We start from the raw sequence: 115776 nt of genomic DNA, 5'->3' as shown, positions 1-115776 counted from the left end.
CAACGAATAAAAAATACATTTGAAAATTTTGTCCTGTATAAGAGTACTTATTTGAAGCTTATGAGATGAATTTTATTACACGGAGAAAAATAATCTGAGCTATATTACTTGACTAATCAAGTAAATTTATTCTAGAAAACGTCACTCGAATTCTAATTAATTTTTACGTCAAATAGACAAGAAAAAAAGACAAGTTAATAGGTTTATTTATCCTCTATTATTGATGGAGCTCAAGTACATGACAAACTACCCTAGTTTGCTCTCCTTATTCGATAATTAAGCGTCAACCTATTACTTCCAATCGAAGAATCAGTTGAAAGAACCCATACTTCTACAGATAGTGATTCATGTAATGTTCAGTAACAAAGATGTTGAAGTTGATTTACTTGTGTAGTACATTCATCTTAGTATTTGCATCCAAACAAAATATTAGACAAGTGATTGGTTTTCATGAAGACTCATCGAGTATTGAGTATATTTACAGTAATCTGGTGAGAATCCAAAAGCTTCGATAAGATAAAAAATATGGAAATTATTGAACATTAATTTTAAAATATTTCCAACATTTTGAAAAGTTTTTAAGTATTTAATAAATAATTGAAATGACAACAAAAATAATAGGTTTTTACGTTTGTCTTTTTTTTACTTCTTTGAATTTTTAAAATGAATCTTGTTAATGACTAATTATCTTTCCAATTCATTGAGTCGAATGAAGTTTCATTAAAATTTTATTCATTTTTTCAATAAATAATTGTACTAACATAAACTGATGAAATTCACGATCGTTCTAAAAGCTAATGTTTAACAGAATATATTGTATCAAATTAGTTGTATTATTAATAATTTTATTTTATCTGTTTTAGACGCGAATATTACTTTCATGCAAGAACAATTATACAGGTATAACAATGATCATAGATACTCCATTTAACACTCATTCAAAATGGTTCTCAGATCTTTACGCACACTTTCCTGGAAAAATACAACTACTTGATACATTGCACTACAATGAAACGTACCAAAACCTAATTAAAACTGAAGCAATCGTGCTTATTTTACGATCGAAAGATTTTTTTGATAGATATTTTGACGATTATTATCATTCACAATTATATGACCCTCGTGTGACACATTACATCGTGTACGCATCTATGAGTAGTTGTCATGAGTTTGAACTGGTAATATCCTGGGCATTATCTTATTACAATTCAGTAGTCTATTTCATATGTTTAAATAACTACAACAATGTGAAGATATATACACATAGTAGTTTTAATTCTCGAATACCTGAAAAATGGAAGATAGCAAAAAGCGGACATCAATATATGAAAAATCTGCTAATGTATAAGAAAAACGGCGAAGAAGGTAATGTACATTATCAATGTCAATTCAATTTAGATAAGTGAGTTTTAAGAATTGATAAACTAATAGTATATCATACGCCTATTATTTTGTTCACTTACGATTAGCAGAAAAATTCTCTCCATTTATTAGGATGGACGATCGCCTTAATATTTTTGTGTTTCAACCTAAAATAGTATCTAATCAATTTTTGTTTGCCCAGAACACTACAAATTTTGAATTTAAAGGTGTTTTGTCTTAATTTACTGAAAGTATTAATATGACATTAGAAAAACATGCCAAAGGTTTTTCACTAGTGTTGAATAAAATGGGTATCGTCATATAAAAACATTTTTAGTGCATTGAAATAAAACACTACGATTTACAGTGACAAAACTTATTAAGGACTGAAAATAGGTGTTTCATATATGAAGGAGTAAGTTAAAAAAGGATTTAACTTGCAAATTTGAAAGTTCAAGTAATTTTCTATTTCAAAAATTTCATATTTTGCCTGTAATTGGTATCACATCTTGTGCATTTTTAGCTTTCTAATAGAAAATTGTAATGGGTCTTTTTCTTTTTTGCGTTCATAATTTATATAGGGAAAAATGGGATAAAGCGGAATACCAAGAAAAGACGTAAATCAACAAATTATCTATTGTATGTATTAACAAATGTTAATAATTTTTAATACATAAATAAATTGAAAAATGGATTTAAAAAAATGCAATAGGCGTTTTTATAACTTATTTTAATAAATTAGTACATTTTCTCGACTGTTCCACTTTACTCTCATTTCCCCTATATTAATTACGAAAGTTTAAATAATTTTAGATAGAGAATAATGTTATATTGAAGATATTTTCTTTTTTTTTTTCAGTGGACATCTGTGACAATTTTTATTTTGATCGAACAAGGTTCCTCGACAGATATGAATTTGTCATAAATTTATTTGTGTCACCTGAACAGCTTCGTGGAAATATCGAGTTTGATTACACTGAAATAAATGAAAAACCTTTCGAATTTATGCACACACTCGATCATCAAATTATCGACCCACTCGCAACTGCATTGAATACAACAGTTAACGTCCGATTTTTAATAGAGCATAAAAAAAATACGTGTAATTCCTTTAATCAGACTTGCTATGATAACTATGACAACCATTTTGATAAAACATACGCTGATCTAATACTATTCCATAATGATATTGCTAGTGGTGATATTCCTTGGTACGAATCAACGTATCCCATTCCGATATCGGAATACAGATTGGCTACATATAATCGGGGTTTCCAAACACCTGTTGAAAAAATGTGTGAATTCTACGGTATTTGGACCCTACTGTTCACCATATTCATTCTCACACTAGTATTTATGGTAATTTGGCATGGTGAGAAAAAGAAAATTGCATTTGTATTTTTCGAAATGATTCGACTGCTGATAAATCACAGCCTTCACACCCAAATGCGCCGTTTACCTGTAAGAATATTTTTCGGAGTGATTTTTATTTATTTCTTAGTGATACAAGCAACTTTCCAGGGAAATCTTGCCAAGTTTTTAACCAAACCTGAAATGAGAAAACAAATTGAAACTTTAGAAGATTTACAAAATGTTGATACAAACTCCATTTTCTATTTTGAAGATGTAAAAAAGCGTATAGTAAAAGCCCCTGTGGAACTTTTTTCGGAAATTGCGGACATTTGTGTAAATTATATTCTATCGAACGATACTTCTGCTGTTTGTATTAACGACCATACACACTTCTATAAATGGCTTCGGAAGAATCCAAATATATACATGAATAGGAAATCTGTCGGTACAGTTTATACAAAACAGATAATGCTGCGGGGAAGTTTTTTAAATGAACGCATTGATAAGTATTTTATTTGGCATACGGACTTAGGTTTTGCACAATATTTATTAAAAAAAGGAGAAAACGTCTTGCATTTTTATAGCAAAATAGTCCAATCAAACTCATACCATAGATTCAAGCCAATAAACATAGATAATTTAAAATTTAATTTCATTTTTCTTGCGATTGGTTTGATAATTGCGACTTTAACTTTTTTTATTGAAATTTTTCATGTGCGTAAAATAGCTCAGAAGAAACAATACAACTGTTGTTACAGAATTAGTGGTATTTTTACTCATATAAAGCAACGTATATCTTTCAAAAGATGATTATATTCTGCTTCATCGACCAGAAAACATTAATCCTACGATAGTTGATGACCCTTCAGGTCCTTGATGATGGTCAGTGAAGTTTCTTTTGAATGTCTGTAATTCTTTTATTTCCTTCTTAAATATTTATCGGGTACTGACACTGTTTTTCAAATTTTAAAAAACTAATTATAGCTTAAAAAAAAGTTTCTAGTCTATTAATAACAATCTTTATTTCTTACTAGATAATTTGCAGCCTCTAACACTAATCACAGTTTAAAACAATTCAATTTCTTCTCTTTTTTAATGTAAATTTCAAAAATAAGTAATTAGGTAAATGAATCATCAAATAAATAATGTTAAATTATGGTTAAAGTTGATAAACATACTTGTCAAAAAACGTTACTGCACTTTAGTCAACAATTGATCTTTAAAAAATATAAATAAATGCACATACAGATAGCACTTGAAATAAATATTGCATTTATTTACTCACAAATTATATAAAAATGATTTAAGAAGTAGAATAAGATAAAATGATGGAATAATGTTTCACAATATCAACTATGTAATACGACAAAGTCATACAAAAATGTTTGAATGAGATTTTTTTGTGATTTGAATGTTTAAATAAATGATTGTTGATGTTTAAACAGAATATTTTTTTTTCTATTGCTAATAATATAATCGTATATACGTTTATTTCATTACGTATATTGTTTAAGTTAATTAGTTAGTATGTTCAAATTCTATTTTTTGGTCACTGATTCGACTTTGGAGAATATATCCTCATTGAAACTTTTTCTCTCTCTTTCAACCTTTTCCTATTTTTAAAATGTCAAAAATGTTTCCCACAAACTCACACTTTATTATCCTTCTTATGTACACGTGTCATTTTTACCAGTCAGTCAACAAACAAATCTGAATCCATACACGTATGTAATTTTATTGAGGGAGGTTTACTAGTTTGTTACGACTCATTCTATTCCTGTTCAATCTATCGACTTAATTCATATTTTTTTCATAACCATAGTTTGTCATAAGTTTTTTACTGAAAGGAAATATGATTATTTTCCGTGTGTTTCTATTTTTTTGCTCTGCATCGGAGTTTCTACTTCTAAATTAGATCTGATAAAGAATTATAATCGTTTCCATACTATTGAAGCACTGGTAAGTTTTTGAATATCCAATGCACATAAAGTCGGTGCTTTTTTAATTACGACATCATCTTCAGAAAAGCTGGAACAAGTTCGTAATAACTTACACAAAACATATGGTGTTGGGATCACATGATACTAATTTACACATTGACTTTCCAAAACAATGATTGTAACATGGCGTTGAAGATTTTGCAGAAAATGTGGGACCATAAAATGATAATTTATTTCTTGATTACTGGATTAATTACTAATAGTTGCAGAACCTATCATTCAAGTACATTGATATCTTCCACAACATGTTAATAATCAGTATGATTTGTAGATGTACTATGATGAAATGTAAATTACAATAATAACAAATATTTTCATATGAAAATAAACTAAATGTTTAACTATTGATCCAATAATACCAACTAAATGTATGTAATATTCATATAATAATAATTTTCAACAACAAACTTGTTAGTTTATTTATTTATTTATTATTAATAATGTTCAAGCATATGGTCAACTAACCTACGGTTTACTTGATATAATCTTTACATAAGTGAAAATATATAACATCAATAATTTCTCATTAAAGAATAGTCATTAAGAATAGTGATTATTAATACTTTTTTAATTAAAGCTATTTGATTATCAGTCATACTAACAAAATATATAATATACATTAATTGTAAGTTTATACAAATGTCTTATGATCATTTTGTCATTCATCTAATAATCTGTCATTAATGATGACTTATTATTGAATGTCAGCAGATACAATTATTGTTTAAGTAATAAACTTATAAAATAGAACACTCACAAGGGATGTTTAAAAACTCAATCTCCATTCACCATGCTTGGTGTGCTGATGATGAATAGAGCCAGTTTTACAATATGAAAAACCTTTAGTAATAAATAATTATATGGTTAACAGAATAAAAAATACATTTGAAAAATGGATTTTTAGAAATACGTTGATACTATGTCCTGTATAAGAGTACTTATTTGAAGTTTATGAAATTAATTTTACTAAAAATTTTTTTCAAATAGATAGAGAAAAGAAATTGAGCTTAATTCACCTGAGACAAGCTTTAGACATGGAACGGAAACGTATATTATTATTCTAGTAAAAAGTAAATATAATAGTTCGCGTTTAACATCAGTTCGAACAAATGGTCCGTGTCTGTTTTAGAGCAAATATAGTATTAATGTTGAATTCAATTAGAGCTCACATTTTCTATATGATTGTAGCAGAATTGACTTAAATTGAATTCAATAATACATATACGAGGTTGATCAAATATTTAACAGGAACCAGTAGCTTAGATGATTAATGCGATTTCATGAATAACGTCAATGGCTGTATTTTGATAGCTGTATAGATCACTTCCTCATAGATAAAGTAATTATCAATAGTGAAGTGAAATTAATGTTATCTGTTAATTTTCATTATGATAAAGCCCTAATTTAAATAAAAGTCGATCATACTCAATATAAATACATGCTTTTTCTCAAGACGATCCATCATTGTTTCTTGATCTGTTGAAGAGAAATTTGTATCTGTGATAAAATGCTGGGTAAGTTAAGAAACCACTTGTTTTTCCTTATTAGAATAAGAAATAAAACGAGCTCATTCTTAGCATGTATATGATGAAAATACAACTCCAGCCACTGGATGATATATTTTCGATGATAATTTATTATTAGAATTTGTTTCAGGAATTCTTCAAGCTAAACTAGCGGTAGTCCTAGTATTGCTGAAACTGGTCTTTGCTGTAGATAATATAGACAAAGTCCAAGTAAGTACAATAATTCATTTACAGCAATTTAACATGTCAGAATATCATAATACATTTTAAGAAATTTTCTTTTGATTATCTCATTTTTGAAATATCATTCATCGTTCAACTCTGACTGATACAATAATTAATTCAAAATTTTATTCAGTATTTCAAATCCTTGACGCCCCAAGAACGCCAAGAGATATTCAATACAGATGATGTAGACCATGGTGGGTATATTAAACGAACAATCAATCGAAACCTTCTTATGATAAATATTAATCATTTTGAATCCATTTACAGTTCCGGAATTCGAAATCATAGACGTCGAATGGCCAAAAGTACATAAAAGATCATTCGATGAATCCATTCCTATCATTGTACCACTTGCACAAGGAAATGTCAACTTGAATTTAAAAGTAGCTGCTCCGATTGTTGGACCGAATACACCTGTCTATACCTTTCGTACAAGAAACGGCCAAGTTTATACTGGAAGAAGCACTGTACGTATTGAAAAACACATTTAGAAAAAGAAATATTCAGGGAACTTTAATTGTTTTTTTATTTTTGATTTATCTACCGAACTTTGACTGAATGTCTTCTCGAAGAATCGAGCTGCTCTTTAAAGGTTTCGTCAGTAAATTGCATTTATTCTTACTCATAAAATTTGTGATTTCCTTAAAAAGTACTCTTTAATCTCACGGCAAGAACATGAGATATTTACTTCATAGGGAACTTTTGAGGAACGAAATATTTTATGCGAGTTACAATAAATTTCATGATTTGCTTTAAACGTATAGAATGAAGATGATAAGATTAATGTGACTTTTCATTTCATTATTCATCTTATTCTTCTTCCTATATAATGAATCTTCTAGAATGTTAATCCAAAAATATTCTTTATTTTAGCCATTCAGAGATATTTCATTCAATATTTATGAAGATGAGGATCAACGAGCATCCATGGTGGTTAACGTTGATGCTGATGGCAACAAATACATCCATGTAATACACTAGATTTTTATTTTTATAAATAATAGATATAATTTAAAGAATTATCGATAAAATATTCAATCCCATTTCTCTTTTCGTATAGTCTGGTATCATTGAATCACGAAATATCTCTATTCATCGAGCACCAAATCATCAAAATGCTAATCAGCGAACTCCTTACATTGTCAGACTTGTAAATTTCTTCCTTCATGGTGGTCAACCACGTATGTATTAATTACTTATTGTATTCTTTATAACTGGTAATTCACTGTCATGGATCTAAGTTACAGCGAAAGTAATATTTGTTCTTTTTTTTTTACAGCTATCAGAAGTTCAGTGACTGCACCAATTGTTTCATCAGTAACAATACCTGATGTCATTTATCCAGAAATCTTAGTGATGGTTGACGCATCATTATATGAAAAATATGATTATAATTTTAATATATTTAAAAATTACATTCTGAATTTTTGGACTTCTGTTAATCAAAAATATAAATACTTGTCTGGGCCGCAATACAAACTCAGCATCGCTGGTATTGCTGTTGCTGAAGTGAGTATAGAAAATCATAAACATAAACAATTGGAAATTATTGACTAGATCCATCTATAAAGTATGTCTAATGTGCTCATCAGAAGTATGTTTCTTGATCAATTGACATGATCAGATGATTTCTTGAAAATGACATATTCAGCACATTCCTGTACAAGAATGAATAATAGGGCCATGATCAAATGGTGTTATTATTCAGCCATAACCCAGTCATGTCTTGCTTAGTTTGTTTGGGTTGGATTTATTGACAGAATTAGACTTATTGCAATTAAATGTCAATAATTAATACTAATTTATTTATGCTTTCCAGGACCGCAATGCATTTCAATTTATTAGTTTACATTCGTCTCGTACCAATCTAAACTTCCAAAATGCATTAAATGCCATGGGAGTATGGTTGTACAACAACAACAACATCATTCCTATAGAAAGTTATGATGTTGCTATGGTTCATACATTGTAAGTATTTTTTATAATTAATTGATTTTTTGAAGATAAAATAATTCTTGAGTCAATTTATGAAACGTTTAAGATCCAAACATACCAATTTTAATTATTTGTCTTCTCAGCTTAAGTTCATCCAGTTATGGACCAAGTATAGCTCATCAAGTTGGCTTAGCAAATTTGGCGAGTGCATGTAAAGCATATCCGGGACAAGGCGTAGTGAAAACGTCAGTTGTATATGATGATAATAATTATGGATTTATTTATACTGCAGCTCATGAATTAGGACATATGTGAGTAAATTATTGTAAAAATATTGCAACTTTTATAATCTATGATTTATTCCGTATGTTCAAATTCCAATCGACCAACTAAACTATTTCAAATTCAAACCAGATGTAGCGAAATCAGAATATAATTCAGAATGATTGAACTTGTGAGACTATGGGGAACCTTCGGGGAACGAAATTTTTTTATACGGATACTTAGTGATAATATTTGGATATATTGATTTACTATTATCTTTTAATTTAAAGGCTAGGTGTTGACCATGATGACAACCTGGGATGCACCTCACAAGAATTCATAATGTCAGCTGTTAGCTCTGTTGATAGGAATTCAAAAAGGATAACATGGTCTCAATGTTCAATAAATGGCTTTCGTCAATTTTTGAGGTAATTTATTGTTTAAAATATCAATATTCTTGATACGAATCATTAGATTTTTTTATATGAAAAAACAATGAAATATTAATCTTTTTCATTATTAATCCAGAACCAATCCTTCATGTTTATTCAATGTTCCTGACTCATATCAGACGACGATGCGAACACCTGGACCTGGAGTTGATATTGATGATACTTATAATCTAGGTGATACTGGTTCTTTCAATCCGAATGGATATAATTTTGATGACACCACGAATATAAATACAAATAGAGGAAGGAACAAAAGACCTATTATTCCAGGGAAGAACATCAATCGATTCATTCCTAAGACAAATACCAAATACTCGGATCTAGCACACCTCCAATTCCAACATGTCTCAGTGAGGTCTAATTTCGAGGAATTTACTATTGATTTACAAAACATGGGATCCAATCAAATCCTATACGGACAGATTGTGGACAAGTCAGATTTATTTATGTTCACTCTAGACAAAGCAACACAAAATACTCCTACTACAACGTGGTATGGTCAACCAAATAACAACGGTTACTTAGTGGGGAATAATAATGGAGAAACAGGAGTTGCGTTTCCATTAGATTTTAATTATGGATCGGGTCCAGGTAATACTAGAATCACAGTAAGAAGACGACCGATAACAGGAACTGGATTCACTTGGACATATTGAATTGTTTTAGAAAAAATGTTCTATTAGTGAATAAAATTGAAATATTAAAAAATATGAAAGATGTTTGAATAAATTATAAATAAAGATTTATAACAGAAAACTTATTAATTAAATGTATGTAATATTCATATAATAATAATTTTCAACAACAAACTTGTTAGTTTATTTATTTATTTATTATTAATAATGTTCAAGCATATGGTCAACTAACCTACGGTTTACTCGATATAATCTTTACATAAGTAAAAATATATAACATCAATAATTTCTCATTAAAAATAGTCCAAAAAAGGTTTTTTTTTTTATCAAGAATGATTTATATGACGTTTGTTAGAAGAAAGATCATGTTCTAATTCTTATTGAGTTGATGTAAATACTCAAGATAATATAACATGATCATAAAGTATTTATATAGATAGATTAGAATAGAACTCATTATTGGAGAAGTAATTAATTATTAATACTTTTTTAATCAGAGCTATTTGATTATCAGTCATACTAACATAATATATAATATACATTGATTGTAAGTTTATACAAATGTCTTACGATCATTTTGTCATTCATCTAATAATCTGTCATTAATGATGACTTACTAAAAAAAGTAAGTGGAGGTATAGTCATTAATGTGGAACTATGTGACTTTGACATTTATAATAGAAAATAATTGTAGGAAAATTTGTAAATCTATTATAACAATAATTGAGTAACAATGGAGTATCTCATTATTACAATCGAATCTCGGAATAAAAAAAATGTCAAATTATGAAATAAAGAACGATTTTGTTAATATAACAGGAGATGTCAACGTATTGTCATTTAACTTGATTCAATAAGGAATGTGTATTGCTAGAAACTTTAAAGTTTCAACGTTTTGAATAAATTGTTTGGCCCTGAAAAGGGCCGGTTTATTGTTGATTAAACAGATGTGTTGAATAGATTTATTTCTTAGCAGCAACTTTTTTAGCTGGTTTAGCTGCTTTGGGAGTAGTGACTTTCTTGGGTTTGGGAGCCTTGGGTTTTGCAGTTGGTGGTGCTTTGGTAGCTTTTTTAGCCTTTGGAGATGATGTGGTTTTGGCTTTAGCTTCCTTAGTAACAGCTTTAACTGATTTCTTTTCTGCTGCTGCCTTGGTTGCCTTCTTAGGAGCTGCTTTCTTGGGTGCTGGTTTTCCATCTTCAGTTTTCTTGGCGGCAGGTTTCTTTGCTGCAACAGGTTTCTTAGCAGCTGGAGTCTTCTTCACAGTAGCAGCTTTAGGTTTGGGTTTTGCGGCAGTAGCTTTGACTGATGGAAGCTTGAATGATCCATTGGCGCCTTTACCTTTCACTTGAATCAATGAACCGTCGGTAACAGCGGATTTCAGGAACTTCTTGATGAATGGAGAATGTTTCTCGGCATCCAACTTGTATGTAGCAGCGATGTACTTCTTGATGGCCTGGAGGGATGATCCATTACGTTCAGCCAAAGTTTTGATAGCTGCTTTCACCATTGATGAAGTACTTGGATGAGTCTTCGCTTTAGGATTAGGATTCTTCGCCTTCGGTGCTGCAACTTTCTTCGGTGAAGCTGCTTTAGCAGGAGACTTCTCTTCAGTTGCTGGAGTAGCAACAACGGTGGTTGTCTTTTCAGTCATCTTCGTCGATAAATATCAAACAATGTCGCTCGGAGTATTCTACTGAGTATCACTCTGGTAAAAAAGTTGGTAGGGTTATAGACGGCGTTGAGGTGATGATTGCGCACGGACCATGAAGAGCGTCTATGCTCACTTTCGACACCAGCGCTCCGACACTTTCCAACATCTAGTATTAGTTTTTAATGAATTATTTGTCGATTGCAAATAAACATTTGCCATAATTTTATAAATAATTATAGAAATAACTACATAAAAGTATGTTAATTGAATAAATGCTCGCATGTCCGACGCTACTCACATAATTATAAGGTTTTTTTCCAATTAATTGTGAGAGCAATTTATGACTGATTGATGTTTCTCAACAAACTATTATTATTAACTATTATTCTATGGAAAAATTTGCATAAAAAAATGAATGTAAAATGATGGAAAAGTCATATCTTTAATATAATCAATTACAATTTGTATAATATCCATAATTAGGGACATAAATTAATATTTTAATTGACACCGACACACAGTACTTTGGTATCAGACATTTTTCTGCGTAAAAAATAATCATCATTGATAATATTGCCTTATAATTTATTTCCCTAAATTTTCTCAATTCAATGCAACAAAAACACCACAACAATCTTATTTTTCATTCATATCGAGATAATTACCTTTACTGATCATACATGTATCGATGTTTCCGTTGACATTAATGCCATGATTTGTTAATAATCCTACATCTCATAGCTCCCAATAATAAATGGAAAACGAAGTATATTATTAATCATAAAAATGTTGCATATCAATTTTCAACGCTTTTAAGTCATGATATTGAACAAGAAAAATTTAACAATATATAGAAAAAAAAAATTAGCATAATGTATAATTCATTCATGACTAAATGAATCTTTAATTTGATTACAGTAAGACAATCAGATGAATACTATACATATTGCACCGAGAATAAAATAGGAAACATTTAATAATCATTTAAAATTTGTTTATATACAATTAGAATAAATATTATTTAATATATATTCACATATTTACTTATGTATTTAAAGAAGAGTCATAAATCATATCAATTATACAGTGTTTTAAGCATCATTTTACGATATGAAATTATAATTAGTACATACAGCAAATATTTTTCATTTAAATTTATTGAAAATGTGGCCCATCGTAAAATTTGAGGAATATTTCATTATTAGTTCTATTTGCATGTACCTGATTGGATGCAAACTTGGCAACATCAGGTAGTAGGAGTAGAGAGGAGGGTCGTAGGGTTTATAACCGAGGTGACCGACTCCTAAGAAGTCATTTAGAATGACAATTCTTCTTCAATTCTGACAAGTTAAGACGAACCATCATGTCAGAAGAAAAGAATCGTCAGGTAATCACTAAAACTATATTAACACGAAAATCTACTAAATCAGTCATAAAACGTATCGGAACAACCAAGGAGTTAATAAAAACTAAAGTAAAGGAAAAGAGAGTTACTGAAATCCACCTTCATAGTGAACAGATTGTCACTAATTCTCAGGACAATAAAACTGATTGCATGGAAACAGATTTGAAGTATCAAGATGTTAAGAGAGAATTGCCTTTAATAAGTACAGCGATACATCAACAATCTGAAGCACGACGAGTCAAAAAACTACGCACTCAATTAAAGGACCTCCTTCACAGTGTTGTGCGAGAGCTTACAATTACAGGGGGACGTGAACAACGACGTATTACTGCCAAAGACGTGGCAGAAGCTATAGAACGACATACAGATGCTGTTAACAATTAGGAAGAAATTATTGATCATCGGCCCTTTTCAGGGCCAATAAATTCTCTTGCGTGGTGACTGGAAAGTAATACATTCAATTGTTGGCTACTTGGTGCATCTAAATTAGAAATTACCATGTTTTAAAGTCTAATTAATATTATATTTGAAATAAGTCCTTTATTATATTATTATAGGTGTCCAAAGTACTAACATATTTATTTTCGAAAAATATTAAGATTAAGTTTTAAACATTTTGAAAGATATTTATATTGAATGGAAATACTTGCATACTTATTCTATGTGTAATCGATTTTTCTTAAGTAATGCAAGACATGCTGAATCAGTATATTGTCTTTTATTGAGCAACTATTATTTAAATCGACGCAATTTAAAGTTATTTAACGAAAATTCATTTACTCTAAGTTTAATCAGTTATAAAAACTATTGTATAAAAAGTAAATAATTATTAAACATGTTAATGACTAGGTACATCCATTAACAGACATGGGAATGTCAATTATATTAAGAAATAATTGTGGCATGTATTGAAAACTGATTGTTTCTTGTTTGAAAATTTGATGGCCCTGAAAAGGGCCGTTGGTCTATGAAGCAGTTTAAGCTCGCTCTCCTCGAATACGACGAGCAAGTTGAATGTCCTTGGGCATGATGGTTACTCGTTTAGCGTGGATGGCGCACAAGTTGGTATCTTCGAAAAGACCAACGAGATATGCTTCGCTGGCTTCTTGAAGAGCCATCACAGCTGAGCTCTGGAATCTCAAGTCAGTCTTGAAGTCCTGAGCGATTTCACGAACAAGCCGTTGGAATGGCAATTTACGGATGAGTAACTCAGTACTTTTCTGGTAGCGACGAATTTCTCGTAGAGCAACAGTTCCAGGTCGGTAACGATGAGGCTTCTTAACACCTCCAGTTGCAGGCGCACTCTTACGAGCTGCCTTGGTAGCGAGTTGTTTTCGAGGAGCTTTACCTCCAGTCGATTTGCGAGCAGTCTGCTTGGTACGAGCCATGCTTGTAGGATTCTTTTAACGTGGTTAGGTTAGCGACGTCAACAGATATATAACTGACGAGGGTCTGGCCGGTCGTTTATATACTTTCTCAAACACACTACCACGTGATTGGCTAGTGTAGTAGAGAGGGGCGATCGACTTTGTTGGAAAGCGATTGGTGGTTCGAATGTAGTAGGGATAATGTCGTGAATGCTATATAAACCCTCCGAAATTGAGTTTCGTCATCTATCTCGATTTGAAGTTTCTGTTGCTATCATATTCAACTGAATCATCATGACTGGTCGTGGTAAGGGAGGAAAAGGACTTGGAAAAGGAGGCGCCAAGCGGCATCGTAAAGTGCTTCGTGATAACATCCAAGGAATCACGAAACCCGCCATCCGTCGTCTTGCTCGTCGAGGTGGTGTGAAACGTATTTCTGGATTGATCTACGAAGAAACTCGTGGAGTCTTGAAAGTCTTTCTTGAAAACGTGATCCGCGATGCAGTTACTTATACTGAGCACGCTAAACGTAAGACTGTCACGGCTATGGATGTAGTCTACGCACTCAAGCGTCAAGGACGTACACTCTACGGATTTGGTGGTTAAACATCAGCTCTTAAAAACAAACGGCCCTTTTCAGGGCCATCAAATTTTTTCACGTGAAACCAATAGTTGTTAATACCTTGAAAAACCTAACCTAGAATCTCATCTATTTATTCTTACTTATTTGTAATATTTTATAATACTATGCAAGCTAAAGTTATCTTAATGTTATAAAACATGAAGATAACTTAATCGAACCTGGATTAATAATTATCTTATGTATAAATCTGGATTATCTGGGTTAATGAATAAATTTTCCATATAGTTTGCTGCATTTCTAGACAAGTACATGAAAATAATTTAAAGTAATTAATTTAGTATTATTGATTTTATTATAGAAATAAATACCCATCAGCAAATAATCAAGTAAATACAATGTCAACAAACATGTTATTTTACTTTCATACGCTCATTAAATTGTTTTCTACACATTAACATGAACCCATTAATAGCCAAAGTATTGTTACAGCAATGAACTCATCATCATTAATAAAATACTTCTATTTAAACAAATACGATTAATGTATTAAAATGTCCATTTTTCTAGTACATACTAGAATGATCTCATTGAAATTACATCTAATAAGTACTACAATCACATCATAGTTAAGAAATTGCATTTTTTTTGTTCATCTACAGAAGTCACAATAGATGGCATTAGAGTCCCCTTCCTTATTCATGAAAACATTATTCGGACATATCACTGCCACCTATTCTCCATAATACACAATGCAAACACGTAATCAACGTATTTACCAACAACACATACTAATTATTTAATAACAAAGTTAGTTAAGTCGTTTATTAAATTACTTTATAAAAGAATATTGGCTCTATGACGGTTGAATAGGTAGAGAAGCTTCTTAAAACCGTAAGCATCATGAAAATAATTTTGAAATCAATTCACTGCAGATGATAATAATTTTAATAACAGAAATTAAAGTATGACATTTTATTGTAATTTACATTGTGGTTGTTACATAAATATTTTAACTTGCTACTAAAGCCTGAACACAGCAAGTTTATTGATAAGATACATATGCGGTTTTATACGAGTAGAATTTAATATTCTTATTTATAAAATATTGTAAAAGTCGTAGCTCAATGTCAATCAATGTAGCTTAATTCTTAATTAAATTCACAAAGAATAAAATTATTTAAATACTCTAGACAAATAATTAATAAGAACAAAATAATAAATGACCTCAATGGACAAAAAAAATTATCTACATAATTTTATACCAAAAAGAACATTACGATAATATTCAGGTAAATGAGTAAGTCATCATATTATCAATAACGAATTCAGAAGTTTTCATTTTCGCAGCAGAGTAATGTGCACACTTTTAAGTATAACAGTTCAAGGTTATGGAACTACTTGATGTTTTTGAAATGTAGTTTACATCTATAATCTAAATGTTCCTTCACCTGAAGAATTGATAAATAAAAATAATGTTAGAGCTTGGAAATTACATGCTGGTTTTGATATTAATACATCACGAAATTCAGTACATTTTCTTAAATAGCTTTAGCAACCATCAAGGTTCTGAGAAGTCATTCAAACATGACAGATAGGATTCCAAGCTTTGTTTCATTTTAATCTCTTACCATGTGAAAAAGTCACAACTCCATGGGACCTTCAATCATACCTTTGTTCATAAGTTTATTGATCATGCGGGTAGGGTCTTAAACGTGATCCATCTACTCCATAAATCTGAGCGTTAAATGTAGTAAAATTAATATTGAAGGTAATATACCTAGAATTTTAACCCAAGAGGTCAATAGTTGTATAATTATGCTAGTACTTGAAATTTTCTTCGTAAGAAATATTTGTTGGCCCTGAAAAGGGCCGTTTTGTGTATGTAGAAGTGTTTTAGGCACTGCTTTTCTCTGTCTTCTTAGGTAAAAGTACGGCTTGGATGTTCGGCAGCACTCCACCTTGAGCAATGGTAACTCCAGAAAGGAGTTTATTTAATTCCTCATCGTTACGGATGGCCAATTGAAGATGACGAGGAATAATCCTAGTTTTCTTGTTGTCACGAGCAGCATTACCAGCTAACTCAAGGACTTCAGCGGCTAGGTACTCCATAACGGCAGCAAGATAGACCGGAGCTCCAGCTCCAACACGTTCAGCGTAGTTGCCTTTCCTCAGCATACGATGGATACGTCCAACTGGGAATTGAAGTCCAGCTCGAGATGAACGAGTTTTGGACTTTCCCTTTGCTTTTCCTCCTTTACCACGACCAGACATTTTGTGATATGTAGCAGAAGATTATTCGTTGTCGAGAGAGAATAATTTGTGCCGATGGAAGACCAACGGTGCATACTTATGAAATCCGTGGTGTACCTCCGAGCCAATCAGAACTCGATTCTCCCTTCCCCAGTGCCACAACCGTTACAAAAAGAAACTACTGCGCAATTAAACTTGATGTACCTCCGAACCAATCACAAGCGTTTATTTTTTATTAGCTTTGCTTAGACGTTTAATACGCACTAATTCTAATTTTTAAATGTAAATAAATCAATAATATTTACATAGAGCGTAGAATTTCGTGACGCCTCTAAATCTTTTACAAATCAAAATTAAACTGGAAAAATTAATACTTTAACATGCTCGTATTTACTGGCACTATCTTTTTTCTTGAAAAGTCGAATAAAAAATATGAGTTCGTTTAAGTCATTCTAAGAAAGTGAAAATGTATTGCATATTATATTTCAAGGAACTTATGTCGATGCTAAACGAGAGAGAAACAATAATTTAGAAAGTAACAGCTACATTTATTTTTACTTATAAATATTAGCAGCGATTGCGTTTGTTGAAATTCTAAAATATTAAGGGATAGCATTTTTTGTTTACTTCTATTTGTCGTTACTTGAAAAAATTTCCAGTCGTAACAAATTATTAATATTTTACTTGAAGCAAAAATGTTTATCTGTACGACTTGAACAGTATGTTTTCTATTTTTCCCAATAGTGATATTATTTATGGGTACCTCAGAACGGGCCTAAGTTACCCCGCCTGGTTACCCGGAAGACCTGCATAAAACTTTCATTGAAAAAGTATTTCGAGTGGACTAATTATCTGTAGTAAAATAACCTGCAGGGCCTACACTATTTACATTTCAACTAAATGCTGGTAGTATGAAACTAAGGAAATTTTGCCTAGAATTTTCATGATTTTGCAGGATGATATTCTATTTTGCAATAAATAAAATGCGTTAATTTTTTGTTATTCATTCTATCAGTGTAACATATCGTAGATTATAATGACATTAATTACAAATAATGAATTTTTAAAAAGTGAAATACATTTTCATCTGAGAAAAAAGAATAAAGTTAGTCCTTTTATAATGAATCCCGAGTCAAAATATTACACCTAAATTTATTCTCCTCATACGATTCCCATCCTTTCTATCTTAGACTCATCCATTTTCTCTTAATATTATTCTGTTTCATTTTTTGAGTAAATAAAAATTTACTTTGTCATCCTTCTAGAGTAGGTAAAAATTAGGATATAGACAGAATAATCTGATTTTAACCCCACAAATTGATTCGCTAGTATCTAGAAGTATTTATGGAAATAGTTGGGAAAAGGTTACGATTCGTATGATGGATTCTTTTTCCAAAAATTATATTGATTAAAAATTAAATTGTTTTAAATTCTTTTTTGCAAACTGATGATGAGTTAAATGAAACTGCTCTCTTAAATATGAACATGGTCAATATTGTAATAACTCCCATTACAGTCATACTTTTTTTAATAACACTTGTGATTTTAATGGTAATGGACAGCCCAATTAGAATTGAAATAAAATAAATAATTATAAATAATAATTTTTTTGTTAAAATTCGATTAAAACCAGGAAAAGTATAAAATAAAAGAAGGATGAGTTTAGAATAAAATCAAGAAATTTTTGCCCTATGAAAACACTAATTTGTTGTGTATTCCGACTGTAATTGAGATTTGTTTATCTTAAACCTTGAGAAAGGATTGTCTTAGGATAAAAATAAGTGCTACGATTAGACTCGAGACATCTTATAGCTCCCAATAATGAATGTAAAACAAAGTATGGTATTAATTATAAAAATGTAGTATACCAATTTTCAACGCTTTTAAGTCAAGATATTAAATGAGAAAAATTTGACAATATATAGAAAAAATAATATTAGCATAATGTATAATACATCCATGACCAAATCAACTTTTAATTTAGTTCCAGTAAGACAATTAGGTAAATACGATATATATTACACCGAAAATAAAATAGGGATGTATGTATGTATCTATTGGTATTCGTTCAGAACTGTATTAATAAATTTAACCCCATAATTATTTGTTATCTAATTGTAACAAAAGGTGTCATTGAAATAAACATTTTATCTAATAAAACTCTGATACATGTAAAAAAAGAAGGCTAGAGGAGCAATAATTTTCAATAATATAAAAGAATAATTCTTATACCATTGTATTATATTAACTATTGGAGCATTACTGTCTTGTTAATTATTTCCGAAGCTCGAAAATGTTAATTAAAAAAATTAATTACCTATCTTATTAACAAGTGAATAAGCTTATTATTTCAATAACTACTAAAAATACTCTATCATCGACCAAGTCTTTAACATTCCACAAATGAAATACAATAATTAGGTGATTTACTATTAACATCGTTGATAAAATTAACAATTTAGTGTAAATATGCTCAATTTATGAAGTAAAATTATTCTCAAATCACAATGAAATCTTTTTTTGATGCTTTTTAATGTGCATTTGATAAGAAATAACTACTATTTGCAGTGCATCCATATTAATTTTTCTCTTCGTGTGTAATGTTAAAAATAAAAAGGGGATTTTTAAAAATTTCTGGAACCGAGGAAAAATCTACATTTTCTTTTCTACGACACTCGTTCAGAAAATATATTGAAAAATTTACCTACAAAGATTTTCTCATTGGGTGCTAATTTCTCCGGAACAGGTAGTGGGAGTAGAACGAGGGATGCGGGAGGTATAAATAGGACTAAGGATTTTGCAAGGGTCATACCAAATGGGCTTTTCTAAACTTTTTACCCAAATTGTACAACACAAAAACATGAATAAAAACAATAAACCCCTAAATATCCATAAAAAAAACACATGAACACGTAGGTAAATTTTCAACTAGAAAAAGGAACTCGTTATGTAATAAATAAATGTAAAACCTTATGTAATACTAATGATCAATAAAGCAAGGGTCATACGTCCTTTGACACTTGCCAGTGATATACTTGTCTCGATCCTGAATTTTTTGAACGAGATGGCGAACTACAGAAACATTGGAGATCTCTCAACGAGCATACTTGAAATGGAGATCGAAGAGTTCTATTGGAGGCATAAACCGTTGATGACATCAACACCAGAGCGAGAGTGTTTATCAACTTCCAACACTGACGTGACAAAAAGCAGAACGTTATTCCCGAAGGATGAAAGGAAAAGAAACCTGAGATTGTCGTCGAGAATCAACCTTAAATGGTCATTAAAGTGGTTCCTGCGGCAATTTGTAAAGTCGTTATTGAATATGTTCCTGCAATTCAGCAGATAGTAATCACTAAAAAGATTCTGGAGGCTTTGTATTAAGTTGCGCCTGAACAACAACTTACCAAGATTCAAATACTAGCCATCGTAACTAGTTACGAATTGGAAAAAGTTTTAGCTCATGAAGAATAATTCATGAGCATCATTTAAACCAATGGCCCTTTTCAGGACCGACAAATTATTCTAACGTGAGTTCTCCAAGAACAATACATTATCATCTAACCTAAAAACTAGTTTCAATTTTTTTATCTATGGTGAAAATTCAATTCATTATTTTAAATTCTTTTTCTTGTTATTTATTTAATTATATTCTGACGAGATTCATGACGCACGGAATAAATTTTTTCGAGTATTTTTTCCGTACTCTGAATCTCGTCAGAATATAATTAAAAAAATAACAAAAAAAAGAATTTCAAATAATGAATTGAATTTTCACCATAGATAAAAAAATAAAAACTAGTTTTTTTTAAAGATTTGATAGAAATGTCTGTTGGAAATCGTTAAAAACCCCCTTTTTTACTTTTAACATTATACACGAAGAGAAAAATTAATATGGATGCACAGCAAATCGTAGTTATTTCTTATCAAATGCACATTAAAAAGCATCAAAAAAAGATTTCATTGTGATTTGAGAATAATTTTACTTCATAAATTGAGCATATTAACACTAAATTGTTAATTTTATCAACGATGTTAATAGTAAATCACCTAATTATTGTATTTCATTTGTGGAATGTTAAAGACTTGGTCGATGATAGAGTATTTTTAGTAGTTATTGAGATAATAAGCTTATTCACTTAAATTTATCAATACAGTTCTGAACGAATACCAATAGAGCCATAGATGCATACATACATTCCTATTTTATTTTCGGTGTTATATATATTGTATTTACCTAATTGTCTTACTGTAATAAAATTAAAGGTTGATTTGGTCATGGATGTATGATACATTATACTAATATTATTTTTCTACATATAGTTAAATTTTTAACTTCCCAGTGGGAAGTTATAGTAGTGGGTCCGATTTTGCAAGTCGCTAATTTTGATATATCTCCACGTTTTAAGGTCCCCAGAGTTGAATACGATAGTTTTTACGTGGACGTCTGTGTGTGTGTATGTACGTATGTGCGTTCGGAATTATTTTTCGCCTCGATTATCTCGAGAACAAAAAATGATATCGATGTGGGACCAATTGCATTCGACGCGTAATTACGTAACTTAGAACTGAAAAAGTTTTCAGGAAAATCGGTAAAGCCATTTTTTTGGCAGAATCAAGAAACTGGAGAAAAAGGAAATTACTTGAATTTTGCAATTTATAAATTATACCATTTTTTAGACAAAATTTCAAGATCATTGCAGAAATATGAATATTAAATGATTGGAATACTTGTATGGATATATGATGACAATATTTCATCTAAAAAAAAAAAATTTAAAAAACAATATCAGCAATGAAAGAATTTTAAACTCGTGTTAGGATTAAGAAAACAGCATTAAAGACGCTATAATAGTCAATAATAATTGTCAATAATATGGAATTGTGTTCATAACAATTGAACATTGTTACTAACAAGTGATTATTGATCATAGTAATATTTCAATAATAGGTTTTGAATTGTTATAAACAATAAAAATAGGGACCCTTTCTATATATATGAGTACTTTTAACGCATAATTTTTTCGTTTACTAAAAAAATGTTACCAACCGTATGCCATAAATGAAAACATACTTTTTTCGTGTATAACAATGAAATTCGTTGTAAATAATGAAAAAAAGGATCTATGAGGTACATTCGAATTCTCCTAACGCACAATTTTTTCTTTTACTGAAATAAAGTAACTAACCATATCAAATGAATAAAAACAGACTCATTTCGTTTATAACAATTCCATTTGTTATAAGGAATGCAATCAGTTAATTTACCCCAGTAATTTTTGAACATCAACTATCATAAATAAAAAAAAAAATAAAAGCAATTATTTAAAAAAATTTTTTCAATTCATTAAAAAATAGACATTATTAAATTTTGCAAGCATGGAAGATCAAGGATGTTTATTGGAAAATTACTAAGTTCATCATTTAAATAGAAAATAATTGCTTTTTTCAAAAATAAATAACAAAAAAAAAATATTAAATAATGAACTGAATTTTCACCATAGATAAAAAAATTGAAACTAGGTTTTAGGTTAGATGATAATGTATTGTTCTTGGAGAACTTACGTTAGAATAATTTGTCGGCCCTGAAAAGGGCCATTGGTTTGAATCTCATAAATCTTTTTAATAATTACTATCTGCTGAATTGCAGAACCATATTCAATAACGACTTTACAAATTGCCGCAGGAACCACTTTAATGACCATTTAAGGTTGATTCTCGACGACAATCTCAGGTTTCTTTTCCTTTCATCCTTCGGGAATAACGTCCTGCTTATGGTCACGTCAGTGTTGGAAGTTGATAAACACTCTCGCTCTGGTGTTGATGTCATCAACGGTTTATGTTTCCAATAGAACTCTTCGATCTCCATTTCAAGTATGCTCGTGGAGAGATCTCTAATGTTTCTGTAGTTCGCCATCTCGTTCGAAAAATTCAGGATCGAGACAAGTATATCACCGGCAAGTGTCAAAGGACGTATGACCCTTGCAAAATCCTTGGTCCTATTTATACCTCCCGCATCCCTCGTTCTACTCCCACTACCTGTTCCGGAAAAATTAGCACCCAATGAGAAAATCTTTGTAGGTAAATTTTTCAACATATTTTCTGAACGAGTGTCGTAGAAAAGAAAATATGGATTTTTCCTCGGTTCCTGAAATTTTTAAAAATCCCCTTTTTATTTTTAACATTACACACGAAGAGAAAAATTAATATGGATGCATCGCGAATAGTAGTAATTTATCATTAAATGCACATTAAAAAACATCAAAACAAGTTTCATTTTAATTTGTGAATAACTCTTGTTAATTTATTCATGATTTCTCATTAAATAATAATTACTGTTTTTTAAATAATACAAAACGTAAACTTTATTAAACATAAAATGATTTTACATATCTACTCGGCAACAGCTATGCTCCAACTGCCTCACTCCACTATCTCATCCTCTTACATAGGTGTCGCGCGATACAAATTTAGTACCAACTTAACACGCCTCCTTAAATTTGCATCGCGATTTAATTACAAATCATAAATAGTTTATAGAATACATAGTGCTTCCCTGAATTCACTCACTCCACTATCTCATCCTCTTACATAGGTGTCGCGCGATACAAATTTAGTACCAACTTAACAACTCTGTTTAATATTTATTTTCATTACTTAAAAGCGTTGAAAATTGATGTACAACATTTTTATAATTAATATTATTCTTTGTTTTCCATTTATTATTGGGAGCTATGAGATGTGAGATTATTAACAAATCATGGCATTAATGTCAACGGAAACATCGATACATGTATGATCAGTAAAGGTAATTATCTCGATATGAATGAAAAATAAGATTGTTGTGGTGTTTTTGTTGCATTGAATTGAGAAAATTTAGGGAAATAAATTATAAGGCAATATTATCAATGATGATTATTTTTTACGCAGAAAAATGTCTGATACCAAAGTACTGTGTGTCGGTGTCAATTAAAATATTAATTTATGTCCCTAATTATGGATATTATACAAATTGTAATTGATTATATTAAAGATATGACTTTTCCATCATTTTACATTCATTTTTTTATGCAAATTTTTCCATAGAATAATAGTTAATAATAATAGTTTGTTGAGAAACATCAATCAGTCATAAATTGCTCTCACAATTAATTGGAAAAAAACCTTATAATTATGTGAGTAGCGTCGGACATGCGAGTATTTATTCAATTAACATACTTTTATGTAGTTATTTCTATAATTATTTATAAAATTACGGTAAATGTTTATTTGCAATCGACAAATAATTCATTAAAAACTAATACTAGATGTTGGAAAGTGTCGGAGCGCTGGTGTCGAAAGTGAGCATAGACGCTCTTCATGGTCCGTGCGCAATCATCACCTCAACGCCGTCTATAACCCTACCAACTTTTTTACCAGAGTGATACTCAGTAGAATACTCCGAGCGACATTGTTTGATATTTATCGACGAAGATGACTGAAAAGACAACCACCGTTGTTGCTACTCCAGCAACTGAAGAGAAGTCTCCTGCTAAAGCAGCTTCACCGAAGAAAGTTGCAGCACCGAAGGCGAAGAATCCTAATCCTAAAGCGAAGACTCATCCAAGTACTTCATCAATGGTGAAAGCAGCTATCAAAACTTTGGCTGAACGTAATGGATCATCCCTCCAGGCCATCAAGAAGTACATCGCTGCTACATACAAGTTGGATGCCGAGAAACATTCTCCATTCATCAAGAAGTTCCTGAAATCCGCTGTTACCGACGGTTCATTGATTCAAGTGAAAGGTAAAGGCGCCAATGGATCATTCAAGCTTCCATCAGTCAAAGCTACTGCCGCAAAACCCAAACCTAAAGCTGCTACTGTGAAGAAGACTCCAGCTGCTAAGAAACCTGTTGCAGCAAAGAAACCTGCCGCCAAGAAAACTGAAGATGGAAAACCAGCACCCAAGAAAGCAGCTCCTAAGAAGGCAACCAAGGCAGCAGCAGAAAAGAAATCAGTTAAAGCTGTTACTAAGGAAGCTAAAGCCAAAACCACATCATCTCCAAAGGCTAAAAAAGCTACCAAAGCACCACCAACTGCAAAACCCAAGGCTCCCAAACCCAAGAAAGTCACTACTCCCAAAGCAGCTAAACCAGCTAAAAAAGTTGCTGCTAAGAAATAAATCTATTCAACACATCTGTTTAATCAACAATAAACCGGCCCTTTTCAGGGCCAAACAATTTATTCAAAACGTTGAAACTTTAAAGTTTCTAGCAATACACATCCTTTAATTTATCCTTCATGTAACAATGATATACTTAAATAGTTAATATGTTTTCTTACTCCATATATTTAGAGCTCGTTCAATTGTAATAGTTTAATACTCTGTTGTTACTTAATTCTATAAAAGAAGATTTAATTTCATTTTAAAAGTACATCATCTAAATCAACTTTTTGGAGTGAATGCATCATCTGTTTATAATTTAAAAGAACTTCTCATAGACCACTTTTTACTTGAAAGTATTAGATTCATAATTTTTTATTTTCATATTAAAAAGATATATTTAATAGAACAAGTACCCAAAAATAGATAACTGATTTCTCTTATGTTTTAAGTAAATTTATCTACAGTTGTTGATTCAATTAAAATCATATTAATATCACTTCTATTTTAAGTGTGATATTCAAAGTAAATTCTTATTCTTAACCGACGGTTATTTTTATATTTCATGAATACTAAAAAGATCGATTATTTAGATATATTAAAAAAACAATTAAGGCATTATTTCGACATAAAACTTTTCATATCAAATTTTCATTTGATAAGAAAACGATAAATTTTTGACTTTAGTTAGTTTTGATGGTTTATTTTATTCGTTTTATAAAAGTGAAAATGAAAAATATTTTTAGAAATCCATATTCGAATGATAAATAAATAATAATAAATCAAACATTAATATCATAAAGATGGAATTATGAATAAATTTGATCAAATCTAATCAATAATTCTAATTTAAACCAGACAGGCGTTAAATAACTGTATCAGAATTTCAAAAGTCATTTGCATAATTTATTAACATTATGTAAAAGAACATATAAACATCCCTTCGATATGATGATGATGAAATGGAAGATGTAATGTCAAATTCATCTTTTACGTCAAGTTTTACATTATTTCATTTTATCTTCATGGTCTATAAAAAATGTTGTCGAGGTCAAAACATACATTCAAGCCTACAATGACGTGTATGTTAATATCATTGATTTTTCCATATTATAACAATTTTTCTGTTAGGGCATAATTGAATGATTTTTTATCGTCCATGATATATCAACAAGTTTTATCACTATTTTTCCTCTTGTGTCGAAACATAGCTATATAAATACCGTCTTCCGTTGTTATAGATTCAGTGTTACTATTTCCTTATTTGAATACGAATACCTTGTACAGTTCGTGAATAACAATTCTCATAAAACTATGGCTGGTAATTAAATATATTATTTACTAAAATATTTTAAAAAATTTTTTTTTATAATTATTTAAATTTGAATTAAAAATTCTTTCCCAATTATAAAATTCGAGGTACAACGAACTGAAAAGCTTGAAATCACGTTTTTTCTCTATATTATTGTATTTAAAATTAATTGAATATCAGTAATCATCTATCTACGATCTTTCTAATGTAAACCGTAGCTATTATTTATATATTTGGTGTTGTTCTCAGGTAATCTATTCGTCAAACTGTGTGTGCTTCTGGTTTGTTTACAAATGGTCTCATCGTTTGGCCTTGAACCCTTAGGGGACGAATGGATAGACATGTTAGAGAAGGAAGAAATTGGAAATCAACTGGTTCGAGATAAAAGGAATCATATAGAAGCTGATTTCGACTATGTCGATATGCCGGAAGAGACATCTTTTCAAGATCAATTTGGTGACTACGAATTTGAAATTCCGAATCATGGACGTCGCCGTCATCATGCTTGAAGAAACATAAAATCAAATGGCGATCATGTATAAAACGAGATTGATTGTGTCAAATTGTGGGAGAATCTCAAATATACATACATACTAACATATAGATGCTATGTAAATATTTTTTGTGGTATTGTGTGCTTTTGTTGTTACATAAATCTATTTATATAATTTTTATTGTACGTGTCTTTCATGAGATCAGGAAAAAAATGTTCGATTCAGTTGTCAAATTAATTGAATTTTACGATAAAGTATTCGATATGTTAATGACATGGTAATATTTACTCAATAAATTTCTCAGAAATTTCGATCTTTGAAAAGTGTGCAATCAAAATTTGTATTATTTTCATTCATTTTTTAAAAGATTGAAAAATTTTAAGGGATCAGAACTGTATTGGATAAAGTGATTTTTAACGTCTCAATGGGAAGTTAATTAGAAATGTATTTGTATTAGCTGACTCGGTCTTTTTTACTTGCTCTATAGTTATGAGATTTGAGTTTGTATGACTTGTATTGAAGGTTTGAATTTTTTGTATAAGATATTAGAAAAATTTTAAGTGAATCTTAATAAAGACAAGTACTTGTTGAAATGTACGTGATTTTTGTAGTTACTTTATACTTCAATGACATTATCTAAATTTAAATAGAAGTTAAAAGAAAATTTTTCATATTAAAATATATCAAGAGTTGATAGATATCAAAAGGACATCTAATTATTTATTGATTAATTTGTTAGTAAAGTCGAATATTTTGATAATTATTTCAACTTCTAATAGCTAAAAGTTTTGGAATTTGAGAGATACTAGTAAGATAATTTGATGGCCCTGAAAAGGGCCGTTGGTCTATGAAGCAGTTTAAGCTCGCTCTCCTCGAATACGACGAGCAAGTTGAATGTCCTTGGGCATGATGGTTACTCGTTTAGCGTGGATGGCGCACAAGTTGGTATCTTCAAAAAGACCAACGAGATATGCTTCGCTGGCTTCTTGAAGAGCCATCACAGCTGAGCTCTGGAATCTCAAGTCAGTCTTGAAGTCCTGAGCGATTTCACGAACAAGCCGTTGGAATGGCAATTTACGGATGAGTAACTCAGTACTTTTCTGGTAGCGACGAATTTCTCGTAGAGCAACAGTTCCAGGTCGGTAACGATGAGGCTTCTTAACACCTCCAGTTGCAGGCGCACTCTTACGAGCTGCCTTGGTAGCGAGTTGTTTTCGAGGAGCTTTACCTCCAGTCGATTTGCGAGCAGTCTGCTTGGTACGAGCCATGCTTGTAGGATTCTTTTAACGTGGTTAGGTTAGCGACGTCAACAGAAATATAACTGACGAGGGTCTGGCCGGTCGTTTATATACTTTCTCAAACACACTACCACGTGATTGGCTGGTGTAGTAGAGAGGGGCGATCGACTTTGTTGGAAAGCGATTGGTGGTTCGAATGTAGTAGGGATAATGTCGTGAATGCTATATAAACCCTCCGAAATTGAGTTTCGTCATCTATCTCGATTTGAAGTTTCTGTTGCTATCATATTCAACTGAATCATCATGACTGGTCGTGGTAAGGGAGGAAAAGGACTTGGAAAAGGAGGCGCCAAGCGGCATCGTAAAGTGCTTCGTGATAACATCCAAGGAATCACGAAACCCGCCATCCGTCGTCTTGCTCGTCGAGGTGGTGTGAAACGTATTTCTGGATTGATCTACGAAGAAACTCGTGGAGTCTTGAAAGTCTTTCTTGAAAACGTGATCCGCGATGCAGTTACTTATACTGAGCACGCTAAACGTAAGACTGTCACGGCTATGGATGTAGTCTACGCACTCAAGCGTCAAGGACGTACACTCTACGGATTTGGTGGTTAAACACCATTTCGTTTAAACCAACGGCCCTTTTTAGGGCCATCAAATTTTCTTACGTTGAATTTTCTGTGTTCTGACATTTCATCAATTTACCATTTTTGATTGATAAAATTTATCTGAAGGTCAATGACTGTACTATATAAAATATTCATTTAATATCCTATTGTTTTAAGCCCAAATTTGAACTTGAATGCCATTGTATCTTCTGCTGTAGTGTTTCTATACAGTAAAACATGTATTGCTTATCTTTATTATTTGATTACATTACTCCTTCGATTATATTTATACTAAGTTTTGACTAACTCCTGTAATTTTTGTTCAACATCAATCTAAAGTCCAAGCTTAAAACTTACATGCAGTTTAAAAAAAAAAAATTTTTTTATTACAAGCTAAATAAATTTTTTAGTTATTTCGAAAAGAAAGATTATTTTTACTTCATGTCAATTCATTCAACAAACATTTTCAACTAATTAATAAGTGTTGACTCATGTATTTTGGAGGTCATTGTTATTGTTATTTGTTAGCTAATGAATCTTGTAGTAAGTATAAATAAACAAATGACGATTGTATTTCATGTCAGCAATGTAGAATCATTCAATCGATCCATCTCATACTTATTTTTTCTGTTATTATCAAATCTGATATATATATATATATATATAGATCGCTTTTAATTATTGCTAATATGCCATTAAATATACTCTTCTCTCTAAGAATCTTGGAAAAAAATTATTCAAACAAATGACCCTTCAGAATAACCAATTTCTATTTACTTGATTCACTAGACTATCCAACTTCACATAATATTACTCCAAAAAGTTATTTATCAACTATGAATAGATTATGTCTAAATCAACTAATTTTTGTCATCAATGTATACAAAAGTTTTTTTTAGTGATGGTTCTTGTGTATACACACAATGTCATTGTTTAAATAAAAGTTACATTTTATATTTGGAAAAATAGGGCAGTTTATCATTACATACTTTATGTTGAGACTGTCTGTGTTCTACCTCTGCATTGGAAGATAGACCTCACCAAGAAGATTGTCTCTTTCTTCAAAACAAGATGAAATTTTTTCATCAATCGTCAAGTGTTTATTTTTTATTTGGAGTTGTTGCTTCTGAAGTGCTTTTACAAAATCAGTATAAAAACCAATGTGTCTTGAAAACAATGGTGAATATTTAATTATCATACTTAGTTTATAACTAAGTGTTCTTTAGATAGATGGCTATTCTTATTGTTAAATTTTTTCAAGTTCCAGATATTTAAACATTGTAAAAACGATTACAGTATGATTGTTATTAGTGATGATTCAAATAAAATTAATCCATCTGCGATTCAACAAATAAATGAACAGTTATATTCAGTAATTCTTTTCAAAAAACTTTTGAAGCAGTTCAAAGCATTCCAATATGTGAAGAAAATTGATGCAATTCTGATTAATACTCAATCATCAGAAGAATTAGTTGATAGTCTTGAAAATTTGAGCCGAACAATGTGGTGGAACGTCATGATTCCTGTTTTTATATTGAATCTGCCTTATGATAATTGTAAAATTGCATCGTTAATTTTAGAACGTGTATGGGAGTACAAGATATTAACATCATATTTTTTATGTATTGAAAATAATGAAGTTAGAATTTATACTTACAATCCTTTCACCAATCGAGCACCTAGTAATTGGATAAAAATGACCGATTCGATGGAGGAATCACGATGGACACTCTATCAAAGGACGTATAACAAAGGTAATGCAATCTATTTATTCAATTATATACTAATTGAGAATTTAATTTTACACATTTTTTAGATATTCAATGCCAAGAGCTAGATTTCGATCGAACAAAGTATCTTGATGGATATCAGATTACTGTAGCACATCCAGTAGATACTGATGAAGCCAAACCATTCCTAGGACAATTGGTTAACTATGATGATATACCAGTTGCTAATAATGTAATAGAAGATCACCGAAAGATAATAATTGACTCTCTAGCAATGGAGTTAAATGTAACTCTGCGTCTATATTTTTATGAAAATTTACGCTCTTATAAAAAGCATAAATCAGCGGAATATCAAAAAATCAAAGTTTACCAGAATTCATCAGCAAATTTAATAATGATTCGTCAACCACTTCAATTTTCTTCTAAATTTCTATCAAGAACTAATTTATTTAAGCGAACATATCCTGTTGCTTTTTCAGAGTACATAATTGTTACATACAATCGTGGTTATCAAACACTTGGAGAAAAGCTCTGGGATTTTTATGGCTTTTGGACAATTTTATTTACTACTTTTGTGCTGTTGATAACATTTAGTGTCATTTGGTTGACTGAAAGTAGAAAAACAGCGTTTGCAGTATTTGAAATAATTCGTTTATTAATCAATCATAGTCTTTATACTCGTATGAATACTTTGCCACTTAGGATCTTTTTTATCACAATTTTAATTTATTTTCTGATAGTCCAAGCAACCTTTAATGGTCATTTGGCTAAGTTCCTGACTAAACCAGAATTAAGAAGGCACCCAGTAACTAGAGAAGATTTGAAAGATCTTGGATACACAAAAGTTTATGATTCAAGTTATGTTAAAAAACATTTAGCAGTTACAGACAAACAGAAAACGTTTGGTAGTTATCATACTAGACTATGTTTGAAGCATATTTTGCATAAAGACTCTTCTGTTGCTTGCATTGTTGATCATGAAATGTTACTTATGTTTACAAAGAGAAAAAAACAATTGTACCTCTCTAGAAAACCTTTAGAGACACGTTATAAAGTATTTTCAATCCATAAATATTGGCCTCTAAAAAATCGAGTAAACTTCATTTTCTTGTTCGTTGAAGAATTTGGTTTTCGATCATATAAATTTAATAATTTTGTAAAAAGTATTGAAAATCGCCATGTTGCTGCAACTCATAAGAATTCTGATGACGATTTTCATCCAATAAAATTAGAGAATCTCGTTTTTAGTTTTTCTATTTTAGCTATTGGATTAATTAGTGCTACATTAAGTTTTTTTGTTGAACTCTATCAAGGTCGCCAAATCCAATTCAAAATGTACTCCAGAGTTCAGTTGATCCAACGTGCATTCATTATCAATCAACGATTATTTCATTGAGACATGTGATTTTATAATTTTGCAACTTAAATCATTTTGATTCATAAATAATAGTTCGACATTTTGAGTAAAATAATTAGAAATACGTCGATGATGTCATGAACTGAGAGCAGAATAATTACTATATCAGACAATTAATGAGTAAAATTAATTTTGTAAATACGATATATCTTTATTTTGTTCAAGATTATTAATTTAGATTTTCCATCTTTAGAGATACAGTAGCAATAGAGAATCAAGAATTCATGAAATAAAGATGTAAATGTTTTAATACATAAGAGATATCATTGGTATTAAATATAGAGGTCAAATATACAATAATAAGCACTCCTGTCACATATTTTTGTTTAGAAAGGAATCTACTCCAAATAAATAAACTTTACTATGTATTTTTTTTTTATCAAATACCCAAAATAAATGTTCTGTATATTCATAATCTCTTATTATCTTGGTATATTTAATCATTTTCCCATAGTTTTGGAATACATTATTTTATTAACAATGTTTTTTATACTTATTTTTAGATTCATCAATTGTGATGTTTATCTAAAATTATAAAAGGATTTCCAATAACTTTCCAATTATTGTTTTCAGGCAATACAGAACGAATATCAAATATTTGATAATCAACAGATTGAGCATCATCTGGTACTTTTTCGTCATCTGAAGAAGAATTTGGTTCCAAGTCTTTGTACTGCTCTGGTACGTTGTACAAGCATTGAGGACTTGTCCTGATAAAAAAACAAACACAATTTAAATAATTAAAATCTTAGATAAATCATCAATAACTTAATATGTGAATATCTTACATTAGAAATAATGCAAAATCTTTTACAGAACATTGAGACCATTTGTACTGGTTTGATGTGGGTGATCGTGTCACTCCTGACATTAGAAAACCTGCATCATCACCTCCACATTCTGGTCTATCATGATCAGCTCCAAGTCTTAAATTTCGAAAGAAAAACGATTGTTTACATTTAATAATGACTTTTCTTAACTAACTTAATGATTATGCACTCACGTATGTCCCAATTCATGAGCTGCAACAAGAACACCTCTATATTTTCCATCATCATTTATGATTCCTGCTTTTTTTACTACATGATCTACATGATTGATATAACATGCACCTCTAAACTCTGCTAAACCAACTTCAGATGTTATAATGTTGGACTTATTGGTAATTTTAACCGAGGTTTTAGTAGATTTTTTTCTAGTTTGAAATAAATAGTTCATTAAACTTCTCTAAATTCAGTAATAAAAGATCTTTCTATTTTTTTAAATAGAAACGTATAAATACGTACAATGTTTGAATCATTGCAACATCATAACTATCCATTGGAATAATGTCTTGATAATCATACAACCACTCTTCTACTTCACTTAAAGCACCTTCGAAATGTAATTTTTCATTGTCTGCATCAATATTGATAGAATTGTCATTTATAAAGTCAAATGCTGTCATATCCTACGACATGTAATAATGTAAATTGTGAATTTGTTTTAATCAATCTTTATTTTTAACTGACCTCAGCCACAACAACTCCAGCAATACTGAGCTTGTATTCAGGATCCCTTAGATTTTGAAACAACATGTCTACTTGACTCCAAAAATTTAGAACATAAGTTAACAAATGATCATTGGTCATGAAATTACGTTTCAGTGAATAATCAACGAGTGGTAAAATTTCTGGATAAACAACATTAGGTCTGGGCACGAATGGATTAAATGAGTCTGGTATCAAATTGTTGAACATTGCTAGAACAGATATATCAAATAAATAGCAAAGTACAATAAAATAAAAAAAAGTTTTTTAGTAAAAACAAAGTTTATAAGAAAAAACAAGTAATTAATTATTCAACAAAATACGATGATGACTTACGATCTGAAAAAGTTCCTTCAAGATCATTCATATGTTGAGCAATGTAATAACCATTACCAGTTGTAGTAAAATAACTTCTTCTTTCAGTTAAAAAACGACTTGGAATTCGATGGATAGTTAGATTTAGAGCTCTAATTACACCAGTCTATCAACCAAATGCAAGAATTTTTTAATTAATTTATGCATAATAGTAAATAAAAAGATGATTAAACAATTATTTTTTTCAAAATATTACTTCAATGTGTTTTTCACCGTTAGGTTCTTCATTTACACTTAAAGAAGCTAAGTGATTTTCATCTCTATATATTTCAGTAGAATAATCAGCAAAGGGCTGCAAATGAATAAATCATCAATATTTTTAATCACTAAGAGTGATGATAATATCAAATAAAAAAACTCTTTATAATGAGATATCTTGTTAGCTTACATAATCAATTGTATAATTAATTCCTTCTGATGATGTTCTGAAATAATAAACAGGAGTGTTTGGTCCAACAAGTGGGCTTAACAATTCCAAGCTCAAATCAATATCCTTGTTGAATACTGAAAATGAAAGGGGAATAATTCCATTGATTGATCTCTTTTGATGCTTGGACCAGTTGATATGGATGACATCATACTTAGGAACTAAAAATAATAATAAAGTTATTGTAATCAGATTCAATATTAATCAAATTAATTAAAAAAAAAAAAACAATTACAGTGTTCTTTACTTTAAAAGTAAATCCTTACTTTTGTTTTTATCATGAGTTCCAAAAATTCGTATACGTTCTTCAGGTGGTAATAATTTATGTACCTAATTAAATAATAATTTATTAATGATCTATTTATTGAATTAAGTTAATATTTTGAATAGTTATTAGCACTAAACTTTCATTAATTAAAAATAATTCTTGGTATTTTTTGACTTAATAATCTTTTTAGATTTAAAAGCAACATTGATATATATTGTTGTAATACATTTTTTAAATTCTGTCATACATACCTGTTTCCACTGTAGCTCCATTGATGACACCATCATCAGAAGCATCAAAAATGCCACCAGTCTCATTAGATAATTTTCTAAATTGAGATACAAAAAAAAATGAATTTAAACATTTACAAAACTATTGTCTATAATAACTTTCAGTCATGATAAACTGTTTGTTTCTGAATGAAATCATTAGTAGTAAACTCTTATACTCACTTGCCATTATGTTACAATAAAAACAATTGTCATAAAATCTCAACAAGTTCCTTAAACTCAATTCTATCTTCAATTACAAATAACTGATTACTAGCTTCAGAAGTGATATAATTATATAGTAGCCATCCAGGTTTTTATCTAACTTTATCTATTAGTATAAAATTTATAATAATCCCTTACAATAACGAAAGATAAGAATTCCGTCAGTGATCCAACTGGTAAGTCCACATATAAAAAAGCTTTCAAACTATTATGAGTTTGTCTAATAATGAGTCAAAAATATATCAATGCCATACAAACAATGTTATAAAAATCTATGATGACATTGATGATCAATTTAAGAAATGAAAATCTTCAATGAGACTGATGATTCCCAAAATGGAGTTTAATTATAGGTGGCAATTGGAACATCGAGATATATTATACATATGAATTATGTTTGAACAATTCTATAATAAAAACATGGTTGTAAGGATTATCTGTTTGAATTAGCAGGTCATGCATTTGGAATTTTTTGCTTACGTGATATTATGCTATCTAACATTTACTTAGAAAGATGTATAATTGTGGTATATGAAGCTTTATTCAGCTGTTAGAACAAAACAAATAAATTTTGTCACAGGTATTTAATAGATAGTAAGTAAGTAGTAATAATAAAAAGATATAATAAAACGAATGTTCTAATAGTGTAATGTAAAAGTCTAAAGTATATCATTTCCAGGGAAAGTTTCATCAGACAGTTGTTACCTGATATTTTGCAGATAAGTTGATGAAATGCTCAGCTGATGTGACTATGACTTTTGGCACAATTATTTATTATTGATCCATTTAATATATGAACATAAATGAAATAGAATACTCACTATTTTCACCATTGTAAATAAATAATTGTGAGGTATAGCAGAGTATGACACACAACTTATAATTATCTCAGATTAAATATACTTCAAATTTAATTCGATGAAATAGACATCATCATATCATTTCATCAGGATTGAATTATAATCCGAAAAAACCCTGTCGTAAAGTCAGTAATAAAGAAATTATAAGGTGATTTTAATTATCAATAGCTAAGTTTATAAATTAGACGTAGATCTGCTAATTATTATTAATTGATATTTTATGTAAAAATAGTTGATATAAAAATTCAAGTGTTTATAAAGAAAAAATTTTTAATTATTAAATACTTAAATGTTTACAATGTTACAATGTTAAATGTTAATACGTTTTGACAAATTTTCAAGTAAATGTTTAAAAGCGTAAACATATTTACATGTTTATAAACATGTTGTATACAATGTATATTGTAAGAACGAATGCCCTTTTCTTACTTGAGAAATTTATTGTTTTCCATCCTTACATTTTTCTCTTGGAGAAATTCTCATTCAACCTATAAAAGGCGGACGATAAGTGCAAATATTGAGAGACTTTTGAGACGTGCATTTTACAAACACCGGATGAAAAATCTGTATAATTCCGCTCTGCTTAATTTGAGGAACGTTTTGGAGCAGAACTAGTTTGGAGTTCCGCAGGTTCGTTTTTTTTCACACGGGCATGCATACATCTATCCATTTTAAAACCTTATAATAGGCTTTTAAATATCTCAAAACGTGAAAATGTGATAAAATTACATTCTTTAAAAATCAACCCTATCACTATAACTTCCTAATGGGAAGTTGATAATAATAATCTTCATGAACTACTTATAAGTGAAGTAAAGTATGGAGTAAAAAGTTTAAATATAGAAAATAAGTTGATGTTGACATAAAAATAAATAAAAACTCAAATAAAATGAAAAGTATTTATGTATTTTAGAATCAATGACAATTGCAAATATTTAAAAATTGTATGATTCACAACGAAAATAAATTTTACATAAAAAATATTCTGTAATAATACATAAATTAGTCTCAATTGACCCTGAAAAGCAAATATATGGCCTAGGAAACGATATTGTAATGTACTTCCTAATATTTATTGATGATTTATCCATAACACAGAAAACATATTTTCTATACTATCTATAGTAAAAAACTTCACTTTATATACCTGTCATTCGTTCAGGTGCAATATGTTATGACAAAAATAAAATATTAGATCTATGAATTTCTGATTGATGTACCAAGTGGATTCCATTTGGTATATAAAAAGTTGAAGATGTTGCTAGTATGATAGTTTCTTTTGGTAGGTTGAAAAGAAAACTGGATTTAATAATAAACCTTCTCATCATGTCAGGTAATTATAAACCTTTTGACTCGATAATGAATTATTCAGAAGAGAAGTAAATATATAATAAATGATTCATTTCTAGGATACAAGCCAGCGAAATTGATTTTAATATTAATCATATTCAACTCTCTTGAAGCATCGATATCAAAAACGGTACGAAAACAGATTTTAATTAATAAGATATTGAATTCATCTAAACAAAATACAAATAAAAATTTTAGATTGACGAGAAAATACCTGATGAACAGTGGGCTAAACTTTTTCCAGGGTCTAACAATGAAGGTAAGTTTTCGATGATACTCAAATTTGCAGTATGGAATAGTTAGACTTTTAATTTATAATTTGTAAAGTATATTTTTTTAAAAATTTTTATTAATTCAGTTCCAGAGTATGACATTGTTCCAATTCATCCATCACGAATACAGAAAAGAGATGCTGATCAAAAGACACATATTCATATGAAGGCCTTTGGAGAACATATCAAATTATGGTTGAACCCTGTAGATGGAGTATTAGCAAGTATAGAAACTCCTGTTCAAACAATTTTACCTGGATTTAATATTGCAGAACATCCACATGTAAGTAACTTGTGATTGAAAAATAATCAGAAAGCTAAAAAATGAAACTCAACATCATCGAATTTATTGAAGGTTGTTGCTGATACTCTAATTTCATTGTATGAAGACTTCTCTCAAGCTACTACTTTAGCTATCAATGATACTCCAGATGGAAAATCTGTATTGGTAAGCCCTTAATAAAACTTCTAAATTAATATTTTCCTATAAAAGAAAATTCATATCAAGATCAATTTTTTACTAGAATTAAATAAAAAGAATTTATCATACTTACTTGCTAAAGTTCTAACTTTATGAAGGAATGATTTTTAATGAGTTACTTTTCTAAATTTCTTTTTTATTTAGCATGGAGTAATTGGTGCTCATGACATCTATATTCGTCCTATTCCTGAAAATTATATCAACTATGCAAGAAGATATAGAAGATCAGTTGATGATGCTTCAGAATTGGACTTTGATAATCGTACTATGTATCATATTGCCTTCAAAAGACCTCAAGATAAAAAGTATCCCATTGATGTTGATACTCGTAAGTTTTTTCTTTCATGTACCTTGATGCCATTGACAAATTGATTTTTTTTAATATAACAAATAATTATAAAAATCCACATCAATGACAAAAATAAACATAAAGTAGAAAAATAAATTTAAATAAATCCTTTTGAATGATCTAAATATCATTGATGATTATTGAAGGCTCATAGAGGAAAAAAATGATTTATACCATAAGCGATTTTATCAATGGTTTAAAATTTGAATTATAGAATTGCAGTGTAATTATTTAAATGTTATTAAACAATTTTAATTGTTACTTTCTCATTTTCAGTGATACAAAATTCATCTAGATCTAAACGATCGATACATCCAGAAACCTTATATGTAGAAGTAATGGTTATTATGGACTATTCATTGTTCAAATTGTTTGATTTTGATCTTCCTAAGGCAATAGAATACGTATTACTCTATTGGAATGGCGTAGATATGAAATACAGAGGTATTGAAAACCCAAAATTTAGACTGAATGTCGCTAGTATAATGGTTGCTACGGTAAGGCTCAATTAAATTACAATTTTTTATTTTTTTACTAATCATGATAATTATTATCTAAAATATCCCACAGAGTCCTTTTTCTCTTTCATACATGCAACATAAATATCCAGACGAATCACATGATCTGTTAATTGATGAGGCACTAACGCATTTTATGGAATGGTTGTGCACTTTAAGTCAACGACATGAACATCTCCATTTCGATGCAGCTATTACTATGACTTCGTGAGTATAAATTTGAGAAAAAATCAAATCAACTTAGAAGTATCTGAAACATAGTGTAAATGGAGTAAACTTGTAACATTAATTATTATCCTTGTAGAGAAATCTCTTGTGTAATAGAAGGAAATAAATGTCAAAGAGGTCTTGATGGTATAGCATCAAGAGGTAGTATTTGTGAAGGCAGAAAATTGCTGCATATGAATGGAGAATATTATCCTGTTCTTAGAAGAACTGCTATTGTCCACGATACAGCTGGATTTCAAAGTATAGGTCCTGCTGCCCATGAGCTTGGACATTTGTAAGTGAATTATTGAATCCATTGGAAATGAAAGTATTTAAATATTTTGATTGTTAATATTAAAGGTAACTATTAAACTTTTCAAGGCTTGGGGCTATACATGATGAGCAGGGTCTCAATAATTGCAATCTAACTACTGGTATTATGTCAAGTATGACACAGTTGGGAACTAATATGTCAGACTGGTCTACTTGTTCATTAAAGGCATTTGAAGATTTATTACTGTGAGTAATTGATAGTAATAATAATGAAATAAATACCAATTAATTAAGTCTACTAATTTATGAATTTTTGTATAGCACTGATCGAATGACATGTCTCTACAATAAACCAAGAGTTAAAACAGTGTTTCCTGCATTTTTGCCAGGAAGGGCATTAACTGCTGATGAACAATGTTATGAACTTGAATCTACAAAGGCAGTTGTTATTGATGATAGAATTTGTCGAGAATTAGTATGTGTGTCCAAAATTGATCGCTTTGCGAATGAAACCTATTACAATGGTGCAGCTGAGGGTACAACTTGTGGTATAGGAAAGTTATGTATTCATGGCGAATGCATTTTTGAAGCTGATGTGAAATGGTAAAAAATGACAGGAAATGTTCAGAATTTATTGTAATGTGCTTATACTTATTTTGATTAATTTGGAAAATAAACTTTAAATTTAAACTGATTTATAATACTTGTGTTAATATGAGCCATTCCAAAATATTAGAGTATATTATCTACCTACACTATTCATATTTCATTAGAATACATATCAATAGGGTATGAAAGTTTTAAAAGTTGATTATATTGATGACTGGTCATGTTAAATTGTTAAAACTGGTAAGTAATTATCTAATTTGAAAATTAACTGTTTTGATCATTCAAGAATGAAATAGATGTTATAATGTTGTATTGACAATGTGAGAATTTAGTATAGATAACTTTTAAATAACTGAAATGAAATAATTAAAATTAGGTATTTAACAACTTGATAGATTTACGTAAAGAAAATTTGATGGTCCTGAAAAGGACCGTTTTGGAATACCCGAAGGTATTGATTTATTTAGAGCTGGTGTACTTGGTGACGGCTTTAGTGCCTTCACTAACTGCATGCTTGGCGAGTTCTCCAGGAAGTAGTAGGCGAACAGCAGTTTGGATCTCCCGGGATGTAATGGTTGACTTCTTGTTGTAATGAGCCAAACGGGATGATTCAGCAGCAATGCGCTCGAAGATGTCGTTTACAAAGCTGTTCATGATGCTCATAGCTTTGCTGGAGACTCCAGTATCAGGATGTACTTGTTTCAAGACTTTGTAGATGTAAATAGCGTAACTCTCCTTCCTCTTACGCTTCTTCTTGTTCTTGTCGCTCTTCGAAATGTTTTTCTGGGCTTTGCCAGATTTTTTGACGGCTTTTCCACTGACTTTAGGAGGCATGGTGATGCGTTAATAATAAGACTTGAGATTCAAGGCTCGGTGTAGTGCACTGGGACGATTTTTTTATTATACTGTTCATGATAGTATCTCCGAACCAATCATAATCGATTTAGAAAAAAGAACGACGCTCATTGGCTCGGAGATAACTCGTCAGAAACATACAACACGAGTGAGAACACGGAGTGGGGGAAGAGATTCGAGCGATCTGATTGGTTCGGAGATACTTTTACTCAGAATGTGCAGCTGTTACCGTATACTGGAAGTGAGTAATTTTCCAAACAATTTATTTATTACATTGATAAAACATATGGATGTGTTATAAGAAGTAAAGTAAACAGCAAATGATTGAATTTTATTTGGTTTTGATGATAATGAATTTACTCCATTCAGGTACAGTTAATATATCACACATTTGAAAAATAGTTTTATAAACAAATACTTGTAAGAAATAATTAACATTCTTCATTTGTATTTTTAGTAAGTTAAATTTTTAATTTATAATAGAACTTAATGAAAGGATGAATCAACGTATTAAATACTGTTTAAGTTGAAATCCCTAAAATGAATTGAGTTAAATGTTTTCATAATGAATTGCCGGCTTAAGTTGAAGCATGGCAAACTCGTATTTTGTTGAAGCATAGATAGAGACACTTATAGAATGGTTTACTACAAACTCAATGTGTCTTTCATTTCTTTTGATAGTATAGAAAGCATGTACAGTGAATGTAGAAAGTATTTTGATAAATTTTTTATTTATATACTTGTCTGAAAAACATTTAGAAAAGCAAGCTTTACCCTGCGCTTTAATATCGAATAGGTTATAAATGAGTTGAGGACTACTTGATAAATATTAAAGAATCCTTTTACTGAATCTGGCCAGAAGTCAGTGTTTGTCTGCCTTTGTCATTGATACATGTTGAGTACACTCTGAATAGAACGAGTGAACCTTCCTTAATGTTGGTTTACAGTTATTAGTTGACCATGAAGCATGTCAAATCTCTTGCTGAGAACAATGCTAATAGTAGCTAAGCTACCATTGTTAAATTAAAGTCAAAGCAAGTTTTGACAATTGTTTGAGCTGTGAGCCTTGAATTGCAAACATCGTTGCCATTTAAGGTCACGTGACTATTTCAGGTATAAGGGTCTTGCGGACTACACCTGACCCTGCATGCAAATTTGATTTTTAGACCAGGATGTCATGAGGACCTTAAAATTAAACATAATTACAAGTAAAAGTAGGTAAACTGGACTCTTGGGAGTTAGGATAGCTCCTATAATTTTTGTAATAGTAAGTAAGAGCATTTCTGAGCTCCTGATGATAATTCCAACAATTTTCCCCTTTTCTTTCTAAGTTGGAATTGGTTCAGTTCGAATTCCAAAATTGTCCATTGACATAAATGTTAGAACTATTATTAATATATATTTGATTCAATTACATTTCATAAAATAGAACACAAGCTGTTGATCTGGATATAGCTTTGATAACATTTTGCATACTCTAAATTGATTGCTTGGACATATTGCATTTTTTATATGAGATAATTCAGTTCAATCAAATATATATTAATAATAGTTCTAACATTTATGTCAATGGACAATTTTGGAATTCGAACTGAACCAATTCCAACTTAGAAAGAAAAGGGGAAAATTGTTGGAATTATGATCAGGAGCTCAGAAATGCTCTTACTTACTATTACAAAAATTATAGGAGCTATCCTAACTCCCAAGAGTCCAGTTTACCTACTTTTACTTGTAATTATGTTTAATTTTAAGGTCCTCATGACATCCTGGTCTAAAAATCAAATTTGCATGCAGGGTCAGGTGTAGTCCGCAAGACCCTTATACCTGAAATAGTCACGTGACCTTAAATGGCAACGATGTTTGCAATTTCTTTTTTTTTTATATATATATGGTCTCCTGTGATGTTATTGCAAATTTTTTCGCTCCCAATGATTTACGAAGCCATGTTTCATAAGTTTCATAAGTAACATGTAACTAGAAATAAAATTTCACTTATTGCAATTATAGAAAATATTTCTGGAGATCAGAAACAAAAGATTCAGAAAAAATCATCGTGTTAATCTGTGTACATGTTTGTTAATTTTATTATTGGAAATTCTAAGTCTTCTTTCCTCTTTTAAACATTTTTAATATGGAAGGTTGACAACAAAAAGAAATTGTTTCATATGCACATCTTGTTTTATTTAATAAATTTTTTCAGTTCATGATCAACATGTTCGAAATGGCAATAAATAATTTTTTTCAAATCATGCAATGATATTTAACACTATTATTGTATACCATTTGCATTATTACTATAAAATATGATTCAAAGTTATTCATTATTGAATGCTTGCCAAAGGCACACACTTGCTATGTAGGCATATACTCTTCGGTCCACATCGAGTGCCTTCAGCAGCTTCGAATGATTGGATGTAATACCCAGGTCTATTAGGATCTACACATGCAAGCGACCGGCATATACTTTCATTGATTACATGTGCTCTTGTTCCAACATAGTGAAAACATTGTTGGTTAGCATCCATCATTTGTCCTGGTAAAAATCGTGATATTTTGTCTCCAGTTCCTTTCGGTTGATTAAATAGACAAGTTGGTTCTTTATTGCTAAAAAAATTGTATAGAACAAAGATTATAATTTTGAATACTCTTAAAAAAAAATTATAGAATAATAAAGCCAAAGATATTTACTTGAGGTACTCTTGGAACTCTGTTAAGGAACAGTAAGACCATTCTGAACCATTATCTGTAAATTTAACACTTGGAGTCATAATATGACCTTTATTAGCATCACAGTTTTGATTCTTCCAATTATCACCGTCATGATTAACTCCAAATCTAGAAAATGTTCATTAACTGAATTAATTTTTCAATCGTAATTAAGTATTTTAATTTTAATATAATCAACAATAGACCAAGATCATCAACAAAGAAAAATCATAGATCAATTTTTTTCAAACTCATTCCAATCATATAACAAAAAATATAAAATTCAACATACAAATGACCCAGCTCATGAGCAGTTGTCCGAATGCCTTCGAAATCTGCAAAATCATAAACTACACCATGGCCCCGTCTCCATAGTCGGTTTGGATCATTTGGTGCTCTAAATGGTTTACAATACAGTCCTACATTAGCATATCCAATACTGCCTGGGAAACATCCGCCTGGTTTATTAACGCAAAGAGTTCGCCTAAAAAATCATGAATTAATAACATCAATACCAAAAGCATGTGTAAATTTATGAGTATTTTTTATTATACATACGAAGTTAGAGTAATAGCAGTATCAAAAGAGTCATGTCCAATCATCTGTCCCAACCATCCCATCCATGGTTCAGATTGTTGTAGTAGAACATCAGCATTCAACAAGGCAGGTTTGGTATTATAGTAAACCTCTTGAGCATAAGGAAGAGCCTCTGGGTCCTACAAATTGATATAATATAATAATAAACAGTTTTATAGCTTATACATTTAAAATGAAACGAAAAAGTTCTTACAGCAGCAACAATTATTCCAGCAACGTTCAGTCTATATTTAGGAGTATCAAAAGAACGGTATTTAAGATCAACTGCGTTGAAAAATGCCAATGTATATCGTACAGCAAAGTCTAAACTATAATTCATCTTTTGAAATAATGGGTAATCAATGACCACCATTATTTCAGGGTAAACCGTATTAATTTGGGAATATTTATTAGGCTGATTATTCCAAAGATTTTGCAGAGCTAGAAAAATAAAATACCAATCATTCATAAAATTAAATAATAAAATTTTTTTTGCAATTATTATCTAAAAAATTTTCAGCACTTACGATTTAGTAATTTGTTCAGATATTGTCGCCCATCTGGTACCTTATAAACAATATGATACTGATGATCTGGGAAAGCTTCAGTATTATTATCAGCTGATCTAGGATATCTTCGATAATTACCATTTGGAAATGGTTGGACATAATATTGATTGTTACCAATTGCTCCGTACTAATTGTAAAATTAAATCATTTAGTAATGATGTTTGATAATTTATTTGAAAAAAGTTTATTCTATTTACCAATTGTATAGCTCCTTGTTTAAGATTATCAATGTAAAGAGTAGCAGCGCTAGCATGATCTTGATACATTCGTGGGATGATTTGCCTCATGTACTTTAGAGAAGAAAAAATTATTAAGTAAATGAATGAATTCAAGATATATTATTAATAATTATATACGTACATTTGGTTGTTCAATTAATTGGTCACGGTTACGTAGAAGCCAAACTCGAGTTTGATAAGATGCTAGGGTTCCTTCTTGAGGATTGAGCCATAACTTGATATTTTCACCAAAAGCTGTGAGTGTGAGATGGAATCCTCCATTAAGAGCTCTTTTTTGTAATCTTGATTTATGAATAGGTACAATTTCATATTCTGTAAAAAAAAGTTTATATCATAGTTTACATGGTTCGTTTTTGAATTTTATTAATTAAATGTTAGAATTACCGTGTTCTGCAGCTAAAGGAAACATTCCTACAATCTCTTCTCGCGACAATTGTTCTGGAGTCTGAAATTTTAAATAGTTTTAATAGGAGGTATGTATATTTCAAAAAAAAATGTTAATGTAATTAAATAATCCAATCTTCCTACCTCTTGAGATAATACAGATCCAACAACTCCCAGGAAAACCAGACCCAAAATAATTTTTGCAACTTTGAAAGCTGGAATGAATGTTTCCAAAATTTTAATGAGTTAATGGTCAGTTTATTTTTAAGGATGAATTAATTTTAATAATTACCTGCCATGGTGCTTAGGTATCTGGTTTTATCAATTTTTCAGAGAAAAAAAGAAAACTTAAATGTGATACCATCATAAAAAATTTTGCCTTTATAAAGCTAAAATATCTTCGATAGTTCATTGATGAATTGCTATATTATTCAAGTAAATCAATCAAAAACTTCATAAATAAAAATATTTTTTGTATTTATTTGCTTAAACTTGATATTTGACCGTCAATATTGACAGCAACATACTGTATTAGACAACCATGGAAAATTTCTTTTTAAGTTTATAAAATATTACATGCCCTATGATAAGTCTTCTGGTATTGTCGTAAGTATTTTGAAATTTATTAGGGCATTTTTTTTTTATGAAGACAAACAACATTTTATTTATTATTATTTTTCTAGTCAGGTCAATATCTGTTGGTGCAATACGATGATGCTTCATGTTAGAGGAAGTGTAGTTGTGTTCAAGACGTTGCTGAAGTCGTTTAGAATTCTTCAAGCATTGCAGATGGTAAGGACTTGAAGTCATGGTTGTTCATTTCTACTATTGCTATTAGAAAACATAAAATAAGAAGATATATTTCCAAATGAGTTTATTTCTATTTTAAACTAGCTAAATGGTTATTAGAATCATATATCTTCTTTTTGCATTAATATTGTCTTTTCAATAAAGGTTTCAGATTTTCTATTTCTAGTGGTGTTAAGATAACAAACTTTGTTGATGAACTTTCATTAAAGTTGACTGAGTGGAGCTTCTTTGACGATAATTATGAAGATCAAGTTAACTTCTATTTCGATAATTCACTATTTTTTACGTTAATATTATATTGCAATAAAAACATATTTTTACAAAATTTTATTATGGTTTCTTGAAGTTGAAAAATTGTAGTTATTGATGAGACATGACCAGAATTAACGAATTAGTATTAAATAAGTTTAATTTTTGCAAATGAAAACATTCTAAAAACAATTGACAAAAAAATCATTACTAGTATTCTGTTGAATAAAAAGTAAAACATAATTCATGTGGTTATTTGTAAATTTAATAATATTTACAATTATCACTTATAAATACAGTTATCTGGATGATTAATAACCATGTGTGACCCAACTTTTTTGTTAGTGTTAGTTTTTGCTTTATATGAGACATAAATAGATCTTTTTATAAATTATTGATCAAATAAACCTCCACGATAACACCTTTGTACAGTATAATATATATTTTTTTCTTCTTTAAAATTGATATTATTTGTGTAAAATTCGTTGCAGGTAATAATTTTGAATGTCATATAACTGGAACACTACTAACTTTTTCTACTGAAGGAAACATAATTTAAAATGATTAAATCATTTTTACCAGTTGTCTATGAAGTAGAATTTGAAAATATTGTGATAAATTGATAAAGACGATGCTAATTATGATGACTGATTCATTTTTTAAATTAATAAATACTTATTAATAGTATTTCAAATAAATCCCCATATATTTTTAAGGTAACAAATAAATAATCAAATAGTTTATTAATAAAATATATATTTTTTATTGAAAATCAATAAACTTTCTGGTAGGATTTAAAGTTTGATACAATACTGTACGATATGGCAAACAAAAATATATTATATCTTCTTTGTTAAATCTATGACTAAATAATACTATTTTCATCGACACATTTTGAATGCAAACAGATTTTCCCTTCACCACATTTGGTTCCATCAGCAGCTTCAGATGTTGCTACGAACTCTGAAGGATTTGTAGGGCTTTGACAAAAGAGTATCTGGCACACATTTTCATCGACTTTATGACCAGCATGAGTACCTTTCAGTCTTTTACACTGCTCATCTGCATCCATCAATTTACCGGGTAGGAATCGGTGCACTGGATTTCCAGCATTCGGTAAGTTATCAAGGCAGCTACTAGCCTGAGTCCTGAGCACACAAATTAAAATTGATTTCTATTACTTCGAGGAGTTCAAAAAAAGTTGTAAGAAATTGTTTTATTAAAGTATAAAATGAGAGAGAAAATAAAAAAGTAAATACTTACGAAAGGTATTCTTCAAAGTCTTGCAAAGTACATTGAGACCAATCTGATGCTTTGCCAGCAAAAACAAGATTTCCAGCCATCATATAACCATCTTGATGAGAACAGTCAGCATGATGAACACCATCATGTTTAGCACCAAATCTTAAAAAAAAAAAGAAATAGTTGAATTTATTTGAGCACATGAATAAAATTCAAATAAAATGGAATAGTCTCGTTTACATACAAGTGTCCTAATTCATGTGCAGTGGTATGAATTCCTTCATAACCAGCATTATCATGGATAATAGCATTTTTGGAAGCCCTAGTATAAAGTCTGTCAATTTGACAAGCTCCACCTACATATGCAAGACCAAGGGTTCCACGCTGACAAGTTTGACCATTCATCATGCAAAGATGATCCCTACAGAAGAAAATATGTTATCCTGATACTTTCTAAATAATACTATCTTTTAAAATTCATCCAAATGTATTTCACTTACGATGTCATAGTAATAGCAACATCATATTTTTCTACTGGTATAGTTGGCTCCAATTTGAATACCCATGAAATACTTCCATTTAAAGCTTTATCAACAATTAATTCATCTCGGCTGAATTTGTTAGCTGCCATGTATTTCAAAGCATAGGGGTCCTATTAAAATATACCATAGATTACATCATACTTATTAGACTGATAAAAAAGTTGAAAGACATTTTTATCTTAAATTATTAAAATTACCTTTGCAAGAATAATTCCAGCGATATTCAATCTAAATCTTGGATGTTCTAGGCCTCGGAATTTCATATCAACGGCATTCCAGAATGGCAAAAGATAAGATACAGCCTCCCAAATATCCCTATTGAGCAATTTGTAAAGAGGATAATCCACGATTACTAAAACCTCAGGATACACTGTGCTGTGAATCGATCGTTTTGATCTGGATGATGAATCTCTTAATGCTGGCGATGAGATTTAAAATGATAAGTACCTTATATCGCTATAGATCTGAAGTATTTGAATGTTACCAACTATTTTTTACTTACGAGCTTCAAGGTATTTTACACTGTCTGGTAGTTCAGACATTTTATAAGCAACATGATAGGTATAATTTTCTAGTTCTGACTCTGGAATGTTATCAACCGACCTCCTATATCTTCTAACCATGTTCATCAGGCGTTGAGGGAATGGGCGAAGATATATATCATTACTTCCAATGTATCCAGTCTGTTGAAGTCAAACGTTAACCCATATTAATGAAACTATGTATAATAATCTACTAAATCATTTCAGATGAAGTATATTTACCATAGTGTAACCATGATTGTCAACCTTGTTGACAGCTACTGTAGCAGCATGAGATGAATCTTCATAAAGATGAGTAGCAATCCTTTTCATGGCCTTCAAGAAACAAATTCAATTAATTTGTCATGTTGATTTATCTTATTTATTATTCAATTTTAATTATTTATTTTATTTTGTTTAGATCATAGCGCAATTAACTTAGATGGTGTTGAATCTACTTACATCACCATAATAAAGAAGTTTAGGTCCATTTACGATCTCATACACTGGAGTTTTATCTCCTGCTAAAATTCCATCAGTAGGATTCAACCATAATTTAATATTATTACCAAAAGCTCTGAGTTGGATATGAGTTCCACCACTGAGATCTCTCTTTTGAAGTCTAGATGTATGAATAGGCACAATTTCATATTCAGGATCTGTAATATTAGTATTTTAGTTTTCTGTAGTACTCATTTTTGAATTGCATCAATGCAGCTTTTATTTTTTTTCACAGATTAATCTGATGAAAAAGATTCTCATGTGATAGTGATATATGTTTATGGTGCAATATGGTAGAATAATAATAAGAGTAATACTGTTATTTAATTACTTCAGGAAGAAATATTGAAGCATATTTTATTCGAAACCAGCTTATTATAATAATGTTACTAATTTAGTTGTTGTTTTTTGGTCGAGAAATTTAATCAACAAATACATTAAACAAGTTGTAGTTCTGGATAGATTATTTAACTAACGAAAACAAATTTCTGTTTAACATTCAACAAGCTGATGCAGTTTGGGAAAATATATTTGGTAGATTTCCAAATATGCTCTGAATTAAATAACAGTCACACTCTTTTGATGTTTGTCAGTTAATGCAGTTTTTGTCATGCATGTATTTGTTTTGAATATATGAAGTAATGATAACGTAATATTTACCTTGAGTACCAGCTATTGGGAATGCTTTAGCCCACTCCTCCAGTGTCATTTTTTCGTCCACCTATACATTTGAATAAAGTTCAAAACACAATTCACAAAAGTCGTTTTTAATTTAATTAAATTGTTTTTACCTTTTGACTCACTACTGAGCAAGCTAAACCAAGCAAAATAAACTTCAACATTTTTGTTATAAATTTTTGAAAAAATATTTTCTTTTAATTTTTTGATAAATTTTAATATTTCAAAGTTTTCTTGGGATTTTAGTTTTATTTTAGAGAAACTTTTTTTAATTAAAAATATTTCAATTAATTTTTGAATCGACTTAAGACTTAAATATGTGATCAAGTCTACTGAAGAAGCAAGTAGATTCGAATGTGATAAAAAATTTTTCGGTGGCCCATTAAATACAATGGCAATCATGATAATCTGTCACAATCACACTTGTTGATATCACTAAATCAATCATCAATCTATGTATACATTTTTCTTAATGTCATACTTTATGAGCTTATGTTCTTTACCAACGTAAAATTTGCGTCATAATGAAATATTAAACAAATATACAATGTAATTCAAATACGTAATACATTACTCAATATGATCAATACATTATCTTATAGATGTTGTTAGTATTTACCATTCATATTTAAATAAATTCAATTTAAGTAATAATTCAATTCTTCCAAGCTTATCTTCTAAAATTGCTTTGAATACTAACCGATTCTACATTTATCACTGCTGTTGATTCACTGCTAGGTCACTGAGCTACATACCCTACAGCATCTTTACACAGACTTGAGAGACCAAGTTGACCGTTGAGTTCAAATAGGAGTTTATTTATTTTTCAAACTACGTGAGATGGAACTTGCCGAATGCAGATGTACACAAAAACTCGCAGATTGCAACAAATTCACCAACTGAGTTCGTAAAGTTTACATTGAGAATTCTTGAAAACAAAAATATAAAAAGTTTCTACTCTTGATGATATTTTTCACATGAATTACTTTTAGGTATTCGTATGTGGAAAAAAATTACCAAATCAAAACAGCCCTATTTTTTTGTTGTCAACGAATACGATGCAATGTTATTAAATTGGGTGAAAAACAATTTTCATTAGTAAAAATAGAAAAAATTAAATAGGACATTAAGTTGACAAAGTCGAGATGATGAGAAAAGTTAGAAATTCATTCTTGAATCATTTTTCATATTATTTTTTATTTATTTATATTTTTAAGATAATTTTCATGATTACGATCCCCATAATTATTTATAATAAAATTACGACATGGAATGTGTAATTGATCATGAATATTTTATCCAGTAAAAATCTAATGCATTTAATGTTGAGCGTAAAAAAAATTTTTTTTGTAAAATTCCCAATAGAAATTTCCAGAAAATTTCCCCAACGAAGAATTGTAGTCGGTGCCTAACTGAAGTACTCCCATTTTCCCCACCATCTTTCCCACTTGAAGGACCAATTACAAAATTTTCCAAAATTATGTTTGCTTGTGTTCACCTGATTCGTTAGGGACAGGTATGCCTATCCCTACTACTATAGTAGGGGCAGGACAAGGGTTGGAGGAGGTATAAATAGGACCAAGGATTCTGCAAGGATCATACAACGCTTGACACTTGTCACCGATTCACTTACAACGATCCTGATTTCATTTGAACGAGATGACAGACTTCGCGAACATTAGCGAGCTTTCCAAAGGTGCATTCGAGGTGGTGATCGAAGAAGAGTACAAGAGGACACACGAATCTCAGGCGATGAAATCACCGAAGCCAGAGTATTTAACAAGTCGAAAGATGTACTTGATCATCCGTCAAAAGCTATTTCCGGGAGATGAAGAGGCAACTATGGACGCAGAAAATGCAGTTGTGTTTCGCCCTGACGAAGTCCGTGAAATGGTTCCCGAAGCTCGGAAGAAAGCAGTTCCTAAAATTGAACAGAAAACAGTTCCTGATGTTCTACAGAAACCAATTTCTGCAGAGGCTCTTGAAGTTTTGTATCAAGTTTCTCCCGAACAACAGCTTACCAGGATGCAAATACTTGCCACCGTAGCTAGTTATGAATTTACAACATTAAAAAGTCATGAATAATTTATAAAAATCATTTAAACCAATTGGCCCTTTTCAGGGCCGACAAATTACTTGAACGTAGATTCTCCAAGAATAATACACATACACTGATAAAAAACATTTGTAATAGTCAAGGGGGCTTCTTAACATACTTGTAAAGTATTTGAGTAAAAGTATTCAAAATACTCTACTCAAATACTTTTAAAGTATTTGTATTTGAAATACTTTTGAGTGAAAGTATTTATTATCTGCATGAGTGGTAGAAAACATATAATCCTTTTCTAATTTTTCATATTACTTTTTATTTATTAAAATTTTTTAAGACAGTTTCCATGATTATGATGTTATTCGGAATAAATATTACTGAATATCGCATTTACTCATAAAGACAAAATTCAAAAAAGTATTTTACTTTTCAATTAAATATATGATAACATCTTTTAAAACATTTTGCGGATATAACATACAAACAAACACAGCCATTATGTACTCACACGAAATAATTCTTTCGGTTAATCATAATATTTACGTATATCCTTACATTAAGCTTCGAATTATCAATAATTTTCATTAATTATTTAACGTTGAGTTGAATCCAACAGTTTTAATATTGATGTTAGTAATGAAAGTATTTTATCCGTATACATAATGATAAATTTTCCCTATTTTTATTCTACAATCTAAAATTCATAATTTGAAAAAATGAAAAAATTCCCTAATTCAGAGATCAATTTGTCTGAATAAAAAAATTAGCTTGATATAGTAGCTTAGTATAAGAGTAAAATATCTAAGAAATATAGATCCTATAAAAGGCGATTTTGTCATAAAATTAACTTTTGTATAATGATAATGAAAAATAATGACACTTATCACCTAACAATAAAAGAATCCACAAAATTATTATGATTATGTAACAATGATGATATTGTTAAGATCACTTAGAGAATAAACATTATGAAACTATCTAAGGAAGACCAGAATGTGGCAGAATATTGATAATTGTCATTGTTTTTTACAAATTGTAACAATTATTTCAATTTTAGTCTTGAGAAGGACTCCAATAAATACTGATGTAATTAAAATGATACAAAAGTTTCAATTTCTCTTATTATCATTAAAGTAGATGTACTGCTTGTAGCTTTTGGAGACTTTGTAGCTTTAGCTGATATTTCAAAAAATAGTTTACAACTTAATTTTTTTTCTTAAAATTTGATATTTCTATCTAATTAAATTCATAATTATAAAATAATAATTTACTAAGAATGCAATCTTTGGAAGAATAGAGTAATATTCTGTTGAATTTGAAGTAATATTGATTAATATAATGTTTCATGAAGTTCTATGATTAACTTTCTTCCTTATATAGACGAAGAGTTTTTATTATTTACAGATTAGTTGATTTTAGCATCATCCCCTTCCAATAATTTTCCAACTTCAGAAATTACTTACTTTTATCATCATCAAATATTGCGACTATTTATTGGACTATAATAACTCCTGACTGAGCCAAGTGTGGTTTTGGAATGAAACTAAGTTAATAAACTAAACTATTCAACTCGTAGACTGTTTTATTATGAATTAATTATTAATCTGAATATTCATAATTGTAGCCAATGTTTTATCACCATAATTTATAATCTTTTGCTGGCAAGTTATTCATTGTCCAATAATTTTAAAACTTTCTAAATAGATCTATCACAAGTAGTACATCTATCTTTTATCACAAAACCCTAGAACTTGAAATAAATTTTTCTTCATTAAATTTTTCTGAAAAAAATAAAATAATCTATTCTAGTCTTCCCTGTAGCCTGACCTTAAACCCACTTCTAGTTGATATCCGTTTCTTTTTTCGCATTTGATGAAGTATCTTTAATGCTTTGAATTGATGCAGTTGCTTTTGTAGGGCCATTGATAGACAAATGCTTCCAGAGTCCTGTGATTAGTGGGACATCTCTGAAGCTGTCGGCCTTTGGCTAGGGTTGCTACGAGCATATTAAATCAACGGGTCGTGATTCTCCCCAAGCATTTTGTACTTTGAATCCGGGTGATGGCCTAGGTACTACGTGGTGATTCGTATTGCCAGCATGTCTGATCGTTGTCATTGGGATGTTATTTCCAATGTTCTTCCTTTGTGTTTTTTTCGCTTCTGTAGCACCATCCTCTTCAAAGCAAACCTAAATGTAAATAGTACAGAATTATTGGAAGACGTCAATGAAAAAGTTTTCTTTATTATTAATAATAATAATAACATTTACCCAGGATTTCTCTGATGGTTTGGTATCATTAGATAAATCAATAAGCAAGTTCTTTTCACTTTTCTGTTGATTTTTTTTCTCTTGAATTTCACTCCCATTAGACTTGGCTGTACCATTAGCATCGTTATCTTTAAAAATAAATCAAAATTAAAATTTCATTCCATTTAATTAATGAAGATTAATGCCATTAAAATAGACAGTTGACAAGTTTGCGGCCCTGACTTCTCAATTAAATATCATTAAGTCTGCTTTCATAAAAAATTTACTTTCTATCTCAATAAAAAAGATTGAATCGAGTCAATTCCTGATATGAAACATCTCTAGTTTACTAAAACAGAAATCATATTTCCTAGAGTGCAAGTAATTGAGACTGTTCATGAATATACAAGCAAATTTCAATAAATTGATGAGAAACAAGAAAAACCACATAGTTGGATATATATATATATATATACTTTTATCGAATTGGAAAATCACAAATATTATAAATTGTGGTACCTTCAACCAAAGAAAAATTTATTTGTAAATGTTATAGATAAGATAACGTATTTTTGTTCTAGAAAAATATATTTTTTATCGATACCCCCCTTTCTTCAGACTCCTTTAAAAATGCCGCATCTCTCATAGTTTCCGAGGTACGGGCATTTAAAGGTTTTCTATACTTTGCTACGGCATAACTTAGTTTTTTCATAATAAATCAGGATCTATAAGGCCTATATAAAAAATAAGCGTATCAATCAATTTGTAAAAACGAAATCGTTTTATTGCAGTACTTGAAATCATAATTGGAGCATAATTTATGCTGAAAATTGGAGTAAGTTCCCGTTTTACCCCATTTAAGGAGTGAAATAATTAATTTTTCACATGTTTGACCTAATAACGTATATCTACACATCAAGACGAAGAGAATGAGTGGTCGATCATCAAAATCGAACAACTTTTATTTTTCGACCCTAAAAATGGCAAGTGGTGCTCCTTTCCATTTTATTAGGTCAAAAAATAAAACTACTCCGATTTTCAAGTTTGACCACTCATTCTCTTCGTCTTGAAGCGTAGAAATACGCAATCCGGGCGCCGCTCGAAAAAACACACATTAACACCCTCAAAAAGGGGTAAAACTGGAAACACATTAAAACTCATCATTCTTTTGACTTCAAACCCCTATGGCTCATGAACAGACGGCCTAATGACCATTTTCAGGGACGTTTAAAGCAGGTTAAAATCTAAGCTACTCAACGATATCCATGGATTCATGAGGAAAATTTTCTTCACCCTTAAAATCGCTAAAATATATGAAAAAATCATAGACTGACAGTTTTTCCGTGCGTTATAGAGAATCAAAGTCGAAAGTAGATGATTTTTTGATCGTTACTTTGACTTTGGATCTCTATAACTTCTGTACAAATTGCTTAATGATGATTTTTAAGAAATGTTCGGAAACTTCAGAACCTTAGCTAAAGATACAAATACATAAAAAACGTTTAAAAAATTTATTTATATATCTACTTTCGACTTTGATTCTCTATAACGCACGGAAAAACTGTCAGACTATGATTTTTTCATATATTTTAGCTATTTTAAGGGTGAAGAAAGTTTTTCTCAATGAATCTATGGATATCTTTGAGTAGCTTAGATTTTAACCTGCTTTAAACGTCCCTGAAAATGGTCATTAGGCCGTCTGTTCATGAGCCATAGGGGTTTGAAGTCAAAAGAATGATGAGTTTTAATGTGTTTCCAGTTTTACCCCTTTTTGAGGGTGTTAATATGATTTTTTTCGAGCGGCGACCGGATTGCGTATTTCTACGCATCAAGACGAATAAAATGAGTGGTTAATCATCAAAATCGGAGTACTTTTTTTTTTGACCTAATAAAATGGAAAGGGGCACCACTTGCCATTTTTAGGGTGGAAAAATAAAAGTTGTCCGATTTTGATGATCGACCACTCATTCTCTTCGTCTTGATGTGTAGATATACGTAATTAGGCCAAACATGTGAAAAATTAATTATTTCACTCCTTAAATGGGGTAAAACGGGAATTTTCTTCAATTTTAGCATAAATCATGCCCCATTTATGGTTTGAACTACGTGACGTTTTTCCTTTCGTCGAGATCTTTCGAATGAACCCTCAATAAACCTCGTACCATCGTTAGTATGAAAGTTGTGCTCATTTTTATGTCTTCTAGTTTTAGAGTAATTTGGTTATAAGGGCTTTTACCCAATAAGTTATGTCTATGTTTATGTCTTCTAATTTTGGAAAAATTTCGTTATGCGGGTACTATCCAATAAATCAAAAATAATCTCATATATTAAACTCGGAAGATTATTCTCAATTTCCGATGTTATTTTCCGCTGAAGCAAATGACACAATTCGCTATAATTTATTTCTATCAAAATTTCTAACAAATACCTATTACATATAATCTCCCATGTGTATCAACGTATAAAAGTCGAGTACATAATTATATGGCTTCATAATTCGTTAGTTTCAGAGAATTTATCAACAACTATTGAAAAGCTATTGAAATGGTTAAAAATATTAATTTAAAAGGGATAATAATTCAATATTGAAGATAATTACATATAATGTAAATAATTTAATTATTTGGGTATAAAATTAAAACAAATCTGTTCTACTAATTAATAAACTCTCTAGTTAATATTGTGTTTGATCTCCACTAATGAAATTCATTGACTCATGAGAGCTAGTGATCAAATAGACTCAGATAAAGAGCTTGTAGAGGGTGGGTCTATTTTCAAACATTTTTTAATTAATCAGAACTTTGAATTAAAAAGTCTAGAGGGTAGCTCTCAAAGTGCTACTCTATTCATAATATCGGGTATATAATAATATGCATATGCATGAAGTACATAGATGCATTATGTGAGTAAGCTGCTCTTCCGGTTAATGTAACGCAAGCGTCTGTTCTCAATCAAATTTCACGAGCGAGATTAAAGCCTTGATTCTGGTTAATGTCCGTTAATGCTATTATAGAACCTAAAGTGTCAAAATTAGAATTTACATCAGACACTTCTGTACATACAATCGAGCTTTAATGAAAATCTAGTTTTGATAGAAACTATGTAAACTTACTTGAAATCTCATTGGGACTCTTGTCTGAGGTTTGATGAATACTTGAGTCAGTTTGGGATAATTGCCAAGCTTCATAAGCAGTATTAAATGCTTGGGCAACTGTCAGAGTTACTGTTTGAGCCATTTTCCTCTTTGGACATAGAAAAGCATGACACTCCATCGTTTCGTTCAAGTTCGTTGCAATAAATGCAAATACATGATCATGAGTTGCATCTGCTGAGCAGTAGGAAATTCTACAAAAGAAAAGCAAGAATAATTGTAAGATTTTTCACATGACTTTTTTTTAGACAGTGATATATATATTACATATGTTTATGTAATGGTTTGTACAATGAGAGAAATGGAGTTGATAAACATAAAAAAAAATATCTTTGGAAAGTTCTTTGATCAATGAAAATTTTACTTTTAGGTTTTATTTTCTTTTTCATGTGATTGTGATGAATATTTAAAAAAGGACTTCTTTGTAAAGTAAAATATGTTAGAATACTATTTCATATAAATTTTTCGTAATTACTTTACTTTAAAAAAAACTTCATGTTGAATAAATAAAAAAGGGCAATGATGAAAGCAGTTTACAAACATTATTTTTGTAGTTGAAATGATTATAAAATAGATATTTTTTTAAATCCAATTACCATTTTTAATTTAATAAAATACTGTAAAAATAAATTTATCTTGAACTCTTATTATTCCATGATGTTTTATATACTTTCACATATCCATACTTTTCGATACAAAATTTTTTGTTGCTTGTGAAATCATGGTTTTTATTTTATTACTTTATTATCTTTTATAAACCAAATGATAACTTTAATTTCATTCTAACCTGAGGGAAATCAGAATAAAATGACTCCTTGGAGGCTTTAAAAATTCACAAAAAAAAATAAATAAAAATAAATTGTAATTCTTCAACGAGGATTATCTTACTTACATTTCAGCAATGTTTGTTTTAATGATGCAAAGATTCACGGAACATCAAAGTAAAGTAAAAATATTCAAGTACACTTTTATTTGAATCCCTAGTATTATATCTCTACGCTCATTAACTTGGGTCCTTTGAAATATTTATTATTTTTTTTTAGTAACATTTTAATAAAAATTACATGAGAATAAAATATATTCCTGTGAATAGATGAATATCTACACAAGAAATCAAGTTATAAAATATTGAATTTGAAAGAAATGAATTTTTTTAAATATAAAAAGTACTCTAATATCATCTCAGGTAATTGATTTGTCGAGGGTAAACCTTTCTAGAGTCCCCGTAATCGAATCCTAGCTAATAGCCATGATAAAATTCAACAGGGAGTCAATATCGATTCTGTTTCGGTGGATAAATTGGTTACGTAGAAAATTTTGCTTCTATCTATATAGATATATAATATGAGAGAGAGAGAATGAAATAGCATTAAAGAATTGCCGAATCCAAGTGCTTGAATATGGATTGCTGTTAAATGTTATTATAAAAACTATTGTGTTTGCTAATGACTAAATTACTGGTGCATGTAATTGAATTAAACGATTAATTTTGTTTTTATTCACCTATATATCGAAACTTGCAGTTGATCCTCTTCTGTTGCCAAATCTGTCATACGAATACCTCTGAGACTAACTGATAGTGCCACTCTTTGCAGTTTTTTCCCACTTGCTTTAGCCTGTAATCAAATTGAATCTCTCAGTTGTTGTGATACTAATAGGATTTATGTCCAGATAACTGCATGAATTCTTTATGGATCTTTGGATAAAATATTTAGGTATTCATGACAATAATCCCTCCAACTGAATCAGTAGAATTTTTGATTTATTTCTTCAATAAATTAACAAAGCATTGAAAAATCAGTCATTTGTATTAATTTTCGTCAAATATTTAAATCATTTGCAAATATATTTAATGAATAGAAAAGACTATAATAATTTATTATTAATATTTCAGTTTGTTTTAAATAATTTGAGTTTTCAATTATTCACTACTATAAATTGTAATGTCATTTAAAATTATTCCAACAAAAGTTCCATTATTTTATAATATATTATGTTGATTTAATATTCAGTAACTTTTTTAATCAAAATTATTACAATTTTACTGACTTAAAAATTTGATAAAATTATAGTTGTGCTAATTTGCAGAATGTATGAAAGTTGTATAATATTAGTACACTGCAATTCTTCTAATGAATCGGTGAATAAAAGAAATACTGGAATTTTTAGTAATTATCGACAGATTGACAGGCATGCATTTAACACAGTTAAATTAATTAATAATTTATTGTGACTATCCGCCGATTAAGTTTAAAAGACTAATTTATAGATAAAAGAATTACTCGAATGAATAAAATATTATTGTAAAGAGTTTCAATAAATGATTACATGAGTTTTGAAAATTTCAATGGAATAATGGATTTTAAATTGCACTATTTTGAATTTAATTGGAAAAAAGATTATCATTAAATAATTGAATGACTGATTAAATAAATGAATTAGTTTATAAGTCAATTCAGTAATTAAATGCAATCATTTGATAAAATATAACTATATTGAATAGTGTTTCACACATCAAATGTGAAATAGATCATATTAAGTTTTAAATATTTCACATCCAACTGGCAACATGTACCTGAATATCATCAAAGTCAGGTTTAATGTGTTGATGAATATGCATTGAAAAACTAATCAGAAATATTAAGTGTACGATTAATAATGTTCTTCTAACTAAAGTTACCTAATCAAGAGCTAATTAAGTTCATCAAATCAAGTATAATTGATGTAGAGCTAATGATTATCTGTATATCAGGGTTGTTGGATTTGAAACTAATCAGGTCCACTTGACTGGACACCTTTAATGTGAAACTAATAAGATTCCCTTGATGCATATCTCATGTTTTTGAAAACAGTTCATACTTGATATCATCTAAAACAATATCATTCTTATTTTTATATATTATGATTATAAAGAATTCACTTATTTTATGCATTTATTTGTTTAGTGTATAATGGTTTTTCAAAGGATTATTAAAAATAATAGAATTAGTTTGTGTGGTTTTATTGGATAATAAAGCTTAGCGAATATATAATTAGTAGTGTAGGATTATAAATATTAATATTAATGCATTTTTTAAATTATGCAAGTTCTGTGAGCTTAAGTTTTAGTTTTATTTTTCATACATTTCTCATAATATTTTTTATTTATCAATATTTTTAAGATAATTTTCATGATTATGATCCCCATAATTATTTAAATAAAATTACAACATCGAATGTGTAATTGATAATGAACATTTTATCTAATGCATGTAATGTTGATGGTAAAAAACGTATTTTTTTTTAAATTTTCAACAGAAATTTCCAGAGGACTTTCAAACGAAGAACTGCCCTCCCCCCATCACTCTCACTTGATGGACCAATTACAAAATTTTCCAAAATTATGTTTGCTTGTGTTCACCTGATTTGTTAGGGACAGGTATGCCTATCCCTACTACTATAGTAGGGCAGGACAAGGGTTGGAGGAGGTATAAATAGGACCGAGGATTCTGCAAGGATCACACAACGCTTGACACTTGTCACCGATTCACTGAAAACGATCCTGATTTCATTTGAACGCAATGACGAACTTTAGAAACGTTGAAGAGCTTGCCAGAAGTGCATACGACGAAGAGGAACAGACGACACCCGAACCTCCGATAACAACAACACCGAAGCGGAAATTTTTATCATACCCGCAAGTGCTCCTCATCAGACCAAGGAGGTTATTCCCGAAAGAAGAGTCGGAGGAAATATTCATAAGTATACCTGAAGAGCAACCTAGACCGATCTACGAACCGATCTACGAACCGATTTCTGACGTGGAGGATGATGTTTTTGAAGAAACTTTTGAAGTAGTTATTGAAAAGATTCCTGAAGCCATTCGTGAAGAAATTATCGAAGAGGTTCCTGAAGTTCAGCAGACAGCAGCTCCTGAAGTTGAACAGACAACAGCTCCTGAAGTTGAACAGACAACAGCTCCTGAAGTTCAACAGACAGCAGCTCCTGAAGGTGAACAGGTGACAATTCCTCAAGAAATTCTGGATGTTTTGCGGCAACTTCCGCCTGGACAAGAACTCACTAAAATTGAAATACTAGCCATCGTAGCCAGTTACGAATTAAAAAAATTTATAAGTCACGAAGAATAATTCATAAGCATCATTAAAACAATTGGCCCTTTTCAGGGCCGACAAATTGCTCAGACGTTGATTCTCCAAGTACATTATACATACATTGATCGAAAGATTACTTTGAATATAATATAATTAATTGACTACTATCAATTAACTGATTTCTAAGTCGTTAACTAATATTTAACTATTGATTATTTAAAACTTAATATGAGAATATAGTAGATATTATGATCAATTGAAGTAAGAATATATTCAAAAATAATTTTGCTAGCACTTACTAAAGTTAATTAGGTGTTAAAAATTTAGAAATATTTTTACTCTATTTTCTAATATATTTTTGAGCTTGTTTGCTTTTGATTTTTCAAATTAAAATGATTTTTGCTGAAGACATAAGAATCATATAGATAGAAAATGCAGTTGTTAGAGAACCGAGAATTTAGAATTAATTTTTTTTATCGATTACCATTAAATGATTCAAACTTCTGATAAATATTTTAGAATAATAAAAAGCCTCAGTTATGAACACATTAGTGGTTCTATAATGAACAAATTTCATTTCATTGTAAAAAATATTTTTTATCAATTAATAAACCAATTTTTCTAACGTAAGCTCTTCAAGTACATTATACATAACACTGATAGAAAGATTACTTTGAATATAATATAATGAATTAACTACTATCAATTAAATGATTTCTAAGTCGTTAACTAATATTTAACTATTGACAATTCAAAACTTAACATGAGAATATAGTAGATATTATGATCAATTGAAGTAAGAATATATTCAAAAATAATTTTGCTAGCACTTACTAAATTTAATTAAGTGTTAAAAATTTAGAAATATTTTTACTCTATTTTCTAATAGATTTTTTAGCTTGTTTGCTTTTAATTTTTTACGTTGAGGTGATTTTTGTTGAAGACATAAGAATCATATAGATAGAAAATGCATTTTTCAGGGAATCGAGAATTTAGAATTGATGTTTGTTATCGATTACCATTAAATGATTCAAACTTCTAATAAATATTTTAGAATAATGAAAAGCCTCAGTTATGAACACATTAGTGGTTCTATAATGAATAAATTTCATTTCATTGTAAAAAATATTTTTTACCATTAAAAAAATATTTTTTATCAATTAATAAACCAATTTTTCTAACGTAAGCTCTTCAAGTACATTATACATAACACTGATAGAAAGATTACTTTGAATATAATATAATGAATTAACTACTATCAATAAAATGATTTCTAAGTCGTTGACTAATATTTAACTATTGATAATTCAAAACTTAATATGAGAATATAGTAGATATTATGATTAATTGAAGTAATTATTTCGTATGATATAAATGAGTAAAATATAAATCTTATATTATGATGATAAACTTAGCGAATATATAATTAGCAAAGAAGGATTGTCAATTTTAATATTAATGCATTTTTCCAAATTATGTAGATTCTTCTGTGAGTTAAAGTTTTAGTAGAGAACAAAAATTGCATTAAAAGAACTTTGTTAAGAGTTTTAATTCAAGTTAGCTTAAGATAAAAAATATTAAGATTTAAATTGTTGATAAAGTTTTCTTTTATCTTATAAAAGAGACGAAGGTAATTTATATTGCAAATATACAGCTGTTTTTAATGTTAAATTGTATATTTCTGATAAGAAATTTTCTACTGATAAATTAAGAGAATAATTTCGATAGAAAAATCGTTGAGTAATAAATGTAATTATAAATCTTCTTTAATTGAATTGGAAAAATAAAAGTAATCGAGAAACTGAACTAAGTCTTGAGAAAATTTCAGATTGGATGAGCACTTTTTTTTTCTCTTTTTGTCTTTGCTCTTATTTCTTCTTGTCTTTGCGGATAGAGAGAAAATTTAGAATTGTACATTGTGAGTTCTTGATCTTACACAATTGTTCGAGTAAGCAGCTTTATCCCCACAACAATCTTGTCTTAAATGCTTTTTTGAAATTTTACATTTTCTAGCTTCAAAATGAATGAATGTCTTCTATTATTTGCAGAGCTTCTTTCATAATAATGAATTACAAGGTTTTTTTGGACGTAAATGGAAAACGTGAAAAACAAAAACATGATGTGCGTCAATGAAATGATCACATCAAAAATCGTTAAAAATATGATAATGACGTATGGACGCTGATTGATGTGACACCTTGTTTGGTTGATAAATAAATTAATATCAATTCATTGTCAGCCCAGCTGGAGTTGATTTTATCAGAAAAATATTGATGTTACTTTGTCAACATAGTTTGATTCATGGTAATATTCATGAAAAATATTAAAAGCCTGAAATTCAAATGATACTTCGTCGGATCACTTTTAGAGACAATGATAACAATAAATTACAATTTAATTTTTTTCAATTGACGTAAATATTTTATAATGATGTTATATAGCATCTTTAACAATCATACTGGAACTATAAAGCCATAGTTTATTGAAAGACGCAACAAGAAGTGTTCAATATTGGATTGTTGAACACAATTGATAGTGATAGTTGTCAGGATTCAAGTCATACTGTAAGAATATATTTCAAAATAATTTTGCTAGAACTTACTAAATTTAATTAAGTGTTAAAAATTTAGAAATATTTTTACTCTATTTTCTAATAGATTTTTTAGCTTGTTTGCTTTTGATTTTTCAAATTGGAATGATTTTTGTTGAAGACATAAGAATCATATAGATAGAAAATGCATTTGTCAGGGAATCGAGAATTTAGAATTGATTTTTGTTATCGATTACCATTAAATGATTCAAACTACTAATAAATATTTTAGAATAATGAAAAGCCTCAGTTATGAACACATTAGTGGTTCTATAATGAATAAATTTCATTTCATTGTAAAAAATATTTTTTACCATTAAAAAAATATTTTTTATCAATTAATAAACCAATTTTTCTAACGTAAGCTCTTCAAGTACATTATACATAACACTGATAGAAAGATTACTTTGAATATAATATAATTAATTAACTACTATCAATTAAATGATTTCTTAGTCGTTGACTAATATTTAACTATTGATAATTCAAAACTTAATATGAGAATATAGTAGATATTATGATTAATTGATGTAAGAATATATTCAAAAATAATTTTGCTAGCACTTACTAAATTTAATTAAGTGTTAAAAATTTAGAAATATTTTTACTCTATTTTCTAATATATTTTTGAGCTTGTTTGCTTTTGATTTTTCAAATTGAAATGATTTTTGTTGAAGACATAAAAATCATATAGATAGAAAATGCATTTGTCAGGGAATCGAGAATTTAGAATTAATTTTTGTTATCGATTACCATTAAATGATTCAAACTTCTAATAAATATTTTAGAATAATGAAAAGCCTCAGTTATGAACACATTAGTGGTTCTATAATGAATAAATTTCATTTCATTGTAAAAAATATTTTTTACCATTAAAAAAATATTTTTTATCAATTAATAAACCAATTTTTCTAACGTAAGCTCTTCAAGTACATTATACATAACACTGATAGAAAGATTACTTTGAATATAATATAATGAATTAACTACTATCAATTAAATGATTCCTAAGTCGTTGACTAATATTCAACTATTGATGATTTAAAACTTAATATGAGAATATAGTAGATATTATGATTAATTGGAGTAAGAATATATTCAAAAATAATTTTGCTAGCACTTACTAAATTTAATTAGGTGTTAAAAATTTAGAAATATTTTTACTCTATTTTCTAATATATTTTTGAGCTTGTTTGCTTTTGATTTTTCAAATTAAAATGATTTTTGCTGAAGACATAAGAATCATATAGATAGAAAATGCATTTGTCAGGGAATCGAGAGTTTAGAATTAATTTTTTTTATCGATTACCATTAAATGATTCAAACTTCTGATAAATATTTTAGAATAATGAAAAGCCTCAGTTATGAACACATTAGTGGTTCTATAATGAATAAATTTCATTTTATTGTAAAGAATATTTTTTACCATTAAAAAAATATTTCTTACAATTAATAAACTGGCATTCGCGAAGCCTTCTAACTTCATATCAACCACTGCTGTTACATATATTAACAACTAAAAAATATGGATTCTAATAAAATTTTATAGATTGTTCAAAAAGCAATCCTGTTATTATTTCATAAAATTTCTGTAGTTAGTTTAAATATTCTTAAGACGTATGTTTATTGCTAAACTGTCTTTGTTTCACGCACGAACTTCTCGTCTATTTGACGAGGCATAAATTGTGAAATTTTAGAAAGTACTCATAATCCCCGAAGATTCTTTGATCCTAATCTGGTGATCGAGTGGTACTTTAGGAAAAATATATACGAAAATTAAAATTGTTTTATGACAATGTGTTATTTTACTGGTATATTTCATCAATGGACATACTTAGATGAACGAAGCAAGTAGGTGCAATATCTTAGTTACCTTTCTTACTATGGATCATACAAAACAGGTATGCCACCTGACATGGGCTAACAGGGGTTCTCAAAGTCCTTGTGACTGAACACCTGTGACACTCAATGCCATTTTCAAGAAAGATGTTCTCTCAATTTTAAGGGGTGATTTGACTTAAGAACGTAGTATTGTCTGACATAAATCTTTTTCTAAAATAGAAGTAAATCTACAATTGGAAATAAAAGATGTTGTCTTATAGTCAGTATTTAATTATTTAGAGATTTAAGTAAACTGTAGGATAGTTTGCTATGTGCTTGAGCATCATCAATGTTGCAAGAGTAAATAGACTTATTAATCTGTTTATTTTGTTAACTATTTCATCACCAGTTGATCTTCATAATGAGTGTAAAAGTAATCACATGAATAATAAATATATTCAGTTGATAATACTAGACCAATAACTAAACATTTAGATTATTTTTATATGAAAATATTTGTTATTATTATATGGTATATTTTACCATATTATAAGTATGTCTAGATACCATGTTGATCATTGAAATCATGTGAAAAATATCAATATACTTGAATGAAAATTACAGAGCTACTACAGTTGTAGTTGTCGATAATAAATCCAATAATCAATTGATAAAACATTTACAAGTTTGTTTATAATGTTGGAAAAAATTAATATTTGCATTAAATAATTATTTTGTCATTTTCATTTTGTAATGGGGAATAATAAAACTATTGAATATTACAGATATAAATTTGTGTTAATAGATTCAAATGTAACAGTTATTTGAGAAATTTCCATGAATTTTAAATTGTGTTTAAAATTTATTTTAGCTTTTTCTTTAATATTCAGTTTTTACATTATCAAATATTAAATCCCTCTATGACTTATAAATCTATCAACACAGAAACAATAAGATGTACTAAATAATCCAGTTGCTAGAATCAAAAAACTAAACATTAAATTGTTTAACATTATTAAAAAAAAAATCTTCACTAGCTTTTGCTTTAGCAACCATTGAATTATATATGAATTTATTTATTAAATATGTTTTAGAAAACCTAATTATTTACTCATTTTTCATTCTATTATTCAAACAAAATCATTATTAAACTTTCTAATTTTTATGAAAAGAAATTTCTAAATTTTCAACTTTATTTTTCGTCGACTTTTCGTAGACTTGCAGTACAACTAAATCCATTGACCCGACGCCTAAATTTCTTAATTTTCTACTTAGGAGCCTCTGCCCTATTAGTGACCATCGTATACAATGTGCCAATATAGAAAAGACCATCATTTTCCCAAGAACTCAGGGAATTTACAATTCTTTCTCCGACAAATCTTTATAAAATGTTCGTTAAACTTTAAAATTCTTTCGTAAATTACCTTACTTAAATTTTACTTTTAACATTCAATACAGATAATTTAAGTTAGCTAATAACTGTTTTGCAAATTAAAATGATTTGAATAAAATTTAGTTGGTACACAACATATTTATCAGAATGTAATTGTCGGAAACCCTAGCAAAATAAGCAATTTATTTGCATGGTCAAATCAAATAGTCAGCAATCAGATATCTTTAATATTCTATTCGCAATGGCTTTTTGGAGATATACAGTTTCTAGCTCTTCTGTAAATAATTTAGTAGTGATAAAGGTTCAAAAATGTAAGCAGTAAATTTATTATACAAAATATAATTAAGATGTCATTTAGCATTCAATTATGGATTCTTTATTTTAGGGAGTTTTTCCGATCAATATTTTGTATTAAAAAGTGTTATTAAGTATAAATATTATACTTAATTAAATAATTAAAAATATTTAAAAAATATTGCTTTATTATTTTTATTGAAAAACTTGACGCAAACATGATTGACAATTAATATCATTTAAATACGATAATAATCGAGCATAATACATGAACAGGTTATTCTTATGAAGATTAAAAATAATATTTTAGATAAACTGCATTTGTTGGTTTAGTTGTTATCTTGATAAAACCATAAGTTTATATTTTTAAAATGTTTCTATCATAAAAACATGTATTACATAGTGGAACAACGTCATTGATGCTCGACATTAAATTGACATTTTTTTTATTTATTTTTACTTTTGATGTCTGCTTCAATAATGTCACAAACAGATTCTAAAAAAATATATTTTAAAAAACGAATCGTTATTTAGTTTTTATTTTCATTGTTTTTTATTTCGCATTTTTCAAATAAAATATTAATATGTTTTTTTTATAAAAAAAACTCATTTAATCAATAATTGATTCAAGCATTCAACAAGCTTTTACTGAAAATTGAAAAAAATGCATGAGAAAAATTGTTATTAATGAATATATTATATTAAAAACAAATTTTATTCTATTAAATATAATTTTTTTCAATTCGCATTTTTATTATTTTACTCTTTAATTTTAAAGATAATTTGTTTTCACAATAGTAAATGTTAATAAATCAGTTGAGTATTTGTTATTTTATATCAATTCTATTCTACAAAATTGAAAAATAAAATGGAAAATAATAAAGCTTAAAAAAAATAGTGGTAGAGGTCAAGCATCCTTAGCTTTCTTCACGGTATCGAATCTACACTATTCACACAAATGAAGTGATTTCTTTTGTGTTTATTTCCAACTGTTCTAGTCGAGATAAAAGCATTTAAAGAGATATAAACGATTTCAAAGCTTAAACTTGAAGCTCTTGGATATTTTGGAGTTCGTTAACATTTAATCATTTTTCCCTAAAACACTCGTATTTTACAACTAATCCTTATTAAGGCCTACATCAACACTGATAAACACACACATTTTCAGTTATAAAAAATTCGAATATTGGCTTAGAGCTGATTACATTGGATTGTAACATATTACTGACTGGTGAAATGTATCTGATAATGGCAGGTGATCTAAATGACTGACTAAATACTACCTATTAAAATTTTGTATTTGTTATAATCCAAAAAAAAATGCAAAGATTAAACAGGATTTTTTTAATTCGTACGTTGTGATATTAATTTTCAATATTTTATTGATATTAATAAAAAAAAAAATGATAAATGCCATTTTTTAAAATAATTTTACAAACATTTAAAGTAAACAGTGAAATATCTGATATTATTCTAAAAACTGTTTGAATAACTTTTTTTTTATATGTGAATGTGGATTCATTTTATACGATTCTCTGTTTACTGAAATAAGATTAAAAAGTATAAAATTGAAAAACCATTATATCACAGTATTATTAAAAAAAAAGGAAAAATGAATCTATGTTTAAATTTTTTCAATATCTTCATTCGAATTAAATTCCACGAATCTGTTGAAATAATCTCCTAAATGTAATGCATATTTTTTTGTCGTAAGTTTAGGTAACTAAAAAAGGTATTATTTTTATCATAAAAAGCCTTTTAGTTCATATGAATGCGATGAGTATGAAAGTTTTAATGATATTGTTGCAAAAATGTAGTTGAATAATCTAAGTACTTTTCAGACCATTTTGAAGCATGAGGAAATATTGATTCGATGAAAATATATTTCGATCTTCAAATACATACTGGAACGAGTGTATAAATACGTGTATACTCTATTACCAAAGATGGGTAAACTTTGATACTTTGGAGTAGTTAAAGTGAGAAAGTTGATGTAGGCCTACTTAATACTTTTCTCATTCACCTGATGACCAACTATAAATCAATTGACTGAACAGCATTTGCTCGCCTCTGCTCTATAACATATTCTCATGTATGATATCATTATATAAGTTTAGAAGTTTTAATGAAATAAATTTGAATTGTTCTTCTGTGATATTTTTTAGCAATTGTACAGAAAGTAAATTTCACTTGAGTAAAGGGTGACTATTTAGATTATTTAATTAAAATAAAAATCAATATGTAAAGTATATGTATGATTTTAGAACCTGATTGCATAAAAATTTTTTAGATATTTATGTAGAATTGGAACTTAATCTCTAATTAGCTCCAAATTTTTTTTTAAATATTAAAGACTACTTTTTAATGTGAAGAGACATTTTCTAAAGTTTTCTACCCAACAACAGTCTTATAATTGATAGAAGCTAGAACTCTAATTTTAAAAATAAAAAAAATTATTATAAATTATATAAATGAAACATTTCAAGGCCAAGGCCATTGGAAAATACGTTTCTTTGTTATATGCAGTTTTTTTATTAAACGAGGATAGGTTGATCGTGGTGGGCTTGCAAATTGATTTGCTGCTATTAAAATTTGTTGAATGAAAATTTTTAATTTATCATGTTTATTTGAATAATGTTTTTAAATACTACGTAAATGCAAATGAATGAATGAGTTGAGTATTTGTAACAGAAAAGAAGAGAAAGAGAAAGTAGAATTAAAGACCTCAGTGAAAGTGTGACCTGAGTGTTGAGGGATGCAAGTCATTAACCACAAGTCAAATGTTCAGTACGAAATTATTACGGTCAATTCTCACCTGACACTTGAGTATATTTTCCAAAAATCTATTATTTCAAAGTAGCTGTATATTTTTACTGTTAAATTCTATCAAAATTAATTACTGAAAGCTATTTCGAGATAGCTAATATGCACTGATTTCCCAATAAAAATCTACTAATGTTTAAAATACACATGGCAATTTTCCTTCCATATTTTTTTTAGTGTAAATGAGAAAAAATTTGCAACAATGCTTTTTTTTGTATTTTTTATATCTAAAAAAATGAAGCTTATTTAGTTTTCATAATTCAACGAATTTTTTGCATTTTGATCACAGCTAAATGATATAATAAGAAAATACCCAGGAGGATTTCATAAATAAACGCGAGAGAATGAGATAGGCCATACCAATTAATGTAGCATACCGATGGTAATAATTATTCGGAATACGTACCATGGTAATGACCGTCTTGATTGCTTCAGCGGTCGCCTCTTCGCTTGAGGGTGTCTCCACTAAGGTACTACCTAGATATTTCAGGGTGAAAGTTGCCTCACCAGCCTCATCATGATCGTCATGAGTCAGTGAGCTTCCATTGCTGTTACCAACTTTATTGCTTCCATTGTCAACACATTCGCGACTATTTGCTAATGCCCATTCTTCACATAATTCTGAAAATATACAATCTCTATATCAATATTATCTATAACTTCGGAAGTGGTAGGTGTAGTGGAGTAGTAATACTATCTGTTATTTCTCTTGAGAATTTCTCATTCGTATATACGCTGTCAAATCATGTAGCGAAAGAGATAGAATATGAAATAGAGAGAGAAATCAAATGGAATATTGAACTCTTTGATGTTAAACGCGGATGAGGAAAAAAATATTCATGTATACTAGATGAATATTTTATTCTCGCAAAGAGAACATTTTCTTAGCTAACTTAGTTGTTCATTTTCCCAGAAAAAAACAGGTGCTCTGATAACCTTAGGTACTACCCTAAATACAAATTTTTTTAATCTAAAAAAGTTGTAATGAATTACTAAAATGACTGCTTTTAGGGAAGTATGAAATTAATGCTATAAATTTTTTACTTTTATATCTATTACAACAATTTATTTGTATTAAAGTTTTATATTTAAAAAGTATTATATATTTTATCTTTTAAAAATTATTTTACTTTTATTTATTGTTTATTTTAATGGATTTTTTTACATAATTGATTAAATTTATTTGGTATACAAATTGACAGTTAAACATGGTAAATCAATATGATGTGATAAACTCATAAATTGTAATAATTAATAAAAAAAAAAATTATTTTGTCATGTAAATTATCATATTGAACCTTATTCCATTCAATTTTAATTAATTTATTTAGTAATTCAATTATTTAAATGTTATGAAAATTTTACATTAATTGTATATTTATTAAAAGTTTAATTAAATAACTCACTAAAATTGGTTTTCAGTTTTAGAATATTTTTTCAATAAAATAGTCCAAAAATCTTTTCCATTAACTTTTGAAATCTTTTTTTAAAATTATTATTTAAAAAAAATCCAATCACACTTGATTGTTTGGAAAAACCATTTTAATTATTCTCTTCTAAGTAAAGTCAATAAACATTAGTAGTTTATACTCTACTAAAAGTCTTGTTTAAATTGTGGAATACAATTTGAAACATAAAGTTCAACGAGCAAAAAAATTGTGCCTTATTTTTTGTCCAAGAATGAATGTGTTGATGTAAATGTCATCAAATAATAATTTCAACATTTATTCATAGATAATTAAAAGAGAACAAAGAATGAGGAAATGTGAGATAAATCTTCAATTCTCCAAAGTTTATTTCAGTTATTTTATAAACTCAATAAAAGTTTCGAATTTATTCTCTAGTAGAAATCCGCTTATAAATTATAAAATGCATGGTAAAAAAAAACTTATGACGAGATATATAGGGTTGGAAAATAATATTTTGTTGCACATTCTTTTCTTTACATGCCTCAAACAACATAGTAAAACAAGTGTGAGAGTTATCTCATGTGCATGAAACATGTTGTAGATTATTCGAAATTTCATGTCTGCACTGAAACTGCTATACGTAAGGGGTGTAGTTGACATAACGTTGGACAGAGACAAATGTCCATTCGTTGGCTCCAGCAAGTAAGAGATGACCGGATTCTATATCAAGGCAACTTAGTCTTCGTCTATGTCACTTGAGAGTAGATTGTGTTGTCTCTCAACATTATGATACATCGTTTTAATATATTAAAAAGTCTAAAACATGTAATGTAACAAAAAGACCTACTTTCTTTTACTTAAAACCACACTTACTTGACTTTAATTGATAGAATTTATCTTTCTAAACATCAATTATATATATTTGTTTTATAAAAAAGCATTGACTTCACTCGTATGGAATATGGCAAAGAAAGAGTAATGAGATAGTCACGAGTATCATAAATTTAACGTCCAGACAGTTTTCTACGCCATGTTAAACGCCTGCCTGGTGTCAACAGTGAAATATTAAAACAGTAAACACATGATACAACAACAGCATGTAAAAAAAATGATATATTTTGAGTTAAATCGAGAGGATATTCATTTTTTTTAATTTTTTGAGAAATAAGATATACAAGTTTATAGAGATGAGAAAATTTATTGAAAAAGCTTTTAAAGTTCTTATCATATCAAAGAGGCAAGATTGTATTTCATTTATAAGAAATTTATTATTATCATCAATTTTAAGGATAAAGAGAGCAAACAGTTGAATAGGTGAACAGTTAAGAAGCTTGATTCGAGATCAAAGGACAGATTGGAAAGGAAAAATGTTTGAAAACTTCGGATCAATTATGTTGACCAGGTCTTTTTTATCAAGAGCTTTTGATTGAAACGCTAAAAATAATTTCATGTATAATGCTGATTTTTTTTTAAATTTAATAATCTGTCTAGTTAGTAAAATTTTCGTTGATTGATTGGTATTGACTTTATATCATTGAACATACGATTGGATTCATTACGTTGTCTAATAAAAGAAAATGTTTTACTTTGACTTCATATTGGAATGTAATTCGATACATTTTAGCTTTATACATTGAAGTATTTTATTGAAAAATATTTCAATCCATCAGTCGAAAATATGACTATTTCAGTGTAAAAATCATCTATATTGGTACTTTGATGTATTTATGAAATTTGCAAATATTGCTTCCATCATTGATTTCTATATAATGGGGAGAAAAAACTATTGAAAATCAATCATATTTCATGAATATGTGAATAAACTGAATTTTAAAATTAAAAAAAAAACTAGAGTGTTAATATTCTAGAGTTGGAACTTATGATCAACTAAAAAAGTGAAGTAGTAAAAAATCCTAGTCATTTTTTCACCAGTCTTTTTAATATAAAACTACTGAATCAATGAGTGAATACCCATGAGTCAATGAACAAATCTATTCATTTAAATTGGAAAATTCTTCCAGGAAAACTCGAGGTTGAAAGACCACTTGGGACGAGATGGCTTTTTAAAAAATGCGAGAATACATTTTTAGAATTTTTTGCAAGCTGGTCAATATGTGGTGAATTTGCTTACTTATAAATTCATGATAAAAGATGGAAACTAGACCCATGTGAATCTAGAATAGATGAATAGACATCAACAGTTGGTGATCGATTCGAATTTTTAATAAATCAACAATACATTGGATTGAATAAGCAAGTTGTGGAAAATATCAGATGCATTTCTAGTAAACAAAAGACTTTATAGAAAGTCTTGAGTTACCAAGTATTAAGATTCCAGAACAATGTTTTGATCATTTGTATGGATAAACACATTTCTTATCTCATGAATACTAGCACGTTGGCGTTGATGATTATGATTATGCAATAATGTTATTATTCCTTGACATAATTTCTAGTGAATCTAGGTTAAACATATTTTTGATATGAAGTCTGAGTGATTTAATAAATCAAGATATTGCTCGATTATTCTTAGGGAATAGTATTAATTATATCTGTCATTAATTATAAATTTAAAGATAAAATTACTTAATTTCAACCTCAATTTTAAGGATCAATAATAAATGGCAGAAAAGATATTTTTAGACGATTTATGAGAAAATATAGTACCCGTATGAAAAAATTTTGTTTCTCAAACGTTCCCCTCGTGAAACTATATAATAGGGAATGTTTAGGGAACAAAATATTTTAGAAATGTTTTCTCTCAATCATATCAATGGATTTGTAAAAACGAAATCTTTTTATTGCAGTACTTAAAATCATAAATGGAGCATGATTTATGTTGAAAATTGGAGCAAGTACCTATTTTACCCCATTTAAGGAGTGAAATAATTAATTTTTCACATGTTTGACCTAATTACGTATATCTACACATCAAGACGAAGAGAATGAGTGGTCGATCATCAAAATCGAACAACTTTTATTTTTCCACCCTAAAAATGGCAAGTGGTACCCCTTTCCATTTTTTTAGGTCAAAAAAAAAGTACTCCGATTCTGATGATTAACCACTCATTCTCTTCGTCTTGATGCGTAGAAATACGCAAACCGGGCGCCGCTCGAAAAAACACACATTAACACCCTCAAAAAGGGGTAAAACTGGAAACACATTAAAACTCATCATTCTTTTGACTTCATACCCCTATGGCTCATGAACGGACGGCTCAACGACCATTTTCAGGGACGTTTGAAGCAGGTTAAAATCTAAGCTATTCAACGTTATCCATGGATTTATTGAGAAAAATTTTCTTCACCCTTAAAATCGCTAAAATATAACAAAAAATACATTTTTTTGCGAGTTTGCCAACTATTTTGGCAATTTTGAGAGTGGAATAAATTTTTTAGACGTTTTTTATGTATTTGTATCTTTAGCTAAGATTCTGAAGTTTCCGAACATTTCTTAAAAATCATCATTAAGCAATTTGTACAGAAGTTATAGAGGTCCTAAGTCAAAGTAAGGGTCAAAAAATCATCTACTTTCGACTTTGATTCTCTATAACTCGCGGAAAAATTATCAGACCATGATTTTTTTATATATTTTAGCGATTTTACGGGTGAAGAAAATTTTTCTCAATAAATCCATGGATAACGTTGAATAGCTTAGATTTTAACTTTCTTTAAACGTCCCTGAAAATGGTCGTTGAGCCGTCCGTTCATGAGCCATAGGGGTATGAAGTCAAAAGAATGATGAGTTTTAATGTGTTTCCAGTTTTACCCCTTTTTGAGGGTGTTAATGTGTGTTTTTTCGAGCGGCGCCCGGTTTGCGTATTTCTACGCATCAAGACGAATAAAATGAGTGGTTAATCGTCAAAATCGGAGTACTTTTTTTTTGACCTAATAAAATGGAAAGGGGTACCACTTGCCATTTTTAGGGTGGAAAAATAAAAGTTGTCCGATTTTGATGATCGACCACTTATTCTCTTCGTCTTGATGTGTAGATATACGTAATTAAGTCAAACATGTGAAAAATCAATTATTTCACTCCTTAAATGGGGTAAAATAGGTACTTGCTCCAATTTTCAACATAAATCATGCTCCATTTATGATTTTAAGTACTGCAATAAAAAGATTTCGTTTTTATAAATCCATTGATATGATTGAGAGAAAACATTTAAAAAAAAAAAATTTTGTTCTCTAAACATTCCCTACTATATAGTCTCACGAGAAGAACGTTTGAGAAACAAAATTTTTTTCTACGGACAGTGAATTCTCTTGTTAATCAATAAAACTTTTTGCGTACTCATCTCACCTACTCCTTCTCTTATATTTTATTTTTTTATGCAAAGAAATGCTTTCCGATTGTTGAATATTAATTATTTTACTCCGAATACTTTAGTTCACCAATGAAAATTATAATCCTACTTCGAAACCAGAGTTTATAATATTTTAAAGTATTAAATTGTTGAAAAAAAAGAATATTCCAATGATGATGAAGAATGGTGGGGATCAAAGTTGGTTACATTCTATATTGAAATTTAATACAATGGAAGAAAAATTCTATTAATCTTGAATCCACTAAAATTTTTTTGTTCAGTCGACGTGCTTGATTCTTTCCAAGTGCCTCTTTGATATTCACCAAGTGAAAACCTCAAAGCTCACACTTTCCACATTCGATTATGGCAAAATGTAGTCAAATCTCCAAGACTTTTATGCTTTTTCTTTTCGAAAGAGTTCAGAGTCACAGATCAAACCTATACTTGGCTTTGATTTACTTCTGGCGTCTAGTCCAGAATTGATTTTCCATAACTTTCCAGACGTCACGCTCAATAATGAAACCATTCAGCTGAAATGTACATCAATTTTTCTGATTATATATTGTCACAGATGAACTTTCCTTCTAATTGCCTTATTGAAATATTTCAACGGTGAAGTAAATAAATATAAAAAGTTTTTCAAGTTCGAGTTAAAAGAAAGTTTCTACTACCAGTCTCGTTGGAGTAATAAAAGTGACGAAAATGCTTGGTGCAACATATTTCTCATTTCATAATAAAAAAGCAAGACAGTTAAAGGATGAAAAAAAAAAGGGAAAAATTTGCTCAAGTAACTCCATTGGTGTGAGTAAAAAGTTTTATTCTTCGTTGAAAGTTAGCTCTCAAATGCTGCACAAGTCTTTAGAGTATATAGACAAGTTTTTAAACATTCTTTTCACGATACTTTGCCAATAAATAAAGCATCACTTTAATCCCTAAGTCCAGTGAGTTCAAACGATTATAGGAGATATTCGACATATGATATATATCGTCTTTTTTGAATAGTAATTCAACTCTCAATTCTTTCAGCAAGATATTCAAAGCTTTCACAATGATATACTACTTTTTATCAATGTAATCTTTGATTAATAATAAAAAAAAACCTTGAAATGTTTTAAACAGTGATATTAAACTTTTTGTCATCTCAATATGAAGCATCAAGTCATTATGAAATAGTTGAACGTCAATGGTGGTGAAAAGAGACAATGTGAGCTAACGAGGTTTTGCTGATTACTACTTGGACTAGCTCAAAGTACTCACGTGGCATGTAATTGTCTCCAGGTAAATAGTCCTTTTGTTCTGACTTACTTCTCTTCTTTTTGCCCTATTATGTCTCGTTTGAGCTTTTGAATCTCTAAATTTCCAGTTTGTAATTGCAATTATTTTCACAACTGGATGATAATTACAACAAAGCTCGTAAAGTTTTTGCTAATGTATGACCAACCCACCGAGCCATTACGATTTTTCACTTGCATTTTATTGTACTTAATAATTATGAGGACATTTTTCGTTACTTTTGGATTTATTTTAGCAACAGAGAAATATGTATACGCTAGTATACTGCGTTCCATTAAACTTCGACAGTATATATGTACTTGGTATGATGAAAAACTAGCAATTTACTTGCCACCATTTATTATTTAATACCTCATTTATGCACTCCTGTTTTACAATTCACAGCTTGGAAAATGTCAACGTTGTAAAGATGAGGCGGCATAAAAAGGATATGCTCTGAAAGAGATAAATTGAGTTGAAATATGCTGACTAAAATAAATCATCAACATCATTTTTTAGTCAATTTTTTTTAACGTTTATTGATTGAATAAAAAAAAATACAAATGATAAAATAATTTTTGGACTTCCTGATCAAAATGTTATTGTTGTAGACATAAAAATGACTTTTTAAAATTATTTTTATTATTAATTTTTAAAATAATCGTGTGATTGTTTTTAAATTCAAATTAAATAAACATTAAAGACTATTTTAATTAAGACTTTTGTGATTATTTCTGAGACGTTTAGTTATTTTGATGTTAAATGTAAAGCATTTCATTACATTTTTCTCATTAATTATGATAAGGTAATATTTTATTTAAATCTCGAATTTAGAGTATTACGAAATAATTATAGTTATTACTTTTGTGCATAATATGGGTCCAGGATTAGTGATAAGAAAGATTAAGGCATAATTTTGTAAATAATCTACTTGAATAATTTAACTTTAAAGAATGATATTAGAAAAAATTACTTCTCGAATACCTCATTTCGAAATCTCCCATTTTGTACCTAATAATCCTTATCACTCCAATTTATACTATGCATGTGCATGTGGGTGTAAGGCTGTGGACAAATTTTTTATGGACAATAACTTGTGACTGAAATGAGATATCGACTTTGTTCTAGCGACAATCGACACGTATCAACGTCAGTATGATATTAGAGTTTTATAAAAATAAGAATTGATCCAGCCATTTGTTTTTATTCTTTTCATAAAAAAAATTGAAAAGATGAAATTTATTTTTTCTCACAATTTTAAAAAAATTGTTATTGTACTATTTCATCAAAAATATATAATAAACCCATTTATATTTTATTTGTACTCAGTACAACTTTTTCTCGTAAGTTTTTTTTTAATTACTTTTAAATGAAAATTATTATTTTGTAATGAACAATAGCATATTTTACGTAATCTTATAACTTCTTTTTTAATTGAAGGCCTGAATTGATTAAAAATGACTTATTACAGGTAAATAAAATTCTTATATAGTATGGGAGTTTTGTACAACTAATTTATTGACAATAGAAATGAGACCTCAATTCTCATAGTATAAAAGTGTTTCTTAAAATGAAAATTACCTTCCGGACACCAGTCTCAATATTCTCAAGGTTTTTGCAGACCCTGGTTTTCCCTTCTTCAGACATTGGATACTTCTGGGTTTTTCCACCCATTAACATAAAAGGAATTACCCATTATTTACAAAATTTTCCCAACTTATTTATTATTACTAATAAAATTACAACGTAAAGAATTACATATAATATTACTTTTACGTCCACAGAAATTTCACTTCCAAATACAAAGCAATGAGTACAATTGATTTCTTTAAATTATTCAAATTAATCAATTAATCAAATTTGAATTGTTCTCTTAGACAATTCAGTCTTTGTTTTGTTTATCAATTAAAATTACGAATGTTTTTAATTTTATTTTTTATAAAAAATTTTTCCGGTCAATAAAATCGAGTCATATATCCAGAGATTATTGTAATAATAATCGAAAACAAAATGGAAGTTTTTTTTAAAGCTTTCAAGCAATTTGAATCATTGAACTGCGTGTGGCCTACAAATCCAATTTATTAGAAAAATTCAAACTAAAATTTTATATTGAAAAAACCTCAAACAAACCCGAGGGAAAAGTTTTTGAATTTAATTTGAAATATTCTCTCGAAAATAAAATAAAAAAAAAAATAGTCTTCAATTCTTGTAGTAGTGTAGCTTAACTTGTTATGAGTAGAGCTTACGTACCTACAAGGAAAAGTGCGATAAATCATCGTAAGCGAATCATGGAGATATATTGTGCGAATGCAAACATAGTAGGAATATAAAAAAAATATATTAAAAAAAGTTGCCTCATGATAAATAAAATACGTAAATGTTTTTTTATTTCTTTTCTCTCCTGACACTTTTTTTTTTTTCGATAGCAAAGGCAAAATATTACGTGCAAACTGTTTTGCGATTGGAAAAGATTGCGGTCTTGTAGATCCACGCATTGTCGGCAAAAATGTAGGAAATCTCTGGAGGGAAATAATGAAAAAGGAATGAGAGAAAAAAAATAAGCAGAGAGGATAAGACTTGGTTTGCCAGTTGCTCCCAAGAGTACGACAGAAGGATGAGGACATAGAACATCCGGACGACATGAGTTGGAAAGTAGTTCTCCCTCGTCTTTTCCAATATAAACCAACGGGTTTTATATCCACCCTGACATTTTTGAAATCAGTCTATTCCACCTTTTCGACGTACATGCGACTTACACGAAAAAACCAACTCTCACTTTTTAGTACAAACGACTAGCACGTGCGAACTTTTCTAACTTTCGAATCCAGTTGAGAATTATTATCATTGGATCGAATACCTTTGGGATACGTCCAATACATTTCCAATTTTATCTCATCTCTCTCATATTTTGCATATTTGAATTTTTTTGACGAAGTAATAAAAAATAAAATAGATAAAAAAGTGAGCAAGCACAGAGATAAAAGCCAGTTCTCGTTGAACAAAAATTAGGAATTTTATTCATAACAATATATATGTATAAACTCAGCAAACTGTGATAGCTATTTACTGGATGAATTCTCGTTGAACAACGACAGAATATAAGCAAAGAGACAAAACGGTGTTGCTCAGATAGAAAATATATTAAGACAAGAGGAAAAGGAATAGTTTCATTAACCAGTTTCTATTAAGGAGAAATAAAAGAATCAAATGATCTCGAGCAAAGTCTAGAAGTCAAGAAATGGAAATTCAAGTGATTTAAGATGCTTGAAATAGAATGAAAGCAAAATAGCCATCTGATGGTGGTGGTAAAAGCACGAGATAATCCGTTGTGGAGGAGAAGCTTTTACCGGGAGCCAAGTTGGACCGTTAATCCTTCTAACCCATTGTCTTCGCTTCTAGATCCTTGCGGTTGCGTTTATCAAGCCTTGGGAGCTCCACCTCGTGGTAAGCCACAGTGGCACGAGCTGATGAAGAGAACCTCGAGAGACGAAGAGAGAGGAAGATGGAGAGGTAAAGATAAGTGATTGGGTATGTAACTTGGACGAAACTAATCCTAGTTGCCAGCGGGAACGCTGTCGGCTGGTAGTGCGATGAAATCCTATTACAGTCCAAGGATTACTGAATCGTAAGATCGATTTTGTCGCGTTTGGATAGCACTATCATGGCTTTATTCTCATTCTTGTCTATTCCGTTAAACTTACGACAACTCTATACCCTTTTCCTACTTTGCAAGCTCAAGGACAAAGGGACAACGCCATTTAAATGGAATAAAGAGAAAACGTTCAACCATATATCTATATAGTTACCTTTATCAAGAAGTTGGAATTGAGTAGGATGAGTCAATAGTTTCTATAGAAAGAGGCCAGGAAGAAGGAGGACTTTCTGATGCTACTATTGAACAGCAAAACGAAACGATGATGATGCTACTGGCATCCTAAGACTCAACAAAATGTGTAGAACGTGCGAATCTGAGAGTAATAAAAAGTTTACAGCGAGCAACGCCATTTTAACTTTTATAGTCTTAGTTGTCCGAAGTTACTTGAAGGAACGGAGCCAACTAAAGACTCTTTCGCTTCATTTGAGAGCTAAAGAATTACTGTAGGGTGAGTCTGCTGACTTTTTGCTTCTATCAAGGGCTACAGTAAATTTAGTAACAAGTCAAATAAAAAATGTTGCTATGAGAACAAATGGAAACACTGGAGATAAAGAGAAAAGACTCTTAAGAATCTTGGTGAAACTTTTTCAGGTGTTCGGGAATTAATAGAAGGGAAAGAATAAAATTATAAGGAAGTTTCTATGATTATTAGGCTTCTTGGAGAAATTCGATCAAGTTTCTGGTAAACTTTTCGAATTAAGACATTATTGAAACTAATCATAGGATTAGAGTCAAATGTAATTAATATTAAGTAGGTTGATGCTGGTGGAGAAAAGAGATTGCTATGAAACTGAATTAAAGTACTTTGATGATGTGGTCGACAAGAATAGTATTAATGTTAGTATTGTAGATTTTAACATGTTATAAATGTCCTATTTCAGTGCTTTTAAGCGTGTGTACTATTTGCCAACTTAAATACATGTTGGTTGCCTTTTTACATACTTGAATGTAGATTTTAAGTATTAAACTACAAGAGTTACATTGTGGTGTGTTTTAACACTATGGAATACATGGAGGAGACTATAAATTTACAATGAATGAAACCTGGATAAAAACTTTATTCAGTTTTTAAAATCATTGAAAAGGGATCTCCAGTTCTTGGTGATGAAAAATTTAAATTGGTTCATGGAAAATATTTCTTGCTTTAGATTGTGATGGAGTTTATGAGTACAAAATAGTCTGATTAGAAATTAATTGGCAAATTCAAAGTTTATTGGATCCTAAAATAAATAACTACAGCTTTTCTTAGCTTATTACATATTGATTGTTATTTTTCAATCTTATTTAATAGTTAATGATTTACTAGAAAATAAATATAATTGCAATGAGTAAAATATTGTTCAATTATTTTCTTCTAGAAAAGTAGTTTCCAAGTTGATTGTAATTGAGAAAAAAATGTGGATATTTTTTCTGAAGGAATGAACATGTTTGTTAAAAATGTAACAAGAATAGAATAATAATGATGATGGTGGTTATTGGTGACTTCAGTATCACATCGTTAAAGCCATTTCTTGGATACAAATTGTATGCAGAAATAGTTATTTTTAGTTCGACAGTTATAGTGATTTTTATTGGCAATCGAGATTTGTAATGACTCACATAAAAATATTTGATCGGGAATGTTATTCGGAAATCCTGTGCTTTGCAAAAAAAAATTGCCTAGCCTTCATCTTTAAAAAAAGTGATCGAGATGTATTTTAAAAAGTTCTGTAGCTTTATCAAAAATGTTTGCCAATTTTTTTGAGCTTCTGAAAAATAAATAATGTAGGATAAACTTCAACTTCAATATTATCTACCAACGATGACAGTGAAAAATAAGGTACTACCAAAGGATTAAAATAGCTACAAATATATTTTAGTACGGAAATATGCTAATGATGGTACGGGGTTGATCGAGGGCTCATTTGAAAGATCTCGACGAAAGGAAAAAGATCAACATAATTAAAATCATAATAGGAGCATTATTTATGCTAAAATTAGAGCAAGTACCTATTTTACCCCCATTTTAGGAGTGAAATAATTTATTTTTTATATATTTGACCCGATTCCGCATTTCTACGCATCAAGACGAAGAGAATGAGTGGTCAATCATCAAAATCGGAGTACTTTTATTTTTTGGCCAAAAAAAATAGAAAGGGGTACCACTTGCCATTTTTTTGGGTCGAAAAATCAAAGTTGTCCGATTTCGATGATCGACCACTCATTCTCTTCGTCTCAATGTGTGGAAATGCGGAATCCGATCAAACATATCAATAATCTATTATTTCACTCCTAAAATGGGGGTAAAATAGGTACTTGCTCTAATTTTAGCATAAATAATGCTCCTATTATGATTTTTATTATGTTGATCTTTTTCCTTTCGTCGAAATCTTTCAAATGAGCCGTCGATCAACCCCGTACCATCATTAGCATATAAGTTATGCATATTTCTAAGACTTACAGTTTTTCGCCAATATATTATTATTCTATAAATTTCATTATGTATATTTGTTCTTGTAAGTAAAAAACGTTTATAGTACGTTTCGAATAAAGAGGAAAAATTTTTTCATACGGGTAATCTCAAAAAATTTCAAGTAAATTTTTTTAATTCTTTCTTCTCTTTTTGTAAACCTCGAAAATAATTATCACCTTTAGTTATTTATATGATTGGACAATTTTAGTTATCACGTGGACTTCAAATAATCTAATTACTTATATAACAAAGTTTGTTTAAATAAATTTTAATATTTAATAAATTCTGAATCCCAAGTATCACTTTTGCCCAAGCATATCAACATAATCATTTTTCTCATGCCATTTTGTCCGAAACTATTAATCAAATGATCCTAGTTTTCTTTTGCTCATAGTCCAGTAACGGTGCAATTTTATTAGCGAATTTAATCTTCCATTTTTGAACCGAGGGTATTTTTATGTAAAATTGCACGAGGATTCTGAAAAAACTATTCGCAGGCAAAAAAAATGTACGCCTCATTGAGTTTTTTTGTTATAAACAATTTTTGCCTGCTCGAGCCCTCACATTTTTATTAATAACTTTGCAGTTATTCAGAAATCGACGATACTTAATAGGACATTTTTTGTTCTTTACCGTCTAACGAAGATTTCTGTCACCTCACTTTACTTTTTTTCCGCCTATTTTTAGAGATATTCGATTTTGAAAAATAAAAAAGATCGTGCTAACTATTTTACAGTTATCATGCCAATTTGTCGATATTATAGAATTCTTTCCAATCGATCTCAAAACGATTTCTAAGTTCACTCGGCTGGTCCATCAAAAACTTTGATACCATCCGAGCAATTATCAATGGAGTAGTTTTTTTTCAAACAGAGATTCTACATTTAAATTAATTTAGAATGTTCATGATTAAATACCTTTTCAAATAGTCCCTACAACAATAGACTATCCCCACTAAAACATTTTTGAACTTTAATTTAAGTAATAATAATTATAATTTAAACTTAATAATTGATAATAAAGTGAGGTGACAGAAATCTTCGTTAGACGGTAAAGAACAAAAAATGTCCTATCAAGTATCGTCGATTTTTGCATAACTGCAAAGTTATTAATAAAAATGTGAGGGCTCGAGCAGGCAAAAATTGTTTATAACAAAAAAACTCAATGAGGCGTACATTTTTTTTGCCTGCGAATAGTTTTTTCAGAATCCTCGTGCAATTTTACATAAAAATAACTTCAGTTCAAAAATGGAAGGTTAAATTCGCTAATAAAATTACACCGTTACTGGACTATCAAGAAATTCCCATTAATACGTTTGTCTTGTAACTATCTGTAGTAAATAGAGATTTGAAAGTGAAAACTACGTACAGAGCAGAATTTATCTTCTAAATTATCGAACATTAAATTTATCAAATTGAGGTGTCCGCTTCAGAATAAAATCTATTCTACAGCTATCTACAGCAATTACTTTTTCTTATTCTGAAATTTATCAAGATATTGTTCAAACAATTAAGCACAAATTAATTATAAAATCTGAATTAATAATCATTAACCACTGTAATAAGATCAAAAAGATGCAATATGGTGGATTGAACTCAAGTATATTTGATAGATAGTAGCTAATTTTTCTAGCTGAGTTATCATTTATCCATACTATTTTTAAGCTTTGAGCTCAGCAATGTTAAAGCTCACTCGAGTCATTAAATTCGCCTTAAAATTTAGGTTGTCAAAGCCTTATCACCCTCTTAATTTCTTTTCTACTCGACTAATGTACATTAGCCATTAACCAAGCTATGTATTGGTGGTGAATTCGAATAGACCCTTGGGCCGAAAGGAGGAATAGAGAAGAGAAGTGTGCAGAGACATGGGGAAGGTTATTCGAGAATTTACCGTGACGCCGGCAAATCGCGTGTGGTTGGTCAAATTTATGACCCTGGAAAGTCGAGAGAGAATTGCGCGATAGGGTTGTGAGAGAAAAGGCATCATGAGTGAACGGGAATACATGTATAACTCGCAAACGGTACATCATTAATCCGATCTCTTCACCAATTTATTTGCTAGCCGTAACCCAATGCCCGAATTATTCATTTCCGAGTTCATTTTCCTGTCCACGTAACCACCGGAGTATCTCATCGTTACTCGGGTCTATACTCGTTGAAGATAACTCTAATTTATGTCTTGTCAAGTATCACCAGAAAAGGGGAAAAGTTTGAAATTTATGATTATGGTAATAATTTCATACATAAAGCTCATATTATTCATTTATTATTAGGTGCTATCACCATTAATTACTTTATCATCAACAAATGTAATTCATTTCAACTGTCACTTTGTCATACAATTACTTTGGTTTTCATTATTTATTTCAATTCATCATCTGCTGTGGAAATTACTTCAGTGATGATTCAAACAATTTGAGTGGAAAAATATTTACATGTGCCTGATTAGGATTCGGAACAGTATCAGTCCCTGTCACAGGTTTTATCACCTTACAATATTTAATATAGGAAAAAAATTCTCTGGAGCAGCTATAATATTTCAAATGATTTAAAAGTCAGTCTAAGATAGTTTACAGGTAGATTCAGGATAGTTTATTAGGTCTAGAATATTTCTTTTTATGGAGAATATAAATTTGTTGACCATGTAGTATTTTTAAGAAGCTTTAAAAACATTTATCAGACCAACTCATACATTTTTCAATTTACGTAACATATATGAAAGTCTTCAGTTAGAATTACGATCTTTCAAATGATTTAAGAGTCAGGCAAGGGTAGTTTACTAGTAGACCTAAAGACTTACACAATAAAAATCTGTTGCTGCTACAAAAATTGTTTTTCTGTGTATTAGTTTTCTTATCAAAACTCACATAAAAATATCCTCTTGAAGTGAATTATTTTTCCAGATCTCATTTAGATAAGTAATCATTTTTCTTCCTTTCATATTAAATCATATTTAATTTTTAATTCATTTTAATTAATTCTTTTTGATGAATATATTGTTTAATTACTTAACATTTAACAATGGTGGAATTTTATTTAAGCCTTCTATTGGGTTGGCATATAGTGAAATACTTTACAATTGAAACATTCTAGAACGTAGGGTATCAAGATGATACCATCACTGCCTTCAAGATGATTACCAATGCTCATGGTAACGATACTGCAGATTGAAGCTTATCAACTATTAGATAAAAAAAATTAAAAGTTGTTCTACATGCTTCATTGTTGTTTCGCCAACCCAACCCAATATATTGTAAAAAATAATTTGATTTACTATCATGGGTGAATATTTTTTTCAACATTGATCAGTTGAATTCTTCATAGTTCTAAAAGGACTCAGCTATTTTATGCTATATCAAACTTTAAGACGTGGTAATTAATTCAGTAACTGAAATTATTTAGTAGGTAGGAGAGAAATTTGATCAAGATCTTATATTTTTAAGTGTTAAATTCTTGATAACATCCCTTCCAAAATTTCAGCATCCCTAACATGGTCTATAGTTCAATTTTAATTCTTTTCTGCTGGCAAATTTTAATCAAAAATAATTTACTGATTATTTTTGTATTTTAAAGATACAGTTATAATACAAAGTTGATGTATTAATTAAGGAATTGATTAATGTTTGTTGTAATTATAAATTAAATTTATAACACTTTAATTTCAATATACATATCGTATATTATTAATAAAATGAAGCTGATAATAAACTGCAAATTCGAGATAAATTATTTCCAACATACTGTGCCTTTCATTGTCATCCATTAGAAATTTTCAGAATCAAAATACATGGAATTTATATTTTCTTTGATAGGAATTAAAATTTTTAATTAAATTTCCTGGCTGATTTATTTTTTCTTTAGGAAAAATAACTGCACGAATAATCTATAAATCAATAAAATATCTACATATCGAGTTGTATTTTATTTTATCTCATAAAATGTGTTTGTATTGTGTTTTAGCATTCGTTCAATAGTACAGAATCTATAATTTGTTAGAATAAGATAGTCGATATAATAACCATTTAATAGAATAGAGCTGGTATTACATGCAAAGATAGAATTGATTCAATAATTCAAATCATTAGTAGCCTAAAATGGAAAACAATTAGACCATTTTAGAAATGCAAATTAATATAGACAATGTTCACTCGACTGTTGACCGACACTGACTAACAAGCTAAATGGACTTGACTACAGGTTCTGGTTGAAATGTCATAGCATTTAGGGCTTAAATCTACTGCTAGACTCATCTCTCGTAAATGATCATCTCTATCCCGTTTGTAATAAATTAAAGTGTTTTTTTAAACCATTTTTACCCTTTTTTGTATTTATGTCCGTCACGTTACTATTTATCATTATGATGAATGTGATGAACACGAGGGTCAAAGTTAGCTTATCAAAGCCATTCTCAAATTGTCCCGGCTAGATATATTTGCTGATTACCTCTCGAATAGAACAATAAGCCTCAAAATCATAAGAAAAGTCTTCTCATTATTTTTTCCGTCACCTCGGGTTATTTTTATTGTGAAAAAGAGGATAATGTATGGTATAATAATTTAATTTTTCTTCTAAGAGAACAGGTTGTAAAAAAAAATAATATACATTGTATATTTTATAACGTGATCTCTGATTATATTATTAAAGAAATACGAGAAAATATTTTCCTACATTCTCTGGTGAATCATAAAATCTTCAAAGACGACAAGATAAAGAATTTACTTTTTTTGTATTACTAGCTTTGAATATGATAATAATAAGAACAAAAATAGAATAAATTGAAAGTTTATTTGATGATAATGATTGTTTTGAAACGAATTTATTGATTGGAGTGATTAGACTAACAAAGTCCATTTTACTAGAATAGTTAGCTAAATATTTTACTTTAAATAAATCATTTCAAATTTTATAACATCTCTTCATTTCAGTAATGTCATATGGTCCAGGAACGGTGCAATTTTATTAGCGAATTTAATCTTCCATTTTTGAACCGAGGGTATTTTTATGTAAAATTGCACGAGGATTCTGAAAAAACTATTCGCAGGCAAAAAAAATGTACGCCTCATTGAGTTTTTTTGTTATAAACAATTTTTGCCTGCTCGAGCCCTCACATTTTTATTAATAACTTTGCAGTTATTCAGAAATCGACGATACTTAATAGGACATTTTTTGTTCTTTACCGTCTAACGAAGATTTCTGTCACCTCACTTTACTTTTTTTCCGCCTATTTTTAGAGATATTCGATTTTGAAAAATAAAAAAGATCGTGCTAACTATTTTACAGTTATCATGCCAATTTGTCGATATTATAGAATTCTTTCCAATCGATCTCAAAACGATTTCTAAGTTCACTCGGCTGGTCCATCAAAAACTTTGATACCATCCGAGCAATTATCAATGGAGTAGTTTTTTTTCAAACAGAGATTCTACATTTAAATTAATTTAGAATGTTCATGATTAAATACCTTTTCAAATAGTCCCTACAACAATAGACTATCCCCACTAAAACATTTTTGAACTTTAATTTAAGTAATAATAATTATAATTTAAACTTAATAATTGATAATAAAGTGAGGTGACAGAAATCTTCGTTAGACGGTAAAGAACAAAAAATGTCCTATCAAGTATCGTCGATTTTTGCATAACTGCAAAGTTATTAATAAAAATGTGAGGGCTCGAGCAGGCAAAAATTGTTTATAACAAAAAAACTCAATGAGGCGTACATTTTTTTTGCCTGCGAATAGTTTTTTCAGAATCCTCGTGCAATTTTACATAAAAATACCCTCGGTTCAAAAATGGAAGATTAAATTCGCTAATAAAATTGCACCGTTACTGGACTAATGGCAATTATATTATTCATAAGTTAAAAACAATTGTTTACAACATTCAAATCGGCAAAATTGGGAAGCGAGTTAGTAATAACAGGGGTAAGTAATTATAGCTTAATTACTTGGCAGGTTTCGAATATTTTGTTTTCAATTAACATTTAATTTGTTCCTTACAACAGGGCCTATGAGCAGGTACACTATTTTTGCCAGGTAACATAACAAAATTAAGTTCCTAAAGTTTGATTTTAAGTTATTCCAATATCTTTTCGAAATGAGTTTGTAATAAATAGGTGATAGTGATTATTTCCTATATAGATAGATAATAAATGTTAAAAAATCATACAAATAGTTCGTTTTATTATTTTATTACTACTTTTCCCCACGCCAGTTACAATTTGCCCACAAAAAGTCATTTATACAAGCATTTGTTATCAATCTAAGCCTAATTATCATTCTAATTAATACCTGGATAAATGTTCTCTCATTTGAAAGTGCTTCATCATAAAAATACTCAATTTTTTTCAATTCCTCATTAAAAAAAACTAAAAATTGTTATAACTGAGTCTTACTCCCTTAAGAAATTTTTACTTCGACTGCAGTTGAGAAAAAACAGTTTTTTAATGCTAATAAATTTAAATTTATGACTAGTGAATTGATACTTTGTTCTAAAAATAACAGAAATTTTTATCGTTATTTAAAAGTTATTTGTACTGAACACATTAATAAATATTAATATTCACTAATTTTTTTATACAAAACTTTTTTCCATCAAAAGAAAAATGCTATGATTGCTTTAAAAATGAAAAAAATTATTAAAACTCTTTTGAACATACAAACTTGTTAATTAAAAAAAAACCTTTCAATAATAAATGACTTGTTTGGTTCATCAAAAATTTTCCGACTTAATCAAATTTTTGAAAAACATTTCGAAACTCTAATCTAAATACAATTAACTCTCTTTAAACCTTCTAAAATGATTTAATTAGTGAAATACGACATGAAATCGAATAAATTGAGATTTCGCTTTAATTGCATTCTATCTCCCTATTTCAATTCGATGTGATATGTGTAAGGGTTTTACTATTTCAACGTTTACAATATAAGATCCAATAATTACATATTGGTCTTTCGGTGGTTTTGCAATTAAACTGGTCGAGTATAGAAGGTAAAGTTTGCTAGCTTGAACAGCACAATTATATTATGAGTAGCAAAAGCTGCAACATAGTTGGCTTTTGTACATGCTCTTGTTACTATCTAAAACCATGTATGGATAGACAAAATAATTTTCCATTATCCTAAAATGGCAAAAAATGTTCATTGTAACTCTCTCCCTCTCGCTGTCTGTTTCGAGAGAATATGTAACTGAATTTATGATGAATTTCGTTCAGCTCAAAATCCTTCTAACGATCAGTAAAATGTCAATATTACTTTTGTTTTATAAAATTCGGAATTAAAACAACAATAACTTCATCTATTTCGATCTGGAATATGGTTGATTTCAGTGTATGTAAATCTGGAATTTATTTGAAAAAGATCTTTATTTACTAAACGTGTGTTATGCTTTGTGATATTGAAAAAAGCTTAAAGTGTACATAGATTATGAAAAAAAAGAGTGAAAATATATCATCAAAGTCAATGAAACATTTAATGCTGAATCTATTTCACATGAAATATAATTATAATTATCTAAAAGAAGTAATGAAATAATTTTTTTTCTTTTAATTTATGGAAATAAACTTTCTTTGTTTTTTGAACTTTTTAAAAGCTTATTCTTGTTTTATTTTCTAGAACTTGTGATGTAATATCTCCCTAACTTCTGTGAAACTAGATTTAATTTAAAAAAAGGACAACATTCATAAATACTTTAATAACTAAATAATTTTGAAACGCTCAAAAAATAGTATTGATAATAAATTTGAATATTATACTGAGAAGTTTCTATTAACTTCTTTCAAACACTCACTTTAAAATTTTTCTACAACTATTTTTGAGTTATGAACTTCTGAATAAAAGTACAAAACTCACTTTTGACTTGTCGATTTACTGCCACCGAAAAAATAAGTACATCAAGATTATTGAAAAATAATCTGAAATTTCACAACTTTCAACCCAAATAATAATATTTAAACTGAATTTATTTTCAAATATTTTTATATAAACAATTTTCCATTGAAAAAGTAAAATATTTTAAAGAATTCTGTTTATTAATTTCATTATGATTTTAAAAACAATATCAATTCAATAAAGTTAATAAAATTTTTCTGAAACTACAAAACTCTCGAAATAGCTCTTACTGACAATGTATTGTTAAAAATATTTAAAAAATAAAACAAATACAATATTAATCATGATATATCGACGAATATTATATTTCGTTTTTTTTATTGAAGTGAATGATATAAAAAGTTCTATTTTTGAGGCAGGAAATTAAATTAAACTACTCAACAGTTATCAATCATTTATTGGGAAAAATTTAAGTGCTATTTATACATTAATTATAGATGTACACATATATGTATATGTATATATAATAGCTGCACTGGGTTTCATATATATGATATACTTTTATACCAAATTAACGTGGAATAGAATTTCCATTCTCTCATAACCAGAAGAACCCCACAAGAATTGCTTTTACGTAGTATGGACATTGAAGAGCACATATGGTCATGAATTTCCAAAGATTTAGTGGAGCTTTCTGGTCATCGGTTAGTCAGTAAATTATTCGGTAAACAAAGACTTGGTGTTGATGAAAGGTTTGAAATAATGTTAAAGAGGTAAGAAAAGTAAGAAGTGAATTGGATAGTATATTTAGAGTATCCTAGTATCGTTTAATTTGTATTTAAATTGAGTTGTACTTTACTCTAAAGGCAATCTGAGACCTAATTCCAGCTCTAGTTTCTACAAAAGTTGATGTACTTTAGTTAGTAAATATTATCTGAAATTTCAACCTTGTTTTAAATAATTTACCTTTTCGGTATTACTCTTAACAATTATCCAATTAAATATTTAACTTATACAAGTGTTTAAATTAATTTTTGAATTTATTAAAATTGATCAAATGCAAATGCCAATGAATGGACATTTTTAATTGTAATGAATAAGTCATAAATCAAATGAAATCTTTTAAAGCACTCTTGAGATACGAATGAATTCCTTTTTCTCCCAACTCGTTCACTCTTCTCGTTGGTACCCTGGGGATAGACAGACGAGTGTGCTTGAGTCTTTCCTTAATTGCGTTGGTAGATTCGAGTAACGATCAACTTGCAAGAACAAAGCTCAACACTGAAAATGGTTACCAAGAAAGTAATGAGGTTCGCAGTTACTGTTTTATGTACACGGTTTTCTCATTTTCTATTTTACGTCAAAGTGCCTTCTTCAAGTTGAGTTTTTGATGAAATCATAAATAATTTTGTACATGATTTCAAGTCTTCAGGAAAATTCAATAAAAGAGGAAAAACTTTTCTATAGAAGACAATGAAAATTTATTCTCTTAACCTGTCTGAGTTTTATTTATATATTAAAAAAAGCTTTTACTACTGAAACTGATCAGAAGACTTGAAACAGTCTTCTTTTGTTGGGTCTACAGGAAAAATCTGCAGATACTAAGAATTGAACATAGAGATGCAAGAGAATGAAAATCTGTGACAGTTATGAATGAGTATGGTAATGGAAACAAGAAAAAGCTGTTCAGTAAAAAAACAAAACTTGTGAAGAAGAGAATATTTTCAACAGGTTAAATACAATGATTATTATTAATAATATTCTGTGAATAAAAACAAAAATAGATCCAGTCTTTGTTCAGTATTGAATACATTGGTGCAATATTGGACGAGAAGTATGTCAATATTTATTTCTAGGAATGTTAATTTGGTTTGAGAAGATTATTTATTCAATACATATCATTACAAATACATCAGAAGGTCTAGATGACCTTATAAAGACCTTTAACATATTGAATTCACACCAACTTTGATATGTTAAACTGGAGTAAATTTCACTAAAATCAACTTTACCACATTGGCTGCATTTTTCTAAATATAATTTGTTTTAAAAACCATTCAACTAAAATAAAATACCTTTTAAACAGCAAACATTATTCAGTAAATTTATTGTATAGCTGTACTGCTGACACTTGTTATGAATTTCAGATAATACTAAATAATCCTTCATGAGATCAAAAGTTCATAAATAATAATATTTTATATATTAATCATCCACTGGATCACTCAAAAATATTTCACTATGTAAAAATCTTCATAGCTCTCTTTGAAAAATATTTTAAATAATAATCAACAATATATAATTAATTATTATTATCAGTGATTCTTTCATACTTTTTATTGGAAATAACAATTTAATATCATCTTTAAAATCCTATTTGCAATTATCATAAATGTGAAGTTGTAGATTCAATTCGTTGGATCCACATTTTTCTCTTGTAAATCCAATAATAATCAAGACTGATTCAAGAAAATACGTTTGATCAGCTACAACAGCAGATTCTTTTTTCAGTGATTTATTATTCTTTATTTTGACAATTATTTATAATATCACAGAATACAGTAATTTGAATAGTGTTTAATTACATGTACCATTAATTAATAATTATTTCTGTGAAGTAATTAAATTAATTTAACATTGAAGACTTTAATTAAAGATAGCTGGACTATAATCATAATTATGACCTTCTATTTACAATCATCGTATTGCCTTTAATTATTCACAAATATTATTTCATCATGAAACACCTTTGTTAATCTGGTTAATTAAATATGATTATTAACGACATATGTAAAGGTAGTTAAAATTATAAATTTCCTCCTTTGATTAAAATAAACATGAATAAATTTATCATGTTATGTATTAACGAAATCAAAATAACATGAAATATTAAAGCTAAAGAAAAAAATCAACAGGTTCATAAGTACTTGATCGTACATTGTTTCATTTGTTGAACATATTTGATATGCTTCCAACATTATGTATTCATTGAAATAAGACAGAAGGTTTAATAGATACATAGACTGATTATAAAAATTCTGCAACTTGAGTAATTTATTTCCATTCTATATTCAAATTTCCTCGTAGAAATTGAATCGAGTGTCTGTGAAGGGTTTGAATGATTTGAAATTTCTCTCGATACTCTCGCAATTTATATTGATGCAATGCAAATTCATATTTATTATTCGTCACAATAATTACCAGTTCATGGTATTTGATATTCCAAGTTCAATTGAAGATGAATGATGAAAGAATAAAAGTTTTGAAATAAAGTCATATCGAAGGAAGCTCATGCTGAAACCTTTTTTATGACAAATTTCCATTGAACCAAAGCAATACTGGACTACTTTTCTTGATGATTGGCAAGTAAATATTTATTTATCAATAATTGTGATTCGTCTTTTCATTTTTCTAAAGTAATTCATCTATTTTGAAGAATAGTGGAGTTGATAGATATTGTTGATGAATTATTCATCTAGGATTTCCCATTTTTTTAAATTATCAATTCTCCAATCCTATTCCTCGATTATGAGTATCTTGTTGCAGTTCTCATAATTTTTTCTAGATTTTCAATTTTATTGTTATATAAGTGATAGTTTAATGGAGAATTATAATGAAAACGAGATGAAAAAATTATGACTTTTTGAATTTATATTTATTGGATTTTTTGAACTGAAGTGAAATGGAAAAACCAACAAGTGCCAAGTCTTCTTAATGGTTGGTCGAAGGTACTCATCGGGATATATTCAATCGTGCGTGAAACTGCACGTTATAGGGAGCACTGTGGTCTGTTGAATATTCATAAAGTGCGGATGCTGGTGTAGCATCAGAGGTAGAAAACGTAATCCATCCACGAGTGTATGTTAAAATGAATTTAGGACTCTGGGAAAATTGGACGACTCTAAATTACAGACAAACTTGTACAGTGGAACCAGTAAATTAACACGAGAAAACTTCACAAGCATACTTTCATTTTTTAAATCCTTTATCCTACTCATACAAATAAACAGCTATAAAATCTTGCTTTGTACTTAAAGGACTCATGCAAAAACTTTAAATTTATGAAGAAGATTAAGTTCTAAAGAACAATCTTGACACTATTTTCTTGGAGAAGAAAAAAATTTATTTTATTTTCCTTCATATCCTATCGTTTATCCTTGAAAAATTGAAAATAAAAAGTAACACAATCAAAGTATTGATGCCTTGTACTGAATATAAGCTTTTCCAAATACCTTTGTCGATAGCTTGAGCCTTTGTGTATTTGACTCGGATCAAATTCAGTATTGAAATTTGCCATCAGATTAGATTTTTTGGACTAGAATAGAGAGCATGGTACAAAAAGAGCTCTACTTTAATCATCAAAAAGCTTTCTCTTCAAATAATCCTATTAAATGTAACAATAGAGCTAGACAATACATCATAAATAGTCTTAGAAATGATCTTTCTGTGTTCCAGGAGTTGAATGGAATCCTATATCACAATTTCCTTCTCGATAATTGCGATTGCTCCTTGCCCAAGTCAGTCTAAAGAGAAGACGTTTGCAACGTAGCTCGAGTTAGTTAGTCAAGGCATGAGGAAACTTGAGAGTAGTAAAGAGAGTAGGATGAGGGTGATTTGCTAAACGCGTTGCAAATGGTGCAGCTGCTTACTTCACTTTAACTCAGAAGATGCTTGACTATTCCCAGGTGCTATTCCGATGACAATACCATGTATCTTCCTTTTTTCATCTATTCACTACTTGCGTGCTTTTCTCAAACCTACTGATCACACGGAATTGGCGCTGCAGCTGCCAGACAATTTGCATTTACAAAGGGTAGAATAACGTAAGAATGTCGTTATATTTTTTTCTTTAAAGTTCATACACGGATTCACCTGTCTTCAGAAAGTTTACCAAGGCCATCAAGACTTCCCATTCAACTGGAACATGAAGGTCATTGATATTTCCTATGAGAAGTAAAATAAGACTCATCTGCCAAAGAAAGTCAAACTAGTGAATGAGTTTCAGTGTAAATGAGATGTGAAACTTTGGTAATTAAGACGAATGATGAATAATAGATAGTGATGCTTGATTTATCAATGGAACTTTCATAAGTAATGAAGAGACTAGAGAGAACTGATAGTGTTCTGATGATCAGTGATTATTATTATCAATGTTTTTTTAATTTTTTTTTTTTTACCTAATTGCAATTTATTTAATACAAGTATTGTTCTTTAAATTAATTGTTGGGATTATTTTATTGGCTGATTTAACAGAATTTATGTATCATAATTATACGAGAAATTTATGATTTAATTGGTTGAAAAACAACAAATAACTGTATTTGTGGATTACAATGGAATAAAATCTATTTAAAAGGCTATTTCTTTGAATACAAATGGATTATTTTCATTATTGTTATTTATTTATTTATTTATTTTATATTCATTTTAATTAGTTATTTACATTCTTTGAAGTAAAATTTTATTTTAAAAAAATAAAACAAAATTAATTTTCTTGTCTTAAGTAAACATTGCTTAGCTGTAAAAATTTAATTATGAGATATAAATCCATCTTTATACCTTTAAACCTTTACAACCACTCTGAGGTCTTAAGGACTCTCCGCTAAACTTGAGGAAAATTAAAACAAATTTCCAATTTTTTTTTTTTAGTTACTTAAGAATTTATTTATGCATGAATAATTATAAAATTTATCATCTATAATTTTTAAATATCAGCTAGATAATTTTTTAATTTAAACTAATTGTAAATTTAAATAATTATTTATATTTTTATTATTACTTTGAAATGCAACTTGTTAGATTTAATTTTTTCCTAGATTTTTATCAAAAAGCATTCTTTTAGAAAGGTGACAATAAGGGGTTAACATAGTTAGCAACACATTTTTTTCCTAGTGATAAACTTGTCTGAAGTTGATTAAAACCTTGCAATGGATTTAAGTCAGTCTGTCATCAGAGAAAAATTGTGCTTTTAAGATTTCTACACTAATGGGGCAATTTATTTAATTAAATAATAAAATTAAACTTTAAGAACTTGATATATTTTAATAGAACAAAAAAACTATTAATAAATAATAGATCTTTAGGTGAATAACCGATTATCTTTAGCATTGTATACCAACATACAATGCTGTTGATCATCATGATTTACAAACAGAACCTTATTCGATGTCATTACTTGCATAAAAGTAATGAATCAATTTCTTTTCCAAATTCAATAAACCCAGCCAATTATTTATCCATCTCTGCAAGCTTTATAAATCATGAAATGAAGTAGAATATAGGTAATTATCTTCAACTTCATATAAAACCGTATAATTTAGTAATCTAATTGTTTGACACTAATGGATCTTGATACAAAATCAATACACAGCATTTACTTGATTGAACTAAATTTCATTCAACACACTCTCTTATTTTTTCCAATACATCTTCAGCTAGACAGCCAGTATGACCAACCTGAACCAGACAGAACTTGATAACATCTTCAAAATGAGAGCGTTTTTTATCACCAAGCAGTCAAGTAGATGTGTGTAAATATAACTCAGACTAACTTTATTGGAAAACCATAAAAAACATTTAAGGCGGGAGTCTTCAAACTTGGTCCTTGAGACTCAACAACTTATAACTTGTTATACACTACCACCATGCTAGCACTATTTACTCACGGTTCTTGCTCAATAAGTAGCTACCATCATCAAATTTATGCTATGTCGTATCAATAAATATTTGAAAGACTATTCTTAAAAAGGCTTTGTTTTACAAAGAACTACTTCATACTTTATTGATGGTACTTAGGAATGGGGTTTTTGAGATATTGAGAAATGTATAAGACCTTCATATAATATTATAGGTCGTTATAGACAATCATATAATCCTCTCTTTTAGCTCGCTATAACTCTTGGTTGAATTAAAATTTAAGATATACCGACATTGTGATAATGCCAAAATGATCAATAACCATGAGAGAAGTTTTACATAGCGGTTAGTAATAGCTGAAATATCACTGCCGATAATCTTTGATAACTTTAAGGTCATTATCCGGCTCATTGCAAGTAATTGCGTTATAATTGCTATAGTCTGCAAAATCTCCCTGATACTAGCAAGTTACCACTTTCCTCATAATATCATCAAACAAAAGTTGGTTTACATCTTAACAAGATCAAAATGATATCAAAGTAGAGAAGATAAGTTGATAGTCTGAAGGTAATTTTAAATATTTCCAGCTGCTGAGTATGCATAATTTTCCAAGATAAATTTTCACCTGGATAGAATAATAAAATAGAATGTATTGAATTACAATCATTGTAAAGTAAGAGAGCTTTTTTATGCAAAGAAACAAAGTTTGAAGATCAATGTGCCGGTGCACGTTTTCAAGAGTTCCATGAATAATAAATAAAGAAGGACCACCACCAGCTAAAGTTCCTGAAGGCTTGGGTTGCATTGTCGCGTACGAATGCACTTTAATTTTTCTTTTTTCTGTTTTTTCTTTTATTTCGCTCTTTAATTCTTTTCATTTGCAATGATATCAGCATTACAAAAGTCATGAATATCTCTCGAGTTGGAAGAAAATTTTTTAATTTAAATTCACTGGCAATTATTAAATAAATGTAAATTTATAATGAAATTGGATTTGAGTTTTTTTTTAGTATTAATAGAAAATTGAATAATTAAAGAATAATTAAAGAAAATGTTGAATAATAATTTACTCACTCTTGTGTTTAGAACTGCTTTTCCAAAGTCCTCGGAAGAATGACATGATTATTTGTATCACGACAATGTAAATAAATCGCACACGAGACTGATTTTAACGTCTTTAGGGACTAAGGTGTTGCTTGGCTCACACCGCGGCACGATATGAACGTTTCGGTTCTCTTCGTAGTCGACTCAACGTGCTCCTGCGCGTCACATCCCTTTTTGGTTTCCCACCTCTGATAGGATCTACTTCCAGCTTAACTGGAGGTAAAAGCCGAGACGACGATCGAGCACGATCTCACTTATGTTTCAAGATGGGCTTCTTGAGACAAACTTAATCCTATTGATTATTAACTATTGATGTATCGGAAATTCTCAGGAGCTTGAGAATTTTCTCTTCAACACTGGACAATAAAAACATTGCAATATCAACCCTTTAGAAAAAACGAATGATCGATTATCAAAGACTTGGATATTTAAACTCTTACCATTGGATAAAAACTATTACATTCTTGTGTTGAGACAGTCTTCAAGGATATTAAATTTTTTTGGTGAAGAAATGAAAAAGAATGAAGGTATACAGAGAAAATTATTTGAGAAAAATAATGAGGAAACTCGTTAAGGTTGTAGACAATATGCAATTTTAGAGATTGTTGATTGATTTAATGTTTTTTAATTTAAAATATAATTCATATTTATTATTGAAATAATAGACTGTTATTTAATCCTCTTTATTTGTTAATTATTTTTTATTAAAATTACAATTTAATATTATGTTACTGATTGAATAAATAATTAATCCAACCCATGAACAGTTGGTAGAATGTTTTTATTGATTTTTTGACTACAAGTTGAAAATTTTAAATAAAAAGAATCAACTTTTGTTAAACAACTAATGACTTTGATACGAGGCATAAAGATTTTTAAAAGAAATGACAATTTTTATTATTCAGCACGTTAATATGGAAATTAAACCATCTAACTTTTATGATGCAGAAAATATGAAAAATTACACTTTGTGAAATATTAAAATTTTTCTTCTCTGACGTTCATTACAACATTTATGTTTAATATGAACAATAAAACTTTATTCATTTCTATAAACGTTTGACAAAAAAAGACATAACATCAAAAGCAGTTGTATTACTTATTTTATAAAAAAAAAAATTTAATAATTATAAGCCAGAAGAAATTTAATCAAAATTTTATGAAATAATTTTATCTTTACCACGTAATTTATTTAATATCATAAAAAGTTTTATTTATAAAATTCCACCAAACATTTTATTATTTTCAATAAAATAACCTCTAGCATTTAATAATAATAAATTTATTCTTTCAAAAATAATATTGATACATCAATAATATTATCAAAAACCTTTTAACAAGCAATCACTTTTTCGTTTATACGAAACCGGTAATGGTGTTGATTTTTCCTGTCATTTTTTTGCATCACGGTAATTTTATCTCAAATTTCACTCAAATATTTCTCATAATAATTCCTTTATAATATCCAAAAAACATTTACCTAGGATATTTAAACTTAACAAATTTTTTTGTCCTCAATCATGTACAAAAGCACTTCTTCCTCTTGAGGTTTATTTCCTTCCTTCTTTCTTATTGTGAACGGGGGAAAGACGACGACGATTTTATAAAACGATGGTACAGACGTGGTAGTAATATGTGTTATATAGTTGTAGTTGAAGCTGGTAGAGGTAACCCGTCACGTAACTTAGGAACGAAGGGTTGAAAGTGCCTACCAGTCTAACTTCTCAGTCCGGTTATAAAACTTGAGCTCTCTCCTCTTTACTAGCATGTGTCCCACTTTTTTCACCCTCATCTCAGCTTTATAAAGCTTTATCCATTAATCTAAACATGAAAAAATTCCAATGGATCTCATGAGATTATTTATTTTTCATTTTATATAGCTATTTTTCATCTTTTATCGCTTTGTTTTCATGATTTCGTTTATTTGTTTATTTGATTTAGTGTCAGCAAATGTGAAATAAAATAAAAAAAAACATATAAAATAGACACTGCCTGGAGACATATTAGATTCGCACTCGGTGTTAGTCTGAACGAGAATCGATAGTGCCACATGAGTGGTCGTGGATGGGTGAGGCAAGACGTAGGAGAGGACACCCTCACTTGAATCTCGTTTCTCCGACCGATGCAATATCGTCGTCGAGCATCGACCTCCCCCTGGTGGCTTCAGACCTCGTGCTTGGAATTCCTCAACTACGTATACACATCCCTCCAGTATAGGGTCAATCCCCTGTGCTCCAATAGATATTGGGAAAAAAGCTCTCTACTCCTTTCCTCATGTTATCCTTCATGTAATTTGATGTGGCTTTTATTTGTAAAAATTCAGCCCTTTCAATTTCCTGTTTCATTTATTATCATCCAAATACTCTTATCACATCAGGAAACCATGTTATAGAGAGATATTATAATTGGTGATTTAAATATTTCTTTTCCGGTTGATAATATCACAGATATTGCTTTTGAAGTGATTATCAAATGTTTTTGCAATTCAAAAGTTTTAATGAACCTCTCAAGAATTCGAAGTAGACTGAAAGTTTAGTTATTAGAAAGGAGAATTGATAGGACGTCTATTGCTATTATTTTCTATTTAACTTTTTGTACAAAAGAGAAAAATAAATCCATGTCTGTTGAGAAAAGAAGTTTGTTACTCTATCAGAACTGGATATAAAATATGGTTCGGTTATGATTTATCTTGTGATTTTACTTTAATTCAAGAGAAATTGATAGTATACTTAGCAAAGAAATTTATTTTTCTCTTAGATAATAATTTTTTTTAATTATTAATTATAGAATAATTTTCTACGAGCTTTCATACAATCATTCATCAAAATAATTAACTTTTTCTTTAATGCCAATGTAGTATTGGATATTAATTATTATTTTTAAATTTAAATATTTTATCTCAAAGATTGGCGAATGATGATTAAATTTATTCTATTTAAATTAAAATCTCGTTCGATCCAATTTATTGATATTTATCCGATTATCTACGTAATCTTTTAAAATTATCCCAGCTTATAGCAAGCTGTTAATTACCATTGCCATATGATCTTTTCATATTTTATCTTTATTTTAATTGCATATTAATCATTAATGTAATTATCATGATTTAATTCTCTATTTTTGCTATTCTAACTCTAAAACCTCTTGACATTATTTATAAATTCTTTCTGCCATTTAAATTTATTTCTGTGATAAGTTGTCAATGACACTTTTTCTCACTTGCTAATATCTGTCTTAAGTAATCATTTCATCCTTTGCTGATTGATCCTATCAGTACCATCTTTCGTCCCTGGCTTAAGTTAAATCTTTAGTATTTTTCTAAGATAGAATAGAATAAAATAAAAAATGATATTGAAGATAATCTAAGTAGTAAAGTCATGTTATATCCTTTATAAAAAAAAGCCAATAAAAAATATTTCTTTATTGTTTATTTTATGTTTCAATTTCGAAGAGAGTTAACATGTCTTCTGTCAATCTCAATAGTTTTCTAACATTTTAATCTTTTTTTAGAAAAGATTTTTTTGAAAAGGAAGTATGACAGCTTCAGCAAGAAATAAAAATACTCGTCAATCATAATATTAAGTTAATATAATGTTTCTTAAAATAATCTATGTTTATTTATTTAAAAAAAAGGGTGTTGTAGTTATTTTGTGTGCACAAAGTGTGTCATTTCATGTTGTTTAAATAATTCGTTTTTTTATTTTATAATTGATTAATATGCTTAAATATGATCTTGAGTGAATTTTAATGTTAAATATTTATTTATTTATTTATATTAATTAATTAAATATTGTCATCTTATGTTGCAGTTTTATTAAATTTTGGACAATCTGAGTTAAAAAACATAAAAAAGAAATTTTTTTATATAAAATAAATTACTGAATGTTTGTCAGTTAAATTATTATTTAAAGATATTTTAACAAGAGAAGTATTAGCAATTGTTTTGAGAATATGAGCATCGGGTAGTTTTTTTATGATGTGTGGATTATTGTTGAATTTTCTTATTTTCGTTGAATTAAAACTAAAATAGAGAAAAGTTTTTAGATTCGTGAATAATTTTTAAGAAGACAAAGTAGAATGGGGAATGTAACTCACAAGTAAGTTTAAAATGAGGACGAGAGTCAGGAGAGTCTTGAGGCTGTAAGAGAAATTGCAAAGACAGGAAGATCTTACTCTTGCATTCCCTTCACAATGAAAAGTGTCAGTCGTGACGGAATATATTAAAATCGAAATTATTTATAACAAAAGTTGATGTAAGTTGATATAAAAAGTTGACAACTATAAGAAATTATGAGTGAATAAAATTGTATATCGCTCCTTTTAATAAAATTGTAGTGTATTTTTATTTAATATTGTTGAAGATTGAAGTAAAGAAATAATTTTATCAATCATGAAGACGAAGTAAATTTTTTTATTAAATAAATTGTGAAGCACAAGTTTATAACTTTTTGAAGTTTTCATATTTTACTGACAATTAATTAAATGTCAAGCAAATACTACTTTATGACCCTTTTTCCTATTTTTTAACATCTTCTTTTATAAAAAATTCTGATATTATCAATAAAAAAGAGAGTGAAGTTCAATTACATTTAAACGAGAATTTTGTGCCAATTTAAAGTAAACTAATTTCAAAAAATATCTTGATAATATTTATTTTAAAAAATTAAATAAATAATTTTAAAAATACGTTAATGTAATTTCCATTAAAATAAACAGTTGACCTCAAGAAATTTGTAGTCTACATTATCAGATCTTGTTCACCTGGTTTTATATCTCCTCCATTTGTACTTCTCTTTTTTATCAACTTCTGTCCAGACTACGGTTGCCAAGACCTTGATCCAGTAGTGCACACACACACACGAGCACACTTATACGATCTTAGGCCGGAACTTAAAAGTCTACAGTATTTGTAAGAGTCAAGAAAAACTCCATTACCTTATGAGGAAAATTCTGAAGTCGAATCTTCTACTTCAATTGATTTGTTTGAAGCTTCTAGCTATTTCTACTAAATTGAAGTATCTCAATAGAACAGTTTCCGTATTATCTACACTCTTTACTTTTTCCTCCTTTCGAATCCCATCCTCCTTTACCTCTTTTTCCTTCCAGTAACGCATATTGATAAAAAGAGAAAGAAGAAAAAAATTCCTAAATGTGTGGTGGCTGATGCAATTTTTACAAGTGGTTGACACGAGAAACAACTTTGAGAATTCAATGACCATAAGGTAGAGAGATAAAAAGAAAATGATGAAGGTATCTGGGGAGGGATAATTGAAGCGTGCGAGCCTTAGTATGGCTGATGTAAGAAGTTAGTCTGCTGAGTGAGAATAGTGAATGAACTTTCAACACTGTCAATTATACAGTCTTGTCAAGTACTTGAATGGAAAAAAAAACCTACATGCTTATTTATACCATCTCTTTAGCATTTATTAACTTGAAAAAAATTTTATGACTGATAATTACACATGTCTAATTATTTAACATTTAGTTTTATATATTATGCAAGGTTAAAATGGAAAAAATCAGTAAATCACTGGCACCATTTTGTGCTAAGTGTTATTTTTGTGTCACAAAAAGCTTGATAATAATTTGAAAAAAAAAGAGAAAAAATAATAATGACAATGAGACCATTATTGTAATTAGGAGATGAATTTTTTGTGACGATCCTGCTAATAGAAAGGAAGATAATGATTGTGTGATGCAAGAAAGAGTGGATCTTTGAATCGATAACATCTCTTAGATCGATAGATTCAAACCTCAAGAAGTTGAACTAGATATCAACCCCTATAATTTCACGCCTCGACGTCTGACCTCACTCTCTCTTTGTCTTCTTTTATGCTGGCAGTTTTTCTCATGAGAACAATTCTTCGATGTCTTTGTCTTCTTTTCCCAAAGAAAAATCTTCACTAATGGTCGGGCGTTTTCCTATTTCCCGAGAGGAATTTGTGAAGAGCCGAAAGCGTCTCAAGAATAGTCGTAAATCTCCAACTACTGGTTAAACTATCTTTTTGGTAGCTATATCTTCCATTCTCTTTTTTTGTTCAATTCAGTGATTGGACTCTGTTTGAAGTCAGACATTGGAATTACATAACCACTTTAACGCAGAAATAATTCCAAGATCACTCCTTTGATGTTTTGAATGAAAGTTTGTTTTATGTTTTACTTCTTTTGTGTCAAGTCGAACGAAACTTTATATTTGTCAAGAAAAAAGCTGTAAAAGTCACAGAGATCTGAGTGAAGTGGTTGGTTAGTTTTTTTATACATGGGAAGAATTTTAATTAATTTTACAATGTAGATGAAGTCAAAGAAGAATTTATTCATTTCAATTTCAATTAAAAATGAAGTGAATAAAAAAGTATTCATCGTTTTTAAAAATTTACGTTTATTTACGTGGGAAATTGTTCAACATTCATATTATTTTTGTTCAAAAAACTAAATACTGATAGGAAGTTCACTAATTGAACTGACATTATGTTGAGTTTGTATTTTTGAAAGCTAGTATTCTGAAACAGAGTTTTATGTCTAATGAAATGATAACAAAAAATAAATTATTTATTTTGCATTGGCAATGTCATGAATACTGTAGATTCAATAATTTTCATATTTTTTCTTTTTATATCAATGTTTGATTTCTCATTATTTTTTAATCATTCCAACATTTTTTAGTTTTGATTATTCATTAATTGTATACAATAGTGTATCTTTCTATTGATAAATAAAGTAAAATAACAAAAAAAAATTGATGTATCCAAATGAAAACTCAAGTTTAGTGATACTTTTAATTTCTAAGAAACTCTCTGTTAATTTGAACAAGCTTGCATTTGTCATTCAGGAAATGGATTGTGAAAATGAACCAAGGTTACAAGTTTACAAATTTCCATGGTATCTGGCAGTTGACCAGCCAGTTAGAAACTTCAACCATTAAAATAACTACTACAAGGCTTTTCGTTGTATTGTAGTTCAAGTCAAGCTTTGTATAAGGATGAAGGAAACCGATCATGTATTGCTAAAATTCAAAACTCCTGATGGATTATAAGTTACCATGATGAATTATCACCCAATTAGAATAGATTATAAATAATAATTTAATGGAATATCATATTGATTTTTGGTGTTTCATTTATTTCAAAGTTCTTTACTGGAGTTCTGTGACATAAAATGAAGAAATAGATCCCTTTAGGATCACTTTGAGTCCATCTCACTATCTGTCAAGACCCTTTTGCTCAAACGGTTCAGAGATATCAAGTTGAAATTAACATCAAACACTATCATTTGCATTTGGTAGTTCTATACTGTATTGATTAACTAATGGACTGATTATCAAAACTTACTTATGCATGATACTTCTTAATTAGCTGAAATCTTGAAATTAGCCACAGAAGTTTTATATCACAAGTAGAGATATACACTTTAAAAAAGCATTACCACTATTATGTGAGTACTTTTTTAATATGATATTTTAAAATATATCATTTCTATTGATTAATTTTTATCATAAAGAATCTTAATAATATTCACTCAATGTTGTTAAGAAATGTTAAAACTGACCAATGATTTTTTTAATTGATAAAAATTCAAAAGAATTTATATATAGAGGTAATTGTTCAGGAATACTTTGAGGATTGGCGAAAAATTCTTTTTAATCAAAAGTTTTCTTTTTCAGAGGATTTTTTTCAAACCTTAAAATATCCTGCAAATTAAAATTTTTTATTTCAAGCAAATTTTTAACTCTCACGAAATTCGTTTATCAAATATCTAAATATTTTCTTCTCTCGATTGCATAGTTGTTACCCTAATTTACCAGGCAAAGTTGATTCAACTATCTTGTTCTATGTTATTTTATTTTAAAATAGAATAAATATTTGATTTGATTTTTAAATTATTGTTTGAATATTTTCCAACAATACATCATCCTTGCTGTAATTTAAATATTCATTTATGTATACAAGTGATACTTGAATAATCTTGACGTGGAAAAAGAAGAGAAAAAACGTGGGAAAAATGCTAAATGTTTATAAATAGACTCCACTTCAAGTTCAAAAAAATAAATAAAATAACGAAAAAAGATTATATGATAAAATGAAGAGTACGAGGAAAAAGTAAACGGATGGAACTCAATTTTCTGTGAATGACTTTTCTAGCTTCCACCCTTGAGAGCTTGAAATACAATTTGAAAATAATACGTGGCTGTCGAGATGAAATTTGTTAGGTGCTCAGGTTAACTTTAAAATTTTAAATTCAATCCCCACTAATCTAATGTATTCAATCATCATTTTTATATTTAACTCGTTTATTATGATATATTCAAGCTATTCAACATAATTGAGGAAAAAAAACTCTTGTCGATATCTTAATCCTCAGAAAACCCCTTCTTTCAAGCTTTTCGTGATACTTCTTAAAAAAGTTTTCAACAAATACAGTCCTCTTTCGTTAGTAAACCAACCCCCAATGCATTCATGCATTTTCAAGCTTTCATTCTTTTGCACCAACTGTCAGTCTACGACGTCAAATTAAATTTTCCAAGGTAGAAAATCTACAAGACTCTTCACTGTTTTTCCATTATGAAATACGAATATACAAGTACGGGTGTTATTGTACAGAAAAACTTAATGATATTTATTTGTATACACTAAGAAAATAAGTTTGAGAGAACGAAAGCTTTTTTTACCCTCAAAGATCTTGACGAATCTTTTTCTATAAAAAAACTGTAGACTGTTAAAAGATGTTGATAACAATACACGACAATTGTTGTCAAATTATTTTAAAGAAATTTTAGTATTTTTTTAGATATTGATAGGGAAATTTTAGTTGACAAGTTATCTTGATTCAACGAATTGTTTTATTAAAAATTGTCAATAAAGCATAAATTTATTAGCAATAGAAAATGTCATTTTGATGTTTTATTAAACATCGATATCTATCCAACTTATTTATCTGTATATTAAATACCACTGAAATGGAAATTTATCTATTTGAAAAATTCAGTCAATTAGTATTCTATATATTTTTTTTTCGATAAAAGTTTCGCGATAGAAAAAAAAAGAGTTAATTGATATTCGCGAATTTATTCCAAAAAGTTGATTTCTATGGGTGTGTTTCTACAAACGTTTGCAAAAAAAAAAACAACATATTTCAGAATAGTTTTTTTAGCATTCTCAGAATAAATATGGAGAACTTTTTTGTAGGGAAAATTTAATTGAATCAGAGAATATTTTTTACATCTATTCTAAAAAAAAATACTTCCTTTGTGAATTTTATCTCTTGGACATTTGAAAAATATTCAAAAAAATTCATTTCCAATATTCTTCTGACTCTCATTGATAGAAGAGCACAAAAAAGTAGACAAAAATATTTTTTACGCGACGAAATTGCATTATTCAAAGTCGAATTGATTAAATAAATATAAAAGCGATGCAACTTAAACATTCCTGTCGTAAAAAAGTAAAATTAAAATATCGAATTTGCAATCATATTTAATTCATTCGAGCAATCGTTAACCTAAATTCATCATTAATTATGAATTATGTCATTTTTTGTATGATATTTTAAACCAATAAGGAACATCTTCTATAATGAATTATTCCAAAATGACTGTCTTAATTCCTAACTGATCAATATTCTTCCAAGCACAACAACAAAGAGGTATTAATTGCAACAGAATCACAATAGAACTAGAAATGTATATTTAACCAAAAAAAAATATTCAGGACATGTATAAAAATTTTCCGATATGAAATCGAGGCCGATACTGATCGCCAATTCTGGGAAAATAGCGGAGAACCGATATCGGATGTGCACGAGTAGAGCGCGTGATTCACGGTGTCCATTTCACACCAACAATATCCGAGTGAGTGGATTGTATCATATCAGTTTCGATATACACATGATTTCGCATACAAATTCCGTGAAATGGAGAAAGAAGAAACATGTGCATAGAGCATTGGTGTGGTATTATGGCTGTAAAATTTGTGAGCAACGCAATCGCCATTTCCTTTACCCTCTCATCCCTTCTCTAAACTTCATCGTATCCACTATCGCTTTCTGACGCATCCTACAAAACATATTGGTCACGACTATGAATATTAATTTTGGTGGGAAATAGTGAAATTCAATCATGAAGGCTATTGAATGTCAGATTCCAATCATTTTAGATTAACATAAAATTGAGTCTTGATTTTATCATTTTATTGTTATTATAATTTTCAAGTTGAGTGAAGTCTAGTTTGACTTTTATTCAAAAGTGTAGACAAAAGTAACATTTTCTATACAGTTTAGTGACGTGGGTGTAAGTTGCCGTGAGGGAAATATTTACTGAAGTGGCATGATAAAATTACTAACTTCCTTTAAGTGAGTTATTGCAAGTATTCTCGCATGATTTATAATGAAATGAATCCAACTGTGAAATGAAAAGGTCTTGATTTTTGATATGCACCAATGACTCTTACTTAAAAGGAAATTTAAATATATCTATTATTTCTGGTATTTATTTACTGCTAATTAATACATACATCAAACTTTATTTATGATTTGATTTTCATAAAAGTTATTAGAACAATGTTTAAAATATTCAAGTCTATTTAAACAATAATGTTATTTAAATATTTTTTTAAAATAATAATTAGTAGGGGAAGAAGGAAGAGTAAAATGGAATGCGCAGCAGAACCATATATTATTAAATTAATCAATAAATTAACAAATACTAATGAATTTTAATGAAGTAATCGGATAAATGAGATGAAATTTAATGAATTAATAATAGAGAAATAATAATAAAAGAAATTGATAGATTTTTTTGAAGAGAATAATAGGAATTTGGAGAATAAAGAAAAATTTTTCTTTGTTTAAAACAAATAACACAATCATTACATTTTTAGATGGTGAAAAATTCATCACACAAAGTAATCCCAGGATTCATCGGACCGATTTTCGAAATTTGTTGCTATTCTAAAGCCAATTTAACGCAGATGGATACAGGCTATGTGTTGCTCTGGAAATTTAAGGTTTCCGTGGGAACTACTGTGATAATAAAAGCGCCAAATTTCCAGCGCAACGTATAAATATCTACATACTCCCAGGAGAAAAATTTTCGATCTAAAATTTTACGATTGAAGTATCTTTCGATCATCAGGGAAGTTCGGATGAAGACAGGAAAAAAATTTATTGAAAATCTTGGGTAAAAATTGGATTCGAGAAAACTTTCATGGTAAAAGAAACGACGTTAATTGGAGTTCAGATATCAATGAATTTAAATTTAATTTTATTATTGTATAATTAGTGGTTAAATTTATCTATTTGACAAAGATTTGAACTTTTAAACTATGCAATTAACACTAGTGAATGTTTTTTTCATCTATTAATGATAACAATAAATATATTTCTCTCTATTATATTATTTTTATAAGAATGCTTATCAATAAATATCATTTATAGAACATAGACAGGAAAAACTTTATTATCAAGTAATGATTTATCAAATTAAAATTAATTGTTGATAAATTATTATTTATATTCATTATTCATGTGCTTATCATATATTTACACTGAATAATATTTTTGTTTGAAATTTTTTAATGATGTAAATATTTATTCAACTCCAACAAATTTTATAATTTAGAATTTCTGAATATGAGATCTATAGTGGAGAGAAAGGCAAAGAGAAGTTCTTTGAGTAATTCATTAATTTATTAAAATAAGCTTGAAAACGCTTAAAGCACTTTTCATTTATTACTTATTTGAAATACGACTTTTGAGTATTCGTTAATTTATTGATTAATTTATTAATATTCTGCCTTGCCCTAGTGATTCACTTCTATTTACTCTCTCTTTTTGCTTAATGTCAAAAAAATATTCAAATATTTGACACAAAAAAAAATTAAAAATGGAAGAATTTTTTATTGAGAAAATTTTTTTATTTAATTTACCTCATTGTTCTCTTAGGTAATTATTTCTTTGCTATGAATAGAATAGAATAGATAAAATATTAATAAAAGCATTCAGAGAGATGCTCAAATAAGTTAAGATGATCGTTAAAAAATAATGAATCCAAAGCAATTTTTACTTACTAAACTTTTTTTGAAAAATAATTAAAGAGTAAAAATTTCGGGAAATTTAATTTTCAATGTTCGCACCCGGAGAAATAACTTTGTTCACTTTTCATGAAAATGGCGGGAAGTTAAAAAACAAGTATATAAAAGTGGAAAAGTTCTTGTAAAACCGATCGTTATCAAGTTCTTCCTTTCTAACTGCAATTTAAAATGTTTTCAAATCGTCGTTTTTTTTTATTTTTCAGTAGTTAACGAGTAATACTATAAAATCTGGACTCTTGGTAAAATCTGCGGGGTTTGCTGCACTTTATCTTCACCAGCCACGCCTTGCACTACTATGAGAGAAGGATAAGAGGTTAACGATACTTTGAGAGTTAGACTCACACCACTAAATCCGCTTTATCAGCTATATACCCGCACAAAATGAATAGAAAAAATTAAGAGTTAGTACTGAGTGAGAATTGCGCAATGAGAAGTTAAGTTTAAAAAAAACTTTTGAAAAAGAAATATCTAAACATCCATTTATTCTTTTCTGAATTTAATTCTCCATGTTTTCGTGGTATTTTTTTTTTGAGTAATGAAATGTATATTATCAATTATTTATGTACTATATAGACATGAGGAAATTAATTTTCTCTCGACAGCTTAATTTCACAAAATATCCGAATGTCATGCGCTTGGCAGTAGCTACAATTGTCTTTGGCAGCTGTCGATGGAAAGTTTTTGCGGTATTAAAACACTTTCTATATATTCCAATATACTGAAATGTGATGAAAATTTTTTATTGAAAAGGTTGTGTACCTAATAAATTTGTTGAAGGGTAAAAAATTTTCCAGAACTGCAATAAGTTAATGGACAAAGAATTAAAATATTAACACAATAACTCTATTTTTTAATATATACATTTTTAAAAATGTCCTTGAATCAACGATGCCTTTAAGTATTAAAAGAATCTCATTAATTTGTTAATATCAAACTTTTCTTGACTATTTACTCCTCTATTTATCTTTTTTTTTGGCAATCATTTTACGTTTCTTTTACCTTAAAGTGCATACTTTATTCTTACACTGACAAACGACTCTTCATACGTAAAAATATTTTTGGAGCAGATCTGAACTCGAGTTTTACTTATCATATTTTTGTTTTTGTTTAATATTAATTTTTTTTTAAAAAAAAGCTTCTTCAGACTGAAAAGTGCATATGTATCTGTGCTATGAAGCTTCAATCTTTTTTTTTTTATGGAAGTCAAGCAATTTTTATAAAAAAAGATTAACTAATATTGAATGAATAAATGCACCATCTTCTTCAATATTTATTTCTAATATTGAAAGAAGAGACTCCTCTTCAGGGGGAAATTTTTTGAATAGAAATATTTTTAAAAGGAATTCTTGACGTAAATCTTACTAGATTTAATTTAATCAAAAAGAAGTTAGAGAGAAGATAGATTACACCAGTCTTAATTCAGTTTTATCTAAATTTTACTTCATTTCGTATTATTTAATTTTAAGACTATTCGTTTTAATAAATAATAATTTTTAAGTGAAGAACGAGTAATAAAGGCAAAAGTTACAATTTTTTATAAAAATAAAAATTTAAATGAAATTTTTTTACACAAAGTAGAACATTTTTTAATTACAGAAAATTTTTCAAAATTCATTCTGCAATCATGAGTAAATATAATTGGTTTTTTCAAGTTCAATTTATTTTCATGATTTAAACTCGAAACATCAACATAAAAATTGCCTATGTTTAAAACAAAAGTCGTTCATTTAATTCCAGTATACTTTTGATTCATTTTAAATTTATTTATAAATCTAATAATAAAAAAATAATGTTATTTTTTCATTTCTACTGAATTTTTCTAATCTTCGAAAGTTAACATCAAGTCAAGATAAATTGATCCATAACAGTAACACTCGTAAAAACTAGATACAAACAACGAAAAAAAAACCTCAGATGAATTGGAATGCAAATTGATCAGGAGATGACAAAGTTTCAAATAGGAATTTATATACACAACATTCACGTGAAAGGAAATTACATGATTGATCTTAACTTGATTAGAAGTTTATCTATCGAAAAAAGGGGGGATATGAAAAAAAAAGACAATCAGATTAAAAAAAAAAGTAATTACTTACTTTGCGCACGTGATGTAACTGTCGATCTCGTGAAAGTCGTTTTAACGACTGTAGTTTGTATAACTTTAATAATTGGTTTGAGAGAAACTCTGAACTTTTATAAATTTTTTTACACATTTCTAATGCATGGAAAAATCACAAACACATGTCTAACATAATCGCTAAAATTGCTTCAATTACTATGCTCTAATTAAAAGTTTACTCCGCTGATTAATTTATCAATTTTGTATTAGCTTACATGAGTCGTAGAACAAATGAAATTCCATGTAATCAGACTTGTATCTCAAATTAGTAGAAAAGTTTGAATGGTAAGCTGCAGAGTGGTCAGACGTACAGAAATTGTTATAACAATTTTAATTTTCTCATCTGGTGCTTGTACTATCGTCAAGGGAGTTGCAAATAAGAGAAATGTAACCATTTTGTTATAAAAAAAAACCCATCCACTATGCTACATTATTCATTCAATTGTTATTTCCATTTTAAAAAATATTCTTACTAACTTTTCTTATCTCTTCCATGTTCCACTGCGTTTAAAAGAAAATAATGTATGTTCTTGAATTTTTACATACACTGGAGGACGAATGTAATAATACAGTCTATACAAGTCGCAATAGAGAGATAAGCATTCATGAAATTCTTAAATTTACTTGAACGACTATATTTTGAAGATGAAAAATCAGAAACTGCAGTAAAATTCGATCTACTTTGCTCGAAAAGAATACTCGAAAATGTCAGAAAAAGAAGAGAAAATATAATAGACAAACATGCATACTGGAGTTTAGAAAATTCCGTTTATCTCAAGCTTATACACATTTGATTTAAATCAAATTTGATAATATTATAAAAATGTTTTCCTGACATCTCAAAGTATTTTGTTTATTTAAAAAAAAAAACAACAACTAAACTAACTCACTTTTATGTCGTGAAAATATTCTCAGCTTCTTGAAAAAAGGCATCTTGCTTTCCTCAGATCTTCAGTAAAGTAGATTACCAAAACTAGCTTAACAGATTATTTATTATAATTACGAATTTAAAATACTTCTTAAAAGCTTTTGTGTTTCAAAGAAAAAAAAGGAAAACAAAAATATGATTTCCAAACAAAGTTAAAAAACCTTATCACTAAAAATATAATAGTAGCACTACAGAAAAGTAAGATGGCCAAATGCACTAGTTATAAAATGAATAGCAATGCTTGTTTCTTTCTCTTGACTGCACCATGGATCTTATATTACTAAGTGCATGTAGAGAGCTCGTGGGACTTGGCCACACGCCTCTTCCCGTTATATCGTTGATTCTCGATCAACTTGTTAGGTAATCATCCGCATAAATATCCGCAAAGTGGAAATCGTTCAACTATATCACAGTCCGTAGACTTTTTCATTTTCTTTATCACAAAATTCTTTCCATACAAATAGTATTCTCTTATTTTTCATACTGTCTGGCGATCAGTTGAATGCAACTTTTCACTGTGGTAAAAAGTAATTATAAAAAAGTTGTATAATTACGAAAAAAAACTCAATTAAGTTTTGTCTGAGGGAAAGGGTTTGAGTACGCAACGTGTTGAAGCGTATCCTTACAGTCTGGTGGATGAGTTATTGAAGTGGCTCTTTTATCTTACTTGTAAGGGTCACGATCAGATTATAACTCAATACAGCGAGAAATGCAGTCATTGTAAAGACAAAAGAAATTTTTTGAATGAAAACTTGGGAAATAAACTCAGAAGAACTTGAAAAACTGCTAAACCATCAAGAAACTTTAAAAAATAAAAAATATAAGATGTTTCAGTTGAAAAAGGGTTGAAAATAAAGCTTTACTTTTAAGAGAAATAATTACAGGTTAATTAGAAAAATGAAAAATCGATGGGTTTAATAAATAAAAGATTTCAATCAAGTTTACCCCAATAACGTTAATCTATGAAGCTTATTATAATATTCTATCAAATAGAATATGTTTATTGGAATCTCATTATAATTTCTAGAACACCAGGAAATTTTACATTTCATTATATTTATTTTAACTCATTAATAAAGTTGGAATAATAAAATTTGAAGTATTCCCTCATACCCAGATATTCCTGATAATAAATTTGAGCTGCATTCATGAACATTATTTACTTCATTAGCTGGAAAAATCAAATTGATATTGAATACGAATGGAAAATGTTCAATTAAAAATCTTTTTCCATCTAAACAAAATGAGTGTAAATCAGATGAGTTTAATTCTCTTTCAAAGTGTCAGATTATTGTCTAGTGTACTTATGATCAGTAAGGCCGAAGATTAATAAATATTGTAAAAGTTTTTGGGTTGAACTTAGTTTAAAAGCTCAAAAGTTATTTTATTACAAAGTTGCTTTTACTTTAAAGTAGTTAATTATTATTCAAACTCTGACTTATTCCAGGTTCACCTACAATATGACAGTAATTTTGACTCCAAGAATTTTTTCAATGTCGTAAATTTAGCAGCAAGAAAAAAAATAACTCCAATATCGTAGAAGGGATGATCTAGAGAGAATTAGCTTCCATTAATTGTCTTTTATGAAGCTATTTAAATATTTTCTTTCAAAAATATCGTAAAATTAATAAAACAGACTTTTTAAATTTAAAACCAACTTTCCCCTGTAAATCTAAATAGTGA

General features: G+C 29.0%; 13 protein-coding genes across 14 annotated transcripts; 4 read left to right on the top strand and 9 right to left on the bottom strand.

Moving 5' to 3' along the window:
• Nucleotides 1–10662: 10662 nt before the first annotated feature.
• LOC118072362 (late histone H1-like) lies at nucleotides 10663–11495 on the bottom strand. Its single transcript, XM_035092159.1, has one exon. It carries the CDS (start codon nucleotides 11405–11407, stop codon nucleotides 10718–10720), a length of 690 nt encoding a protein of 229 aa, XP_034948050.1. The 5' UTR covers nucleotides 11408–11495; the 3' UTR covers nucleotides 10663–10717.
• A 2258-nt stretch (nucleotides 11496–13753) lies between these two features.
• LOC118072356 (histone H3) lies at nucleotides 13754–14237 on the bottom strand. The gene has a single exon (XM_035092144.1). It carries the CDS (start codon nucleotides 14198–14200, stop codon nucleotides 13790–13792), a length of 411 nt encoding a protein of 136 aa, XP_034948035.1. The 5' UTR covers nucleotides 14201–14237; the 3' UTR covers nucleotides 13754–13789.
• A 202-nt stretch (nucleotides 14238–14439) lies between these two features.
• LOC118072360 (histone H4) lies at nucleotides 14440–28839 on the top strand. The gene is made up of 2 exons (XM_035092150.1): nucleotides 14440–14787; nucleotides 28819–28839. Exon 1 carries the CDS (start codon nucleotides 14474–14476, stop codon nucleotides 14783–14785), a length of 312 nt encoding a protein of 103 aa, XP_034948041.1. The 5' UTR covers nucleotides 14440–14473; the 3' UTR covers nucleotides 14786–14787; nucleotides 28819–28839.
• Nucleotides 16612–17092, bottom strand: LOC118072358 (histone H2A). Its single transcript, XM_035092146.1, has one exon. The coding sequence runs from the start codon at nucleotides 17031–17033 to the stop codon at nucleotides 16656–16658; it is 378 nt and encodes a 125-aa protein (XP_034948037.1). The 5' UTR covers nucleotides 17034–17092; the 3' UTR covers nucleotides 16612–16655.
• On the top strand, nucleotides 24398–25230 carry LOC118072355 (late histone H1-like). Its single transcript, XM_035092143.1, has one exon. It carries the CDS (start codon nucleotides 24486–24488, stop codon nucleotides 25173–25175), a length of 690 nt encoding a protein of 229 aa, XP_034948034.1. The 5' UTR covers nucleotides 24398–24485; the 3' UTR covers nucleotides 25176–25230.
• On the bottom strand, nucleotides 27785–28268 carry LOC118072357 (histone H3). The gene has a single exon (XM_035092145.1). The coding sequence runs from the start codon at nucleotides 28229–28231 to the stop codon at nucleotides 27821–27823; it is 411 nt and encodes a 136-aa protein (XP_034948036.1). The 5' UTR covers nucleotides 28232–28268; the 3' UTR covers nucleotides 27785–27820.
• LOC118072359 (histone H4) lies at nucleotides 28471–28860 on the top strand. Its single transcript, XM_035092147.1, has one exon. It carries the CDS (start codon nucleotides 28505–28507, stop codon nucleotides 28814–28816), a length of 312 nt encoding a protein of 103 aa, XP_034948038.1. The 5' UTR covers nucleotides 28471–28504; the 3' UTR covers nucleotides 28817–28860.
• Nucleotides 28861–32464: 3604 nt separating this feature from the next.
• On the bottom strand, nucleotides 32465–35073 carry LOC118072490 (venom metalloproteinase 3-like). Its single transcript, XM_035092398.1, has 11 exons — nucleotides 35008–35073; nucleotides 34807–34883; nucleotides 34554–34617; nucleotides 34249–34448; nucleotides 34057–34152; nucleotides 33822–33966; nucleotides 33468–33697; nucleotides 33243–33406; nucleotides 32960–33151; nucleotides 32745–32882; nucleotides 32465–32666 (listed from the first exon to the last, which is right to left on the bottom strand). The coding sequence occupies exons 1-11, from the start codon at nucleotides 35012–35014 to the stop codon at nucleotides 32465–32467; spliced, it is 1515 nt and encodes a 504-aa protein (XP_034948289.1). The 5' UTR covers nucleotides 35015–35073.
• A 2162-nt stretch (nucleotides 35074–37235) lies between these two features.
• On the top strand, nucleotides 37236–39966 carry LOC118072489 (venom metalloproteinase 3-like). Its single transcript, XM_035092397.1, has 11 exons — nucleotides 37236–37242; nucleotides 37319–37389; nucleotides 37458–37518; nucleotides 37618–37814; nucleotides 37887–37979; nucleotides 38157–38340; nucleotides 38638–38858; nucleotides 38932–39086; nucleotides 39184–39381; nucleotides 39468–39605; nucleotides 39681–39966. Exons 1-11 carry the CDS (start codon nucleotides 37236–37238, stop codon nucleotides 39964–39966), a joined length of 1611 nt encoding a protein of 536 aa, XP_034948288.1.
• A 421-nt stretch (nucleotides 39967–40387) lies between these two features.
• On the bottom strand, nucleotides 40388–40828 carry LOC118072376 (histone H2B-like). Its single transcript, XM_035092190.1, has one exon. It carries the CDS (start codon nucleotides 40800–40802, stop codon nucleotides 40428–40430), a length of 375 nt encoding a protein of 124 aa, XP_034948081.1. The 5' UTR covers nucleotides 40803–40828; the 3' UTR covers nucleotides 40388–40427.
• A 2316-nt stretch (nucleotides 40829–43144) lies between these two features.
• LOC118072488 (venom metalloproteinase 3-like) lies at nucleotides 43145–45596 on the bottom strand. The gene is made up of 11 exons (XM_035092396.1): nucleotides 45590–45596; nucleotides 45442–45512; nucleotides 45298–45358; nucleotides 45035–45225; nucleotides 44872–44964; nucleotides 44633–44801; nucleotides 44320–44546; nucleotides 44088–44245; nucleotides 43822–44013; nucleotides 43512–43658; nucleotides 43145–43427 (listed from the first exon to the last, which is right to left on the bottom strand). Exons 1-11 carry the CDS (start codon nucleotides 45594–45596, stop codon nucleotides 43145–43147), a joined length of 1599 nt encoding a protein of 532 aa, XP_034948287.1.
• A 1553-nt stretch (nucleotides 45597–47149) lies between these two features.
• LOC118072402 (venom metalloproteinase 3-like) lies at nucleotides 47150–50177 on the bottom strand. The gene is made up of 10 exons (XM_035092252.1): nucleotides 49954–50177; nucleotides 49823–49883; nucleotides 49124–49320; nucleotides 48905–48997; nucleotides 48643–48823; nucleotides 48338–48558; nucleotides 48099–48250; nucleotides 47843–48019; nucleotides 47620–47760; nucleotides 47150–47504 (listed from the first exon to the last, which is right to left on the bottom strand). The coding sequence occupies exons 1-10, from the start codon at nucleotides 50002–50004 to the stop codon at nucleotides 47222–47224; spliced, it is 1557 nt and encodes a 518-aa protein (XP_034948143.1). The 5' UTR covers nucleotides 50005–50177; the 3' UTR covers nucleotides 47150–47221.
• Nucleotides 50178–52240: 2063 nt separating this feature from the next.
• On the bottom strand, nucleotides 52241–114359 carry LOC118072471 (low density lipoprotein receptor adapter protein 1-B-like). Of its 2 annotated transcripts, none has more exons than XM_035092372.1 (6): nucleotides 114056–114359; nucleotides 70708–70922; nucleotides 58793–58905; nucleotides 57251–57483; nucleotides 54160–54287; nucleotides 52241–54078 (listed from the first exon to the last, which is right to left on the bottom strand). In XM_035092372.1, exons 1-6 carry the CDS (start codon nucleotides 114096–114098, stop codon nucleotides 53887–53889), a joined length of 924 nt encoding a protein of 307 aa, XP_034948263.1. In that variant the 5' UTR covers nucleotides 114099–114359; the 3' UTR covers nucleotides 52241–53886. The 2 variants fall into 2 exon arrangements, with proteins under 2 accessions (XP_034948263.1, XP_034948262.1); XM_035092371.1 differs by lacking the exon at nucleotides 114056–114359 and adding an exon at nucleotides 98934–99084.
• Nucleotides 114360–115776: the final 1417 nt, after the last annotated feature.

The sequence above is a fragment of the Chelonus insularis genome, unplaced genomic scaffold (assembly GCF_013357705.1).
Source record: "Chelonus insularis isolate UGA/USDA-ARS -01 unplaced genomic scaffold, ASM1335770v1 contig_93_pilon, whole genome shotgun sequence".
Taxonomy (NCBI): domain Eukaryota; kingdom Metazoa; phylum Arthropoda; class Insecta; order Hymenoptera; family Braconidae; genus Chelonus; species Chelonus insularis.
This window is presented reverse-complemented; position numbering and strand designations above follow the sequence as displayed.

Excerpts from the sequence above, each read along its gene's own strand:
- LOC118072362 (XM_035092159.1), bottom strand. The coding sequence starts at position 11,407 with ATGACTGAAAAGACAACCACCGTTGTTGCTACTCCAGCAACTGAAGAG.
- LOC118072355 (XM_035092143.1), top strand. The coding sequence starts at position 24,486 with ATGACTGAAAAGACAACCACCGTTGTTGCTACTCCAGCAACTGAAGAG.
- LOC118072358 (XM_035092146.1), bottom strand. The coding sequence starts at position 17,033 with ATGTCTGGTCGTGGTAAAGGAGGAAAAGCAAAGGGAAAGTCCAAAACT.
- LOC118072359 (XM_035092147.1), top strand. The coding sequence starts at position 28,505 with ATGACTGGTCGTGGTAAGGGAGGAAAAGGACTTGGAAAAGGAGGCGCC.
- LOC118072357 (XM_035092145.1), bottom strand. The coding sequence starts at position 28,231 with ATGGCTCGTACCAAGCAGACTGCTCGCAAATCGACTGGAGGTAAAGCT.
- LOC118072471 (XM_035092371.1), bottom strand. The coding sequence starts at position 98,979 with ATGTCATTCTTCCGAGGACTTTGGAAAAGCAGTTCTAAACACAAGA. Across the intron at positions 58,906-70,707 it reads TCAAGACGGTCATTACCATG|GCTAAAGCAAGTGGGAAAAA; the intron begins GTACGTATTCCG and ends ATTTGATTACAG. Across the intron at positions 54,288-57,250 it reads GAGTCCCAATGAGATTTCAA|ATAACGATGCTAATGGTACA; the intron begins GTAAGTTTACAT and ends TTATTTTTAAAG.
- LOC118072490 (XM_035092398.1), bottom strand. Across the intron at positions 34,618-34,806 it reads TGGAGCTACAGTGGAAACAG|GTACATAAATTATTACCACC; the intron begins GTATGTATGACA and ends TTATTTAATTAG. Across the intron at positions 33,152-33,242 it reads GTTGCAATGATTCAAACATT|AAAAAAATCTACTAAAACCT; the intron begins GTACGTATTTAT and ends ATTTCAAACTAG.
- LOC118072488 (XM_035092396.1), bottom strand. Across the intron at positions 44,547-44,632 it reads TCTGAACAAATTACTAAATC|CTCTGCAAAATCTTTGGAAT; the intron begins GTAAGTGCTGAA and ends TTATTTTTCTAG. Across the intron at positions 44,246-44,319 it reads CTGGAATAATTGTTGCTGCT|GACCCAGAGGCTCTTCCTTA; the intron begins GTAAGAACTTTT and ends ATCAATTTGTAG.
- LOC118072356 (XM_035092144.1), bottom strand. The coding sequence starts at position 14,200 with ATGGCTCGTACCAAGCAGACTGCTCGCAAATCGACTGGAGGTAAAGCT.
- LOC118072376 (XM_035092190.1), bottom strand. The coding sequence starts at position 40,802 with ATGCCTCCTAAAGTCAGTGGAAAAGCCGTCAAAAAATCTGGCAAAGCC.
- LOC118072402 (XM_035092252.1), bottom strand. The coding sequence starts at position 50,004 with ATGTTGAAGTTTATTTTGCTTGGTTTAGCTTGCTCAGTAGTGAGTCAA. Across the intron at positions 48,998-49,123 it reads AACTTCTTTATTATGGTGAT|GCCATGAAAAGGATTGCTAC; the intron begins GTAAGTAGATTC and ends TGTTTCTTGAAG. Across the intron at positions 47,505-47,619 it reads GACTTTGAAGAATACCTTTC|GACTCAGGCTAGTAGCTGCC; the intron begins GTAAGTATTTAC and ends TTGTGTGCTCAG.
- LOC118072360 (XM_035092150.1), top strand. The coding sequence starts at position 14,474 with ATGACTGGTCGTGGTAAGGGAGGAAAAGGACTTGGAAAAGGAGGCGCC.
- LOC118072489 (XM_035092397.1), top strand. Across the intron at positions 37,815-37,886 it reads ATATTGCAGAACATCCACAT|GTTGTTGCTGATACTCTAAT; the intron begins GTAAGTAACTTG and ends AATTTATTGAAG. Across the intron at positions 38,859-38,931 it reads CTAGTATAATGGTTGCTACG|AGTCCTTTTTCTCTTTCATA; the intron begins GTAAGGCTCAAT and ends AATATCCCACAG.